The sequence below is a fragment of the Myotis yumanensis genome, unplaced genomic scaffold (genome assembly GCF_028538775.1).
Source record: "Myotis yumanensis isolate MYYU_CA2020_CCGP unplaced genomic scaffold, mMyoYum1.0.hap1 SCAF_2, whole genome shotgun sequence".
NCBI lineage: Eukaryota > Metazoa > Chordata > Mammalia > Chiroptera > Vespertilionidae > Myotis > Myotis yumanensis.
In genome coordinates this window covers 81664432-81808610 of record NW_027223753.1, presented here as the reverse complement: position 1 = coordinate 81808610, position 144179 = coordinate 81664432, and the positions used below count along the sequence as shown (strand labels likewise).

Genomic DNA, 144179 nt, shown 5'->3' with positions numbered 1-144179 from the left:
CATGGAATTCAGTGAAGGCAAGTGTAGTACAGTAATTCTCAGTGGGGCCATTAGTGGCAATATTGTGTGGGACACTTCCATGGATTTGAGGATTTCTAGCATCTTTGGTCTCCCCTCTATTAAATGCCTCTGGTTCTAATTACCTCCCCGCCCACTTTTCCCAGTTTCATTTGGGCAGCCACAGTGTTGCTCTAGTCAGGAAGCAATAAAGCACAGTGGGTTGGGAGTGTGCATAGTTCAAGGGGTGCCAGAGAGGAAGGTGGGCCAAGATCTCACTGGCTTCGTAAGCAGTTGTATTAGTTTCCTGGGGCTGTTGTAACAAAGCACAGTGAACTGGGTGGCTTAAAGAACAGAAATTTATTCTCTCACAGTTCTGGGGGCTGGAAATCCCAAATCATGGTGTTGACAGAGTTGGCTCCATCTGAGGGCTGTGAGGGAGAATCTGTTTCATGCCTCTCTCCTGCTTCTGGTGGTCTCAGGTGGCTTATTTATGGCTTTCTCCCTATGTCTTTACATCGTCTTCCCTCTGCCTTTGTATCCAAATTTCCCTTTTTATAAGGACATGAGTCATATTGGATTAGGGCCCACCTACTAACCTAAACTTGATCATTTGCAAAGACCCTATATCCAAGTAAGTTCATATTCATAGTACTTAGAACTTCAACATCTTTTGGGGAGGGCACAGTTCAAGGCATAGCAGAGGACAAGGAATTTGGATTATATTCTAAATGTAACTTTTTGGAGGATTCTAAGCAAGTGAGCAATATGATTTCTGCTTTCAAAAGATCACTTGGGTTTATATGTTGAGAGTGAATTATTTGGGGCAAGAGTAGAAGCAGAGACACTAGTTAGTACAGAAATTTAGGCAAAAGATGATGCTGGCATGGAAGAAGGTGTGCTATTACCTGTGGTCAGGATTACGCAGCATCTAGCCAGACATGTCCTCTCAAAAAGCTGCACCAGGAAATGGGTTGACACTCCCCTGGAGAAGGTGTGCTCAGTAAGGGAAAGCTATCTGGGGACAGTCCACCAAAAGAGGTCAGTAGGAACCTGAAGACCATCAGCCTTCAAGTAGAGACCAGAATGTGACTTGGATGGGCTTTGAGTTCATACATCAGAATTAGATGGTCTTTCAAGCACCCTTCCAACTGCAGGGGTGTATAGCTAACAATTTCCACATCATAAGTCAAGATAAGGAACTGCATCTGCCACCTGACAACTCAGGCTATGAGAGAGCAATGGGGCCCCGGCCTCCCCATCGCTCGATTCCTCTCTCCAGTCCAGGATGGTATATGCCAGGGCTGCACACTCCCACTTTCTTTTCACAGCTGTACTGATACACATCTTCTCTAGTAAATTAATATTCACATCTCAGTGAACAAATCAAGTTAACACGCCGACAGTGTGGGCTACCTTCCAAGGTTTGTGTGCTGACAGATTAAAAAGTGTGTCAACATGGTTTTATGTTAACAAATACTGTGAAGCAGAAGCCTTTGTTTGCTTGGTTTTGCTTTGTGTTCCTGGTTTCATGGTAATGTTAGTGAACCCACGGCTGCATCCGTGCAAAGGTAGATGGACCATATTATGTCAGCCTGGCCGGGACCTTGATATGTGTTAAGTGTCAGCGGATTAGAGCAGTCACTCATGCCAAGTGACTCAGCCAGGAGAGCAGCAGCAAGGTGAGTGGGTGTGCAGTTTCTTATTATGCAATTTGGGGTGATGACATGGCTGTTGTAAGAAGCACTTTTAAGTGCCTGAATTTTCATTTCAATATCAAAGGAGGAAGTTGGCAACAAAAGGACTGAGGGATAGGAGAACCATTGGGCAACTTTTCAAGAAAACTTGTAGGTTTTTTTTAAAGGTATCTTTTAATTATTTAACTAAGGCACTACCTCTGGACCTTTTCTCATTCTCCATTCCCACTGTTGCCGGTGTACAAATAGTGATTATGGGCTGACCTTGATCCAATGTCAATGGGTAGTCAAGGGTAGAGGGGTGTTCTAGAGGAGGGGTCAACCAACCACACCCCGAAGGTCAGCGCTGGCCCACCACCTGTTTTTGCACAGCCCACAAGCTAAGAAAGGGTCTCATAATTATAAATAGTTGGAAAAAATCAAAGTAATCATATTTTATAACATATCAATCACAGTTCATGACACACAAAAACTAAAATTATATGGAATTCAAGTTTCAGGTTCCATAGATAAAGTTTTATTGAGACACAGCCATATTCATTTGTTTACAAATCATCTACAGCTGCTTTCCTGATACAATAGCAACATTGAGTGATTCTGTCAGAGACCACATGGCCTGCAAAATCTGAAATGTTTTCTACATGGCCCTGTACAGAAAAAGTTTACAAAGTACTGCTCTAGAGGTTTGAGGAAGAAGCCTACTGGGTCCTATTACGTGGTCTCCCCGAATTTTCAATCACTCCCCTAACTCTTTGTGCAGTACTATTTTATCCACTTGAAAATATATATTGAGCTCCTACTATGTGCCAGGCACTGTGCTAGGTCCTGGGGGTACAATTGAGAACAATAGCAAACAGCCTTTGCTCTCAGAGCTCAGAGTCCAGCTGGAGAGCAGGTATTAATCAAATAGTCATCTAGATGCAGTGTACTAAAAATGATAACCACAGCAAGTGATCTAAGGAGGAAGCACATGGAGCAATAAAAGCACAAAATGGACTTCCTGTTCTGGGATATCAAGTAAGATATGCCAAAGTATAGATTAATGATTGATTTGGGATTTGTAGGAAATGTTGAAGTTAACAAGGAGAAGGGAGAGAGAAACATCACCTATTTCAATTTCTTCAACAAACTCTTCTTATTTTCTTCTACTTGTTATTGTACCTCTGCCTGGGGTGGGGTGACAACAGCACAGAAAAGGAGGAAAAGGAGAAATGAGGTGAGGACGCAGAGTTTGGCAGGGGAATATTCATAATATAAAGTCATTAAAACAAATCTACTACATCTGAATGCAACAGTATGAATGAATCTTAGCAAGATATTATTAAATAAAAAAAAGCAAGTCCCAGAAGATAACAGGTAGGATAACATTTTCATAATGTTTAAGGTAACTAAAACTTAACAGGACACTTTTTAGGAATACATTTAAGAAATAAAGCCCTTTTTAAATAAAGCAGGGTAATAATTAAATATAAGGTTCAGAACAGTGAGTTAGCAGCATTATGGGATGGGGCTCAATGCATAAGTAGCCTAACGTTCTTGTTAATATTCCAGTTCTTATGGGCAATGAATTCATTGATATTCATAATATTAAACATTTTGAAATTGTAATGAGAAGTGTGAGATAATAGAAAATATATTTTTTCTATATATATTCCTGACACAGAGTTCTGAAACCCTTATAATTTTCTGGGTGATAAAAGTGTCTTTTGTTCTAATGAGGTAGCTCTGGGTGGGCTCCTGGGTGGCTCCTGGATAAGGGCTGGTCACAGGAAAGATCAAGCCATGATTATAAGCTTGGAACTCTCAGCCCCACCCCCATTCTCTTAAGAAGGAAGAAGGGCTAAAAATGAAGTTAGTGATCCATCATACTTATGTGATGAAATCTCCATAAAACCCAGGAGTATGGAATTCGGGGAGCTTCGGGGTTGGTGAGCACATGGAGGTGCTGGGAGGGTGGTGGGCCTGGAAAGGGCATGGATACCCTTACACATACCTTCCCCTATGCACCTCTCCCATCTGGATGTTCCTCTGTATCCTTTATCATGCCCTTTTATAATAAACCGGTAAATGTAAATAAATTGGGTTTTTTTTTCTGAGTTCTGTGAGCTGCTCTAGCAAATTAATTAAACCTGAGTGGGGGGTCTTTGGAACCTCTGATCTACAGCTGATTGGTCAAAAGTACAGGTAGCAACCTTGACTGGCAAGTAGCAGCCCAAGTTGAAGGGAGTTGTTGGAATCTCCAATTTGCAGCCAGTTGGTTAGAAGCACAGGTAACAACAGTCTGGGCTTGAGACTGGTATCTGAAGTTAGGGAGTGGGCATCAGTCTTGTGAGGCTGAATCCTTAACCGATGAATTCTGATGCTACCTGCAGGTAGATAGTATCAGAATTGAGTTGAATTATCAGAGACCCTGCTGGCATCTGAGAATTGCCTGGTAGTGTGGGGAACCTTGCACAATCATGTTGGAAGTTGGATCCAGGGACCCAAAAGCAAAGCCATTAAAGTAATTTATAATGGAGTTGTGATATCTGATCTGCAATTCAAAACAGTTTCTCTGGCTGAATTGAGGAGACTTTTCTGGAACAGGGCAAGACTGAAAGAAGGCAGGTCCATCAAGAGGCCACTGTAAATAGACAGCAAGACTAGGCTCAGACTGGGGAGATGGTGGCAGAGATGGACAGTGTCATCCCTTTGCTCAAACTGACTTGAGACTGGTGTCTGAGGTTGGGGAGTGGGCATCAGTCTGTTTTTACATTTAAGGCATCAGCATTAAAGAAACAGCAACTCATTTTATTAAATACGTGGTAGGAATGGCAGATAGGCAAGAAATAAATCAGGATGGTGCCTTTAACCAACAAATTTTCAAGCCTCCTCATATCAGATAATGACAATTTAGAGACGATTAGAAGCATTATCAGCAAGGGCATCTGGTTTAGAAGATTTCATAGAAAACCCTTATATTTCCTAAATATAAATAAGAGAAAATCACAACAAAACTATATCTAAACAATTGCTCCCCCTACCCCCACCAAGAGCAGTTTTCTCCCCTCATTTGTACTGTACCTACTACCTCCTACCTCCACAAATGTACTCAAAGTTCTCTATAGTGCCAATTCTGGGAAACTGATTTCCCAACTGGCATGTTTAGTTTGGCTAGCCACTCATTTGTGAATGCAATTTGAGGTTCAAGGATCAAGGTTAAAGTCCAGTAAAGGCAAGTGATAACTCTGATGCCCATTCTCACAGGAATGCTTTGCATAGTTAATAGGGGCTGCCATTTCATTAGGCAGCTGTTGGGACTTCAGAAGGCAATGAATTTGATGCCTTTCAGGTGTAGGCTGCTCCATCTCTCATGTGTTCTTTACCATGAGCAGCCTAGAGAAGGGACCCTGACTGGCAGGGGCCTAGGTGGGTGCTGACCTGTGAATTTGACAAACCCAAGCCCATGAAGACCTATGAGCCTTGGTCACCCAACCCTAAGAAGCCATCTCAAAACACCTCTACCTATGTTAGTGTACTCTGTTCTCTGTATCATTATCAAATTTCACAATAACTTCAACTTGTCAACCATTGGCATTACTTTCTCTTCAGACTCAAGACCCAGACAAAAGTAGAAGCCAATGAAAACTATCCTTGGAGGTGACAAACTCTATTTTTATACCCTCATGCACCTGCCAGTCACCTAATGAGTTGAGGACAGGGCTTATCCTCTTCAATTCTGAGTGGCTTCCCTTTATTTTCCCTTCTGCTTGCCTTTTCATGTCTGATGACTTGTTGATGATTACATTTGTAAATCAAACAACTTAAGGAAAAAAGCAAAAGAAAGTTAATGGGTGAACCACCCTTCCCTCCACCACACTCCACCCCCTTAACCAGCAGTCCCCTTCTCTTCTTTCCTCCCCCTGCCCAAGAAATAGCAATGACAGTAAATAATTTTTAAAACATGCTAAACAGGTGTCAGTGTCAAACTTTCAAGGCTTTGACTCTGAGGAATGTAAGATAAGAATCTGCCCCTCGAGTAATATGAATAATAATTATGGTAATCTTTTAAACTTGCTCATGTTACAAAAAATAAAACAGGCCCAGAAATTGCAAGTTACTGGCCCAGTTGCACCCAGGAACCGAGCTGGGGCTCAGATGCTGCTCGCCTGGCTCCTGGTCCAATCCACTTTTCTCACAAGACCCCATTTGCCTCTGAATTTGAGCGAAATGATTCTGTTATCTCACAACAGACAGAAAAGCAATGAGGGAAACAAGATGAAGAAAAGAAATTGAAACAGAGAGGAAAGGATGAAAGAGGGAGTGACAAGAATTACAGGAGGGACTCTCTGCCCATCTGTCTTTATCTTCCTCTATATCTGCCTGATCCCATTCTCTTCTGTAGCCTGTCTCTAGCCTATCTCCCACACTACTGGCTCCTGCAAGAGCACAGTGTTATTTAATTTATTCTAAATGCTTTTGAAGAGGGCTTGCAAATGAGTAGAATGCTGGCAGGGGTGGAAGCAGTCAGAACAAATTTTTCAGAAGGTTTGCATCATGCTCATCTCATGCCCATTCTCCTCCACGGCCAATGCGGAGGTGAGAGCTGATCCTGAAAGCCCCCAACTGTGGCTCCTGGTTCATCAACTGAAACTTAAAAGTGCAGAATCTTGAACTCCATCCCAAACCTAAGGGATCAGAATCAGCATGGTAACAAGCTGCCCCAAATGATTCACCTCACATTAAAGTCTGAGAAGCAACTAGAGGTGGAGAACATTAAAAATGTTTCTTCACAAGTATACCTCTTTCAGTCACAAACTCCCTTCCAGGCCCAGGGAAGAAGACAGGACAGAGAATTAAAGGGGACCACATTTTTGTCTTCCTAAAGCTGCCTTTTGGGAATATTGATTTTAAGCTGGTTATTAAAGCGGGGGGCGGGGGTAGGGCGTGGGGGGGGGGGGTCAGAAAGAACCTTTGATCCCTCCCCTTTCCTGCCTAAGACATAAGGGAAAGAGGAGCTACTCCAGGGAGGAAATACTAGGATGTTGGCCTTAACAGCCTAATTTGAACTGAGTATAGTGGATGGGAGGGTGGCAAGCAGAGGCCTGTTTACTAGGGCCTCATCTGTCTCATTGTTTCGGGGTTGCCTAGCAAAAATGTACCTGCCATATATGCTCTTACTCAACTACCTGTAAATTGCCCACTTCATTTGAAATCTCAGACCCCTAACTCCACTTTCTCCTTCATCCAAAATGACATATATTCCCAATTTTATCTCATCATCTGGAATTTTCATGCTTATGTGAATCTCATGTGCATGTATTAAAGTTGAATTTTCTCCTGTTTATCTGGCTCTGTTAATTTGATTATTAGCCCACCTAGCAGAACTTAGAAGGTGAGAGAAAACATATTTTTTCTAGTCCCCAAAAATTTAAAAATTCAGTAAGACTTGCAAAGTTTTTAAAATGCTCAAATACATCTTGGGATATGCTTCTGGAACACATACATTCATTTTAAATAGTTCATTTCACAGCAGTTGTGGGTTTTGGTCTTTACTCTTCAGGCTAATTGTCATCTGTGACAAATTCACAAAAATTTCTATAACAGGTTAGGTTTTGCGAAATCCGAAGGGATGTATATTCTCAATATTTCTAGCCACTCCCGAATCAGAAAAGTATGAATAGCAGGAATGATTAAAATATTTTGACCTTGCCAATTCTGTAGCACAACCAGTCTCCTTCTGTGCCTTGCTGGGGAGGGGGGTCTTGAATGGTACAGAGCTGGGAGACATGGTGGTTCCGGTGGTTAGGGTAAGCAGCTTTGCAGCCAAGGTTTTCTAATGAGCAGCCTCATGCAAAATCACAGTATGAACTTAGCAGGAGAAATTGCAGGGTCCTTTCCAATCAGGAAGTAACAAGGAACAAGAAGCATTTTATGTAAAAGCATTTCCAGCTTTGAAGCTGGTAAGAAACTATTGACTTATATCCTGATTTTTCACAAGTGTGGTGACATCCTATGTGTCACACTGACACCAACAAGGATTTCTTGTTAAATAATCCCATTGCCAACATCTGAGAATAGCAATACCCTTTGATCTAAACCAGCAGTTTTCAACTGGTGTGGCATGGCACACCCATGTGCTCTGAGAATTTTTAAAACATGCTATACCTGACTATTTCAGTCAGGGGCACTGGCTAGAACAGCAGAGACCTCATTTTCTTTAAATTGTCAAATAAAAAGATGACAACAGCCAACACAACAATAGTCACACAGTGTGAATGAATCAAAATTATATCTTTTTTTGTTGTTGGAGTGGCAAAAAAAAAAAATGCATTTTTTGGTGTGCCGAAGACTTTTTTGGCATACCATGAGATGTAAAAGATTGGAAATTGCTGATCTAAACAAATATGATCGTGAGAGTGACCCTGCTTACAATATCTCCAGTAGGCTGCTGCAAGTAATATTTCTGAAAGGGGAGAGAGGAGGAGAAAACTACACATAAAAGTAGAATGAGTAAGCTTGAATGAGAGAGAGAACACATTCTGGAATGTGATCCTATGAATAAACACTGCCATGTGCAATGTGTACAAAGCATTCTAACCCTTTACAGATTTTACTTAATCTGCAGTTTTGTCAATCATGTACATCTTTATAGCTGTACGCAGCTCTTCATAATGCAAAAGCTAAAACAAAGACCAAATTTCTATCCTGGAGAGTCTGAATTCTGTTTCTTATCTTTCTTCTCACACACACAACCACCACCACCACCATCGCCGCCACCATAATAAAACTCTCCTGTGCTTGTACAACATTAACATCATGTCATGTCTTTACCGGCACAATGATATTAGTCACCAAGACTCAAAGCAAGCCTCACACCCACATCGTTCTTCCCCTTGTCACACAGAGAGGATCCATTAATGCCACATAGATTGGAAATGCTTGGGAGTTGGGGAAAGGCTTCAGGATGGAAACATGGGGGAGGAACAAACTTTCCTCTACCCTCAAGCTTCTTCTGGCTGGCCTAATAATAAAATAGACATGATATGAGCAAGAGAAAATTATCAAATTTAATACATACATATGTATGGGAACCCCGGATACATGAGAGAGTCAGAGACCCCACATGCACGAAAGGTTCAAATATAGAAAGAGGGGTTGAGGTATATAAGACACTGAGCTAGGAATGAGGTAATGCACCGTGGGGGTTATAGAAGGTAACTGGGGGGGATAAGAACAGACATTTAATAAATAAAGTTTACCCTGCCCTTTAGATAGAAAGGAAGGGCCAAAGTTTCACTTGAGCCTAAAGCTAAAATTGCCTTTAGCTCAAAGTAATCTCTGTACCACTGAGGCACATCTTGGGGTAACTCGTCCCGAACCCCTACAGTTGCAAAACTCCAAAGTTCACTTGTTGCAATGTAACCATAAAATAAGACACACACTCATACCCCCATATGTTTCCTATGCCCTCACAAGATATATTTCTCTATTTTTATTGGACTTTGGATTCAGCACCATGACATTGAAAGTCTGATGATGTTCCAATCTGCTTCATGTTTGAGCTGGCTCCAGGCAAGACAAGTGAATTATTGGTCAGTTCCATCCCGCTATAAAAACCAGCGTGCTGGGCTCAGTCTTCTTTCTATAACGGGCAGATTGGTTGTGGCTGGGACCCAGTCCTAAACATCCGGGATATTTTGCCTCTTCAGAAAAAGTTTGAGGAACGTGAAAGGAAAAACACTTTAAGTAGGGAATCAGCCTTCTGCAATGAAAGGCAGTGCGGGGGAGGGAGTATTTGGCTCACTGCCATGGTGCCAGTGTGTTTTCAAAACCAATTAGGGTGCCATAATCAGGCGGCATATCTGTTCCCGCACCAGACTGCTCGCACCAATAAGCTGGGCGGGGCTTTCCTGGGCTTGCCTCAACCCTGGGAATGGGGGGCAAGGTTTTCTGCAGAAGCCTCTTGAGAGAAAAAAGGATTTCATTTAAAAAGGACCTCTTTTCTTTTCCCATCTGTTTCTTCTCACAGTACAATTTGGAGTCAAATCAGGTCTTACAACATTCTGAAGGATAATTTGGCACTTTCCTTCTTTCATTTGAATATGTAGACAGAAAAAGGCTTACTTTACTACCTCTTTCACCATGGAGCAGAACAGGGCTGAGGGGAAACTCCCGACTGCCTCTATGGAAGAATCTGGTATAAATCGATGGGTGAGTGACTTTTGAAGGAAAAAAGAAAAGGATACCCCCAAAGAAAAGGGTGTTAATTGAACTTGTTTTCAAAAACAGCAAATCCCTGTATCTTCTTAAAGCAAATGAGGCATTGATGCCGCAAAGACCTTCCTGCCTGTTGCACAGAACCCCCTCGGTGGGAGGAGCGTGGACAGCCTCGCTCACACACCTACTTGTCTTTAGAGATGGTGAAGTTTGGCTCCTCAAGTTTAAGCTACCGGGATATGGTCTGATGTTACTGTGGACACTCGTTCACAAACATCTTGGAACTTTTATATAAATCCAAGAAGAAGAAGAGAAGAAAAGAAAAATAAAACAAAGAGACTTTTTATCCAGCTGCTAAGAAAATGAACTCTTCATGCAGCAGGCCTTCTTCCCCTCCTCACCTTAGCCAGCCTCAGAGGGGTGAGCGCCTTGTATAGAGAGGTAATCAGCTGATGGTGTGCTGGTTACCCAGACCTGAGCCACCAAAGGAGCCATGCAGCCTCCTGCACCACCAATTCATGCCCCAGCATCTCCCCAGGAGCAGGTCTCCCCTCCTTTTTTTCTGCAAAGCACAAGGCTACAAGAAGCAACCATCGCTATAAGCACAGTCCAGTGTTTGTTTGTTTTTTCAAATATACTCTAAAGAGAAATTGAAAATGAAATAATTTACAACAAAATGGGCCTATGAAGAAATAACTAATTCTACACAATATTTTCTACCACCAGGGAAAGGGAAAGGGAAAAGAGATACAAAAGAAATAGGGATTTGCTTAAATGAATAGGTAAGTTTTCCACATGACATCAAGAAAATTACTTTGATGAGATAAAAAAGTTAAATTTTTAAAACCCAAATGACATGAAATTTAAAGTCCATATTACATTATATGTTATATTAGATGTTAAGTTAATATCATTAAAAGCTTTATTTAAAAAATGTTTAAGTGCAATTGAGAGGAGTGGGGGCTGGCCAACTAGAAAATTCCAGTACTTGCTGATTTGGTTCAAAATCAAAGGCCAGTACATTTTTGTAGAACGGCAGAGCCCTTGAGCTAGCTTTCTTAGAAAGTACTTCTGCCTGCCTCTCCATTCAGTTCATGTGACGATCCCCTTCCCCTGGGATGCTGGCCACACCAGGAAGGGGAGTTTCCTGAGGCTGGACCTGACCCAGCACGGGCAGCTATTGGCAGGCTGGGCATTGAGAACGTCCCAGCTACCAGGGTAATATGGGGTAAATGTGATTCTTCAATTTATATGTTAAAGGCCTAACTGCAGTGTGATAGTATTTGAAGGAGGGGCTTTGGGGATGTAATTAGGTTTAGATTAGGTAATGAGATTGGGACTCTCATTATGGGATTAGTGGTTTTATAAAAAAGAAAGTCAGTCTCTCTTTCTCTCTCTCTCTCTCTGTCTCTCTCTTTCCCTCTTTCTCTCTTTCTCTCCCCTCCTATCCCCGTTCCCATTCCTTGACCACAAAGGAATGGCCATGTTAGGACACAGCTAGAAGGCGGCCATCTATCTACAAACCAAGAAGAAATCCCTCAACAGCCAGAACCCCATTTGTTGGCATCTTGATCTTGGACTGCCAGCCTCCAGATGAGAAATAGATATCTTGTTTTTACTGATTTTAGAGAGAGGAAGGGAGAGGGGGAAAGAGAGAGGAAACATCGATCACCCAGCTGCCCCCACCCACCCTCATACCAAACCCGAAACCTGGGCATGTGTCCTAACCAGGAATCAAACCAGCGACCTTTGGGTGCACAGAATGATGCTCAACCAATTGAGCCACACCCGCCAGTGCTAGGTATCTGTTTCTTGATCCCTGAGTCTGTGGCACTTTGCAATGGCAGCCTGAGCTCACTAGGACACATCTAATCTTCTTCCCCCACAGCCAGCCAGTTTCTCCAGGTCACCTTCCTCCAGCTGCTAAAAATAATCCCTGCCTTAACCAGGCCCAACAGATCTTCACTTCCTTCCTTCTAAAGATCATGGCATTAAGCTTCTGACTTCTGCGAGGAAAGTGTGTATGTGTGTGTGTACACTAGGCAGAGAACACCCTTTCTTTCAAAGATCCACTAGAAAAATATAACAGCTTACAGGAGGGTTTTCACAAACACCATAGAGCAAGCAGTGCATTCTGCCTCTTTCCAGCTGTGCTTGGCCTCCTCTCATGTTATCTTTCTAACATGTGCGCTGTGTCTGGTTCTTATAAATATCCTCTTGAAGAGGGTGAAAAGGTCATCCTGATTCACATCAGCAAAAAACAAGAGGGCATTTGGTGGAGCTTGTCTCCATCGGTGATATATTTTCGAAACCTCCTAGCAAAAACAAGCCTCTTTGTTACTGAAATGAAATGTTTTCGAAACAGGGAGACACAAAAAATACACAAAGTCTGGGTACACGCAGACACACGGAACTCCTGCACTTGACAATAGCTACATTTCACTGAAGCTAGTACAGTGAGAGCTGGCAGGGCAGAAAACAGAAGGACAGAGCCCAAGCTGAGATAGTTTCCACACTACGTTCCCCATTAGCTGGCCCAAAGTGTGGCCCTTTCACACATTCTGGAGATTTCAGCTCTAGACAACACAGGTCATGAGCCTTGTTTCCCAAGCTTTCCCGAGGTCAAAAGCATCATGAAGGATGTTATTGTAATTGAATCAACATTGTCATCTTCCCCACAAACTGCAGTAGAATGTGAATGTTTAAGTAAAGGAGGTGGGTTGGCAGAGTTGGAGGATTAGAGAAGAGCAGAGAATTCTGGAAGAGTTGAGTGCTGAGGAATGGTGGACAGGCCCCTGCCCTGCAGGGAAAGAAACAAGAAGGCTTGCTGAGTAGATGGGGAGCCTGGGGGAAGGTTACAAGTAGCCATAAGGAGCCATAGCTGGATTGGCTCAGTGGCTAGAAGATCACCTCGAGGACTGAAGAGTCCCAGGTTCCATTCCAGTCAAGGGTATGTACCTCAATTGCAGGCTCCATCCCCCACTCCACCCTACCCCTGCCCTGGTCAGGGCGCATGCTGGAGGCAACCAATTGATGTGTCTTTCTCACATTGATGTTTCTCTCTGTCTCTCCCCTTCCCTTCCACTCTCTCTAAAAATCAATAGGAAAATATCCTCAGTGCATGAAAAATAGCCATAAGGAGACTGAGGCCTTCACAAGAGCCAGGAATGTACACAGGAAGGGGTGAATGAGAAAACATAATTCCTTAGACAGTGAGTGTTTGCTGTGTTTTTCTTAGCGATCCTCTCCTGGGACAGGAGGCCCCATGAACAGTGTCCTGCTGTCCAAATGGGCCTGTATGTAGAGTGTCCAGTCAGGGTGTTCCTCAGGTCAGGTCTATTGGGAATTGCTCACTTCTTGAGTGACAGAAAAGTGAAAGCAGGGCAAGGAACTCTGGTGCAGGGAGGGACCATGTCCCACATGCTCAGTGACTACAGCATAGTAGCCAGCCCTTCACAAGCCTACAGCCCTTAGATGCTCTCATTTCCTTCTTCTCTGTGGCTCATTCCCCTGTCATTGGTGGTCGCCACACTACACCCTGCCTTTCAGTGTCCTTCTGTGTCTTCCTAGCTCCCTCTACCTACTGCCTCTACTCAATACCCCCCACCAGGGAATCACACTTCCTGCCCTCTCCTCTATAAACTGATTTTTAAAAACTTCGCATGTAAGAGTGGCCTTGTTTCTGCCTCAAAGACAAGGAATTCACTCTCACTGCCCCTCATGCTTGGAGGAAATTTTTCTCACTACTGCTCCAACCCCTGGTGATTCCACCCACTGATTCATGGCTAGTCTGGTGCCAGCCCCTTCCCAGATTATTCTCTCTCTTTATCTCCAAAAATGTCGGGGGTGGTGGACATCGGTCCTCAGATACTTCCTGACTTATTGGTCTTCATCACCCAACTCTGATGAGTAAGGAATTTCTTACTGGCGGGTCAGTTAAACCTTTCTTTAACCTTAGATATAGAACAAGCACTGATGAATATAATCATACTTGATAGCTCTGGGCACACTATTATCTTTAGGCCCTTCTTTTTTAAAAAAATATTTTTAAATATATCTTATTGATTTCTTACAGAGAGGGAGGGAGAGGGATAGAGAGCCAGAAACATCGATGAGAGAGAAACATCAATCAGCTGCCTCCTGCACACCCCCCACTGGGATTGTGCCCGCAACCAAGGTACATGCCCTTGACCGGAATCAAACCTGGGACCCTTCAGCCGCAGGCCGACGCTCTATCCACTGAGCCAAACCGGCTAGGGCAGCCCTTCTTTTGTCTGTCTGTCTCTCTGTTTTTTTGTTTTATCTATCTCCTTTATCCTCATTTGTTACTCCATTAACTCTTCCCCATAGGCAATTATTCTAATGTGCTTAACATCCATCTTTTCATCTGTATGTTTTCTTGCACAGTGTTTATTGCTCTTTGATGTGCATGTATTTTAAATGGTTTGTTGCACATTTTATTCTTTCTTACTTTTTTCAATCAGCATTATGCTTTTAAGAGAATCCATGTTGTTAATGTACATTTAATCCATTGCACCTAATTACTGTAGAGCACTTAAATAAATGGTGTACTTCTACCACATTTTACCTGGTAATTCTCCTGGTGATAGACAAATACTTTCTTGGTCAACACAATAGTATGTCAGCATATTAATAAACATATTCTTATATATTTCCCTATCCAGACCAGTGTGAGATTTTCTTGGGGATATAGACTTAGTCGTGGAATATCTAGGTTACAGTTTATGCAGATATCTATTTTACATAAGTAGTGCCAGGTTACTCATGAAAATAGTTACACTCCAGTCTCGACTCAGTCAGCAGGGCATGAGAGATGCTACCCAAACTCATTCTCCACCATCAGTAGACATCTTACAGTTTTCTAATTTTTTCAAGCCTAAATTGGTATAAAGCAAAATTTCATTTTTCTTATTATATTTCTCTGGTTATAAGTACATATGAGCATTTCTTTATGTGGTTATTGCCTTTTAGGTTTTCTCCTTCCTGAAACGCCTGTTTCTATCCTTTGTGTGTTCCACTATTCGATGGTCTGCAGGCCTTCTTTGCATATTCTACATATCAATCTTCTGTCAGTTTTAGACATTGCAAATGTCTTCTCCCACTTGGGCAGCTTGGGTCTATCTCTGAGCTTTGTATTCTATTCCATTTGGTCTATATGTCTGTTTCTGAAGACTATTTGTGTTACCACGGCTTTGCTGTATGTTTTAATATTTGAATAGATAAGTCTCCCCTTTTTATTTTTCTGTTTCTTTCTTAATATGCACTTAGCTATTTCTGAATCTTTATTCTGTCATAAATTTATTGAGTTCCTGAGAAAAAAATCCAACTGGAATTTTGATTGAGAGTACATTGAGATTATATATTAACTTGGGGAGAATTGCAATCTTAATATTAAATTGTTCATCCAAGAACATGACATTTATTGAAATCATTTTCTATGTCTTTTATTAAAGATTTAAAGCTTTTCCCCATGGAGGTCTGATGTAATCTTGGTTAAATCAATTCCTAAATACTATGCTGTTTGTTACTATTGAAATGGCATCTTATTTATTATTACATTTTCTGGATGAGTTAAATGTGAGACCATATAGCACAGCAGGAACTGATGTTGTAAGTTTGTTTAACTTAGTTATTCCTTCTTACTAAGAAGGGAAAGCTGTCTCCCTGAGCTGAGCCTCCACAAGGAGCATGCCCCATCTGGAAGCTCCTTCTCTCACATCCCTCCCTCTCTCCATCCCCTCCTTCTCCACAGTCCTCTCATTCAAGTCTCCCAACGTGGGCAGCCACTCCTTCTCTCTGCAAGTCCTAACACTCAACCAAAGAAGGTCTCTATCACTTTGATTTCTTCTAGTTTCTTGCAAATGAGCAACTTCAGCTGCAAAGAGTGAAGGTTGGGGGTGTGAGCAGGCTAGGGATGAGCTCCAGGTCTGAACAAAACGGGGTGCCCAATTCCAGTATAATATATTCATCTGCACCAAGAAGCACTCCGGCCAACACCCAACTTGTTTCCTTAGTAGTCGCAAGGAATGCCTTGCCAAGTCAAGCACTAATTTTCCTTAGAGACATCACAATGTTATTTTGTGTGAAGAAAAGACATCCCTATAGTAAATGTCACTTTGACCTTCACCCTTTCAAAATAATTACCTCTGGCATGATAGTGTGATGGGGCCTTTTACTCTTTCCTGGGCTTCTATATTGCAACCATCCTCACAGCACCTATCAAGGGCTCTCTTCCCAGCATCCTCAATGGAAGCACCAGCTCCCATTAAGTTTCCTGGTTTGTTTTGTTTTGATGCCAAAGAGTGCTCTGATAGGTGGGGTTAGTGTTAACTAACAGACAGTTTAACCTGCCAGAATCCCTCTCCTGACACTAGTAACATTATGAAAACTATGGGATCCCAAACTTCCTTTCTCTTTGCCATACCAGGATCAACCTAGGGAAGACTGTCTGTTCCTTGGATAAACTTCTACAGGTGTACAGGGGCCAGTGGTGAGAACACCGAACATTCCAGGGTCAACGCGTCAAAACGAGGTTTCCCTTGTAAGGGAAGTTGATTGTTGACAGTTTTACCAAATTCTGAGGTATTTTCTTGTGAGCTGGGATCACTCTAAACCAGGCGATCAGCTCACTTGCAGAAGACGTCAGCTTCATTCACTCTCATAGCTGTTTCGTGCTCCTGTGCCTTCAGTCAGACTTTTCTCCATTTCCCCTCCTTTAACCAGACTCACAACCCTCCGTATTCAAAAGCACCCCTGGTTTGAGAACCACTGACTTAGTAACACAACTAATTGTAAAGTTTACAGTGAAATTCAGCTGATTTTTTGAAAACCGACTCTTGCAGGGCCTTTTATATGCCCATGTTTTCACAACAAAATTCCCTACTTCCTCTACTCAATCACTGTGTGGCTCCCAGGCAAACACACCCAACTAGGCAAAAAAAAAAACAACAAAAGCAAAACAAAACAAAAACCAATTATCTTCTCTTTCCTTCCTCTTTCATTCTGAACTGTGGCTAAAAACAGCACTCACTATTAGTGATACGTACTTGGTACGTAATTATCCTTAGCCTCACATCTTTCCTTAAATCTGTTCACACTTCACCTTTGCACTTGGGCTCCAGAACTGGACTGTGAGCTCCCTAGACAAGATCTCTACCTGGTCGATTTCTTTTGGCCGGTCCCCCACAGGAGATCCAGGATTAGGGGCTCTCAATACATATTGAACTAATTGGCCACCTCAATTTCTAAAACCTTCCGTGCGGATCTAGGGTGTGATGGCAACCTCCTCGGCCGAGAGGAACCGGGGCAGAGGTAGTGTCTGCCTAAGTTAAGTCATTTGAGCTGAACACTTCCTGTATCCCCTGGGTTTGGCTTTTCCTCTTTGAAGAGAGGATTCCTGTTTCGAATTTTACTGTCACATAAGAATTTACTGACATCCGAATGTGAGGAGGAGACCTGCTCTAGCCTCCGTAAAGTGTGCCGGGAGGAGCGGATATTGTAGCCCCAAGGATTTGTAAACACACCATTACACATTCACAATGGAGAGGCGCATTGTTAAGTTTTCAGCAGCCGGCAAGAGGGAGGCCCTGCTGAGCAGGATGCAGAAAGTGCCCGCAAATTAATTGGTCGAGTTGAATGGCTAACATTCTCTCAGTTTTCCCCAGCACAGGGCTCTAGACTGGACGGCTGGAGGAAATACCTGGGGGTGGAGAACGGGAGTGGAGGGTGGAGTAGAGGAGAAAAATCTCTCATTAAAACCCCAATCAAGGCATTTTAGCACCCCCTCCCCCCAGGCATTTACTCTGAGCCCGGAATGATATACTTGTTGAACACTATTATCATAACAGATCTCTGCTCTTTCCTAAAACCTGACATTATTTGCTTTCTTAGGGAAATTTTTGTGTGGGGTGTGTGTATTGAAAAGCTCACATGCTGGATCCTCAAGAGAGCACATGTTTGTACTTTAGTGTCTCTGACAACATGCCTTTCTGTATATGGGCACACACATGTACCTGCCACGTCAGACAGAAATGTGTTAGATCTGTTCTTCCTTCCTTTCTTTCTTCTCTCCTTCCCTTCCTCCTACCCTCTCTTCCTACCTTCCTCCCTTCCTTTCTGTGTGTATCTTGGGATGAAAAAGAATTGGCTATTTCTCAAAAGTGGACCTTAGGTTAGTGCCCAGAAACCCTTTTCTTATATAAAGATGGCTGTGATAGCAGACACTACTAGATTGTATATCCAGGGCTCTTTTCTGGAACTACCTCTGTAACCAGACAACCAAAGGGTCTGGGCTGCCTGCCACTACTTGAACTAAGCAGAGACAAGGTTGAATCATGTATGAGTGTCCATTCCAATAATGCTGGCAGAATGGGAGGGCAGCAGGTCAGCCACAAAAATCTGTTCCGCCTCTCCCCATAAGCCAGTTGCTTATATGGGAGGAAGGACAAAGATTACGTGGGAAAGTAGGAATTACAGGCCTGGGAAAGTAGGCACAGGATAATCATTACAGGTTACAAGTCTTGCGGGCTTGGGGGTGGGGTAGCAGAGGGTGGGACCAGATTACAGGTAATAGGGGCTGGGGTTGTAAATAGCAGTGCCTCTGGGACTAGATTGTTTCAGCCTTGAGGTTGTAAATCTTTCCATAATGATAGGCAGTTCTGAGGAAAGGAGGATGGACTGCATTCTGATGTTAGCTCCCATGTCGTACAACTCTCAGTCAGGTTAGAATGTGCTTTCTCTAATCAGAACAGAACCAGCACAGTTAATAGAGCCTGATTAACATTTCTTATAATTGTAGCTGGTCCCCGACATTCTATTTCTGACCCTAACACCTGCCTTGGTCGCAGGGAACTCCCAGTAGCCATGAGTGTTCAAAGTGGTTATTTAGCCTCAGCCAAGTTGACTGGGACAAGCATAGGTGCTAGACTCATTCCAGACCAGTGAGAATCCCAATTCCCAGGCCCCAGGACATTGGAATTAAGGGGTGGACATCAGGGTGTGGCTGTGTTTTCTGCCATGTGAACTGAGGTAACAATGAACTCATCCTGTGGAAAGAAAGAGGAAAATAAAACAAGCATGCAAAAAGGAATGAAAGAGCAAAATGGAAGGAGATTGCTATCCGGATACCCAGTGGCCCAACCAATGAGCGCTCTGTCTCTGGGCTTATCTGTCTGACCTCTGCAACTGTGGAGCCAGGGCCCTTGCATGGACATTCAGGGCGGGAAGAAAGGTCAGGAAAGAAAGCCCCCCTGAGGATCCTAAGAAAGGACTCTTCTTGGGAGAAATGTTCCATAGCCTCCTGTATTATTTCTGCCTCCTCTGGCAACAAAGTATATCATCAAACACATCTTATTCGGGGTAAAAGTATCAGTGTACTGCTATGATAAAATTTGACCCATATCAAAATAGCTACTCAGAAACTCCATGTGCTATATCTTTATCTGCCCACATTACTGAGAAACCTGTAAGTATAAAGCGTGGGAAGAAAGGCTAACTCTGTGAATATACCCCACACATTCCTAAATATTGACATTTACACAGATGAGATCATTTGAGTGGCATTGGAAGGACTGCCTGACCCCAGATATCCTCAATCCTTTCTAGCTGCTATGCTGCTATGTGTAAATTCCATTATTATAATCACCCCTCTATATTGCTATGAATTCTCTGTTTCCAGAATTTCCTCCTGAGATGTGAATATCACATGGACGATTTTACACACTAAACCAGTAGCACAACAGCATGAATTTACTCATCAGATTAGCTAGTTGATATTTTCAAATCTTCAGGATCTGGGCTATGAGAAGATTGTATTTAATGTGTGAGAAAGATTTCGCTCATGTTAGACACTGTGTGTCTGAGATTCTATTGGTGATACTTAATGAACATGACCCTGTTCCTCTCTCAAGAAGCTCTGTTAAGTGGGAGGTGGGGTAGGTAGGCACATAATAAGTATAAGACATCTCAATATGTGTAATATTTGAGGTAGTTGCCCCTGGGATGAGATAGGGGTAGGGTAGGTGTGGGGTGGGGGTGGGGTGGAGAGACACCAGTCGGTGCTCACAAATGGCATGCTAAGGACAATTAAAAAACAAACAAACAAACAAAAGACACCATGAACAGAGCTAAAAACATATTGGAAGAAGAAATTTGCAATGTCAAAGCTGACAAGGAACTACAATCTGAAGTATATCTGAGGAACTCCTGCCAACCTACAAGATCCAGGCAGCCGTTCTGGAGAGTCTGGCAGTACTCACCCAACGTAGACATATATCTATTGTGACCCAGCACTCCTGCCCCTGAGTCCTTTGCATACCACGGACTCTTAGGGAGTCTCCCATCAGACAACAAGGGGGGATGTTTGAGGATGTTCATCCAGAGTTTGTGGTAATGGGGAGTAGGAGGCAGTCACATGCTCATCACTGTGGGAATAAATGAGTAAAACAGGACGGCTGCACACAAAACCCGGCGCTTGTTAGCATGCAGAGTGGAAAAGAAGCAGAATGGGGTTTCTTATATACCATTTATGTAAACTTAAAACACATGTTCACAACACAGAAATACGTGTTTTACAAGGATACAGACAAATAAAATGATACAGGCAAATACGTTAAACTGGGTGTCTACAGAGAGGACAAACATGGGGGTGGGGAAAGGAAAAAGGAAAACAATCAATCAAGAGAAGAGCCTTGAAGAGATCAGTGAGTATGGTGTGCCATGAACTGACCTTCTGCACCTGAGGTGCACAAACAAGCAAAAAACGGGCGAGGGAAGCCATTGGATCATCAGGTCTTTGAGAAGAGGATGCAATGAGTGCCTCTCTGAATCCCCAAACACAGCCAGCACCACATCCTACCTTTGGGCAATGTCTACTATTTGGGCAATAGATGGATGCCTAAGCAAATGGGTGAATAGAAGGAACAAATAATCTCATGGAGGGTCCTTGGAGACATAGAGTCACTCTCTGTAAATAAATAATTACTGAAGCTCTCCTTTTGCCAGGCGCCATTCTAGACCTTGAAGATGAGATGAGTGAAGAAGGAAATGGTCCCTGTCCTCATAGAGATCTGCTAAGTGGGGAAATGGATGAGTCAAGTAGCAATTATGACACACTGTGTTGACAGCTATGATACAGATAAGCAAGGGGGCACTGCAGAGGGGCTCCTAATCCAATGGTGGAAGTTCAGGGAGAGCATCCCAGAATATACTGATGCCTGGCTGAGTCCCAAAAGATAAGTAAAAGTTACACAAGCAAGGAGGAAGGAATGAGGGAGGGTGCATAAGAGGCAGGAGAAATCGGGTATGCAATGGGGCCTGTGGTAAGAACTTCACTATAATAACTCTGATATCTATTTCAGAAGGGCCTGTCTGCTTAGTCTTAAGATGTAACATAGCAGTTACTTTAACAGGTGAAACTGCACACATTTATTAGGGTTCTTAAGGTACCTTTATCAAACAAAGAACTGATTCCTTGCCTTCAGTTCTCTTCTCAGGGCAAGCAAGTATGCACATCCAAGTCTGTATTGCCTAGAACAGTCCAACAGGAATCGAGCATGTGTCACTGTCCTGTGAAATCATTTCAGTTTGACTAAGAGGGACATAGAATTCTGAATGGAAAGGCTTTTAACCTGCCGAGATGGTTCACCTTCCTATAGTTCATCCCATGATTATAATTCTTCATTTGTAGGTCTGCAAGAATGCTCCCAGCTGACATACAAAGCCTTTTTGAAAGTGTTATCATGAGTTTGTGGGTTAGGGTTGAACTGGCTTGGTAAGCAGAATCTAGCAGTCACACAAATGCCAGTGCTAGAATATAGTCCAGAAGCTCTCAAAGTCAACCATGCATCACATTGACATCTCCTGGAGGGCTTGTGAAAATGATGCAGAGTGTTGGCCAACTCAGTGGGTCTGAGTCAGAAAGTCCCAGTTGGGGTTTGAGAATTTGCATTTCTAACAAGTTCCCAGACAATGCTGATGCTGCTGGTCAGTGGACCACACTTTGAGAACCACTGAACTACTCTAATTTTACTGATGAAGAAACTGAAACTCAGAGGATGTAAGTGCAAAGAAAACCTACACTGCCCTCCCTATGTGTCTCCTTTACCTTCACACCACCACCACACTCACAGCACTTCTGACACCGGATATGTGTATGTGTATGTGTATGTGTATGTGTGTGTGTATGTGTGTGTGTATGTGTATCAGGAGCGGTTGGGGGAGGGCATTCCCACACCAAGCAATCCTGCAACACCAGGTGAGGTCCTACAGTGTAACTCAATTCTGACACTATCTACCTGGAGTTAGTATAGATCCCACAGGTTAAGGGCTCAGTCCCACAAGACTGCTCCCCCCTCCCACTTCAAATACCAATCACCAGGCCAGGTTGTTACCTGTGCTTCTGACCAATCAGCTATAAATTGGAGGTTCCCACCACCCCCTCCTCAGGTTCAGTTAATTTGCTAGAGAAGCTCACAAAACTCAGGAAACCAGTTTACTTACTGTTTATCAGTTTACTATTAAAGGATATAGATGAATATCCAGATGGAAGAGATGCATAGGTCAAGGTATTTGGGAAAGGGTGCTGAGCTTCCATGACTTCTTCAGCGGTATCATTTTCCCAGCACCTCCAAATGTTCACCAAGCTGGAAGCTCTCTGAACCCAGTATTTGGGGATTTTTGTGGAGGCTTCATCCCATAGGCATGATTGATTATTAACTTCATTTCTAGCCCTTCACTCTCCTCTTTGGAGAATGGAGGAGGGGGAGGAAATAGAGGATGAAAATTCCAAACTTGTAATCATGGCTTGGTCTTTCTGGTGACAAGTCCCCATCCAGGAGCCCACTAGGAGTCATCTCATTAGAACAAAAGAACCTGCTATCACCCAGGAAATTCCAAGAGATCTAGGAGCTGTATGTTGACAACTGAGGTCAAAAACCAAATATTAGAACAAAAGACGCTCCTCGTCCTCTTATCATTCAAGAAATCCCAAGGGTTTTAGGAGCTCTGTGCCAGGAACCAAGGGCAGGGGCCAATGTATACATTTTTTTCTGTTATCTCACAGCAAGAAACTTACATAAGATCATACAAATTCCTGGTGACCCAACCCAGATCTTAGGGGAATATAGTTGATAAGAAATAAAGAGCTACAAAGATTTCTGAGCCAAGGACCTACCAATTATTGCCTCATGGGTACATATGAAGGATCCTAGGACCCTCTTCCTTCTCCATTAATTCAAGACTGAGAGGTACCACTGAGTACTGGGGGAAAAGGAGGGGGTTGGCAAAGGATGCACAGCAGCAAAAGAGGTGGAGGCAAGTCCTGATCATGAGCAAAGCCCTAGAGGTACTTGCAGGTCAATGGAGGTAGAACTTAGCACTGTGTCTCCAAGCACTGTGCACAGTACTCAAGTCAAAAGCATGGGAACCAGTGAGAACTCTGCCAGAGCCTCCTTAACCCAGGCTCTATGACACTTGAAAAGGGCAAAAATGTGTTCCTGCAGATCAGCTGGAAAGAACCTGCTCCACCTGTCAGCCCTCAGTACCTATGTGGGGGTGGCTGCCTCAGCCTCACAAACCATTGAAACCTTCTAAGGCACAAAGGAGCTGCTGCCAGCCTCCCTCTCCCATTGTCACCATGCCATTGTGCAGGTTGTATTCTTGGAGAATGATGGCCCCAGCAGTTGTAGGACTTTCAAAGCTTTAAGCAAATGGGGGAAGGGAGAACTACACAAAAGCAACAGCAGGCCTGCTTACCAGTGAAGGCTTAATGGGTTTAAAGAGAAAGAGCAGGAAGTCTGTGCTTTCATTCTCATTTGTCTGCGCTGAGGTGAAGATGGATAAAGTCTCTGGCTTGTCACCCTTGTTTTGTTGTCCACACCCCTCCCCGCTTTTATGAGGAATTTAATGGGAGAGGAAAAGTAAGTCATCAGCCCAGGAGCCCTTGCCATCAGCAATGTCAGTTATGGAGTTGGAGGTGCATTGTTTAGGCATTAAGAGTTCAGAGGTCAAGTGTCTCTGACTGTTTATCTAGGGCCTAGAATATCTGAACATCTACAATTATTAGTTGAGATTTTATTTAAAAGTTATTGTCAATGGACCTCATAATGCTCTAATGATAAAGATGGAAATACCCTACTTTGCAAGAAGTGTGATTTTGAATTCTACCAAAAAAAAAAAATGACAGTTCTGTTCCATGAACTGTTCTGCTTAAAGAGACATCACAAGAAAATCATTCCACAACTGCTTAACAGCTGGCGTTACTTCAAAGCTACAACTTCTAAGTTTGCTTCAGGTTCTCTTTCAAAGCTACATAGACGCTACATGATTTTTCTCCAGAGACTTGGATTACAATGTGAATTAAGAAGACGGTGTAGGTATTTCATTCCAATAAATCCTGGTTTTGGTTGACTAGCCGATAGTCCAGCAAGCCATGTAACAAATATTTCATTTTATCAGAGAGCAGATATTTTGTGAAATCTCATAGGCTAGTATTTAAACCAATTATCAACCTAATTTTGAGAGCTGATTGCTGTGGGGATAATCATGGCAATCAGACCACTAGCCTGAGCTGAAGCTCACCTGACCTCTTGTAGCCACTGCTGAAAAGGCGGAAGGACTCGGGACCAATCTACTAAACACACAGAGGTCTTAGTTAGAAAGGTGTTGGAAGCCAGGTCTTCCAAGATTGGGTCCAGAAGGGCGAATTCTCATTCTTTTCTGAATAGCCTTGCTCAGTCTTTAGAATTTTGAAAAGTGGGGGTTCCCAGAATAGCAGCACACACCATGATAAACCACCTCCTCTTGCTGTGCTGTAAAGAGAGTTAAAACCTCCTCCAAATTAAGTCCATTCTTGTGGTTTATATCTTTCCCCCGTCCTCCTGCCACAGCAACATGCACACTGGTAGAACACTGATGTGGTTTGGGGTTTCCAAGGGTCATCGCCTAACCACTCAAGACTTGGGTAAAAATACCCCAATAAAACTCTTTACACATTTGTTTTTAAATTGTGGGAATGGCTGATTTACTTCCAAAGAATGTTCTGAGATCCTTAGAGCTGTGCAAGGATCCATAATCATCAACAATTGCTAAGGCAGCTTAACCCTTCTGTAAAATATTATGCATACAAATAGGTTTATTTTGAACCAGTTCACACTATTGAACTTGAGCCTGGTATGGGGTTTATCCCAAGGCAATGCTCAATAGCAGCACAGTGACAAACACCTAGGGCCCCTTGAGTGTGGCTCTTCCACAAAATACCGCGTGCATGCGCACACGTACAGTGCGATTGAAACTTTGTGGCCACACTCAAGGGGCCAAAGAGCCGCATGTGGCTCACGAGCCGCAGTTTGCCTACCACTGACCTAGGCTATATGTCTTCCTGTTTGGTTGGCTCATTTTATATCTTTGCATGTTTAAATAGGCAATGGGAGTGCTAATTAAAATGCAATCATGCAGATAAATTATACTATGTTTCTAAAAGGTAAAATGAAAACTCTTTGATTTCAAAATCTTTGTGATTCTCAAGGTAAAAGCACAGTGTGATTCTGAACACAGAAAAAACCTGCATGACTATGGCATGTTCAAAACAGAAATTCACTACTGTTTTGTGTTTTAGATATATGGAACATTTAACAAATTAATTCTGAGTCATTTCTTATGGGAGTCAAGACTCAGGTGTTCTCATACAAATGTTCAAGTCATGGATCACAATGAATAATTGGATCTGAGTTCTGTCTGTAAAATAGGAAGTATAATGTATATTTCATAGCCTCCTTCAGTCTAGGGGCAAGGGCAACCCCCAAACCAATGGTCAAGGCTCCCTCGTGGATTCTCCATTTTACCTATTGCCTATCAGCTCTCAAGTGAACCTTACTGTCAGCAACCAAAGATAAAAACAAATATGCTCCTCAATCTGAACCTCAGTTTCCTCCCCTGAGCCTCCGTAGGGCATTGTTGACTGCTTTTGAGATTATAGACTTATTTGAGAATTTGATGAAAGCCATTTACATTGTTCCAAAAAAACCCAGCAGTTGTACACATTACCACAGAAGTGCGCACATGCACCCACTGATGCTCTGATGCATATCCATGGACCTCTAGTTAAGAACCCTGAGTCCCTGCAGCAATGAGATTCTGCATTTCTTCATCTGAAACTTTGTTCTGGGCTCTAACTTGCTCCTTTCACTTACACTGTGCACTGAAAAATTCATCTTTGCCCAAAATATCATATAAAAATTAACCTTTGTTTTAGCATGAGGGTATTCTTCTGTGTATACCATTTACAGGCCAGGAAATAACTAGCAATCATTTAAATTTGGTATAGTTGAAAACATTAGACAACCTGGAGTTCTTATTTACCCTCTCCCTCCTTTGAGAAGGCATGTATGAACTTTATCCTGGTCCCTCACTTCAAGGTCAAAGTCAGCTTCTTCCACAGATTCTCACTACTGCAAAGTTGCCAGCCCCTGACTGAAATATGCTCTTAGCCCACTTTGTTGCCCACAGCAGGACCCCTGTTGGGTGCCTGGGTCTCACCTTTCAACTTTTGAGCCACATCCCTCCAGAGGTTTTAAAGTATCACCTGAACTGTCCTCTGCCCTCTCCGGGTATGTTTTAGAGCGGCATTTCCCAAGGAAGGTGCCAGAAAACAGTGTGTTTCATAGACAAATGAATCTGGAAAATTCTGCACCTTGGAGACTCCCAAAGCATTTTATCACATCAAAGGCATGAGAAGTCCTTCATAAAGAAACTAATTTAGTTTTCTTTTCCCATTATTTCAAAAATGTATGGGAACACAGGATAATTCTTTCCTATGATATTATTGTAACACACTTGGAGAAACTCAATGATCTGGTTTCTGTCATGTCCTCAGCCAATGGGCTTTCCATGAGCTTAATCTAGATCAGTGATTCTCAACCTTCTGGCCCTTTAAATACAGTTCCTCATGTTGTGATCCAACCATAAAATTATTTTCGTTGCTACTTCATAACTGTAATGTTGCTACTGTTATGAATCATAATGTAAATATCTGATATGCAGGATGGTCTTAGGCGACCCCTGTGAAAGGGTCTTTTGACCACCAAAGGGGTCGTGACCCACAGGTTGAGAACCGCTGATCTAGATTCTCTCTTTATCAGGTCCATTGGTCATTCCTTTCATCTAAATATCACGTTGTTCAAAGACCTCTCAGGTTTTTCTCAACTTTGCTTGCTGATACTGTCAAGCCCTCCACTAGCAGTTCATCAACACCCTCCCTTTTGGAATTTACCATATATTTGCATGTGAAAAGACAGTCATCATCCTGTCCAGGATACAGCCCCCACTATCTCCTCTTTAAATAGAGTTTTAGTAATTCAGAACTGAGATGAGGTACTTAGAGATCCCCCAGTCACTCTTTTAACTTTATAAATAAGAGAACAGAGAAATAAGAGCAGAGCCTGGGCTTTCTGATTCCCAGACCAGTGGTCCTATGAGGTGGCTCAGGCTTCCCAGAGGCACGTGAGATTGATTCATACCAGAGAGTAAATTTAATAATTTGCAATGAAGAGTGAGATGTGTCTGGCACAAGTCTGGTTATCTAGATAGATCTACCCAACTATTAAATTGCAGTTGGATGCTTTCTTGACGGGGTTTAGAGAATGAGAAGTTAGATTTTTCTCAAAAAATTGATGTACTGGAGAGAATATTGGATTGGGAGTTAGGAGGCTGATTTTAATTCTAATTCTCTCACCCCAAGATCTTACTGTCATTGGGCTTCTGTTTCATCATGGACTAAATGGCAAGAGATTAGATAATTACCATTTGATCTTCTCAGCTTCACATGTTAGGATTCTGTGATTCTGAGTTCTTCTCTTTAAATTACTCTGCCTTTGTATCTTCAGCATCCTTTTTTTTTTTTTTTGAAAGTTTTAGTAAATGGTTCCATCAGTTTATTTTCTGTATCCCTTAAAAACAAACAAAAATTACAAGTTTAATATTAATGCTTTAAAATATTGTACACCAAGGAAAGCCAGCTCTCATGCTGCAAGCTGGTCTGTGTTCTCTTTACTTCTGTTTGCCAGATGATCTTCAATAATTTCTGCAAAGAGATTCCTCTTCAACAGATTGTATGCAAGAGGTAAAAGCTGGCCAGCAACTTTATGAAAATAATGTGAACCATAACAAAAGAGGTCCATTCCCAACTCTAGCACCATGCCATAGTCACATTCGTCATTAGCAAACTGCACAAAGGTTATCATTTCCTGAATGGGAGCAAAAGCCTTTAGTCTCTCCTCATCACTTGGTGCCTCAACAATTGCCTTGCAAATTCTCTTGAGGTTGGCATCTGTTTCAGGGAGCTCTTGTACCCAACATCATTTTTATCAACTGGAACAACCAAGCCTGCACCATGAAAGGTCTTTGTCACGACTTCCTTGTCTCTCTGCTTCATCTTCATGGTTCTCTGTTCCAGTGAGTACCCCAGTTCTCTGGCTGCTTCAGTAAGCTTTTCATCTATGGATTTCAAGAAACTAGTTTTCTTTTTATCTGTTACTTCTTTAAGTTTTTTCGTCAAAAATAATCTAACTGCAGCAAACACATTATCTCCATTTTGAACAATTACACAGTTTTTCTTTGCTTCATTTGTACCAACATATACAGGAAGTTCATCAGGAGAATCCCTGAAATACCCCATGTGGAAGTGAGTTTTATTATCTCCAATAATTATTGTCTGGAACTCAGGAGGATCATAGTAAAATCTCCAGTGAAGGTTAAAATTCAGGCTCGACGATTTTTTTTTCATTTTATGTTTTCCGGCAAGGATGTCATACGGACCCACTAAATTGAAGTCCAAGGCTCTCGGAAAGTGAATCAGCTGGCTTTTCAGGATCAAGTTCTTCACAGAACTTCCAGAAGTGATAGAAATCTTCAGGCAGAGAAAGCTTATAATGATTTAATACTTCTTTTCGAAGGTCACTAGAGACATCAGCTTCACAGGATTTACTCTTCTTCACATCAACTGTTTTTTCACACTGCTGCCCCTCCGGGCCGGGCCTGCGCTTCCCGCCGCAGCCGCAGCCGCCGCCGAGGCTTCCGAGCGCCCTTCAGCATCCTTTTTTATACACACACTTTGGCCCTTGGTCTCAGGTTCTTTTCATCCGTAATCATCCAGTTTTTGGAGTGGGTCCTTTTCATCCTATCCTGAACATTAGATAAATTTTCTCAAGATTCTTGAATAAAAGATTCTTTAAAAACAACAACAAAACAGGTATCGACAGCTGCTGATTTGATTTTGAATAAATATTAACATCCTGTCTCTTCCTGAACTCTCTGAATTATTGTAGTTCCCCCACAGTCACCAATATTTTTCCATTTTATTTCCACAGCAAGACCTAACGCCCTGGTGAAAGCAGAGCCACATAGTGAAATCTAGACTACTCCTCTGATAGTCACAGGAGCTTCCTGCAACACCAATAGCAGTGTCATTAGCTTCAGATTATGATGACAGGGTCTCCTAATTCAGGTCTGTGAAAGCGCTTTTAAATCACTCACACTACTAAATTGTTTCATCTGTTTAAAGAATGTCCACTGCGCTCAGGGCCTCTGAGCATGGGTACAAAATACTGCTATCAAGAGGGGTCCACAGCAGTCCTCAGTATGCTCATTATCACACTTTTACCAGCAACACTGGTACATCAACAAGGGTGAACTATAAGAAACATATGATTCTTGTTCACACTTACACAAAGTAGTGACAATGCTGTTAGTAATTAGTTACCAGATCCTCAATTGCTTTGTTTTTTGGCATTAGTAATATGCCACTTGAAGTTTTACACCAAATTAACATTACCCACATTCGACTGTTTCCAAGCCCCTTGAAAATGTGCATCCTCTTTAAAAGCAAAGATGATGCTCCTAACAGTTAGACGTGAACTTTGAATTGTTTGCTCTTTAAGAGTGTGCAGAGTAGCCTGGCTGGTGTGGTTCAGTGGTTGAGCGTCGACCTATGAACCAGGAGGTCATGGTTCGATTCCAGGTCAGGATTGCAGGCTCAGTGCAGAAGGTAACCGATCAATGATTCTCTCTCATCATTGATGTTTCTATCTCTCTTTCCCTCTTCCTCTCTGAAATCAATAAAAATGTTTTGTAGGTTTGGGTTTTTTTGTTGTTGTTTTTTGTTGTTGTTTTTTTATATTTTATTGATTTTTTACAGAGAGGAAGGGAGAGAGGCAGAGAGTTAGAAACATCGATGAGAGAGAAACATCGACCAGCTGCCTCCTGCACATCTCCCACTGGGGATGTGCCCGCAACCCAGGTACATGCCCTTGACCAGAATCGAACCCGGGACCCTTGAGTCCGCAGGCCGACGCTCTATCCACTGAGCCAAACCGGTTCGGCGGTTTGGGTTTTTTTTAAGAGTGTGCAGAGTAGAATCCATTTTGGAATGGGATCAGACTGTTCTGATATCATTAGCAATTGTCTACCATGATGAAAGATTATTTCACTATTTGAAGCTACCTCACCTGATTGGAAATAAATTTATTAACATGTAACTCGGTCCAACCTCCAGGCTAATTTTAAGGTGAGGGAATGTAAACTCTGAATATAACCAAGGCACTTAACTCAACTAGGACTCATTCTGGTTCCACGCTCAGCTCATAGACAGAAACATATGCCAGAATTGTAAGGATGAAATAGTTTTATAATCAATGCTGCTAAGTCCCTTAAAATTCATTTCTGCTTTTGTATTTGCAGAAAGTGAATAACATCTGTTGATACCCAAATTCCTCATGATGCTGAGTGAGATAGTAATGACATAAATCACTTCCATTTTAAAGAAAAAGTGCTTCTGAAGTGAAACGTATTATTGAAGACCAGGCAAAATCCCAAAACCAGTCTCCAAATTGTGTTCCAAAAAAATAAGCACCTATATTCTCAAGAGACAAAAAACAACTGACTGTAATTCCATTTGGAGAAACTACCCCCACTTTTGTCTTATAAACAATCGTACAGACAGTATATAATTTGTTTTGTTTTGTTTTCTACTGACACTATAAATCAAATGTTTTCAATTGACACTGTAACTAGAAAACTGAATCTAAATGCCTCACTGGTTAACACAGCCTTACAAGATCTGGAGTCTTCTGGCTTCTCTTCCAAATCCCAGATCTTTGACTACATATTTCAAATTGAAATATGAGTGTGTCAATTAGTGGCTGAGAGGGTTCACATTGAATCCAGAAACTCCAGATTTTTGCTATAGGATTAAATATTTTGTGTGCTATAAAAGCATGTCCTAGAATTATGGTTAATCTTTTTCTATCACATATTCTACTTTAACTAAATGTGATATTTTTGTTATTGATAGGTTAATAGTGCTTTCATGTATGGAAGTTCTGATTCATCAACAGATAGAAAACCATGCTCTTGAGACTCCATTATTTCATCCTCCATTTCACAAAATCCCTCTTGTAACCATTAGAAAGATGACTGGTCGAACTGAAGGGCCCCTCTGTTAAACTAAAAGAAGTTTTTGTCTGGGGAGGAGGATTTGCATTAAGTAATATGAAAGAAATTTAAATTCATGATCTTTGATTCTTAATATCATGGTCTAATAAATTGAACTAACCATTCCAAATATTACAAAAATGTGATCCAACATTTATTGGGAAAATATTACCTTAAGTATTTAGTTAATGAATGTATTCTAGATTCTAATGTTTTTACTATGTTGGCAAGCAAGAAAAGACCTATAGGATTGGTAACAAATGTTTTGCTCCTGCAAGTAATTATTTCACTTAAAACAAAATACTCAACTTTTTTTTTCTCTTCCACAATATGAATTCTTCTATCCTTTTGGATAAAAGGCTCAGATGATCTGTTTTCTCTAGCCAGAATGACTGCATATGTTCAAATAATATATCAGTTTCATCAGCCGCCATAGAATAGGCACATATGACAATAAATCATTTTGGGAACTTCCTGAATCCCAGCCAAGTTGTAGACAATAAAAGATTCTGCTTGTAAAGGCAGCTATAAAAGTTAATTTCATACAGGTTCCCCAGCACACATGCTACGGTTCAGTTCCAAACAGATGTGATCTTAGAACAGTGATGGAAAATGGCATGAAGTATTTTCACTAACTCTCTATATCAGGAGTGTTTGTGCAACCTTTGGTCATTAACACATTGCAGCAGGTATGAAAACTAAAATCATGTTTCTCCTGATTTTAAACAATAGCTGGATTCATCAAAAGTTGCACGTTTGTCTGAATTTTTGTAATTTGAGCCATTCTCTAAACACTAGCAAAGCTCCCTATTAATGGTTTTCTGGAATTGATTTGCAACAATAATGATCAATCCTTTGGTTTATCTTTTGCTGGAATAGGGATTTTCAAAATGTGGTAAAGATATACCCTCTCCACAAAATCCCTGCTGAGTTTGAGAGTACAAAGTGCAATTGGAGTCCAAGAAATTGTAAAGCAATTCAGTGCTGAGGGCTGAATGAGAGCATCATTAACATCACTCATACACCTGAAATTAATTAAGGCCAACCTAAGGATTAAGGTACTCCAGGCCAACAAAGAAGAAAAGGTAATCCTGATGATGTTATGTGGTGGATATTTATATAATCACACTTTATCCCAGGAGATTGCTTTAAAATTATAGGCAACACTTTCCATCCATTAGTTCATGTGAACATCAGACCAACTTGTAAATTTATGAGGGCTTCTTATTTTGAGGGTTTGAGGAAACAGCTGGCTTAGTGACATTAAATGGCAATCCCAAAAAATGGCAAAGGAAATAAAGGCCACAATCCCAGGTGCATGGCCTTGAAGGCCAGTAAAGTAGGAGTTCTAACAATTTCAAGGGGTCTACTGGCACTGCATTCTGGGACTGAGCTCCAGGAGGGTATTCCCACTGAAGACACAGAAATAAGTTCTATCAGCTCAGCCACTGACCATCTGTGCCCTCCCTTTTCTCATCTTTAAATGTGAGAAGGGTAGACTAGAAAATGAATTCTAATTTCTCTTCCATATCTGATCTTCCTCCACATGGGTCCTCTGGATGGAAGTGGCAGAGATGAACTGTTATTTATTGTCAAAAGGCACCAGGAAACATGCTTTGTGAGACTTATTTTGATGGTATCTCTGTCCCTTAGCCATGTTTTATCATAAGTGCTTTGCATTTTCAAGAAATACGCAAAATGTGTCAAACCATGAGTGGGGTGACCTCAAAGCCAGAGGATATATGCTTTAGTACCAGGGTGAGAGGCAGAGCAGAACCCAGGGCAGGCAAGTCAGAGAGCAAGAAATAGTCAGTTTCACCAGCCACCGTGAAACTTTCAGTTAGTCTTACCAGGGATTGGATCTAAATTTAGTAATTGGTTTTCTTGGAACTAAGAGCAGGTGGTTTTGCTTCACCAAGCAGGTCAGAAACCAATTATCTTGACTGTGACCAGCCTGATCCTTGCCTGAAGAACTAAGCTGATTGTGGTGTTTCTCTCCAGATTCCTACAACTCCCACTTTTGACCAATTGAGCTAGTGCCACAAGCAGGAATGTTCTATAGATAACATAATATTACCCTGGTCTCACATCCAGGTCAGTAATCTTCCCTTCCTCTCCCATTTTGCACTTCAGAACACAGCAGGTCTTTGTTAGCAGTCAATCTATCAGTTGAATATTAAAGGTCCCAATTGTTAAACCTCTAATCTGAGACATTCAGTAGAAGTAGGACCGGTTTGATGTCCAGACTCTACAATGAGAATGATTCTTTCATTTAGCAATCCTATGAAAGCCACAGTCCTATGTTTACAATAACAAGAACATCTATAGCTCATAGCAATTACATTCTATCATCATCTGTCATAGAACAGACCAATTCACAAGATAATCAAGCTGATTTTGTTTTATCTTACCTAATGATCAAAACAGCTCTTTGGAAACAAACTGAGTATTCTATTAGGTAGTAAATAGTACGATAGTGGCAGGAAGAGTTTGCATCTGGCTTGCAGGGCACAGCTCTTTACCTGGCAGGATTTGAATCATTGGTTTTTAGTTCATATTACTTTCTAGAAGGTATTTGCTGTAAAGGAGCTCTTCTTTATATATTTCTGTGTTTGAAATATGTCTCTTTTAGCCCATGGAGGAGTGTACTCCTCTGGAAGTGTCTAATCCAAGACCAGGTGGTTTTGAGCAACCTCCACCCTCAAATGCCTTATAGCACCTCCACAGAGCAGCCTGATGAGGTAGGAATCCACCAGTGGGCTTCCCATTTGACAGATGAAGAACCTCACATAGAGAAAAGATGAGCCATTTGTCCAGGGACACACTCATGGTGTTCAGACTCTTTTTGCTTTGTATTACTAGCTCTGGAAGACAATCATAAAAGAGCAGTTCAAAGGAAGAGCCTCTTAGGTGGATTTTTGTATTGACCATGGATTTCCTTTTATCTTGAAGTTATTCTATAGATAACATAATAATGCCCTGGGCAACTCCTTCAAGTAAGTAATCCTTGAACATGATTATTTGTTTTAAGACATTACCACCCAAATACAAGATTTCTACAATTTGGCTTCTTGTTGAGGGAAAAAGAAATCACATATAGGTACTGTTAGCCAGGAATCCTCCCATGGTATTTTCACCATCACTTGGCAGATTTTTTTTTTCAGTTATAAAATACATTTTATTACAAAAAAATTGCATAAGTCTTATGCTTTGAGAAAGAAAATGAACCCTGAAGACATCTAAAGATAATTCCAAATACTCTAGAAAACTTGTTTTCCTGAGCAGAGATTATTATAGTCTCAATCCAAACATTGAAATTATATTTGTAGTTTTATATAATTAGTGGATAAATGTCAAAATACCCAAGCTGATATATGGCCATTCAAAGTTATTTAAAAGTAAACTGATCATTTTATAAATAAATAAATAAATAAATAAATAAATAAAATTAAACATAATTAGTTAATAAGTCATAATAAAATCTACCATCTGTACAATGCTTGAGAGTTGATCAAATGCTTTCACACCTATCACATTAAATCCCTATAAATTTCTCTAAATTGGCTATAATCCTCCTTTCATAGATTAACATTGTGGCCAAAATACTCAAAAACAGGATTCATACTCAAGTCTTGTGAATCAAAATCTAAAGTTTCTTTTATTTTACCACAAATAAATCCCAGCAAGGCCAGATCAATTTGCAATCCAAGTTGAGGAATTGTTAGTTGAATAAAGAGTAATTTTACATTTCTGAAATCGTACATGAACTAATTTTAAAATGGATAAAACAGCATAAGTCTAAGATTATTAAGTACTAAACATGATGTATTAGGCAGTTCTCCTTTAGCTTTAATTCTTTGCCCGATGCTGTGTCCATTTATACTGTTTTCCCAACAACCAACTAAGATTAGTTAAGTTCTCAGGGGTAAAAATCTTCTTGTTCTCTGGTGGTTTGATTCTGCATCCTTCAGAGGATGTCATCATCTCACTCCATCTCTCTTTCTAATATGCCTCCTGAGGCAAAGGATTCAGATTCTAGGTGAGCTCTGTATTGTCAACATCTACAGGGCAACAGGTGCTTTGCAAATAATGTTCAGCAACCACAGCTTCTGCTCCCTGAAAACTCCTTGAAAAAGAACAAATTACCTCACTGATCACCAAGCAAATACCATTGAGAGCTGTACTATTATGGGTTTAGCAAGAGAAAGGGTTCCGAATAGGCCTCCCCCAGATGTGCCACTTGGGTGTGTGAATTATTTTGAGCTAAAAGCAATCGAGACCCTGTGGGCTTATGAGAAATTTTTACCACTCCTTTAAAGAGTTTAAATTTGGGGCCTTGCCCATAGTAAGAGTTATCAGCAGAGATAACTTGTTATGCCCTATCTACATGGCAGGGCAAACTGCTAATTACTGAACCTTTGCTCTTCTTAACCATCCTGCAATGAACTCCCTCCCCTCTGCACTTCCAAGGTGCCTTTCTTCATCCTTAGCTCAGAATATCATATATACGTCATTTTCCCTTTCTGGCTCTGAACCTCTCATGTATGCAGGGTTCCCGTACGTACACATGTAATTAATTTTTTTATTTTTCTCCTGTTAATCTGTCTCATGTCTATTTGATTATTAGACTAGCCAAAAGAACCTAGAAGAGTAGAGGATATATTCTTCCTCCCCCACAAAAGGAAAGGCCAGAAATAGATTTGGCCTATAGAGACCAAAACTGTTTGCCAGCAATTGGTGATTAATTATTTGTTTCTTCTATTCAAATTTTAATATTTTGGTTCATGGGTGTTTTACTCAACTCCTAGGAAAGTATCTGTAAGTAATAAGGGTTGCATTAATGTTTATTAGAAGGGGAGGAAAGGAGGGAGGCAAAGAGGAAGGAAAATAGAGTAGGAACAGAGGAGAGAGACGGGAGGAGGAGGAAGAAAGCAGGGTTAGAGGGAGGAAAGAAGGGAGGTAGAAAGGGAAGGAAAGAAAGAAATAAGGAAGGGAGGGAAAGGAGCTGGGGACAAGAGGGGAAAAGAGAGAACGCTCTGAAGGAAAATTTAGCTTAGGGACTATATCAGAGGTTACTTGTCCACCAATATTCATTCTCCCCATATTTAATAATGCAAGTTCTAAGTTGTACCTGGGCACAGCCCCTCAGCTGAAGACTATATTTCCCAGCCCTCCTTGAGGCTTGGTGAGGCCATGAGCAGAAGGGTATGTACTCCTTCCAGGTCACTCTAAGTCTCCTTTCCTCCCTGCTGACTGCAGCTGTAGCTGCTGCCCTGCCTCCAGACCCAGCCTGCTGGTCTCTGGATTGTCACATAGAGGAGAAGCTTCAATCCTGATAACGTCAATGTATTTTAGGATCTTTCTGTTTTAATAGGTTAGCCTGTACCTTAGCAAGCACAGAGACTCGGGGCTTTCATATTGTAGTACGGAGAGGGCATCCATCTAAGCTGTGATTTAATCAAGTCTCCTGTTTAAGTGAGTTTGTAAGTTTATGACAATCAATTTACTAACAGTTAATATTTCTCAGCATGTGCTCTATTCAAGCACTCTGCTTGGCATTATAGTTATATGTGACATCATCCAGCCCCCAAGAAATTGACAATCTCGCCATGAAGACCAGACAGACAGAAAATACCACAAAGCAGCCCTGTACATTCCTACTCTCCACACAAGTGGCATCAATGACAGCCCCACTTCTTCCACCTTCATCAATAACACTCCTCTTGGCCCGAGGACCCTCCCAACTTGAAATAAGATTTTATGGTGTTTGAACACGTTTTCCCTTCCCAAATCACTTCATTTTCCTCTACCTCAAATTTTCCAATTATGAAATAGTCCCAGTGTGACTATCAATGTCTTCATCCGTTTGACTTTATGACTTGAGCTTCCCAACCCCTCCAATTGGCCTCCTCCTCTCCAGTCCTAAGGCACATGGAAGTGGATCTGGGGCATTGCATAGTATTTTGTTTGAGTCATGCACCATGGATGTTGAAAATAATCACTCAATGCCTCTCGTCCAGTGCCCCCAAAAGAGCACACCTCGCATTGCTATGCTGGCTGCTGCTGTGCCTAGTGCTGAGTGACTGCCTTCCAAGGAGCCAGAGAAGAGTAGCTGTGCAGACTGGCCCAGACGCCCAGGACCAAAGCCAGAAAAGAAAAAGGTAAGCAGACTGCACAAAATCAGGAGGTGGATTGATGAGATGAGAAGGAATATGGAATGATTCTCATATGCCATTGGCAAGTGAGTCTAAAGCTGTTTCTTAAACGAATCAAATTGTTTCACTGTTCACCACAGGCGAGAGTAGTATCTGTGTATGATGTTGACCAACATTAAATGAAACACACACATGAAGTGGAGTTTCATCTATTTATTTTATTTTATTTTATTTTATTTTATTGATTTTTTACAGAGAGGAAGGGAGAGGGATAGAGAGTTAGAAACATCGATGATAGAGAAACATCGATCAGTGGCCTCCTGCACACCTCCTACTGGGGATGTGCCTGCAACCAAGGTACATGCCCTTGACCAGAATCAAACCTGGGACCTGTCAGTCCGCAGGCTGATGCTCTATTCACTGAGCCAAACCGGTTAGGGCTCATCTATTTCTTTGGATTAATTACATCTCCAACCTAGTTATGAGGGAGAACTGGAGCAATTTCTAACTGTTAGGTGAGGTTGAAAGCAATCTCCAACCTCCTGGCTATGAGGGGAACCATTTGAAATATAGAGAAGAGAGTTGTTTTGTGTTAGAAGAGCTGCTCAACTAAATCTAACTTATTGAGTGACAGTATTTTCATGTATAAAAATTAGATAGCAGTGCAGGATTTCTCTGAAAGTTACCGATAAAGAAAATGCCCAGCATGCTCCCTGATCCAGAAGAATTAATCAGTAGTTGTTAGCTCGATCAGAAATGAACATTTAAAAAAGCTAACATTTGTTCCAAAATGAAAATAAGAACCTAGCGACATGAAGGAAAGGGCTGCCAGAAAGTGATATGAAAAAAACTAGGAAAATAATTCCTGGGAGGAAACTTATATCCCCTGAAAAGGAACGATTTCGAAAAACTGGCAACGACACAGCATGAAGTGACAGAGAAATGTGTAGGAATGTTCTGAAACTGGAGGGGATCTCCAAGGACATGAACCCAGGAAAGAAAAAGAATGATTCATTGAGCTTTCCTAGAAGCAGGACAGCAGAGCTGGTCTGGCCTAATACAGACTCGAGGGGTACGTGCAGATTATTTTCAACCACACGTAAGAGAGGGCCTTGTGGAACTTCCCCTGAAACCAAGGTTGAAAAGAAACAAAAGGAAAATCTTTTGGAGAACTGGAAAGAGATTCAAAAGCCTGAGATACATGGAATAAAACAGTAATGTAAGATTCTATATTCCTGCCATTTGCCAAACTGTTGGAGTGTTGACCTCAGGAGACTCCCATATGTTGTGTGGAATCACTTTGGACGCTGACAGCATGTGTGGTGTTTCACAGACACAGGCTCTGAAGAGGGGCGGGGCTGCCGGGGCTGGACCCCAAACTGCATGAGGAGAGAAATGTGCCATCATTGCAAGGACAGAGAGGTGGGCCCTGGGAGCCTGTATGCCTGGCCCTTTGTCCAGTGATACTCCGGTGCCTGCCCACTGTGCCCACCCTGAGCCTGAGATGTCATTTGATTTGCACCTTTTTTCTAACAGAGTAAAGGATGGGGTGTCTGGATTCCACCAATGTCCCCTCAGCCGGAAACAGCTGTTCTGTCCCGGCAGAAGCATCCACCTCTGCCTGACAGGTAAACAGCCCACAGAACAGAGAAGTGACTCCTCCAAGGGACACAAGAGCTCCTGGTAGTTAGAGAGGAAGAAAGGGAAGGAAACCCGTTCCTGAACCTCTGACCACATTCACAGCCAAGTCCCACACTCAGGTGTGGTTCTGCTTTGCTTTCAAGAAGGAGGCAGAAACCCTACACCACCCACCCAACCAGCCTCCAGCTTGTGGGCAGAGCTGGGGCACCCGCCCTGTGCCCGCACCTTGGGGGCAGGGAAGGGCCAGGAAACTCTCGGAACACCGAAGCCTGGTTTCCCGCAGTCTCCCACTGGATGCACCTGCCCTGCCCTTTCATGTCCCTGCAGTCCTGCCCCCCCACGCAGCACCTGCACCCCAGTCGTGGCCAAGCCCTAAGTTCCACACCCCAAAGGAGAAGAGAAAGGGAAGACAAACCCAGGCAGAACTGCGGTCTGACCCACATGGCGGCCAGATGGCTCTCTTTCTGCCTAGGAATGCATTTCCCTCAGACAGCTCCAGCTCCAAGGCTGTGAGAGGGCCTGTCGCTGCAGGCAAATGTCAGCCTGGCGCTTGCCCCGACTTCAGCAGGAGGGAAAAGCAAGTGCACCCTTGCTTCCCTGGGCCCTCACAAAGTCCAGAACCATTTATTTTCCTTTGCTTAATCTCCCCTCCTGCCACCAGGACGGTGTGAGGCCTGGAAATCTGTGCTCAGCACAAGACAAAACAGAGGAAGAAGCCGGCACAAGTGTTTTCTCCGCCCTGCTGCCTGTGGAGCCGGGCCTTGCCTTTGACATGTGCTGGAGGTGTGGGGTCCAAACTAAACCTTTGAACTATTTTTTGGAACCTCCAAAAAGACCCTGCACATCAAAGGGGATCTGATCCCTGCTCCGTGTGTTGCAGGCATCGTTAAGCATTTTGCATGAATCAACCACCTTCTGAAAAAGAAAGAAAGCCCAAACTCAAAGCACATTGCCAGTCCTTGGACCCAAGCGTGGCCCCAAGCACATGCTCACCACATGGCTGCTTCCTCTGGTTCAATGGAATCAAACCCTGCAGACACGCCCCGGGCTCCTCCATTGCTCAGCGGTCATCACAGAGCCGCTCGCTGCAGCCTCCTGGGTCAGGATACAATGGGGCCTCTTGTTAGAGGAGCCTCATGCTCCTCGCCCATGCCCACCTCGAGAGAGTCCACATGAGCTCTGACTCTAGTCACGAGGGGAGCCCTGCTGGGCTGCCCACCCCAAAAGCCAGCACAGGATGCAGCCTGCAGCTGAATAAGGAGTTCTGTGTGAGCTCCTTGGCACCATGCCCAGAAAGCCACATCGTATGCAAGCACCGGCATTGGTGGGCATGGCAGAGAATTCCAGTTTCTGAAAGAAGGCGGAGTAGGGAGCAGATCCTGTGGCTTGAGGCGCATCTGCCATTTACCTTCCATGGAGTTCACTTGGTTCCCCACAGGCCGCCAAGGTAATAAGCAGAGGTGAGGCGAAGCTGCAGAGGCCACAGTTGCCCCAGTAGCTCCTAGAAATTGGTAAGATATTCTCTTCTGACCAGTCTCAGGAGGGAAACATTCTCAGGCCCTCACCTACCAGCCATGCTATCTACAGCCATGCTATCTACAGCCATGCTATCTACAGCTGAAGCCATCATTTGAGGACAGATGGGAGTGGCCAGGATCGGCCACTTATGTCCTCTCCAGCCCCTCACAACTTCAACCCACTAACAGCCTTCAAAGCATCAGGAAGCTATCTCACCCTATGATTTCACTAGAGGTACATGATACAGTTTTTAAGACAAGATGCTGTCATTCTTGGCAATTGTCTTTTCTTAAAGTCATTTTCTCTTCTAGGTTCAGGAAAAGAAAAAAGGTTTAAAACTGCTAATGCAACCTCACTGGTAAGAGTTTTAATTAGCAGTTCAAAAACTGCCCACGTTCTGGCTTTTTAATTAATAGGCACAATTTCTGTTGAGTTCTACTTCAGTAGGTGCTATATAAAACCAGTAAGTGGGTGACATTATTCCATTCAAAACAGAATTATAAAAAGAAGGGGGGAAAGCTGAATTAGAAGGAACAGAGAAGACACATGAACTGTTTCTCTGGGTCATAACTCTATAAATAAACATTCTTACCTAATACCTCTTGCTAGAAGCCCTTAGCCTATGGCCAATCAACCCCTTGAATCATTTTAACACCTTGATACCCTGACCCCTGAGTCCAGATACTGGAGATCCCAGCCAGATACCCTCATTCAACAAATACTGACGGAGCATGCTACCTGACAAGCACCAGGCAGGAACCAAGTATTCTGAGATAACAGAACTGGTCCCCACTGTCCAAGGGCTCATAGTCTTATCAAAGATAACCACCTAAGGAAAAAATGTTGTACTAGTATGACTAGATTATAAGCACCCAAGTGCAGAATGCTGTCTTATTCATGTTTATCTTCCTATTATCTAGACAAAGTCTAAACACAGTAGGAAATTATTAAATGTTTGCCAAATGACAAAGACAGGGAGAATAATGGGTGCCTCCACATGTAGAGCGGTGACACAAAAGAAGGATGATCAGCTCTGCCAGGGTGGGGTAAAGCCAGGTGACAGTTACCTGGTGCATTGAGGGAAGGATTTCTCCATGGCATCTGTTCTAATTGCTCAGAGCCCAAGCAGACCAGTTGGTAAGTATATTGGTCATCATCATAGGGAGAGCACTGAGACCCTGGACCTGAGTCTTAAAGACCAAGTGGGAATTTCCCAAACAGACAAGCTTAGAAGGGCATTATGGACAGAAGCAGTGATACAGACAAAGGCAAATAAATTTGACATTTACCAAACAAGTTGGAAAGTCTGAAGAGAGAGCCTGGGCTAAGACACAGGAGCGAAATTCTTAAGAGTGTCATCTGTCACTCACAGGAAGGCAGCGTTTATCCTGAGGGTGATGAGAAGTCATCAGATGACTCTAATCAAAAAGAGACCTGATGGCCCTAGCTGGTTTGGCTCAGTGGATAGAGCTTCGGCCTACGGACCAAAGGGCCCCAGGTTCAATTCCAGTCAAGGGCACATACCTTGGCTTCAGGTTCCTTGGGCTCTGGCCCTAGTCAGAGGCAACCAATGGATGTGTTTCTTTCACATCAATGTGTCTCTCTGTCTTTCCCTCTCTCTCTTCCACTCTCCCTAAAAATCAATGGAAAAATATCATCGGGTGAGGATTAAGGAGAGAGAGAAAGAGAGAGACATGATGAAACCACTTTGATGAGCAAAGAGACAAATCTGAGAAAGGACAAGTTCAAATGATTTAGAAATGGGTAAGTGGAAAGGTGTGAGAGGCTGGAAGTAAGGCACTGGTAGTGGATTAGACAGAGGGAATACATGAATATGGGCATATTTGTGAAGTGGGCTAGCCTCAGACCAAATTTAGGAATGTGTTAGATGAGAGAAGAAGAGTTTAAAATAATTTCCAGCTCTCTGCTTGGATAATAGGGGTAAGGAAGGGTGGTGGAAGGAGTCTACTAACATGATAGGACACAAAGGAGCCCAAGAAGGTTGGGGAAGGGAAATGATGAGTTCTAGGTGGCAAGTGCTGCTTTTGCCATGACAGATAGAGGAATCCAGTGTGCGTCCTAGAGTTCTAGAGCTCAAGTAGAGACATGTCCTAGAGAGCTCAGCCTCTATAGGTCTGGGACTTGCATGGATTTTAGCGTGTGTGTTTTGTTTGTTTGTTTGTTTGTTTGGGGTTTTGTTTCGTGGTTTGTTTGTTATTTGCAGTCTCTCTGTCTCTCTCTCTTCCTCCCCTCCCCCCCTCTCTCTCACTCTTTCTTTCATGCATGCACGCTCTCACTCTCCCTCTCGCTCTCTGGCTTTCTCTCCCCTAAGATTTCTATATGTGTCATCCCCTGATGATAATTCAGAAGATGCCACAGAAAGCAGTGCACGATCAGAAGGTAGCGATGACATTGATGAGCTAAAGTTATGATATAGCAGACTCCAGAAACACTTCCAAATAGGGAAAAATGCTCAAACATCATTTCTCTTACATATTCCAAAGAGGTCGAAAAGAACCCCCAGTGTGCTCAGCAACCTCAAGGAAACTTTCCTCCTTTAAAAAAAGAAAAGAAAGAATAAATAAAAAGAGAATCTTGCTTAGCACATATCATCAAAGTCAGCTATGCTCAGCTGCTTGGTCTGAATCACAAGCAGGCTTCCCACACACAGTGATGGTCCCACCAGACATCTATCTGTTGATTCTGAACAAGAAATCCTGATCAGTCGATAGACTATCTTGTTACCTTCAGTTATTTCTCTTATAGTCCTGGCTTCCTCAAAAGCCAAGTAGTTCTTATTGAACCTCCACACCAATTAATCTGCCCTCAGTTCAATGAATCCACTCCTATCTGGTGCACACTGTAACTTCCAGGTGGCAAATAAAGCCAGGAAAATGTCCAAACCTAGATGGCTGTGGCATAGCCAAAGTCTCTTCCTGATCACCTTAATCTTCCACCTGACCTGCCTATGAATTAAGTCAATCCTATTGGTCACTTTACTACCTGGCTTGGGCCACAGGGAGAATAAAAGACTTTCATGAGACTATACTAGTACAAGAAGTTGGTTGTCAGAGCTCATTCTTAAGATGATGATGGTCAGGAATCCATCATTAGAGAAATGAGTTCTAGCCACCCCTGCGAATAGGGCAGTTTGCACATGTGTTACTGCGCCAACTTTTAAACTACCTCCTGTTCAGATGCAGTCTGAACCCTGAGGCCAGCCCAGGTGAGCTGCCCAGCAAGAGGCACAGTGAGGAGTTCACAGGATCTTGTATGTTACAAGTAGCATTGACTCTCATTATTCATCGTAGTTATGTTCCATGATGTCTCAGTGAACACTGACCCATTGCTCCTGGGGAATTTCCAGGTTAGGTTCCCGCAAGCGTCTGGTCACAAGCTCCATCAGCCAATCAGTTCCATCAGCCATCAATACGGTAACCTTGTTTTATGTGTGTCTCTGTTTAAAGACACATCATTCAATATATATTGTTGATTCATTAACATGGAATTCACAGCCAACGGCACTATAATGCATGCCTGAACAAAGATTCTCTAATACACGTGCTTAAAACACATTGCAGCCTCCTGCACTTAGGAACACTAGACAGCACTTCAGTACTGTACTTGGGGGCCATTTTAAATGGTGAAATCACCAACAAAAAGCACAAAAATGTGGAAATGTAGCACAAATAAACCATGAAAAAGACATTAGTTCACAGTATGAGAGCTGAAACCAGAGGCAGAGCATGGCCTTGTTCAACAACTGGAAATGTGAGTGCTGGGTGACTCAAATTTTTCACCACTCTGTGCATGTCCACAAATGACTGTGAAAGCACTGTCACTGTAATTATTGACTTAGCAGTTACAAATACACTTTAGCCAGTATGCACATTTGAAACATGAATCTGTGAATAATGAGGATAGCTGTACATTGTACTTTAACTCTTTCCTCTAACCTAGATATTCTGTAGGGGATCTAGTTCATCTTCAAGGCTATTCAAGCCATTTTCCCCTTTTTTTAGATTTTAGTATATTTTTTAAAACAAAAATAAAAATGAAAAAATGACCAATGGAATTATTAAAATTTCAGTATAGTAGACTCCCTTTATCCATGGGAGATACGTTCCAAGACCACCCAGTGGAAGCCTGAAAATGTGGATAGTACCAAACCCTACATATACTGTTTTTTTTTCTTATATATACATACTTTATTTATAATAAAGTTTAATTTAAAAATTAGGCAAAATAAGAAAACAACAATTCTATATAATAAAAGTCTAATATGCAAATTGTCCCCTCAGGCAGTCATTCCACCAGGAGTTCAACCAGGAGACCTGAAGTTCAACCATTAGCTATGATGTGCACTGACACAGAACATGGCGAGCGTGACACACCACGACCTCTCGCCAGCTACCTGGGAGTGGGGGTGACAGGGATGGAGGTGCGGTGAGAATGTGGGGTATCCCCCAAGCTCTTGGTGGAGAGTCGCAGGGGGAGTAAGACCGAGACACCAGGGCTTGCATGCCAAGGAAGCCCCCATGCTCAAGTGCCAGGCGCCTGCAAGGAGCCCGCCTCACACCCATGTAGCTTCTTTTGGGTGAGCCAGGCCACAGCCACGGGGACCACAGGGGCCGGTCGGGCTACCTGTGGGTTCACACAGGAGCCGGTCTGTGAGGCCGGCCGGGAGAGAGCACACTGCCTGCCTGGCTTCGATGCGCCACCAATGGGTGGCCCAGAGGCCCACACTATGCCCTGGCCCACCGTGTCCAGCCACACTCACCACATCTCCGCATGGGTACTCAGGCGCTATAACTTAGGCAGAGGGGTGTGTGCCGGGCCCAGGGGCTCAGGTGCTGCCCAGGTTCCATAGATCAGCTGGAACCTACCCTTCCACACCAGCCGCTAGCGCTTCGATTGCCAGCCACGCCTAGTGACCGCACCTGTGCATGACTTTTGTGCACTGGGCCTCTAGTAACTAATAATAAAATCAAACAATTATAACAATAACTGTAATAAAATTTATGTGAGTGTGTTTTCTCTCTCTCTTTCTATCTCTCAAAATTCCTTATTGTACTGTATTCACCTTTCTTGTGATGATGTGAGAAGATAAAATGCCCATCCTACTCCTGAATCTGTGTAATCATCCCTTACTTGCAGTACATCGCTTGGTGTCACTCATCTTAGGAATCCCTTGCAGAAATCTTCCACCCACAAAATTAATGTCTTTTCCATCTTAACTAAGTACTAATCACACACTGCAGCCGTAAGATTTGCAGTTTGAGATGCAACAGCAAAACTAGCAGGAATATCTTGTTCCTTCTTCACAATTTCACAGATAGCAGATTTGTTCTCATCATAGATATTAGCAATCTCAACATTTTTTTTTCTTTCCCTGATAAGTCAAGAACTTTCACCTTTTCACATAAAGGAAGCACAATTGTGTTTTACTCCATCTGGATTTCTCTTAGGCATATCTGAATTGCCAGCTTCACTAATCTTGAAGTGAAATAAGGGTTTCTTGAACACAAGCACTGGGAAACTGACAGTGGATCTGATAACCAACCAAGCCCCCTACTAAGTGACTAAAGGGTGAGTAGGAAGCACAGCATGGATACGCTGGACAGATTCACATCTCAGGTGGGACAGTGAAATTTCATCGTGCTACTCAGAACGGCATGCAATTTAAAACTTAATGAATTTATTCCTGGAATTTTGCATTTAATATTTTCAGGCCACAGTTGACCGCAAGTAACTGAAACCACAGAAAGAGAAACCACTGATAAGGGGGGATTACTGCATATTGTAAACATTTATATTTGACAAATTAATTCCTAGAACACATAATACCAAAACAATGCAATACATCTGGCACTAATCTTAAGATAAGTAAAGATTTTTAAAATATTACTTCATGGATCATCATAGGCAGTGTTGTCTGACAGAGGAACATGAGTTTTAAGTTGTACGATGACAATCGTCTTTTACTCCATCTGGGTACTTCTGTCTGTAACCTCATTTGAAGGGAATCCCAGTGTCTATATTTAGTGAACAGGTGGCTCTAGCAAATGATTTTCCTGAACCTACTTGGGACAGGCTCATAAACCAATGGTGATCAAGGTCTCTTCAAGGAGTTAATCACTCTCCAGTTCACAATACAGTTAAAGGAACCCATTGTTTTACCTGCTGGGTGAATGACAACAGAACCCTCAGAAGGAAAGAGTTCAGGACACAGTCAAAAAACAGGCTGAACAAACACCAGAGGTGAGACAGATCTACCACAGGTCACTTTCTGGCTCCAGGCCTCAGTTTCCTCAATTGTAGTTAGAAAATGCTTCAGACCAGAAGTTGGCAAACATTTTCTGGAAAGGTCTGGATAGTAAATACTACAAGCTTTATGGGCCAAGAAGCAAAACCAAGGATATTTGTAAGTACTTATATAACAAGAAAGAAAATTCATGTTCACAATTTTTTCTCAACCATTTTAAAATTTTACATTTTAAAATGTAAAAGCCTTTCTTAGCTCCTGGACTGTACTAAACAGACAGTGGGCTGGATTTGGTAGGGGAGATGGAGTTTGCTGAGCCCCACTTTAGGTCAGATGGGTGCTGTCCAACAGAACTCTCCGTGAAGATGGAAATGTTCTTTATCTGCGCTGTGGCTATTGAACGTTGGACATGTGGCTAGTGTGACTGAGGAATTGTATTCTTAGTTTTATTTCATTTCAGTGAATTTAAATTGGAATAGGCACATGCATCTAGTGGTCAAGCACAACTTTAGAACTTCTTGCCACTTCCTTGGGCCCTAATATTTCATGTTTCTAAAGTCCACTGCCTTCAAGAGTATCTGTTGTGTGGAGTTGACAGATATGGACAGGCCTTGGAGATTTTGCTGTCATTGATTCTTAGAACAGCATTGATTTTCACTAGACACATGGTTTTCTGCAATGCGTCTAGTCTACCATCCCCATCCTAATGCTAAATTCCAATGGTGCAGAGAAGCACCATGAGAGCCACAACAAACTCAAAGGGGTGCCACAGAATATTTTATATTTGAAGAAACCACGCCATACTTGGCATCTACCTATCTATACTAGCTCAACATCTTTCCAATAGTTTGTAAAATGCTACTAGTTCATAGCTTCATCAGCAGACAGTGCTGCATTCCTTTCAATGGAGTCGTATCTTATAAAAGCTGGGTTTCAGCTGCAGTGATAAAACACAAGAACCACAATGCTGTCTTAGTCCATTCAGGCTGCTATAACATAACAGTTTCTTAGACTGGATAACAGAAACAACAGAAATTTACTTCTCACAGTTCTAGAGGCTGGAGGTCTGAGATCATGGTGACAGCCTGGTCACGTTCTGATAAGAGCTCTTCCAGGTTGGAGACTGCTGACTTCTCCTGTGTCCTCACATGGTGGAAATAATGAGAGAGCTCTCTGGATTCTCTTCTTATAAGAGCACTAATCCCACTTATGAGGGATCCACCCTTGTAACCTAATTATCTCCAAAGGCCCTACCTCCAAATACCATCCCAGTGGGATTAGGGTTTCAACATATGGATTTTGATACATTGCAGGTGTCCAATCTAGTTCTAAGATTTTTTTTTAATCCTCACCTGAGGATATTTTTCCATAGATTTTTAGAGAGAATGGAAGAGAGGGGGAAAGACAGAGAAATATATATGTGACAGATACACATCGATTGGTTAACTTCTGCACACACCCCAACCAGGGCCGGGCCAGGGAGGAGCCTGCAACCAAGGTACGTGCCCCTGACTGGAATCAAACTTGGGACCCTTCGGTCCAGAGGCCCACACTCTCTCCACTGAGCCAGATCGGCTAGTGCTAGTTCCAAGATTTTTAAAAACACAATTTTTATCTCTTTCTTTCATTCTGCCTCAAAAATTGTAACTCTTAATTTTTCTAATCCACAGGACTCACCAACTTACTTGATAAATGTTCCAATGCTAGTTAGTCTTAACAAGAACAAAATGAACTTTCCCTGCCAAGATCTGGCCAAGGCAAGATTTTGTCCAAGGTTTTTGAGAAAACTTTATTGAAGTATAATTGACTTTTAAACAACATGGGAGCTGTGGTGCCACCCCCTGTGCAGTCAAAAATCCACATGTAACTTTTGACTTCCCAAAACTTTAACCTACTATTGACCAGAAGCCTTACTGATAATATAACATTTTATATATATATATATATATATATATATATATATATATATATATATACTGTATTCTTACAATAAAGTAAGCTAGAGAAAAAATGTTACAAAAATCATAAGGAAGAGAAAAATTTATCAATACTGTAAGTTTACAAGAAGAAAAACATCCATAGTATAAGTTGACCCATGTTATTCAAGAATCAACTGCATTTGTCCAATGTAAACTGGGGTTTTCTAACTCACCATTAGAAGTATCTATTTATTTGTAGGGCCTTCAGTTCTTGTTTTGTTTGTTTCTTTAATGGTTAATTCCACCTTCCACCCCCACTATTCCTGCTTTTGCAAAGAATGGGAAGGAGATTGGTTCTACTACTGATCAACATTCTCTCCGCCAGAGAATAAGAGCTCATTACATGACCATCCCTACAAGTCAGTGAGCAGCCCTGTCTCCACTTGACCTGCAGACACAGAAAGTTTAAGGAGTGACCTGCAATCTTTAAAATTCTCTTTCCAACTCCCAGGGTTCTTTGGTGTCTGGCTGCCACCTGCTAGAACAATGAATCTGAACCTATTAATATTTTTTTCCATTCTGATCATGGTGAAAAGTTGGGAAATATAGCAAGGGTCAGCATGAAAAAAATATATATAATCTGTGCCCTGTTTTTCCTCTAGAACAGCGGTTCTCAACCTGTGGGTCATGACCCCTTTGGCGGTCGAACAACCCTTTCACAGGGGTAGCCTAAGACCATCCTGCATATCAGATATTTACATTACAATTCATAACAGTAGCAACATTACAGTTATGAAGTAGCAACGAAAATAATTTTATGGTTGGGTCACAACATGAAGAACTGTATTTAAAGGGCCAGAAGGTTGAGAACCACTGCTCTAGAACCTTCAGCAAGAATCTGAAATCTAAGGAGGGAGCTATGTGAATGTTCACCCTCTGCTAATTATTGAGGCAGCTCAAGGGTTTCATCCAGGTTCATGGTAAAATCTCTACAATTGGGGCTGCCACTCCCCACCCCCAAGAGAGTAGGCCACACAAATGCATTTCACCATGGGGTCCAGGGTTTGGAAGTTCTGACTTTCAACCCTACAATTTCCCTTGGCTGCGATACAGCCTACTTTACTTAGTTACATCCTACTTTGTCATCCTGGCACAAAATTTCTCTTTCCCATTGAAAACATATTAGATCCATATCACTAAAAGTAAAAAACGTTAAGGTCCTATTCAAACACCTCTGAGTTCTAGCAACACCTACTGATGGGCTAGTGGCAGCAGAGAGTGCCAGGGGAGGTGTAAGCCCAGCAAATTTCTCCTTTACAAAAACAAAGTGCTTATACTTAAAGGCTAAATGATCTTCTCACTCTGAGATTTCATGATTCTAAGGACAGCTCTGAGGGATTTTGTGGGCTCTCTTTGCTATACAACTATGAACAAATTCTATAACTTCCTTGTCCTCAAATAATTCCAAGAAGATGTTAAAAATAAAAAATGTATAAAATATAATGTCTTCCAAGAACATGGGAGTCAAAGACTCTGAAGAGAGGACATTACCTGGGAGGCTGAATACCCTTGTCCACTGGGGTTGAGCAAGAGCATCTCAGACAGAAGGAAAGTATGAGTCTGGGATGGACACGAGTAATGCAGTCAAGAAAGAGCAAAGGTGAGCCTTTCTCAGCCTCTCAACTTGTCTTCCACCTCTAGTGTTTTCCCTTCCAATCCATTCTGTCTTCCAAACCAGAGAAATCTTTCTAAAATTCAATTATCTTGGTAGGTATGCTTAGCATGCTTGAAATGCACCCCACAGCCTGGCCATTCCTTATCTCTGCAGCCTCACCTTCATCAACTGACCAGTCCTTCATAGCTGAAACTCTGCTCCAACCACCACCGCTTGGCTAACTCTACCTGATCTTCAGGACTTAGCTTAAGGGTGGCTCCAATGAGAAGTCTTTCCCTCTACAAAGGCTGGTTTGGGTTTTTCTTCTAAGTGTCTACAAGTATCCAGCAGCACACATCAGACTATATCATAACGACCTTCTTGCTTGTCTGAAGCCCCCAGGACTGTGAGGTACTTAAAAGTAGAAACTCGATAAATATTTGTGGAAGAAAGAAAGGAGGGAGGGAGAAATGGTGGGAGAGAGGGTAGAATCCTGGAGAAATCTCAAATGTGAGAAATAAACTAATGAAGAACTAAGAGCCAAGGAAGGAATAATGAGAAACATGAAAGAAAGGTACTATTGTGTGAGCAGAGGAGAAGAGAGCTTTTAGTAAGAGGCTCTTCTCATTGTGAAGGAAATACTCTGGCCAAATCAGGTTGCTGATGATTAAAACTGGGTTCTCTGCCCTTTTTTGTTCCATGAGCCTTTTGGCAGTATGGTGAAACCTATTGGCCCTTTCTCAAAATAATAGTTACTTATACAAGATAAAATACATATGATAATAAATAAAACTACTTACATCAGCATGTTAAAACATATTGTAAATCATGTTTATGCTTCTTTGCTCATTTATTAAGTAATAAGATCCAGCAGTTAGTAAATAAACCATTGTAATTTCCCAATAGTAATAAAAAACTACCTCCAGATATCTATATTAGTTGTAATGTGATTTTGAAATACTTATGGGTACTACTAGTACTTTTGTGGTTTGCTGCCTACACTCAGAATTGAAGGAAATGTTAAATTTCTGTTAAAGATTAATATTTCCCCATGAAAAATGATAGATCCTAACCAAGTCACTGAATTAGCCATGAGATCCTTGCTGACCTTTGCCAGATCAATTTCAGGCAGTAATGGAGCACAAGCCAGAGTAAAATTAAGTCATGAATGAATGGGAGGAGAGAAAGTGAAGGTCATGATTATAGGCTCCTCTTTCCAGATGTTTCTGTGAAAGAAAAAGAATGAAAAGACTTGGAGTAGCCTAAGGGGGGAGAAATGTCAAGGGGATAGAAAAATTGAACATCTTCTTGTGACCCAAAAAATAATGTCAGGAACACAGCTAAATCACTATAGGAAGCCATTCCCCCATCATGAACAAAGGACAACAGATGAGGACAGGGAGTTATTAGCACTGTGTGTAGTAGTACAGGGAGATCAAGAACTGCAAACCTCACTGGCAGACTGCAGGAAAAAAAGACCATCAAGCCATAGCATTCTTTTTCACTGAAAAGTAACCAACTCTTGTTGTTTAGAATAGGACAGATAATGGGTTGTCTTTGGAGTCAGTCTGCAATTTCCACTCTCCATGTAATACTGATTATAGAAAGGACCATGAAAATAATTCTTCTAGTCCATAGAGAAGACAGAATCTCCCAGAAACTTGCTCCAGATACAGCCTTTCTTATACAGATGAGAGATGGTCTTGGGGCAAGAAAAGTTATTGAACCTATTTTTTTTCTGAGTCAAAATTGAACACTATCAATATCTGTTGATATCTGAGGCATCAGATGCTTTGTAAAAGAATGTGTACATGAGACACATACAAAATTAAAGAACAAACCCAATGGTTATTAAGCACAGAACGCAACTGAAACAAAAATTGAGAAAGTTTGGCTTTCTTAATAACTTCCTTTTCCTAGCCAAAGTTAAAAAAAAAAGAAAAGAAAAGAAAAGAAAAAAGACTCCTGAAATTTGATGAGCTGTTCAGTAGGGCCTTCTGAGAATTTGGGGAGACCATGAACAGAAGGAAAGCTGTACAGATATGCAAATACCTTATGCAAACCCAGGCTTTGCTTTTTCTGCAACTGAGGGTAATTAAGTGGTTAGAGAACTGCCTTTGAGCCTCTTCTCAGAAACAATGGTGGAACTGTTGGCTAGTTGACTTCATCAGGCCTTAGCCAAACCGAGATAAGTCACATTAAATGTACACTGACACAAACCCAGGGCCTGTCGGACACTGGGAACCCCTAATACAGAGCCTGTGGGTGGGGAAGCTGGCCATCCCTGGGCCTGAAGCTCAGGGGCTGCAAGGCAGGAGCCTAAAGGGAGGTTGTTGGACCTTGTTAATTGCGCTTTTCTGTCTAAGGAGCCCAAAGCCCTTTACAGAAGTGACCTCCACCAGGCTCACCTCACTTCAGTGAGCTCCTCCTTCGACCAGAGTGTTTTCAGCCCACACGCCAACTCCACAGTGAGAGAGAAAGGGATTTATTCAAGGTCACCCAGCAGATGGAGGCCAAACCTTGGGTAACACTAACTCCTAGCCCTGTGTCTTATCTTTCAGGCATTCTTTATCTCAGCCTGTGGCTTCTAGGGAAACAGAAGCGGGGGGGGGGGGGGGACAGTTCTTTTCCAAGAGCAGTCAAGACTGGCCTTTCTGGAACCAAGCTGGAGTTCTCAGAATACCTAGCACAGGAGTTAAGAGAAAAAGATCACATTTTCCAAACCTAAAGGCTCAGGTTTCTAACACCCCACCCTCTGTGCACAGAATAAACTACCTCTGAATCTGTGGAGGCAGTACAAATTGAACACAGTATGTCAACCAAAGAGTTATACTAGTATGTTTCTGAGGAATATGAGACTCCGTCAACCCTCAGCTTTGGGTACCTCAGATCTCAGAGATGCAAGTGCTGGTGTACTTCACGCCAAAGATGCCCTCAGAACCACCCTGCTCACTTTGGAGATTCAAGACCCCCCCCCCCCACCCCCCCGCTTCCAGCACTCTCTGCTCCAGAGTGTCCTTCAACAACACAAACCAGTGAAGCTCCTGCTCCTAGAAGCACCTCTCTGCTTGGAGAAGGGGACACGCGGCTGGCCTGCCATCCGGGAGGCTTTCAGGGAGAGCTGTCTCAGTCTCGGCACAAATGCTGGTTTCCAGAGCAGAGGGTTCCCGCAAACTCTGACTCATTTGCCTGTGCAGGTTTGCTCTGTGTGCCCAAGTAACTAATGAGAACCTGAGAAACAAACACATTCTATTTCATTCTCTCCTGAATGAGGAAGGGAAGGGGCAGGTGTCTGCACTCACCTGGAGGTTCCACCTTCTATTGTTTTCTCCCCTCCCATCTCTGCTGTGTGTTTTTGCTTGACAGCAAATCAGAAGCCACAGTACCCAGATTCCACACCTATGTCATCCAGCCACCTGGGGACCCCTCACATCTAGTCAGGACACAGAAGCTCTAATGACTCGGCTTTTAAAAGGCACCTTCTATATCTATGAGCTTTCCCTTTTCTTGAGGCCAATAGCACCTTGACCATGTGAAAATGCCTGTGAGGTACTTTAGGTCTAGACCTCAAATTGAATTAAAAGAAAGAACAAAAGGAGGCTCTAGCTACTTCCCAAACACACAGACTGTGAGGCACACAGTTAGGGTTGGGCCAAGTTACTTATTGCCACATTTAGTACCTTAGTACTTCTGCAGCACTTAACATATGCCATAGAATCCACAGAGTCCAGGGGCTGAAGGGAACCCTGAATTCACCATCTGCTCATGTGAAATAAAATGTTCACCTGGAGACATTTATGAAATGATAATATGTATTGTGGAATCCTTTCTAAAGAAGAAGTGGAAGTGGGGACCTCCACATCACCAAGAGACTTCTTTGCCTCTAGGCCCTGTCAAGGTCAGCATGCCTATCACCAATGCAGGCCATCGCCACACTTACCTACTCAACTCCTAATGAGGCCCAAGACCCCTGATGAATAAACAGTAATGCAGGCAGCCCTGCTCCCAATCCCAGATGCACAGTCAATAGAAATCACTCCTCCGCTTTACCATCTTTGATGCCTGCCCATCTCCCCTCACACTTCCCCATGGGCGTTCCAGAGCTCCCTCCACACCTGCTAACCCCACCTCCAGCTCCAGCCTGCTCCTCTCTTTGCTTGTCTTGTGTCCTACCAGCCCCAGAAGTGCAGATTTCCTCCTATCTAAGGACAACCAGCCCTCCTCTGATGTTTAAACCCCTAACACCTGAGGGACTTTACTATTCCCTCTCTACATCTTTCTCTGGCCCTTTCTACAGCTGATGTCTTTCTGCCTTAAAACATGCAAACCTTGCCCTCACTGGTTTGGCTCAATGGGTAGAGTGTGCCGGCCTGTGGACTGAAGTGTTCCAGATTCGATTCTGGGCAAGGGCACATGCCTGGGTGGCGGGCTTGATCCCCAGTGTGGCATGCAGGAGGCAGCCGATCAATGATTCTCTCAACATTGATGTTTCTAGCTCTCTCTCTCCCTCTCCCTTCCTCTCTGAAATCAATAAAAAATAAAAAAAAATAATAAAAAAACATGCAATCCTCCCCATCTCAGGGTGTGGATGTAGGGGAGTTCCCTTCCAACCACATCACCTCTTTCCTCTCAGCCAATCTTTGCAATCTCACCCCCTGTTGCATTTCTGTAGAGCTCATTCATTTCTTACCCTCAGGCAGGCTGGCCCACGTGGCTCCCTTGAAACCATGAGCTCTCAAATGTCAGCAGCAATCCTTGACCACATCGAATAATAACCTCTCCTCATTTCTCATTCATCTTTAATTCTCTGGAACATTTCAAAATTTGGCAATAACCACCCTCATTTCAATTTCTAGCACTCTGCCCTCCTGGTTTTATTGCTACCTGGTGTTTCCCTTCTGTGTCCTTTATGGATCCTCTTCCAAAGGTGGGAGCAGGGGGATGATCCATCCCAAGGCCTCATCCTCATACTTTCCTCATCAACCGCCTGCTCTGAAATAGCCCATTGATCCTCATTGTTGATAGAACAAAGTACTAACTCTTATTTCTAGCCATTGAGGTCTTCCACTTGACCTCACCCCACCAACATTATCTCCTACTCTTCCCTTCAGCACCAGCCAAGCTGCTGTCCTCCTCCCTGGACAGCAGGTATGAGTGTGTTAATCAACTCCAAAGTTCTACCTGGGCCACATGCCTTCTACTTTCCTCCTCCCTATGCAAATCCTGCTCCTATTCCAAAGTCTAGCTAAATTCTCATCTTCTGTCACTTGTATTATTAATGCACAGAAAACAGAGAAGGTGTCTTATCCCCTCATAGTCCATGATAGACATATGGAAGCAGAACAAAGCCAAATATATTGAAGGTATTGAATAAATCTATTTCATAAATATACTTAATCTCTACATCCTTTTGCCATGACAGTCATAGCAGCAAGCAAATTTTAGGACATAATTTTTGTTCAAATATTGCTTCCTTTGCAGACATTGGTAATCATAAAGTCTATTATTATACACTACAATTTTGCATTTCATAGGTGTAGCTTAACAAATCCAGTACTAAGTAGACCTATTTGTTTCCTCCTACTTATTGGCAGGGTTCAAGTAGGTTGTTATTAGGTAGTAGCAGTATATCACACTTGGCTATGTGGTCTAAACAGGATGGCTTATGCCATCGACATGGTTTATCTGAAATAGTGAGAAGTGGACTTTTCTTATTTTACAAAATAGAGCGCTTTGTTAAAGCATCTAAATTTAAACAACCAATAATACTACACCAAATACTGTGCTTTAAAGATAATACCGGTGTAGCTTACTACTAGAGAAAACAAGCACCTAGGGAAAAAGTAATATCTTTCTTATTCATTGTTAATTGTTAATAACTTAATCTAAACTTTTATTATTATCTCACACATTGATTAAAACACTTTACAAACCACATCTACTTTATCAGAAACAGCTAATCATCCCCCATCCCCCCCCCATTTGCCTGTTTAGTAGAACACCCAGTTCTTAGCTGCCCACTGCCCAGCCTGCCTTTTAGCTAGATATGGTCTGTGACTATGTCTGACGAATAGGATACAAGCAGAAATGTCATGTGCAGCTTCTGAGAAGTCTCTAAAGGAAAGGAGTGTTCCCTTCTTTCCCTTTTCTTCCTTCCCAATGACTAAATACAGATAAAAACCATGCACCCTCCAAGGCCAGGAGTGGAAGCCTCTGTAGAGGCTGGTGGAGTAGCCAAACAGAAGGAGCCTGGTCCTTGATTTTTTTTTTTAAACATTTGAAATTCTTTTGCAGGGATGTAGCGTTCTTACATTTGTAAATGAAAAAAGAGTAAATAGATTGGCTTATTTTGTATGTTTAGCATTTATCATGAATATTCTGTGCAAATATATATATATGTATATATAATCTAAAGTAAAGATATTTTGTCAAGACAAAGCAAATATTTTTGTTACTCAAGCTTTGAATTTTGTCCTTTAGAAACAATCTAAATTCTATTCTATAATCGGTCTTAATGTCCTAAAATACGATTGTATACATATAGGTTTTACAATTCTTCTCTACAAAAAAAAAGAGAAAATAAAATATTTATCTTGGGGAATATGTTAAACTTTCTACTACATAATCCGCATACAAAATTGACAAAAATGTCCCTGACCAATCATTTTAAATACCCCTTTCATACACTACTTCAGGACGGTTAGGTTTTTCGGTGTGTGTTTTTTCATGACTAACGCACATTACTACATCTTAACTCAGTATTAACAACCTTTCTTAGATAAACTAAATAATTGTTGCAATTATTTTGCAATTTCAGTTATTACTATTTAATGCTTACTCCCTTGTAGGAGCTGAAAAACATAGCCTGGTTCTTGGTTTTTGAAGACCAGACACGCTTGCCCTGCAGTACCTGCCTCCAGAGTTCATTTCACGTGAGAGAAATAAGCATCTATTCTATTTAACTCACTGTTATTTGGAGCTTTCTGTTTGTTGTGTGCTGCTAGACCCAATTTTAACTGACATACCTGAGAATCAAAACTCATAATTCAATTTATAACTTCCTGAAACTCCAAAACAAAATTCTGACAAGCACATAAATAGCGTTGCTTCCAAAGTCCATGTATATGCCAATCCCTTCCTTTGTATATTAAATGGATCCATGACTCATTTCAACTAAGTGGACTGGAATAAGCATTATTGTCTTTCCTTATCTTCATTCCTTTGTGACTTTCTTTACGCAAAGACAGGCTGAGTGGTGCTGTGGAATGAGCATGCAATGTGTGATACACGAAGCTTAAGTTGACTTTCATCTCTGCCCTTTATCAGCCATGTGACCCTGAGTAAATGACGTCCTGTACTAAAAAAAAAAAAAAAGCGAATAATTTCCATTTGAATCATCAAAATCCCCACCAGGGTTGCTGTGAGAATTAAATGGCACAAATAAATGGCCTAGAGAGCCTGGCCAGTGTCTGACATTTGGAGGGGCTCAATAAATGCTTGTGAAATCTAAAAAAAAAAAAACAAAAACTTAACTGCAGAGCATACAGCTCCAAAGTAATTGGCTTCTAATCAATAATGATTTTTTCTTTTAAGTAGAGAGAAAAACTGTACCCCTCACAACAGGGATTATGGTCTTCAGTAAAGAGCTAGGTACTGAGACTACTATAGTCTAGCTCTTCCATAGGCATAAAGATTCACGGGGAGTCCAAGACAAAAACCTTCATTTGGAGTTAAACAGTGCCATAGATCATCTGCAAAGATGGCAGCCAACCAACCTCTTAACTCCATATGCACATCCACACACCATTCCTTATAGTAAGAAAACTCTTTTGCTCTCTCCTTGAGATTTGCTTTGACCAATAGAATGCAGCAGAGTGGCATCTTGTCAATTGTGACAGGCCTAAGACATAAGAAGCCTTACTGCTTGTTATTGCCCTCTTGGAAGCCAGACACCAAGTAAAGAAGCTTAGGCTAAACTAGCTGCTGAATGAAAGATATCCTGGAGTGAGCTCACCCTTTTGGAGGAGGAGAAGGGAAGAAGAAGAAGAAGCAGAAGAAGGAGGAGAAGGAGAAGGAGAAGGAGAAGGAGAAGGAGAAGAAGAAGAAGAAGAAAAAGAAGAAGAAGAAGAAGAAGAAGAAGAAGAAGAAGAAGAAGAAGAAGAAGAAGAAGAAGAAGAAGAAGAAAAGAAAAGAAAAGAAAAGGAGAGAAGGAGAGAAAGAAAGAAAGAAAGAAAGAAAGAAAGAAAGAAAGAAAGAAAGAAAGAAAGAAAGAAGGAAAGAAAGAAAGAAAGAAAGAAAAGGAATCCTATTACCCTAGCAAGCCATCAATTTTCTTTTCCTTCATTCTCTGAAACAGTACTGGATGAGAATTGGGAAATAGTGATTTTAGTTCTAGTTATACCATTTGGGTAGGTCATTAACCATATTAGCTGGTATATAAGAACATCCAAATATTACAAAGAAACGTTTTAGGAAACGTTTAATCATGCACGTACTGAAAGCAATTGTATTTTTATTTATTTGTTTGTTTTTTATATTCTTTTTATTGATCTCAGCAAGGGTTAGAGAGAGAGAGATAGAAACATCAATCATGAGGGAGAATCATTGGTCAACTGCCTCCTGCATGTCCCGTACTGGTGTCAAACCCCAACCTTGGCATGTGCCCTGACCTGGAATTGAACCTTGACCTCCTGGTTTATGGGTCATCACTCAACCTGAGCCACACTGGCCAGGCACTGAAAGCAATTCTAAAGTGGCTTGGTAAGGGGGAAAATGTTTGCATAAACACATTGTACTATGCAGTAAAATTAGATAGAGTATAAAAAGTCATATGGCTACAAAGAAACATTCTAAAAAAGACCAAGCAACAAAATATACTAAATTTACTGGTAAATGAAGTTCCAGAAACCAAGATGGCGGCATAGGTAAACACGGGAGTTTGCTGCCTCGAACAACCACTTCAAAAATACAACTAAAAGATGGAACGGACATCATCCAGAACCACAGGAAGACTGGCTGAGTGGAAGTTCTACAACTAGGAGGAAAGAGAAAAGCATACCGAGGCTCAGAGGAGGCGCAGTGCTGAAGTAAAATACTAAGGTTTGGAGTGCATGCGGAGTGGGCTGGCTGCTGAGGGCGCGGTTGTCATTTTCAATCGGGAGGGAGTCTCAGGCTCTGAGCTCCAGTTCCGGGCGAGTCTCTAGGGACCCAGACTCATACAGGAGAAGCGGGACTGTCTGGCATCACTCAGAACCCTAGGGCAGCTTTCTCTCTGAGGGGCTTGCAGCGATTACTGGGACACTGAGAAGCAGAGCCTCTGAGGGCAAGACTGAGAGCAGCCATAATTGCTAACCCCGCCCTGTTGATCCCTTGGGACCTGCCCCGCCCAAGCCCTGCAGGGAGACTTTTGCTGTATAGCCTCAGGCAAAGGCTAGATTAGCACCTCCCTAGAGATCCAGGAGGCAGGAAGCCCAGAGGTCAGAGTGGGGCCATCCAGTTTGCAGTTCCGTGGAACCATAAAAGACATACTCAGGGGGCAGACTCAGTGAGCACCAAAGCCCCATCGAAGCAAGTCTAGCCCCAGAGGGGTGTCTCCAGCACAGAAGTTCTCCCACTGCAGACACAGCTGATTCTCACAGCCAATTGGCCTGGAGGTCAATTCCTCACAGTGATAACTACAACAATCAAGGCTTAACTACAACAAGACTGTGCACAAAGCCCACAAGGGGGTGCACCAAGAGTGTCTACCGCAGGTAATTGGGACACTTAGTACAGAAAGGCACTCTATCGACACAGCGAAGCATAAAAAATGCCGAGACAAAGAAACAGGACACAAACGACAGAATTGGAGGAAAGCAAACTGTTGGATATAGAGTTCAAAATCACACTTTTAAGGTCTTTAAAGAACTGTCTAGAAGCCGCCGATAAATTTAATAAGGCCCTCGAAAAGACTGGTGAGACTGCCAATAAATGTAGTGAGATCTTCAAGAAGACTGGTGAGACCGCCGATAAATGTAGCGAGATCCTCAAGAAATCTAATGAGACCCTCGATGTTGTGATAAAGGACCAACTAGAAATTAAGCATACACTGACTGAAATAAAGAACATTATACAGACTCCCAACAGCAGACCAGAGGATCGCAAGAATCAAGTCAAAGATTTGAAATACGGGGAAGCAAGATGGCGGCGATATAGGCAGACGCGTCCCAGGTCTTGTCCCGGAGCAAACGGAGTAAGCAGCTGAAACTAATAACACCCACCCCGAATTGGCAAATTTACTCAGCTGGTGAGACGGCTTGCAGCCTGGAAGGGCAGACCTCCCCTGGAAAGGTTAAAAACCAGGGATCTGGGCAGGAAAGTTTGCCAGACCTGAGCCCAGAGGGTCGGAGGGAGACCGCATGGCAGACAGCCGCGTCTCTTGGGACAGACACAGACCCTGACCAGGGTAAGGAGTTCCGCGGGTTTGCTGGCGCCAGGAGATTTGAGATTTGGATTTTGTGATTGCGGAGAACTGAGACTAAAGGGGGCATCCTGAGGAACTGATCAGACCGTGCAGTGCCCATAAGAGAGGAGCGTTTCCCAGACCATGCAGTGCTGGTAAGAGGAGCGTTTCCCAGACCGGTAAGAGGAGCGTTTCCGCGGCCGGCCGGCGTTTGTCTGTTTCTTTGTTTTCACTGAACCCTGCTCATAGGACAGTTCGGATACAGACACTCACCTGTGCTGAAGAGAGGGTAAGGTGCAGACGAGGGGAATCTGGGGAGAGGCTGAGGAAAGAGGGGGAGCCGGAGGAGGTGGCAGCGAATTGAGTGCTGAGACCCCCCTGGGCCCAGGACTGGGGCAGCCATTCCTCCAGAGGGTGGAATTCCTCCCCCCAGCCCCCCAGGCAAGGAGCACAGCCACACCCAGATTCCACCCTGTATGAGATAAAGGACTAAAACAAGCTGATTAGTCCCTGGGAGTTACCAGGGTCTGGCCTATAGAGGGATTTTCAGTCCCACCAACAACACAGAGCAGGGTAAGGATTAAAAAAGGATAGAGAAGCTGTATAGCCTCAGAGGCCAACCCAAAAACACTGCCACCCAGAGGTTGAGCCACAAACTGACTCTTAGGGGAATACAAATTAAGGCAGACTGGATCACAAATACGGCCTGCTTTAAAATCAGGACTGTGATTTACAACACGGAGGAACAGTGTAATGCAGGCAACACTCTCCTAAATACCTGGCAGGACCAAGGCGAACCAGGCTGAAGAGTAGAAGAACCGAAAGACCATCACTACTGCAAATTTTTTCTTTTTCTTTTTCTTTTTAATTTTTTCACCTTTTTACTAAGAAACCAATTTTTTTTTCTCTTTTTCTTCTTTTTCCATCACCTGATTTTACCCTTTCAATTACCACATTTTTATTTTTAACCAGTATTATTACTCCTACCATTTTACCATTTTTTAAAGTGCCATTTTATTTTCTCTTTATTTTCTTTTGGGATTAGTGTTCTCCATTCTATTTTCATCGTTCCTTTAGCATTAATTTTCCCTATCTCAATTCCACCTCTTTGCTAAAACCCTCTTCCTTACTTTTCCCCTTTTGGTGTCCTGTTTCTCTTACCCTATTCCTGCTCCAGACTTTCCCAATTCCCTCTTTTTACCCCCTGTCTAATTCCACCCTACTTATATATCCTATTTCCAATCTACTGCTCTAAATCCTTATACACCTATTCTTTATCCTTCTTCACTTTCCAACCATTTTTTTTTTCTCTCTTATCTTTCTATTGTTTTCTTGATTGTTGAATATATTGGGCTTTTTTTTTTTTTTTTTTTTTTTTTTTTTTTTTAATTTGTTTGTTTGTTTTGTTTTGTGTTTTTTCTTCTTTTTTAGGACTGGTTGTGAGGTTGTTTTTCTTTTTCTTTTTCTTTTTCTTTTTTTTTTCTGCTGGTTTTTCCCTTCCCTCCCCCACCCCACCCCAGCTATTTTTGTGCTTCTGTTTTCCCTTACCCCTCTGGATATTATTGGTGGTTTGTAGTTTGCATTCATCTCCAGGGATCTGTTGCTGGAATTTGTTGAGATTAGTGGCAGTTCTATTGGAGTTTGCTCCTCATACGGGGAGTCTCTTCCCCACTTCTACTTCATTCTCTTTTTTCGCTCTCTTTTTTCCCCCCTCTTTTTTCCCAATTCTATTTTTGCACTCCTTTTTTGTTTGTTTTTTTCTTATTTTTCTTTTCTGTTCTCTCTTTTATCTTCTTCTCTTCTTTCTCCCTTATCCCCTAATTCTCTTAATTCGGGTGGTCACCTTTATTTGGAGTTATTAATATTGTGAATATACTTGTGTTCAGTGCCTGGTACGTTGTGCCTTGCTCTGTTGTATTTTGTGCCTTTAAATCAACGCAGCAGATCCAAGCAACAGCAGCCCCCTGATCACCGCAGCCTCCTGATCACCACAGCCTCCTGATCACCACACCCTCTGTCTGTGGAACAGCAACTGTACGTGAAGCCTCCCCCCACCAGCCAGAAGAGCCAACACAGCTGTGAACAACACCCACCAGAGGAGCTGCTGCCAACTGGAAAGCAGCTGCTACCGCAACCGTCTGAGCAGCAACCACAACCCAAGGAGCCCCTGCCACCCAGGGAGCAGCCACTGAACACCTCAACATCTACATATGTCAGCGAGATCAAACATGGGTAGGCAAAGAAACCCCCAAAGGAAAGAAAAGGAGGACTCGCCAGAAAAGCAGCTAAGTGAGACAGAGATATGCAACATGACGGAAAAAGAATTCAGAATAAGGTTCCTAGAGTACATGCACCACATGTTCAAGAAGCAAGAAGAAACAGATGAAAAACTCAACTACTTATGCAAGAAGCTAGAAGAAACAGATGAAAAAATCAACAACTTAAGTAAGTCCCAAGAAGAAATGAAGAGTGACATAGCTTCAATAAAAAACTCCATTGAAAGTATCAACAGTAGACTGGGAGAAGCGGAGGACCGAATTAGTGAATTAGAAGACAAGGAAGCAAAACACACTCAAACTGTACGGCAAATGGAGAAAAAAATTAAAAGACAGGAGGAGAGCCTAAGGGAGCTTTGGGACAACATGAAACGAAACAACATACGAATAATAGGGGTGCCAGAACAACAGAAAGATGAACATGGATTAGAAAACCTATTCGAAGAAATAATATCAGAAAACTTCCCTGAGGTGGGGAAGAAAAAAGTCACACAAGCCCAGAGAGTCCCAAACAAGGTGAACCCGAAAAGACCCACACCAAGACACATCATAATTACCATGGCAAATGTTCAGGATAAAGAGAGAATCTTACAGGCTGCAAGAGAGAGACGGAAAGTAACATACAAGGGATCTCCCATTAGATTATCAAATGATTTCTCAACAGAAACACATCAGGCCAGAAAAGAATGGACGGAAATCTACAAAGTGATGCAAAGCAAAGGACTGAATCCAAGAATACTCTATCCAGCAAGGCTATCATTCAAAATTGAAGGGGAAATAAGAAGCTTCACAGACAAAAAAGGGCTAAGGGAGTTTATCACCACCAAGCCAGCCATGCAAGAAATGCTAAAGGGACTGGTGTAAAAAGAAGAAATATCAAGCTCAGAAAGAAAACAGCCACACACACACACACACAAAGAAATGGCTACAAACAAATACTTTTCAATAATAACTTTAAATGTAAATGGACTAAATGCTCCAACCAAAAGACATCGAGTGGCTGAATGGATAAAAAAACATGACCCATACATCTGCTGTCTACAAGAGACCCACCTCATTAGAAGGGACTCACACAGACTGAAAGTGAAGGGATGGAAAAATATCTTTCACGCAAATGGAAAGGAAAAGAAAGCTGGGGTAGCAATACTTATATCTGACAAAGTACATCTCAAAGTGAAGGCCATAACCAGAGATAAGGAAGGCCACTTCATAATACTAAAGGGATCAATACAACAAGAAGATATAACCCTGGTAAACATATATGCACCCACTGCAGGAGCACCCACATACATAAGAAAACTTCTGGAAGATATCAGGGGAGAGATCGACAACAATACAATCATAGTAGGGGACTTTAATACACCACTGACATCACTGGATAAATCCGCTAGACAAAAACTCAGCAAAGAAACAGCAATCCTAAATGACTCACTAGATCAGATGGACTTAATTGACATCTTCAGAACACTTCACCCCACAGCTGCGGAATATACATTCCTCTCAGGTGCTCATGGGACATATTCAAAAATAGACCACATATTGGGTCACAAGCAAAGTCTCCACAAATTCAAGAAGATTGAAATCATAAAAAGCTTCTTCACAGACCACGATGGCATAATGTTAGAAATAAACTACAATAAAAACAACCCAAAATACTCAAACACTTGGAAGCTGAATAGCATGTTATTAAATATTGATTGGGTTACCGATGACATCAAAGAAGAAATTAAAAACATCCTGGACACTAATGACAATGAAAACACAACAATCCAAAACCTCTGGGACACAATGAAAGCAGTCCTGAGAGGGAAGTTTATAGCTCTACAGGCCTATCTCAAAAAACAAGAAAAAATGGTAGTCAATCATCTAACTCTACAACTCAAAGAATTAGAAAGAGAGCAACAAGAAAACCCCAGAGTGAGCAGAAGGAAGGAGATAATAAAGATTAGAGCAGAAATCAATGAAATAGAGACCAAAAAAACAATACAGAAAATCAATGAAACCAAGAGCTGGTTCTTTGAAAGGATAAACAAGATTGACAAACCCCTAGCCAGGCTCACCAAGAAGCAAAGAGAGAGGTCCCAAATAAACCAAATCAGAAATGATAGAGGCGAAATAACAACAGACCCCACAGAAATACAAATGATTGTTAAACAATACTACGAGCAACTCTACTCCAACAAACTGGACAACCTGGAGGAAATGGACAAATTCCTAGAAAAATACAACATTCCAAAACTCAATCAGGAAGAATCTAAAAACCTCAATAGGCCAATAACTATGGAAGAAATTGAAGCAGTCATCAGAAAGCTTCCAGCAAACAAAAGCCCAGGGCCAGACGGCTTCACAGGGGAGTTCTACCAAACATTCAAGGAAGAACTAAAACCTACCCTCCTCAGACTACTACAAAAAATTCAAGAGGAAGGAACGCTTCCAAGCTCATTCTATGAAGCCAGCATCACCCTAATACCAAAACCAGGTAAAGACATCACAATGAAAGAGAATTACAGGCCAATATCCCTCATGAACATAGATGCCAAAATCCTCAACAAAATCTTAGCAAATCGGATCCAGCAGTACATCAGAAGGATCATACACCATGACCAAGTAGGATTCATCCCAGAGATGCAAGGATGGTACAACATCCGTAAATCAATAAATGTGATACATCACATAAACAAATTGAAAGAAAAAAACCACATGGTCATATCAATTGATGCAGAAAAAGCATTCGACAAAATCCAACACCCATTTTTGATAAAAACTCTCAGAAAGGTGGGAATAGAAGGATCATACCTCAACATAATAAAAGCCATATATGACAGGCCCACTGCCAACATCATACTCAATGGACAAAAACTAACACCATTTCCCCTAAGAACAGGAACAAGACAGGGATGCCCACTCTCACCACTCCTGTTCAACATAGTACTGGAAGTATTAGCCATTGCAATTAGGCAAGAAGAAGGAATAAAAGGCATCCAAATTGGAAAAGAGGAAGTAAAACTGTCCTTATTTGCAGATGACATGATATTATACATACAAAACCCTAGAGACTCCATCAAAAAGCTACTAGACTTAATACATGAATTTGGCAATGTAGCAGGATACAAAATTAACCCCAAGAAATCTGAGGCATTTCTATACACCAACAGTGAACTTTCAGAAAGGGAGATCAGAAAAACAATCCCATTTACCATCGCACCAAAAAAATTAAGATACCTAGGAATAAACTTAACTAAAGAGGTTAAAGACCTCTACTCAGAAAACTACAGGACGTTGAAAAAAGAGATAGAGGAAGACATAAACAGATGGAAGAACATACCATGTTCTTGGATTGGTAGAATCAACATCATTAAAATGTCCATACTACCCAAAGCAATCTATACATTCAACGCACTTCCCATTAAAATACCAATGGCCTTCTTCAAAGATCTAGAACGAACTCTCCAAAAATTCATCTGGAATAAAAAAAGACCCCGAATAGCTGCAACGATCCTGAGAAAGAACAAAGTAGGTGGGATCTCAATGCCAGATATCAAGCTGTATTACAAAGCCACTGTTCTCAAAACTGCCTGGTACTGGCACAAGAACAGACATATAGATCAGTGGAATAGAATAGAGAGTCCAGAAATTAGCCCGAACCAATATGCTCAATTAATTTTTGACAAAGGAGGCATGAACATACAATGGAGCCAAGATAGTCTCTTCAATAAATGGTGTTGGGAAAATTGGACAGACATATGCAAGAAAATGAAACTAGACCACCAACTTACACCATACACAAGAATAAACTCAAAATGGATAAAGGACTTAAATGTACGACAGGAATCCATAAAAATTCTAGAAGAATACAAAGGCAACAAAATCTCAGACATATGCCAAAACAATTTCTTCACTGATACAGCTCCTAGGGCAGTTGAAACTAAAGAGAAACTGAACAAATGGGACTACATCAAAATAAAAAGCTTCTGCACAGCAAAAGAAACCATCAACAAAACAACAAGAAAACCCACCTCGTGGGAAAACATATTTGCCAACGTCATATCGGATAAGGGCTTAATCTCCAAAATTTATAGGGAACTCATACAACTTAACAAAAAGAAGATAAACAATCCAATCAAAAAATGGGCAAAGGATCTAAATAGACACCTTTCAAAAGAGGACATTCAGAAAGCCAAGAGACATATGAAAACATGCTCAAAGTCACTAATCATCCGAGAGATGCAAATCAAAACAACAATGAGGTACCATCTCACACCTGTCAGAATGGCCATCATCAACAAATCAACAAACGACAAGTGCTGGAGAGGTTGTGGAGAAAAAGGAACACTTGTGCACTGCTGGTGGGAATGCAGACTGGTGCAGCCACTATGGAAGGCAGTATGGAGGTTCCTCAAAAAATTGGAAATGGAACTCCCATTTGACCCTGTGATCCCACTACTAGGAATATATCCCAAGAAACCAGAAACACCTATCAGAAAGGATATATGCACCCAGATGTTCATAGCAGCACAATTCACCATAGCTAAGATCTGGAAACAGCCTAAGTGCCCATCAGTAGATGAATGGATTAGAAAACAGTGGTACATCTACACGATGGAATACTATGCTGCTGTTAAAAAGAAGGAACTCCTACCATTTGCAACATCATGGATGGAACTGGAGAGCATTATGCTAAGTGAAACAAGCCAGTCAATGAAGGAAAAATACCACATGATCTCACTCATTCATGGATAATAAAGACCATTACAAACTTTTGAACAATAATAGATACAGAGGCAGAGCTGCCTCAAACTGATTGTCAAACTGCAGTGGGAAGGCCAGAGAGAGTTGGGGGGCAGAAGGGAGGGGAGTAAGAGATCAACCGAAGGACTTGTATGCATGCATATAAGCATAACTAATGGACATAAGACACTGGGGGGTAAGGGAGGGTAGTGGTTTGTCAAGGGCGGGGGGGGGGGGGAAAAAGGATACTTATGTAATACCCTTTGTAATACTTTAAGAGGAAAAAAAAAAAAAAAAAAAAAAAAAGAAATACGAAGAAGCAAAAAACACCCAACTGGAAAAGCAAAATGAAAAAAGAATTCAAAAATACGAAGATAGTGTAAGGAGCCTCTGGGACAGCTTCAAGCGTACCAACATCCGAATTATAGGGGTGCCAGAAGAGATAGAGAGCAAGATATTGAAAACCTATTTGAAGAAATAATGACAGAAAACTTCCCCTACCTGGTGAAAGGAATAGACTTCCAAGTCCAGGAAGCGCAGAGAACCCCAAACAAAAGGAACCCAAAGAGGACCACACCAAGACACATCATCATTAAAATGCCAAGAGCAAAAGACAAAGAGAGAATCCTAAAAGCAGCAAGAGAAAGAAAATCAGTTACCTACAAGGGAGTACCCATACGACTGTCAGCTGATTTCTCAACAGAAACTTTGCAGGCCAGAAGGGAGTGGCAAGAAATATTCAAAGTGATGAATACCAAGAACCTACAACCAAGGCTACTTTATCCAGCAAAGCTATCATTCAAAAGTGAAGGCCAGATAAAGAGCTTCACAGATAAGAAAAAGCTAAAGGAGTTCATCACCACCAAACCCGTATTATATGAAATGCTGAAAGGTACCCTTTAAGAAGAGGAAGAAGAAGAAAAAGGTAAAGATACAAATTATGAACAACAAATACACATCTATCAACAAGTGAATCTAAAAATGAAGTGAATAAATAATCTGATAAACAGTATGAACTGGTGATTGTAATAGAATCAGGGACATAGAATGGGAATGGACTGACTATTCTTGGGGCAGGGGAAAGGGGTGTGGGGGTGAGTGAAGAGATTAGACAATAATTTTGCACCTATGGATGAGGACAGTGGGTGGGGAGTGAGGGCGGAGGGTGGGGTGGGAACTGGGTGGAGGGGGGTTATGGTGGGAAAAAAGAGTAACTAATATAATAAGCTGAACAATAAAGATTTAATTAAAAAAAAAAATGAAGTTCCATACCATGGTGAAGCCAGGGCGAGGACTTTGGCTGTATTCTGAATGAGAAGGGAAGGCAGTTATGGGCGGGTTTTGAGATCGAATGTTTAAAGACTCACTCTGTCTGCTGTTTGTACAGATGGGGAAGGAGAAGTGGTTAGAAGACCATGTAATAATCCGGGTGGAATATGATGGTGCTTGCACCAAGGTAGCAACAGAGGAAGTGGTGAGGAGCATCAAGCTTCCAGAAGCATTTGGAAGGCAGAGAGAACTACATTAGTGTTAGCATTATTATGCCCATTTTACAAATAAGAAAACTAAAGGTGGAGTAATATTGCCCAAAATGATACAGATAATAAACTCAGAGCCAGAACCAAAGCAGGGTTTGATTTGAGAACTCATCCTCTTTGCCACGCTGCCCTACTGCCTTAGTTTTAAAATCTCTGAGCTTCATAAGTCAGAAATTCCGCAGGTCAGACTGTCCCAGTTCTACCCCGCCCCATCCACAGATGAAATAAAAATAGGCCAAACCCTAGTGTCAATTTAGCAGATTGTTGAAAGAGCATTGTGCCTTATGACTCGAAGAATCCCTCCCCTTTACATGAAGGAATACCCAAAGCCACACTGTTGGACGTGGACAAGCTCTTGCCCCAGACACAGCAGGCCTTACCCATCACCCACAATTGCCTAAAATCTGGGTGAATGGCTTTCCCTCTTACAGAGCTTGCCAAACAAGTCCTTATAACTGATTACCTAAAGAGATCAGAACAACAATGTCATAAAACAATTGTAGAGAGGACTTACGAAATAGCAAGGCATGTTAAAATGATTTTATCATAACCTGCCACTCAGTAAAATTAAATGGGATCTTGGGAACAGTTTCCATGAAGTGAAGAGCTCTGATTCTCTTATTCTACTTGAAATTCTGTTGCTCATGACCTTCCACAGTGACACAATATGATCCAAATATGTTTGTGTGGGTGCTTCTTAGAAGAGATGTGTGTACACAAAAGAACACGTCACTGTGAATAATCAGATGGTCATGACCTAGATACACTCTATTTTGAAATAAATAAAATAAAAAATTCTTGCCCTGGCCAGTTTTGCTCAGTGGTTGGAGCGTCGGCCCTGGGACTGAAGGGTAGTGGTTTCCATTCCAATCAAGGGCATGTACCTCGGTTGCAGGCTCGATCCCCAGCCCAGGTTGGGGCATGCACGGGAGGTAACCAATCGATGTGTCTCTCTCACAATGATGTTTCTCTCTCTGTCTCTCCCTCTCCCTTCCACTCTCTCTAAAAGAAAATCAATGGAAAAAAATATCCTCGGGTGAGGATTAACAGTAACAACAACACAAATTATTAGTAGTTTAAAACCTTGTTAAAATTCTCTAACATAAAAAATATTTAATAAGAGGAGCCAAGTTGTCTTCTCCAATTTTCAAATGTACTGTCACCCAAGTTGAAAACAAAAGGGCCTTCTCTTCTCTGAATCTCTCCCCCACCACCACTGCACCCCTTTCCAAAGCAGAGGACTCCAAGATTTTCAGCTGCAAAGCCTTGGAGACCCCAGAGGTTCAACTGTTAAGAACACCAATTTCTGACTGAGGAATCACTTGCAAAGACAGTGAAGTTTAACTGACATCACAATTTATTGTCCCCAAAACAATCTTCCCAACTCAAAGCAAAACTGTAATTACTGGTGAGAAAGACACTGCCTGTTAACTGACTGAGAGAGTAATTTACAGTGTGTCTCCCTGCTGCAGAAGTCCTCCTGGCAGTCAAAACACGGGTTTTGTGTATTCAGAAGCAAAGCTCAGAGGAGCAGAAGGGAGTAAAAAGGATGCAGCATGGGAAGTGTGCCCTTTCCCCCATTTACCCCAGAAAGTCACAGCATTGAGAGCTCTTGGAAAATTCCCCATTAGGAACACAAACTTGCACCATGATAAGGACAAAGACTGAGCACTTTTTTTTTCTTTCTCTCTTTTAAGTAGTTTCATATCCATTGAAATCTCCCACTCCGTGTTTAGGGCTTATAGGAAGATCGCACTAACACAAATGAGGAAAATGCTCATACAATTTTCTTTTTTAAAAAAGAAATATATTTTTTTTATTGATTTCGGAGAGGAAGGGAGAGAGATAGAAACATCAGTGATGAGAGAGAATCATTGATCAGCTGCCTCCTGCATGTCCCCTGCTGGGGGTCAAGCCCACAACCGGGCCATGTGCCCTTGACTGGAATCGAACCCGGGATCCTTCAATCCACAGGCCAGTGCTCTATCCACTGAGCCAAACAGGCTAGGGTTGCTCAGAAAATTTTCAATCACAGAATGACGAGACGACATAAAATAATATTAAATTCTTGTATCTGAGAGAGCTGTCAAGGTAAAACAACACTAGGAGATAAGCAGGCGTTACCAGAAGAAAGGCTAGTTAAGAGAGATTGCAGGCGGGAGAATGAAAAGGGTGGGAGAATGGAAAGGAGTCAGGAGGAAGGAGAACTGGCCCAGGGAACAGAGCTTCAAGGGAAGTGCCTACAGAAAACTGCCTGGCGGTGGGACCCCTCTTTCCTGCAGTCCCACCCCAAGTAGCATATTCCCAGAGGGCATGGACCAGGAACTCACTGGCCTGCTCCCAAACTTGGAGAGCTTCTTACCTGTTTGTCCTAATTTTTCCGATCAAAACAGGTGGCCCCAATGAAGGAGCACAGGACTCATTTCTCATCTAAGACAGACACGATCTCCAAATAGGATCCATCTTTGGAAATTTCCTCCAGAGGTTTGGGAAGTAGTCCATTTTAGGATGAGTGGGAAATGGCTATATATAAGAGAGAAATGAGTGGATTGCAATCGTCTTTTCAGAGTTTTCTTTAGCAGACCTGAATGTGTACACCCACAGAGTGAAAACCTATGGAATTCAGAGCAAAAGAAACCTGGGGTTCAAATCCAGCCTGTCTCCAAGAAAATAACTTACACTCTGATTCTTATATGTGAAATGGAGTTGGAACAACTATATCAAGATGTGCTGTGACTATACCATGAGGTGATTTATCCAAAGTGCCCGGCACAAGGCCACCACTCAGTTGGTACTCGGTGAGTGGAGTGTCTCTGAATTAATCACCCTCAACCCAGACACTGACTCTTGAGGGTCACAGAGAGCTAAAGATCATTTGGCTGTTTTGGTTATTTAGAAAAAAATAAATAAAAACATCTAAGGAAAAGAAATATGATGTCCCCTCAAGAAGACTGGATTTTATAGAGAAAGGAAGGAGGCAATACCTGCCAGCTTACATCACAGAAGGGATTACCAGAGAAGGGTCCGGATGCCTTTGAATTGTAGGTAAACAAGGAATAACTTCTTAGTATAAATATGTCCCAATTATGGCAAGGGCATACTTGTACTAAAAATGTTATTTGCTGTTTATCTGATGTTCAAATGTAACTGGACATCCTCCATTTTTATTTGCTAAATCCGACAATCTTATCATTGGTTCACCAAAGCAATTGAGAAAGAGGTCCAAAATATTGTTCATAAAGTCAGAAAAAAGAGAAATTCAGGGAGCCCATCATCAACTTAGCACTGACTACAGAATGTCACCCCCTACCTCTCCTATTCCTAGGCAGTATCAAGTGGCTAGGGAAGAGAGAGTCTAAAGGAACAAAAGTGTGGGAAAGAACAGAGCTGGGATTGGGATGAAGGTAGGGAGTGAAGAAGGAGAAAAGGAAATTAAGAAAGAAAGCAGGATGGAAGGAAGAATAGCAGGACTGAAGGAAAGCAAACAATCAACACAAAGAATTCCTTAGCTAGTTTTGATACTATTGTAATTAGCTAGTTGTTTATAATAGGAAAGAAGCAAAGGAAAGGTCAGACATTATAGACATGTCATTTGGGCAGCTTCACCAGGAAGCTGCAACTTTGCACTCCCCAGGGAACCACCAGTCTATTCTGCAAAACGTTGGGTAAAGGGGAATGGACAATGGGGAAATAGACACATGCCCAGTAAAGTTGGATGACATAAAGAAGGTACTTGCCTGTCAATCACACTTGGGGACAGAGATGATTGACCAGAATGGGCATGGCCACTACAAGCCCTCAAACGTTTGGGGACGCATAATCTGCTAAATAAAGGAGTTCGCTCTCTTGTTGCTCTTGATTCTTGGCTTACGGCGTTTTTTTGCTCCTGTTTCCTTGCATTCACTGTGGACCCCACACTTAATGAACTAATGGACTGCAAGAGGAAATACAAGATAAGCTAGGCTGACACTGAACTGGACCTGGCTCTAACATGGAAAGGAAACTCTGGACACTTACTCTGATGTTAGTTCTACTGAAGCCCCAGCTATACTTCTATGATTGGACAAAGGGAAATGGGATTTTGAAAGCTCAGGTATATAATCCTACAGAAATAAAGCTTTCTACCGTATCTCATCTTCCTGTGGGGGCCTCCGGAAATTCTTATTCCTGTGGTACCCCAAGAACCCCACTTCCACAAGCAACTGGGGGAGATGAGACCCTCTCTTACCTGATAATAGTTTGAAAAGCTATCCGAGCATGTGACACATCTTACACTATTTCCTTATCATTTAAGAATGGATGTGAAACCCATTTCCTGCCACCAGGTGCCAGGGGTGGGTGTTTGTCTTCTAGGAGTACTTTCCAGCACACAGGGAGTTAAGGATCAAGATTGCATCATCATTGCAACATCCCTAAGCCTCTCAGGGAGCAAGGTCACTGCTCAGGTTCCACAACAAGAGCCTGGGCTCTCTGCATTCACATGATTGCTTTTCTCTAGACACCTTATTGCATTTACCATAATTGCTATGTCTCTCCCCACCTGAGGAAGGAAGCACACCCCCTCCCGCCAGTTAGGTCCTCCCATCATTCAGAATATAAATCGCACCTGCAAGTTGTCAGCAGCGATTCCCTTTTCCCCAAAGCCTATACTGCAGGCAAAGCTGGGGAGAATGTGGGAAGTGAAGAAAAGAACATTGGAGTAATGAGACCTTCCCTCAGGGGTCCATGGCCACGGGGCTGAATGGACACACTGAAGAAGGCCTTGAAACCTTCAGAGGGTAAAGTCCAAATGCATACAAGATAGACAAGTAGATTTGAAAACACAGCCTTTCGTTCCTCCAGCCGTGGGCAAACTACGGCCCAAGGGCCGGATCCGGCCAGTTTGAAATGAATAAAACTAAAAAAAAAAAAAGACCGTACCCTTTTATGTAATGATGATTACTTTGAATTTATATTAGTTCACACAAACACTCCATCCATGCTTTTGTTCCGGCCCTCCGGTCCAGTTTAAGAACCCATTGTGGCCCTCAAGTCAAAAAGTTTGCCCACCTCTGCCTAGGCCTATGGAATATTCAGCCCTTTGTGACATGTTCAGAAAGACACGTTCAATAAAGATCAAGGAAGCTGGACCCAGAACTAGTGTGAGACAAAGAAATCCAGGGCCCCCAGCAACAAGCAAAGTGTGGTTTGTTAGCTGTAAAGAAAAGACCAACTTTTGAATTTCCTTCTTCCTGCTGTGTGAAATGCATAGTTGATAAAGCCCATTCCATCACCCATGACCCACACACATCATAGAACGGAAAACTCACATCTGAACGTCAAAAGAGGAAGGTAGGGGAGGAAATTGCAAGGTCAACATGACCTCCTGGGGAAGTCTGATTACTCAACATGTTTAAAGCATTATTAGATGGTCTGGAAGTAGTAGGCACAGAGTGAAGGGGGAGGGAGCCCAAAAGCTGTAGGAAGAAAAGGGGCTGTAAACTTGAGAGTCCCTCCTGGAGTTTTACTGAACCGCCTGCAACACTGCCGGGGTAGAAGTTAAGAGAGGGCAAATGGGTGAGGAACCAGCCAGCCAAACACAAAAGGAAAGGACTGTGGAGTTGAGGTTAATTGTGGCCGTCAGAGATGAGTGGTTACATGGGGAGATTCATTTAAAATTAATGAGGCGTTGGTTGCATTTTATAGGTCTTCCTGGGTAGGAAGATCATAAGCCAAAGGGGCAGAATGGAAACTTTTCCCAACCCACCCCTTCAGGCCAAGTAGACAGACATGGGGTCTCCACACCAGAGAAGCAAAAGGTGCATGGATGCCAAGTGCCCAGGATAGGAGAGGATCCCATCCAGTGTGCCCAAGAGAGGGAACAGCAGTGCTGGGGGAAGGCCTGAGCATGGGTATGCTTAACACTTGAAGCTGAACCTTTGCTCTGTCCTGAGATTACATGAAAGGAAGAAAACCTCAGTACCACTTTGTAGGAGCTTCTGCCTCTTACTTTCACTACCCTTGGACCTAGAAACAGTGGGAACAGGGCAGGGGAGGTATGTTTCTTTGATTCATCCAGGCAGTGCCAATAACTGCTTGTCACAGGTGTTTCTAGCATCTGACTTGGTATGGGTGTGAGGATGACGTCTCTCTCTATCAGCATGATCCTCATTCAGAAAACAGGCTAAAAGTTGCCTCCTCTGAAGCCCAGGCTGATTTTTTAAACTACTGTTTGGTTCAGGAGTGAGAACTTTGTCTCATTTATCTCCATTCCCACCACAAGGCATAATGAAAGCTTAATAAAATTGTCCATAGGTAAAGGAATAAAAAAACAGAGTGGTTTTTTTAACTATGATAATTAGCCAGAAATGAGGATGAAACAAAAAAAAGAGGTAGGACTCAGGGGAAAATGAAATGAGCATGTCCTATAGCTACAGGCTCAGAAGGGAAGAGGATCATGGTCATGGGCAAGACATCCAGGAATAGTTCTGTTGACTTGGAAGCATGAAGCTGTGAGCGCTGGCCTGGGGAATGAGCAAAGAGAAGACACTGAAATAAAAAGACAAAGCGCCCATCTTTTCTTATAAGATCAAAGTTTCCCAACACCAGGAAATAGATACTCATAGGCCTGTCAGAAACCAGACTGGTCACAGTCTGATCTAGCCCCAAGATGCTTTTGCCTTTTGGGATACTGATTTTAAGCTGATTATTATAGAGACTCTAAGAACATTTGACATTCTCCCTTTCCTTCTCAAGAGATTCAGTCAGAGACACCTGCTTTGGGAAGGGACCGTTGGCTTAATCATCTTAAGAATCTTCACCCTAGCATTAGTCAGGAAGCCTCCAAACCTGTTAGCTAGGTACTCTGTGTCCTATTGTTTCTGAGTTGCCAAACAATAATTTTTCTGCCATGTATGTCCCATTCTTCCTCAACTACCTGTAAATCACTCGTTCTTAAGACCCTATTCCATCCCCCCTGTTTTTCTCCTTTGTTCAAAATGCCTTATATACCCAATTATTGGAATTTCATGCGTACGTAAATCCCCTATGCACAATTTTCTCCTGTTAATCTGTCTCTGTTGATTTTATTATTAGCTCAGCCTAGAAGAACTTAGAAGGTAGCAGGAAAAGTATTAATACCTTTTTTTTAATCTTCCACAACTTAATTTGAATTAAGTGTGGTGGATAGGAAGGCCCCAGGCAGAATTCTGTTTATTAGATGGGCTTATGTCTCATTGTTTCTGGGTTGCCTGGTAAAATTTTACCTGCCACGTGCGCTCCTGCCCTTCCTCAACTACCTGTAAGTTGCCCGCTCCCTTTGAAATCTCAGACTCCTAGCTCCTCTTTCTTCTTTGTCCAAATGACGTATTTACCCAATTTTAACTCAATGTCTTTGGAATTGTTATGCTTCTGTGAATTCCTCATGCACATGTGTTAAAATTTGATTTTCTCCTGTTAATCTGTCTCGGTTAATTTGATTGTTAGCCCAGCTAGAAGAACTTAGAAGATGGGAGGAAAAGTTTTGTTTTTTTAAGCCCCTATAGCCCTAATGTCAAGATGTTAAAAATAGTAACTGATGGTTCACCACTAAGTTTCTCATCAAATCCACCTTGTGAAGAAATTTGAAATAATGGAGGGAGAATCATGATATAAATTGACCAACTCACCCTTTTTCTCTCTAAAGAAGAGAATCTGAAGAGTCTTCAGGTAATACCCACAGAGAAGAAAATTGGAAAAAAAGTTGTTCAGATGAGACATCAGGATTCAAAGTAATAAACAACAAATTCGAGCTGCATGTAAATTTTAAGCTGCATACTGGCCACCACTTTCTTCTCCTTGGCAGACCTCACTATCACTGCTTTGGAAATTTCAAGCACAGACCCAGTGGCCAAAGCACCTTCTTCCTCTTTATTCAAAAATAAACACATTGCAAACCTCCAGGGTAGAGAAAGTCTGTCTTATATTCCTTTTACAAGTTTCCTTTCCTCTGAATAATGGGTAGGCCCATAGTAGCTACTCCAGGCCGCATCACCAAGACACAATGAGAACTAGGGAAGACAAGTGGTTTAGGACTATTATTATGAGTGTAAAGGTGAAAGCCAACAGGAACTGGATGGAGAAGGCCCATACAGGCCACTTAGAAGCTTTGTCTTAACTCCGTAAGAAACGGGGAGCCATTAAGGAGTATCAGAGAGGGAGTCATGAGGCCTTCATCTCAGATAAGTGACCCTGAAGAGGTAGATTTGAAGACAGGCAGCCTAGAAATCATTGCCATAGGGCAGGCAAGGGCTGAAAAAGAGTTAACTGGATCCTGCGGAATGAGGAAGGAGGAGAGGCATGAAGGTGGTGTGTGCCAGGCACTGCAGGAGACAGAAGGCAGATCACACAGTCCCTCCCCTTGGACTCTGGGGAGGGACCAGACTGTGAGTTACTTGTGGAAACAAATGCCATCATTGAGATGATTGGTGGACCTTGTAGGCCAGACTTACCTTGTGGATAAATATGGAACTTTCTTATTAAGGAAACAAATGTCCCCATTGTCAGCCATATCAGACCACAGAGATTGAGTGAACTTTGAACTCAGGGAAGGTATCAAACTCTACCCAACATTTGTTTTAAAATGGCTAGACCGGATCCGGCCAGTTTGAAATGAATAAAACTAAAAAAAAAAAAAAAAAAAAGAATGTACCCTTTTATGTAATGATGTTTACTTTGAATTTATATTAGTTCACACAAACACTCCATCCATGCTTTTGTTCCAGCCCTCCGGTCCAGTTTAAGAACCCATTGTGGCCCTCGAGTCAAAAAGTTTGCCCACCCCTGGGCTAGACAGATTTTATTTGAGCTACTGCAGTAGGGGAGAGAGACCTCAGTATAGAACTCAACTCAACTCCAAGCAAAGCAAGGACAGCTGCAGATACATAGCCCATGGGCAGAGTGAGGGGGGTCAGTGGATGGAAAATTACTAAGAGGAACTTGATCAGATATTCAGTGTGTGTCAGGGGTGGGGTATATTCTCACTATACCAGGCTCAGCCAGCCAAGGACAAGGCCTCGTTGAGAAGAGGGTTCAAAGGAGCCTGACTGAAGTTTGGTCAAGGAGGGAGTGTTTGTTAGAGGGGAGAGGGACCGTCTCTGCTCCACAGGGCAGAGGCCCAGTGAAGGGCCCGGCGAGCTCTCCACAGATACATGGAAGCAGCAGGTAAGATATGTGGGAATGTGCTGGAAGCCAGGTAAGGACCTGAAGCCAGGCTCAGGGACTCTAAGACCAGAGAAGCCACTGCTGGGGTGAAGGAAAACCAAGTAAGCATGCGACCTGGAAAACTCCATGATTGAGGAAAAGAGAGATCAGCAGAGCATAACGGCAGAACCAATAAGAGTCTGTTCATATATTGAATTTAAATGACAGAATTCCACCAGGATGAATCTGTAGAACAAGTTGGCATTCATCAGATACCCAGAAACTATAAGAGGAACCCTTAAAGAAACACTGAGCTTCCTGTGTCTGGATATAATAGGGTTCTGGCTATCCCATTTTATCTGTGTAAATGTCCTATGTTCTAGGGGCCAACTCCTCCAACACAAATTAGTAATGTTTTCTGTTTTTGGGGTGGGAGAGAGCAAAGTCAGCCTGAACTCAGAGAAATATTTTCACCTGAGGACTCAGCAGACTTCTTTGTCCACCCAGGCCCAGAGATCAACAGCACAATTCTGGCCCAAGTGACTCTTCCAGCATCCAAGCAAAACTTCAGAAGCGAAGGGCTCGGCTGGATTCAATTCATCATGTTCCAATCCCTTTCCCAGCCCCACACTCAGCTTTATTATATGATCAAGTGAGTTTGAATGAAACTGTCTCCAAGTCCTCATTTTTATTTCATACTGACAATATTATTTTTATCAAGCTCATATTTCAAGAAGCTTTATTCTACTCTGACTTTCCTGAACCAGGGGAAATTATCTTGTTCCTTCCCTTGGGTTTGAAAGAAAACCTTTCCATAACTAATGTTTATCAGCAGCACAATTTCTTTTGCAAGAAATTTGACATAGCAAGGAAAAGAGCATCAGGCTGGAGAGATAGACACCAAGCGAAGCTTTCGGAAAGGGAAGTCCATCTTCCAAAACACCGTCCTCTGTGTTTTTTCCTGAGCTACGTGCTCTCAGAGTGCAGCCAAGAGTAGTTTCAAAACAGATGACAACCAGTGCAGCCTGGTAACTGACCAATTAGAACAGAAAAGCATCCCTGACTGGACTCCTGTTGGGTGAGCTGTAACGCTTTCATGGGAAGATCTCTGGAAAGGGCCGCAAAGAAGGTGTATCTATTGTTCAGGGGTCTCCAGAAAAACAGAACTAATAGGAGAAGCAGAAACAGAGAGAGACTGAGATTTTAAGGAATTGGCTCCTGCAATTCACAGGGGCTGACTAGTCTGAAATCTGTGGCACAGGCCAGTAGCCTGGAAACTCCAGCAGACTTTGTTGCTACAGTCCTGCGGCAAAATTCCTTTTCTGGAAAACTCTTAAGGCTTTCAAGTGATTGCATGAAGCTCACCCCTTATTGAAGGAAATCTCCTATTCTTAAGTCAACTGTTAGTAAATGTTAGGAGCATCTACAAAACACCTCACACAGCAACACCCAGAAGAGCGGTTGATTAACTGAATACTAACTATGGCCTGTCCAAATTGAAACATAAGAATAACCATCACAGTGAGGAGGGGTTTGGGGGAGAGGAAAATGGGGAGGAGATCACTCAGGGGATTTGAAGCAGCTGCTATTCATTGCCACATTTTAATTTTTTAAATTAAACCTCCATAAATAGAGTTTCTATAAAAGCTCATCAGCCCAGCTGGTGTGGCTTATGGTTGAGCATTGACCTATGAACCAGGTGGTCACGGCTCATTCCTGGTCAGGGCACATGCCCGGGTTACAGGCTCAATCTCCAGTGTGAAATATACAGGAAGCAGCCAATCAATGATTCTCTCACATCATTGAAGTTTTTATCTCTCTCTCTCCCTTCTTCTCTGATATCAGTAAAAATATATTATTTTAAAAAAGCTCATCACCCTTTAGGGGTTGCAGCTACAATTGCTTCTCCTGGTTTTGTGCCTGTAGACTCACAGGGGTTGCTTTGCTGGTGAGTGGAGCAGGACAGAGGCCACCAGGAACAGTTCCCAGGAGGACCTACTCTGCAATGACAGTGGAAAGTCAAAATGTCATTGGTCTTCATGACAAAATTCTGCCCCCAACCTTCATCCTCACTCTCAGATCATTGGAGGAAACTGTCACCATCACCCTAAGAGGAAAAGGAAATTTACTGCTGTTCTCTTAGCAATGACAGCTCCTCATTATTGAGAATCTGCCAAACAAGATGGTATGAAACCCTCAATAATAACATTTAAAAGGTAAGCACTGTTATACCTTTCCTACAGATGAAAAAACTGAGGCTTCAAAAGACCAAGTAGCTTATCCACTTCCATGCAGGTAGTACGTGTGAGAGCTAGGATTTAAACCCATCTCTGTTCAACTCAAAGTCCATGCTTTCGCCACAAAGTTATGGAAGCAAGTAGATGTACTAACTGGAGGTTAGCATCGGAATATGGGTTGCTTTAGTTTAGGTCATCTCATAAAGGACGCCCAAGGTTAAAGACTAGCAGCTTTTTGGTGTTGTTGTTTTTGTGTGTGTGTGTGTGTGTGTGTGTGTGTGTGTGTGTGTGTCTTTTTTAAATATATTTTTATTGATTTCAGAGAGGAAGGGAAAGGGAGAGAGAGAAACATCAGTAGTAAGAAAAAAAATCATTGATTGGCTGCCTCCTGTGCGCCCTATACTGGGGATCAAGCGTACAACCCAGGCATGTGCCCTGATTAGGAATCAAACTATGACCTCCTGATTCATAGGTCAACACTCAACCACCGAACCACGCTGGCCGGGCAAGACCGGCAGTTTTAACCAAAGAGGGCAAGTAGTTTTCACTTTTGCTAGTTCATCTCTGGCAACCAAACCTCAGACCCTAGTGGTAGAGCTAATTTTCCAGAAGATCCATGAATCCTTAGTTTTGCTTTGGTTCTGCCAAACTCTTACATTTTCTTCCAGTCCCAGAAATCTAATGCCAAAGTTTCTAATAGTTAGAATGCAAAGTGTGGCTGATACTCTCAGGCATGTTACTTTCTATTAACAACGTGGTAACTAAAAAAGTTATCAGCAGGTTTTACTGCTATATTATTCTGAATGACATCCTCCTTGCCCCCAAAGTAATAATACTTTGACTGCAAACTATTTTCCTAACCAAATATGCTCTTTCCCACAGAGAACCACTACCATGGAAATCTATGCAATAAATCCATTTTTGTGGCATTGCATATGAAATTTGACAACATAAGTTTGACATTTGGTAAAAGTATATCTTTGTTTACATCCTCATAAGACTTCCTCTATAGCATTTCCTCCAAATGTTCCTAGGCTGACATCAAAAATGGGAGGGAAAGTTATCCTGTTTCTGGTTTTGCTTTTTGGTTTATGTTTTTTTGATACCCGAAGAAGTTTTCACAAAGTTAAAAAAGGTACCTGGAAATCAGGTTGTGATGAAAACTGGTTGGCAAGTCCACAGAGTACTCACCGTTAGAATTCGGTACTAATGACCCATCCCTCTTTTGCAGCGCCCCTACCCGCATGCTTTCCTTGATGTTCTTCTGATGCCAAACTCCTTTGGAAAGATTACTCTGAATTGGATTCATGGGAAACAAATTGGGCTTATTTCACTGCAAGAAATTGGACCATATATAATAAAGTAATGCCAAATTATGCTTGGAACTAGAATATGCTTGGTTCTGATTTCTTGTGACAAAAGAGTTCCAGTTTACAATGAGAGTGTACAGTGAGAAATGAATCCCTTCTGATTTTTAGATTATAAATATCTCTAGAATTGTGTTATTTGCAAAAGAAATTCTTAATTTTAGTCAACTTAAACATATTACTGTTCCAAAAAGGGCACGTTTTTATAAAAAGAGTGTGTTGGACACTATCCAAAAGTATATATTTATTGAGGTTGCAGAAAGGGCTTATTACGAAATGGCCTCATAGTTTATTCCAAGGCATGAGACTCAGGTAATGTTTCATAGTGAGGCTCTAGTAAATTCCTTTTAAATATCTACTGAACTCAATGTTAACAGCTTACTATTGACAAAATAATCTGTCATTTTACTCTCTCTTCAAATGAAAAGTGCCTCAAGGTTACTGCTGTTTTAATCTCATATATGAAGAAAAATAGAGAGGGAAGCCCTACTTTCTGGTATGTAGATGAATTCTTAATGCCTCAAAAAACATATTTCAATCAATGATTTTTAAAAATGTATAATTGAACAAATATGTTTAATGTATATATCCCGACTCATTCTCTAGTATTCTCCGTCATTGCTTTGAGCTTAGACAAAAAGCCAACTAGAAATTATATCCTCCATTTGTTTCTGCCAAAATATTTGCAGGGCATCTGCTTTGCCCGTACCTGTGTTTGGAGCAATGATGGCACAGAATTGCATTATGGTGGTCCAGTACTTGAGAAGTTTAAATGCCATTGTAAGATGATACATGTCTTTGTTTAACAATTATCAACAATAATTGGACAGTGAGCACTCTAGGTCATCACACAGTTGTTTATCAGTCTCCTGATTTATTCATCAATTTCATCTTATTTTTTAGTGGATTTCAAAGTAAATTGCAGGCTTATCCCTAACCACATCGGCATTTATAACATCAACTAAGTTCAATACAACAAAGAATGTTGAATATGATCAAATTGGGGTGTGAGAAGGAACCTACTGGTATCAGTGGGCGGCTGGGGACAGTCAGGGCGGCCAGCCAATGTTCCAGAGAGAGAGAGAGGTGTGGTCCTGGAGCAGGGCAGGGATAGAGGGGGTGAAGAGGGGCCACAATTGGACTGTAGAATTGATGAGTTTTGACAATTTATTACATGGGGGGCAGGATGAGGGACTGGGAGAAATTCATGGTAACTCCCAAATTTCTACCTTGAGCAACAGATTGGAACTGACTTTAGGAGGATACAACATAATTTGGGGGGATGGTCCTAAGATGGACCTTGAATGTAATTTTGAGATACTTTTGAGACAACCAAATGAATTAGCCAATAAACAACAGGATAGAGTGGTCTCAGTTAGAGAGACAGATTGGAGAGTCAGCAGCATTTGTGATGTTAAAAGCTTTTGTCTAGAGAGGTAGAGTATGCAGCCAGAGCCCAGAACAGAACTTGAGGAAGCACATGGATTTTAAGGGCTGGCAGAGGGGAGGTGCCTGTAAGAGAAACTAAAAAGAAGCAGCTGGTAAGAAAGGAAGAGAACCAGAGAGAATAGGATCTCGGGAATAAAGGAGGGAGACAGTTTCAAGATCAACTTGTCAATGGTATAAAATACTGAGAAGTCAAAATGAGGTACCTCAAGAGTCTATGGGATTTGGCAACTTGAGGGTTGATAGTGACCTTGGTAGAAAACAGTTTTCATGGAGCTGGGGAAGTAGAAGCCAAATTTCAGTGTGCTGGGAATTTAATGGAAGATGAGGTCATGGCGACAGTAGCTGAAGACTAATTGTTCTAGAAATTTGGGCATGAGAGGAAGGAGGAAGGTAAGGCATACACAGTTAGAGGAGGATGAGGGTCATGGGAAGATCTGCCTTATAAGCACAGCATCTTGGCCATACATACATGAATGCCTGTACTATGCAGTTACCTGAAATGCACCGCCTTGCATTGACAAATCGTGTGCATGTATTATCTCTCTGTTGGACTGAAAACTCCCATAAACAAGTGGACCATATACTGCATTCATAGTCTAAAGAACATAAAAGTTTGAATGTGTCAGAGACCATTTACTACAGCCCTTCATCTCATGGTTGGAGAGTCGCTCAAGGTCATGCACAGAGTGGTTGGTAGGAACTCAAGGTCATGCACAGAGTGGTTGGTGAGGAACCACCCTTTGCATTGCATTTTGCAGTAAGGAGAAAGGTTTTGTTTCCCAACAGTTGTCTGGAAGTTTCAGTCTGGGAACCAAAGGTATAGCCTCAATAATGTGGATTTCTTTCACATGCCTCATAGCAATGTGGTCATCTTTATATCAATAGCACAAAGCCAATTTCCACACATGCCCCGAATTAGAATTGATTTGTTTGTACAAAATGTTCGGGCAGTGTACTCTTGCAATTCTTATTACCTCTTTATTTTGCTTATATCTACCCTATTTAATGTTAAATAGGAGCATTTGTGTGTTGCTAGAAAGGGACTATTTTGATTTTTCTGGCCCATCAATAGCAGATGTATAGTCCTGCCTTCATAACCCCACATATTTTCAGGCATAGTGTTCTATGAGTTAATTTTGGATTTCAACTAATAAATAAACTTGGGCCAAAACTTTTAACCTTCTCAATTATCTACTCTTGCTTCTCCAGCTCCCTCTTCAAGCTCCTTTAATTAGCTAAACTTCAAGCCCTTTGAATCACCTAATGTCAGGCAAATGCAGTTGCCCTATGCAGAGAAAAAGAAGAATAAGATAACCCACTTCCAGGGCAACTGATTTATTACACAGAGAGAAACGTCTTGTTAGTTCCCCAAAGTTATCTCTTCTCTTGTTGTTTGGAAAGCACGGTAATTTTCCACTTATTCTCTACTGATGTAAAACAGATTTTTCTGAATCTTAGAGGAAGCTCCATTTTGCATTGGTGTGTGTGTGTGTGTGTGTGTGTGTGTGTGTGTGTTTTCCTGGTAGGCCACTATAATCACTTGGCTGTTCATGCCTATACCAGACTTGGTTACAGCATTGTACCACACTTGCAATTTTTTTTCTAGAAATGGCAACAAAAAACACACACATCTAAAGGCTGAACTAATAGCATCTGCCTCTCCAAAAATGCTTTAATTGTATTGGCAAAAAGAGCATTTCTTATTTTTTAAACCCTCTTTTAACTGAGTTGTTGGAACAGCAGCATTAAAAGGATAATGACAATGTTAAACTCAAATAGATTTTCTTAAAATAATTGCTTTCCCGCACCGAGTGCTGGCACAGCCCGAGTGAAATTCTGAGGGGTCAGCAGGCTCTCTCTGATGCTGCCCACCAAAAGGCTGTGTCGTTCTCACCCATTCTTTTTTTTTCTCATCCATACTCACCCCAGTTTTATTAGCTATTGAATTTTGTTTTCCTACCTGTTTCACAGCCAATCCCTCTTTTTATGGTAAATATGTAGTGTTCTCAATGGGCCAGCAGTTGCTGTTTTCTTGTTTTGCCTTGATGGAAATCTTTTCATCCTGAGAGTCAAACAAACAAAATCAAAACATTGATTTCAAGACCCTCACCATCCCAGAAATAGGTTGTCCATGAAAGTCACAGGTCTGCATATTCTGCTTCTTATCTTGTGTGACCTTAGGAAGTGTGGCAATGGCCTGCATGAAATAGGGGTCATCCAACCCTTGCTGGGAGGGAGGCTGAGTCAGGACAGGCCATGGCGCCTGCCTGGACTATTTTTCTGGGCCTTGGTTGTGGCAGAGAGAACCTGGATTGTGTTTGGGTGTAGAAGAGGCTGCCATGAGACTGTGAATATGAACCAACAGGGAACTGACAGCTATGTCTCCAAAAAAGAAAACCTCTAGAACCAAGGGGATGTCTAAAATGTGAATGCAAGAAGTGAGGAGAGAGAGACAAGACAGAGAGGTAGAACTTCAAAGGTTTCCTGGCATATTACAGTTGCCCCTTGCTCTTACTGGGCAAGGAGAAACTTGTTTGAAAACCAATTTATTCAGGAGAAAATTATACTACATAGTCATGTTTTGTGTCCAATTCAAGCTGAGGGGGCTCATAAACTAATGCAGAATAGACTAAACCTCTGTGTGACTATGGTAGCTCAAGAGTGGTATAAGTACAGTCAGAGGCTGAAAGGCATTGGCTTAATTTTGTTGGCATTGAACTTCAGTTCCGTCAGTGTCATTGGACTGACAGACTACCTCGGCAATCCTAGGCTAATAGTTTAAATCATGTAGTATGAAGTTCTACTCTCTTTCCCTCTATTTAGAACTCTGTTCTACATACACAATCAAGCCTGTGAGTAGTCACTTTCTTTCTAAGTGATGCATGGGGGATGGTTGAAGGAAAATTGAAACACTTTTCCACTATGTTACTTTTTTAACCCATTTGCTTACAATTTATCAGCCACTTATGGGATACAAAGAAAATTCACCACAATTTATTGCTTGGAAAGATGATGCAGAGAGTTTGAGAGAGAACCACTAATAAATTGATGGTGAAGTGCTTTGTTAATGTAGAGTGCAATTGAAATGCATAATGAGGAGTGGCCCCTTCAAGGTCATTCACCCAAGAAGAGGCTAAACCTCTGGATCTCTTACTCTTCAGCTAACAGACCCTGGTATACAAAGCCCAAATAGAGTGTGTATTTAACCCCACTTGGCTACTCCTGGAAGGGGTCCTCACTTATTTCTCCCAGATAGTGTGGGCGAGGTTAACAAAGTAAAGGGAAAATAGAGCAGTGCTTCTCAAGCTTTAACGGGCAAACAAGTCACCTGGGATCTCGCTCAAATGAAACCTGTGAATCAGTAAGTCCGGGGAGGGGGCTGAGATTCTGCATATCTGTTAAGCTTCCAGGAAATGGCAATGCTACCCATCCAAAATGCTGCTCCAATCTAAAGCATTTGGCGAGGTACACAGATTCTTTTAGTCACTAGGATTTCAATGTGCTGGAAAAGACCATCTCTAAAGGAAGATAAAGGTGTGTGTGTGTGTGTGTGTGTGTGTGTGTGTGTGAGAGAGAGAGAGAGAGAGAGAGAGAGAGAGAGAGAGTGTGTGTTTTGTTTGTTTGTTTGTTTGTTTTAGAGTTTAAGATATGAAAACAAAGGCATCCAGGTAGAGGTGCCTAGAAGGCAACTGGAGATGTAGGATGGAAGTTTAGGAAGACAGTAGATAATGTGGATAATGTTTTGGAAACCGTCCACATAAACATGTCAGTTGATGCCAGAATAAATAACTCCATAGAGAGATAGAGCGATATGTACATAAAATAAACAGAGGGACCTCCAACTCCTCAGTTCATGGCACATTATCACATTGGTTCACGCAACGCCCCATTTTTGTTTGATGTTTTAAAATTATTTCATTCAATCACTCATTTCCTTCCATCCTCATCCTCCCCACCACAAACAATTTTCTAATGTGTTTGGTGGATAGCCTTTTATTTTGGTAATGTTCTTATCAAGGTATCTTATTTTGTGTGCATGGTTTTTTACTGAGGTATAACTGCATGCAGTAAAGTGAAATAACTAATTATATAGCTTGTTGAATTTATACACATATATACACCAATATAATCAGCACCCAGATCAAAACATAGATATTTTCTGAAGCTCTGTGCACACATTTTTAATTTACATAAGTGACATTGTAGAGTAGATATTATCCTGTTTCTTACCTCATTCCACAGCACCACATTTTCAAGGTTGATGTATGCATCTGTGCTTCCATACTTGCTTCCAACTACTTCAGAGTATCCCCCTTGTGCACCTGCCATAATTTATTCAACATTGCCCAGTGAAGGACATCGAGATTGCCTCCAACTCCTTCTACCACAAGCAATGCTAGAATGAACATCTTCACTTATTTTCTCTTATGGATTCAGATGATATTTTTTTCTGGAATAGATAGCCAGGAAAGTGATTACCGAGTCATGGTGTGTACACATAGTTATCCTAACTAAAAGCTGACAGAATGCCTTCCAGAACGGCTCCACCAATCTGCACTACAAATACTTTTTTTCTAGCGTTAAATTTATGTTTCTTTTGAATGTTCGCTTTGTTAAACTGGACTCAAGGCAGCCAGGTTTTACTAGGGTTACATTTATATTCTGCTTATGAATGGCAATTTATTCATTCACTGGATATTTATTGAACAGCCACAATATGCCAGGTACTCTCCTAGGGGCTGGGAATACAGCTGAGAAGAAGATAATTTTCAACCCATATGAAATTTGTGTCCTAGTCATTATAACTTTAAGTGGGTGGGATCACTGAGAAAGAGAATATAGAGAGCAGGAGAAGAAACAACAACCACCCAAGGGCAAAAGATTACATAGGGATACCTAGAAAAGGGATACATAGAAAAGAAACCCTGGAGGGGGATAAAAATGTTTGGAGAGGTAACAAGAGAAAGTGTTGATATAAAAGCCAAAAGAGAAGAGCATTTCAAAGACAGCAGTCTACAAACGGCATATAGGAGGTGATCTGTCATCAAGAGGCTTTGGCTTAAGTCACCGGTGGGGAATTGGAGAATGATGGGACAGTACACGGTCTAGAGCTCTCAGTCATGTCACCTCTGAATGGCAATGATGTCCCTAGACCAAGCCCATGTCCTCCACTATTCTGAAAGCTTTGGGGCCCTTTTTTCTCCCTTTGGTGTGCATTTTTTCTAAGAAACTCCTTTCTCTCTCGGTAGACAGACCTGGCTCTTTCTCCCTCTAGAGCACAACATACATTTTGAATTCTGATGTATACACTGCTTAGTGATCAGGATAAAATTTGTCTGATGATTGCAAAAAGTGGGACTCGGGTCCCATCCAAGAATCTTGCAAATCAGTGTGCATTTGACAAAATGAGTCCGTAGAATTAAGGAAGACGAAGGTTGGGGACTGAGTGGACATGTTTTCACCCGACCATTGAAAAGACAGCTTCAGATGTTTTACAACTGTTATGCAGGGCATATTCCTGGCTTTATCTTTGTCACATTGCATTCACTCATTTCCTTTATCATTGCATAGCGTGTACAGTTGATGTTTTCCTGTAAAATGTCTGCCCTGTGTGATGAATCTTTTATATTCTCACAGCTCCCCTCTACAAACTTGGACATGATCCTCATCATTCCCTCCTGTATGAGTCATGGCAACAGCTGAGGACCACCGTTCTGACTCAGCTGCCCCCTGAGCATCACCATCAACTGGCACTCCCAGAATTGTCGGCACTTTCTCACCCTTTCCAGAGCAACCTCATGTGCCAGATCCACACCAATTCACAACCTGGCCCCACACCTTCCTGAAACTTTGATATTTTATTGCTCCACAACCGTGAATTTCTGTTCTTGTACTTGGGCCTGCTTTGAGCTTTTCCAAACACACCACGCTCTTTCGGCCTTCATTCCTCATTCCTGCCATTTAGCAAATGTGGAATTCCCTTCCCACTACCCACAGTCCCTCAAGTCCCATATCCTTAACTTCCACTGCTCTGTCCAAACTCCAGGAACAGCAATTTTCAAACTTTCTGTCTAAGGATCTCTTTACATACAAATGAAATTATTAAGGACCACAAAGAGTTTTTATTTTATGGATTATACCTATCAATTTATTATAATATAAATTAAAAATATTCAGTGCTCGGCCAGCATGGCTCAGTGGTTGAGCATTGACCTATGACCCAGGAGGTTATGGTTTGATTCCTAATCAGGGTGCATGCCCAGGTTGCAGGCTCAATCCCCAGTAGGGGATATGCAAGAGGCATCCCATCAGTGATTCTCTCTCTCATCACTGATGTTTCTCTCTCTCTCTCCCCCCCGCTTCTCTCTAAATATATATTTATACTAGAGGCCCAGTGCACAAAAATTTGTGCACTGGGGTAGGGGTCCCTCAGCCCGACCTGCACCCCCTCATAGTCTGGGAGTCCTCAGGGGATGTCCTACTGACGGCTTAGGCCCGTTCCCCATAGGGTTGGGCCACCCCCATCACCATTCCCTCCCTTTGCCCACTGGCATGCTGCTTTGGCTGGCCTGGAGCCACCTACTTGCCCCCTGCTGACTGATCGTTCCACTGTTCAGTTGATTTGCATATTATGCTTTTATTATATAAGATATAGGAATATATATATGTATATATATATATGTATATGTATGTATATAATAATTATTTCCAAAAAAACATTATGTGTTATCATAAAAAGACATAAGAAAAAAATAACTATTTTCCAAAATGAAAAAAAAAGTGTGGCAATGCTTTACATTTTTGCAAATCTTTTAAAATATCTGGCTTACTAGAAGACAGTGAGATTCTCATAACTGCTTATGCATCAAATCTTCTATGATAGGTTGTTTGGGTTGAAGCATATGCAGAAAATCCCACCTCACAGAGATTGTATTGGGTTCAGGGAGGAGAATTTTAATAGTCTTTTCAGATCATTGTAAACATTCCTTTTTCATACTATTAAAAACTGAAAAAGTCAGTTTCTCAAAAGCTAACTGCAATGTGGAATCTGAAACCTTATTAATAAACTGTCATATTCTTTTATATTAAAATTCATTGGTCTATCTTGTACTTTGAATGGATCTTTTATCTATTTATAATTTTATTGCATTAAACATTGACCATTTGGAAAATATTGGTTCATGGAGTTACACAGAATTTCCAAATATTCACACATTTCATTAAAATATATACGTATGTATATGTATTTTAAAAGCCCCATACATTCATATCACCATCAATTGCATCAGAAAAGCCTTCAAGAATTGAGAAACTGTCAAGCTTATGGTGATGAATACAAGTTTTCCAGAATTCTACCTTTTACTTGAAAGCTAAAATTTTCTAATTGGTAACAAAAATGTCAGTTGCTTTCTTTAAAGTGATAGGCTTACTTTGTTCATTCCCAAGAAAATGTTTGGCAAATACCCAAGTCTGAACAACTATAGTTTATCTGTCAGTCATTGTGGTACACAGAAAAAAGTGCCCTCCCTGCACCAAAGATATACTCACTTCCAATCTCTGGAACCTGTGGATATTACTTTATATAGTAAAAGTTGTGATTAAGTTAAGAATCATGAGAAGAGGGTCATCTAGGTAGGCCCTAAATTCAATGACTAGTCTCTCTTCTTCCTTTTTTTTTTCAAGAAAAACAATTTTAAATATGTTACATGCAATAAATATTAATATTTCAAGAAAAATGATTTTATTTTATTTTATTTTTTTAAAATATATTTTATTGTTTTTTTTACAGAGAGGAAGGGAGAGGGATAGAGAGTTAGAAACATCGATGAGAGAGAAACATCGATCAGCTGCCTCCTGCACACTCCCTACAGGGGATGTGCCTGCCACCAAGGTACATGCCCTTGAACGGAATCGAACCTGGGACCCTTGAGTCTGCAGACCGACGCTCTACCCACTGAGCCAAACCAGTTAGTGCAAGAAAAATGATTTCAGATATAATAATGTTACATGCAATACACATTAATATTTCAAGAAAAACTATTTTAAATAATAAATATAATAATAAATATATTGAAGCTGCCAGTTTTTATACTAGGAGTGAGTGGCAGTAAAGAACACTGTGACTACTGGTATAGTGGGTGCTGCCACCTAGGTCCATGTTAAGGCACCAGAGTTGTACCTACTCTCACTTTGTCCCACAGGTGCAAAATCAACACAGAAGAAAGACAAATAACATTTTTAGCATTATTATGAAAATTGTTCTTTTTGTTGTTGTTGTTGTTGTTATAATTATTCCATTTTATTGTTTTTTTATTTATTTTTTTATTAAATCTTTAATGTTCAGATTACATTTGTTCCTCTTTTTTTTTCCCCCATAACTCTCCTCCTCCCAGTTCCCGCCCCACCCTCCGCCCTCACTCCCCACCCACTGTCCTCATCCATAGGTGCACAATTTTTGTCCAGTCTCTTCCCGCATCTCCCACTCCCCTTTCCCCCCCAAGAATAGTCAGTCCATTCCCTTTCTATGTCCCTGATTCATTATAATCACCAGTTCATTCTGTACATCAGATTATTTATTCACTTGATTCTTAGATTCACTTGTTGATAGATGCATGTTTGTTGTTCATAATTTGTATCTTTACCTTTTTCTTCTTCCTCTTCTTAAAGGATACCTTTCAGCATTTCGTATAATACTGGTTTAGTGGTGATGAACTCCTTTAGCTTTTCCTTATCTGTGAAGCTCTTTATCTGACCTTCAATTCTGAATGATAGCTTTGCTGGATAAAGTAATCTTGGTTGTAGGTTCTTGGTATTCATCACTTTGAATATTTCTTGCCATTCCCTTCTGGCCTGCAAAGTTTCTGTTGAGAAATCAGCTGACAGTCGTATGGGTATTCCCTTGTAGGTAATTGAGTCTCTTCCTCTTGCTGCTTTTAAGATTCTCTCTTTGTCTTTTGCTCTTGGCATTTTAATGATGATGTGTCTTGGTGTGGTCCTCTTTGGATTCCTTTTGTTTGGGGTTCTCTGCGCTTCTTGGACCTGTAAGTCCATTTCTTTCACCAGGTAGGGGAAGTTTTCTGTCATTATTTCTTCAAATAGGTTTTCAATATCTTGCTGTCTCTCATCTTCTGGCACCCCTATAATTCTGATATTGGTGCGCTTGAAGCTGTCCCAGAGGCTCCTTACACTATCTTCGTATTTTCAGATTCTTTTTTCATTTTGCTTTTCTGGTTGGGTGTTTTTTGCTTCTTTGCATTTCAAATCTTTGACTTGATTCTTGCGCTCCTCTGTTCTGCTATTGGGTGTCTGTATAATATTCTTTATTTCAGTCCGTGTATGCTTAATTTCTAGTTGGTTCTTCATCACAACATCGAGGGTCTCATTAGATTTCATGAGGCTCTCATCAAGTTTATTGGCAGCTTCTAGCACATTATTGAAAGCCCTCAAAATTGCGTTTTTTAGCTCTATATCCTCCATTTCTGTCATTTTTTTTGTCTCCACATTTTTTATGCTTTCTTGGTGCACCCCCTTGTGGTCTTTGTGCGCAGTCTTGTTCTAGTTAAGCCTTGATTGTTGTAGTTAATACTAGAGGGATTTGACCACCAGGCCGACTGGCTGCGAGAATCAGCTGTATCTGCAGTGGGAAAACTTCTGTCCTCTGGAGAGGTGCTAATCTAGCCTTTGCCTGAGACTATCTGGCAAATGGCTCTGGGCAGGGCTTGGGCGGGGTGGGATCAACAGGGCGGGTGCAGGGAGCGGTTATGGGTGCTCTCAGTCCCGTTCCCAGAGGCTCTGCTTCTCAGAACCCCAGCAACCACTGCAAACCTCGGAGAGAAAGCTGCCCTCACGTTCCGACTGATGCCAGACAATCCCGCTTCTCCTGTTTGAGTCTGAGTCCCTAGAGACTCACCTGGATCTGGAGCTCAGAATCTGAGACTCCCTCCTGATTAAAAACGACACCCACGCCCTCAGCCACCAGCCGGCTCCACAAGCACCTCCATACCTTTGTATTTTCCACACTGCGCCTCCTCTGAGCCTCAGTATGCTGTTCTCTTTCCTTCTAGTTGAAGAGTCTCTCCTCAGCCAGCCTTCCTGTGGTTCTGGGTGATGTCCGTTCCGTCTTTTAGTTGTATTTTTGAAGTGGTTGTTTGTGGCAGCAATCTCTGGTGTTTACTTATGCCGCCATCTTGGTTTCTCCTATGAAAATTGTTCTTACCCAAGGATTCCCTGAAAGTGTCATGGGGCTTCCAGGGCCTGCAGCCCAAAATTTGGTGAACAGGTGAAGCAAATAGAGCCGGCGGCTAATCGTGAAATGTAGGCAGTGGGTATATTGGTGTTCACTGTGCTACTAGTAGTCTTCACGTTTTTCTATTTTCATAATAAAATGTGTGTGTGTATGAAAAAAAAATGTTAGCTCACTTTGTGTTGCCATAACTGAAGGGTGCAATTACCATTCTTGGCCTGTTGTGTTCTGGCTCTGGACCCCCTGTCCAGCCTCTTCTCTTGTTCTCCAACCACTCTAATCACCTAATGACCTACAAACACGGGACTGCTGAAATTCAGCTCATGTGCCACCATCTTCTCTGTCCCCACACTTTTTCCCATGCATTTTCCTAAGCAAGAATGCTACTCTCTCCACTTCCTCCCTCTTTATCCTTCAGGAAAATGCAATATAGTCTTCAAATTAGGGCCCTACTACTTCCTCCCCGGAGGAGTCTCCCCTTCCTCCCCTCAGATTGACTGCAGGGCTTCTCCTTCTAGAGCTGGATTAAAAAGCAGGGCAGCTGGGCATCTGCTCAAGACACCAGCACACATGGGATGCTAAAACGTCACAGGAATAAAATTGGATGGTTAATGGCAGTTAACTCAAGTTTCTACAGGCAACTGTTTATAAAACAGGTGAAATATAAATTAATAACGACTGCTGAAGTACACAGTGATCCAAACAGAACCATTCTACTAGCTCACCGACCTGTCTCTCATCAGCGCTTTTGCCTTGGACATTCGAAGTTACTTGAAACCAACACAGCCATTTCTGAAGTCATAGCTAGAACTTGCAAAAACTCTGACCCACAGGAACAGGTTGATCATATTGCTATATACATCTTAAGCACTTTAATATGCCTCCTCAAAAGTTGCCTGGCTTCAAAACTGCAGATCCAAAAAAGGCTAACTTGTCCTGAGGTGGTCAGTGTACATCACGAATCTTATATTCTGAAAAAAGAAAAAGAAAAAGGTAAACAGTTTTTGTTAATAGAGAATCATTTTCTCTACATCCACATCAATTACAGGTTGAACATACATTGAAGGAGTATCAGTTTGAAGAATGTCAAATGCTTAGCCTGCCTGGGATACCCATGTATTTTCAGCCAGTCCTGCCTTCTCCCTCTTACCTTACTCGTCCTTCAATCATAGCATGATTTCCTTGCAACTTAATTATTTAAATTTCCATCCCCCAAGATGACTGTAAGCTCCTCAAAGGCAGGAATTGTCTATCTTTGTGTCCCAGGTTCTAGCCCAGTGCCTGGTACCTAGGACATGCCCAATAGCTATTTGTTAATTAAGTGAGTACATAATGGTAGGAAAGGCCTTGGCACATTAAGAAATTCAGGCATCCATTATACAAATTCTGTCTATAGTACCTGCACTGATAATAGAAGCTGAGGTCCCAAGGAGAAAATCCAGCTCCTTTGGTGATCCACTCAATCAATCATTTGTTGAATGACAAACACCAGCACCTCTCCAGCCTCAGAGCTCGATGCTGGGGGAATGCAGAACAAAACAAGGTCCCTGCCCTCTGTAGTGAATAATGCCAACTCTACAGACAACCATGAAACAATTTGAGAAAGATTGAGCATGTGGAGTTCCATAAAACAAAAGCTGGCGGAGACCCTTCAGGGGAGCCAGAGTTTGAATGAAGGATGCTACAGAAACCTGATCCTTTATTCCCCAACAATTGGATGCACACAATGGAACTGGGGAATCTGAGGCCCAGCTTTCCAAGCAAGCTAATCCATGCAATACACGACAAAAACATTTTTTTAGGTTAACAAGAAAGGAAAGAATTCTAAGCAGCATCTATATATTCAAGAAAGAGAATTTAAAAGAACTAATCCTTTTCTGTGTAACCTATGTCCCAATCAATTGTTTTTTTCTGATCCTAAGGTAAATTTACCATTCACCACACCCAGGAGAGAGTCACAATAATAAAAACCACATTTTGTCAAATCATTTTATATTTGTTTTCTAATGTAATTCTCACAACATCTCTAATCACAGCAGTCCTTGGATCTGGCAACCGAGGTCCCTCTTCTGGGCCCCACACTCTAGAGACCCCATTCTCACTCTCCCCCAGATATGCCCTTCCCAGGGATGGAGAGGCCAAGGCAATGGGCCACCCAGAGTCAGCACCCCATCCATTGCTAGCATGGTTGCCAGATGTAGCAAATACAGGATGTCCAATTATATTTGAATTTCAGATAAACAGTGAATCATTTTTTAAAATAATATTTCGTACTTTATATACAGGGTGGGGCAAAAGTAGGTTTATAGTTGTTCATATGGAAAATAATATTATAATAAATAAAAAATAATACAAGAATAAACTCTTTTGTGCACTCACAACTGTAAACCTACTTTTGCCCCACCTTGTATATATAACATATCCTATCTAATAATAGAGAAACATGGTAATTAACTGTAACTTCACTACCCTTTCCATTGGCTAATCAGCAAGATATGCAAATTAACTGCCAACCAAGATGGCGGCCTGCAGCCAGGCAGCTGAAGCGAACAGGAGAATTGCTTGCTCCAGCGATGGAGGAAGCCACGGTTCCCCGCCTGCTGCCGCCCAGCTCTGAGCTTGCTCTCTAAGAAACTATGTTGCAAATATAGAAGCTAAACAAAACCCAGAAACCTGCTTTCAGCAGCCAGGTCTCAGAGCTGGAGCCGAGCCTCAGAGCTAAAGCTGGCTCTCAGTTCCAGTGACAGCCATAGAAGGTAAATAAATCCCAGAATTAAAAAAAAAAGGAAAAAAGGAGAGGTTGGAAGCTTCAGTCACCCGCCAGCCTGAAAATGGCCCTCAGCCCCTCACCCAGACTGGCCAGGCACCCCAGTAGGGACCCCCACCCTGAAGGGGGTGTGACCAGCTGCAAACAGCCATCATCCCCTCACCCAGGCTGGCCAGGCACCCAAGCGGGACCCCCACCCTGATCCAGGACACCGTTCAGGGCAAACCAGCTGGCCCCCACCTGTGCACCAGGCCTCTATCCTATATAGTAAAAGGGTAATATGCCTCCCAGCACTGGGATCAGCGGAGCCGCGAGGCCTCCTGGCTCCTAGAGCAGCGTGAAAGGGGGCAGCGCCCAAACCCCCTGATCGCCCTGTAGCTCTGTGTGTGACAGGGGGTGGGGCCACAACCTCCCTATCCGCCCTGCTCTGTTCATGACAGGAGAGGGCGCCCCAACCCCCTGATCGGCCCTGCTCTGTGCCTGATAGGGGGGAGCTCCCCAACCCCCTGATCGGCCCTGCTCTGTGTGTGACAGGGTGCGGCGCCCCAACCCCCCCATGGGCCCTGCTCTGTGTGAGCCGCAACCTCTCCATCAGCCCTGCCCTGAGTGTGACGGGGGAGTGCCCCAACCCCCTGATCGGCCGGCTCTGTATGTGACAGGGGTGGCGCCACAACCCCCTGATCCGCCCTGCTCTGTGCATGACATGGGGTGGAGCCGCAACCTCCCCACCTACCCTGCCTTGAGTGTGACAGGGGGCGGCGCCCCAACCCCCCAATCGGCCCTACCCTGAGCGTGACTGAGGGTGGCATTGCAACCTCCTGATCGGCCTTGCTCTGTGGGTGACAGGGGGGAGCTCCCCAACCCCCCCCCCCCCCCGATGGGCCCTGCTCTGTGCGTGACAGGGGGTGGTGCCGCAACCTCCCCATCGACCCTGCCTTGAGTGTGACAGGGGCTGGCGCCCCAACCCCCCAATCGGCCCTACCCTGAGCGTGATTGGGGGTGGCATTGCAACCTCCTGATCTGCCCTGCTCTGTGCATGACAGGGGACCGCACCCCAACTCCCCAATCGGCCCTGCTCTGAGCCTGACCAGGGGCTGCGGGGCAGGCACCTAAGGATTGGGCCTGCCCTCTGCCACCTGGGAGCGGGCCTAAGCCAGCAGGTCGTTATCTCCCGAGGGGTCCCAGACTGTGAGAGGGCACAAGTGGGGCTGAGGGATACCTCCCCACCCCCTGCCAGTGCACAAATTTTTGTGCACCAGGCCTCTAGTATATATATAATGTCCCATACTTTATATATATAACATATATAAAGTTAGATATAGATGATAGATATAGATATAGATATAGATATAGATATAGATATAGATATGGAAATGGAGATAGATATAGAGATAGAGATAAAGATATATATAACTCTCTTCCCCTCACTCCAAAGGATAAAATTAACTCCAATTAGGGAGCATCTATTCCTTACTAGTCTGTCTCATTCTCTGAAACTATATCAAAAATCAAAATACCTAAATCAATAAGAATCTTAAAAGTTAGGATGTTAGTTACAAATCAAAAAGAAAAATACCCCCCAGTAGGTCAGGCTGTACTTCATAGTATTCACAAACACACAAATAGGCAAAAGGGCATTTAAACAAAGCACAAACTCATTGTTATTCAAATAAATGGCAATTGCTTTTCCTTTAAAATTGTAAAAAAGAAAAACATTTAAACATATAAGACATGGTTTTGGCAACAGTGCATTGAAATGGGCATTCTCGTGTGCTGCCAAAGGAAGTGTAAGCTTGAAGGATGTCTCTGGAGAGAAATTTGTCCATTAATATCCAGAGCCTTGAAAACATTTATATTTTCTGACCTAACGACTCCATTTATAAAAATTTCTCGTGAGAATACATCAGATAAGCACTTGAGAGTTTTTACAGCTGCACTGTTTTTTTTAAAAAAAGAAAGAAAAAAGTGTAAAACAAATATATGCTTAACAATAAGAGGATAAGTAAGTAAAATTTTAAATATGCATATAGGAAAAAATGTTGTCGTTGGAAATCAAGTTTTCAAGAAAATTCCCAACATAAAAAAAAAAATTGTGTTAATTGGGATAGGCTAGGTTATGATGTAGTAACAACTTCAAAATCTCAGTAGCTTAGCACAACAAAGAAATTTTCCTCCTCACATTCTATATCCAAATGAGATTCGTTAGGGACGGGGGAGGCTCTCTCAGGGCCCCAGACTCTCAGAGGAACATATGACGACTGTCTTAGCAGGGAAAGGGAAAGAGACCATTGGATAGCCCCACACAGCATTACATGTTCAGTCCAGAAATGACACACCTTAGTCATAGCTCCAACTACCTGCAAGATGAGTGAAAAAATGTAATCCTCCTATGTGCCCAGGAGGAGAGGTGAGTCAGGTGCAGGCAGCACTAAAAGTTTCTACCATTTTACTTATTACATAATGGTAACTAAGAAGAGTGTAATACAAAATTGCATATTTAACACAATTCAATTTTAAAGAAGTATTTATGATACTCTCATATTTGTATGTATAAATGAAGGAAATCCACTATATAATAATACAGAGATATGGATTGTGAAATTATAGATGTTTCTTATTTTCTTCTTTAAACATGTGTGAATTGTCCAATTTTTCTATAAAGAACACATTAATTACAATTAAGGGGGGAACAAGTTTTATGTCTCAGTATTAATCATGCTATCCTGGGTTTTCTTGCCTTCAGAAAACAAATTTTTCTTCTTCTTAGTTCAGCAATTTTTTTCTAAGTCTCAGCTCCATCCATAAAATGGGAATCATGTTACTTGCTCTTCTTCTACCCATAAGGAAACTAAATGAGAATTAACCAATAAAGGTTCATTTATTTGAACAGTTGATTCAACATTATTTGAATCAAAAAAAGACATTTGCATGTGGGGGGAAATATACTCATTAGACATAAAACATTTTGATGCTTCCTTCAGAACTGGTAATTAAATTGTGTCGCTTACATAAGAGATTAGATAATATCTTGCTGCCAAAAAATGTACTAATCCCTAAGGAAATATGAACCATACCAGATAGTTCAAACTTACAGGGAGAGAAAACAGCTCAGAATATTCACTCTCATAAATGAATCTAGGTGAATGGGTTTTATCTCTTGGTTACCAAGGTCATTGTTTCTCTCCCTGAGTCTCCCTGGCTAATTTGTGTTCCAGGAGCTTTTGCCTCTCTCTGAATCTTTATTGTTCACATGGTCTGTATCAGACAACCCAAAATTATTGAACACCGTATTTCAAAGACAGATTTCCAGGGTCAGGGCTTATTACCCTACAGAGGAAGGGACCCTTTTAGCTCCTCTCACTCTTGTTTTTGTGTGTTATGGTGGTCTGGATCAGCACCCACATAGCTCAGCTCTGCTGGATAAAGATGTGTCAGGTTTACCTCATCCCTGCAGGGGAAAAGTAAGTTGTGGATGTGATCCTGGTCCCCTCCTCAAAATGCATCTAACACAATGTCTTTGTGCTCGTGCCTCTCCATTCACACAGATTACAAATGGGAGCAGAATACAGCATAACCCTCAGGAATCAAATTGAGATTTTATTACAAAAAAAAAAAAAATCTCATGCTCTATTTATTTAAAGAGAAAAGATGTAGTTTATGAGCCTGTCAGCAACACCACCTTCCAGTGAAGAGTGAAAAGAAAATGCGACTGAAGGAAACGCGGGCGCATCAGGGACAGATGGAAGGCTAGCGTTCAGGTCTTTTCATTTTTAATACGCTCCACTGGCCAAAGGTCTCCATCAATGTGAGGAGAAATTAACTAGTGGCAGCATCACCACTGTAGCATAGTTTAATTGCTGATATGACAGGGATGGGAAGAAAAGGCAGAAGAAGGGGATTATCACAAAACAGATGAAGTTTTAATTAATGGTGCCTTGAGATGTCATTTCTTCTGTGACAAAGTAAGAATGACCTCTTGTTGGGTAACTGATCCAAGTCCACATTCACCGTACAACAACAATGCTTGCTTTACCCATATGGTTCCCGACTTGAGGGGGAGCCATGGAGAAAAATGTTAAGGTGACAGGAACATTCTCTGAGCCTCCTCATATACCAGAAGCACAGAGCCCAGGCGGGGCCTAGCTGGGTGATACGTGGGCACAGTGTGCAGTCTTACCAATGCATTCACATTGACCTCGGGCTGTGCAAAATCATGCATTTTTTGACACATGAACCACGGTCTTACATTTTAAATGATTACGAGGCCCTCTTGACTTCTTAGCTGCAAGTACGAGATTTAATCATAATGTTTGGCTCTGTGATTTATGGACATCATAAATCACATTGTGTTTTTAGTCTAGTAGTGTCTGTCACAGTGCTAAGAGAACAGAGCAACTGGCATCTTAGGAACAGATAAAACCAAGACTGACTGTAAGGGTATTTGGGAGAAAATGACTTCCCAGGAGCTGGAAGAAATGGTCCTAGCCACAAATATTTCATCATTTCTTTTTCACTGGGGAGTGAGCAGGAGCTGTTATTTTGGTCTTTCTCCACCATCATTCTATCCACTCTCCCCAACCAAACATCAGTACCAGTCACCACCTCCTCTCCTGATAGGGTCACAGCACCACATATGAAATCAGCATCACTCTGTTTTTTCCTGCATAAAATATTATTACTCTTCAAACGTAGGAGGAAAACTGGTGAAAGAGAGGACTGTTTTATATTGCCTCCTGGCCCTATATTGGTTGGGAACTCAGGGGGGCGGAAATTCCAAGTTCACTCAGTTAATCAGGCAGTATGTACTTGAGCTATCTCTGATCCCTAAACATACTATTATTCAGTACCCAGGCCTCTCCACCATGCTATGTTGCTTCATTTGTTTCTGAACTCTAGTACACCAGTAACTTATTTCTGGATCTCTGCAACTGTTGGCTTCATCTAATGTTTAATAATCCAGATAAAGTTTGCTTGCTGTATTAGACTGCTAGGGCTGCCAAAACCAAATGCCACTGACTAGGTGGCTTAAACAACAGAAATTCTATTTTCTCACATTTCTTTCCAGCTCTAGACGCTGGAAGTCCAAGATCATAGTGTGGGCAAGGTTAGTTTCTACTCTCTCCTTGGCCTGCAGATGTCCATCTTCTCCTGGTATCCTCACATAGTCATGCATTGTTGTGTGTGTCTGTGTCCATTGGATTAGGGCTCACCTACATGACTTCATTTTATTTTAACTATCTCTTTAAAGACCCTATCTCCAAACAAGGTCACATTCTGACAGGAGGATTCAACATATAAATTGGGGTTGGGGAGGGCACAATTCAGCTCATAACATTTATTTTCTCCTAGCATCACCTGAGGTCAACATATACATATATGTGCACGCGCGCGCACACACACACACACACACACACACACACACTGCATTTTTGTATAACTTGCTCAGATATTCTTATTCCAACTATTATGGTGGGAGCTGGGAAGATGCAGTAAGAACCCAGTTTCCTGTGGCTTCAAATGGTCTTATTGGCTTACACTAAACCATGTTCAGTAATTGCTCCCTTTCTCAAGGACTCGCACATTCCAGGTGTGGAGGGCAGCACAGTGTCCTCCTGGCAATGGAAGAAAGGCCTGGATCACACTCTCCTCTGGTTGCAGCTTCTCCTGCCTGAGTCAAGGTGTGGGCCTCTGCCATGGCTGCTGTGGTTGCTGAAGCGCCCAAGGCCAGTGACTCAACATCTGTTCTGGAGGGGACCACATACAGTCGTTGCTCCCAAGAACCTCAGCCTCCCAGCTTCTTCTGACAAGGCTCTCCCCCAGTTCTCACTGGCCTCACAAGTGCCCCATCATCTGGCTACAAATCCCTTTTGATCCTCAACTCTAGCAATGACGGTTATAGCCTCTCCTTCACCTTCCCCTCGGCCAGCAAGCTCACTGAGCCAGTCCCTCGGCTATTGTCCACAGCTCCCACCGAAACACCTGGTGGCAGCAGCATGAGGGCAGAGCACCATGTGCCCTTTCCTTCTCATGGAGCTGGCCCCCTCAGCTTGGGGCACCACAGGAGGTGACCTCCTCTCGAGTCCTGAGTGTGGAGTGGGAATCCAGGCCCCTCTATGTATACTCCCCGGGATGTATTTACTACCTACCACTTCTTCACCTCACACATTCCTCCCTTCACCAAGAGGTCTGAACTCTGAAGAAAGAACTAGAACCTATCTGTTTTTCCCTTTCTCTCCCTTTCTCCTTAGCCCTACCTCCCTGATCTAGAAGGATCTTTTATTTTCAGCTCTATGGGAACTCTCCTTATGTCATGTTCTCTCTCCTTTACCTCATGACTCAAAATAGTAACACTCTATCCCAGGCCTCCCAGGGTTACTCTTCATATACAGATGGAAGCTTTGGGGAATTGGGGAAACAGTCTTCTCTCTCAGCAAAGCATGAATTTGAAGACTCTCTCACTTTTCACATAACAAATCTAGCATGAAGCCCAAAGCTAAGCCAAGATTCTTTATTCTGGGTGGTCTCCCCACTTCCCTTGATTTGACAGATTTAGTGCCAGGACAACCTGATAGCAAAGAACAAAAATACTTTGATATGTTGAGAATACAGTTCCTGCAGCACTAGCAACTGTGAAACAAATATTCTAGTATAGAATAAGCTGATTAGTGTTATAAACGTTTATTGATCTGGTTAGCACTGGCATTATTTTCTTAGTAGATGGACAACTAGGGAGGCAATGGAGAGAGTCATCAAATCTATAATAATGAAAGCATTATATGCAAATCAACCAAATGACCATCTGGAGTCCTTCTGGATGACCTTCCTGACGAAGCTGGGGCTGCAGCTGCAGGATTAAGGCAGCCTCTGAGGCTGTGAGGAAGGGATTGAGACAGCCGCCACTGCTGCAAAGGCTTACTCTTGCACGAATTTCGTGCATCAGCCCTCTAGTGCATTCAATAAGAATTCACTGGCACCGACCTTTCTTGGGTCCAGAGTCAGAAACTATTGGCATCCAAAGAACTAAGGCAACAACAATAACAGCCATTATCTTCCCAGGAATATGAAAGTGTCCATTCCCCTTACTATTTGTGCATATCTCACTTGGGACCACGAAGGGCTATGGAAACTAGAAGAAGAAACCCCTTGGAAAACTTCCAGTATAGATGGATCTGATTGACTGGGTTCCTGCTAACTATATTAAAACAGAAACCCTGACTTGGAAGCAATACTACCTGGTGGTTAATGTGGGAACTAGTCAGACTGCTTGGCTTCATGTCCTGACTCCCTCTCTTACTACTTTTGCCACTCCAACCAAGTAACTAAACTTCTCTACATCTGTCTCCTCATCTGTAAAATAAAGGTTGTAAAAGACCTATGTTCACAGTGTTGTTGCAAAGCTTATAGGAAGAGTTAATGCAAGTAAAATGCGAGAACAGTACTTGACACATAGTAGACTCTCAGTAAATGGTAGTGTTGTTATTACTATCAGGCTATGGGAAAGTGATTATTACGAAAAATATTAATAGACAAAATTTATTGAGTGCTTATAATATGCCAGGCTATGTTATAAATTCCTTACATGTGTAACAGGAGCTTAAAATTATTATTATAAGAATATTTTAAAGCCTTTTTTCCATCCCTTCCTACATCTGACCAGCCCACTTCCACCAGTAAAATTCTGACTTGATCCACTTGGCATTTCCCCATATCCTCAGTTCGTGAGCCTTAATCTATGGATTGAGGGAAAATACTAGAAGCCTGAGAGGCAAGGAGATTTATATTAGAAATGGAGAAAATGGCTGTCAGAAAAAAAGAATAGCTCCAAGAAAGCATGGCAGAGAGAGCATGTGAAGTTTTAGTTGGCAGTTGGGAGTGGAATAAAGAAAGATTGCAAGCACAGCTACTCTCTGTTGAAAGTGGGAACATTGAAGGCAGACAATGTTTATAAAGTTTCGATATTTACTATGCATATACTATCCTCTTGTAATTTTCTTAAAATAACACTCGAATTGCTTTTGATTGAGTTTCTCTGTTGAATTGTTGTTGTTTTTTTGAGTGTGATTCTAAGCTAAGACAGAATCACATGGGAACCCACTTTTGTGCAGGCTGTACACACAATCTTTCATTTGATCCTCACAGCAATCTTGTGAGTTGGATACTATTATTATTCCTTATTTGAAAAAAAAAAAAACTGAAGCTTAAAGAGATAACTTGCCCACAGTCACACAGAAAGCACCAGAGCTTGAGTTCGTATCTAAGTAGTTTGACCTCAGAGCCTACACACTAACCACTGTGCTCTACTAATCAATTATTACCCCTTTAGCTGGCATTAATTCGAGCTTCCTCAACTATCCTCCTGAAGTAGTTGTCTAAGGAAACTAATGCCAGTTTTTCTTCTCAATGCATAGAAGTATTTCCTTTCAATTAAAAATCAAAATCGGAGTGTATATGTGTATGTATCTCTTAACTTAATTGTGTTCACATTGTTTAAAATTCAAAAGGTACAAATGATATAAAGCAAAGTCTGCCTCCTAACCTTGTTCCCCTGGCCATCTGGTTTCCCTTCCCAGAGGCAAACAATGATATCAACTTCTATTGTATATATATTTTCAGATAAAAACATTACAAACAAGTACATTTTCTTGTGCTCTTTTTTTTAATATTAGGTATATGTGCACTTTGTTTTTATTTATCAATATTATAAACCACCTTGGAAGTCATTCTGTATTGGTATATAAGGAGTGTCCTCGTTTTTCTTTCCAGCTAAAAATAATCCACTGGTATGTACCATCATTTATTTAACAGATTCCCTACCTGCTGGACATTAGAATATTTCTAAATATGTGTTATTGTAAGTGATGTGACAATGAATACCCTTGTACATAATGGCATTTTACATGTTAGTATATCCATAAGACACATTCCCAGAAATAGAATTGCAAGGTCAAAAGCCATGTGCATATGTATTTTTAATAGATATTCCCAAATTGCCCTACATAGATTATTTTTAACAAAGTACATGCCTATCAGCAATGTATAAGATTGTTTATTTTCTCTCACCCTCTCCAATACAGTGGATTATTAAACTTTCTGGTCCTTGCCCATTTGATAGATGAAAATGGAAAATCCATTTCTTCTCTTGCCTTAGGTTACTCCAGTTTAAATTACAACTTGCTGCCTACAAACCCGTTTATTCATTCATTTAAATAGCACAAGGCATTTCCCACATGCAGGGCTCTATCGTAGTCACCCCTTTGCCATAAAGCAGAACCTCTCTCCAAAATCACTCTTCCTAGCTCAAGATTCCTCCGGATGGCTGGAATTTGAGTGACTCCTGATATCGTCATTGTAGAATAGTAGAAGAATTATAGGGATTTGGAAGGAGCAACTAAACAATATTCTTGTCCCAATTTTCTCCCAGTTCCCACCCCACCAGCTTCAAGTTGAGACCAATCAGGAGACAGCTATAGGAGTCAGGCAGATGGAGATGAAAGTATCTGCTTTGTATATCTGATAAAGCTGATTGGAATCTAAAGCTTAGACCAGGAAACAGATGGGTTTTCTCATATCTGCCCTGAAACACCCCCCCCCCACACACACACACACACACACTTCCCCACCGCAAAAAGCCACAATTAAATCCACACACCCAGTCACAGACAGGCCTGCACAAGGGCAGGCGTCTCTGCAGGAATAACCACTTATTATAGAACCTTGGAGGAGCATGGGTTTCCTGAGGACAGCCGAGCCCACCGGAGCTTGCAGAAGGCCTGAGCCATGTGGTCCACTCAACCAGACCACCACATGTGTTACATGTAGTCACAGAATCATCCCTCCCTATATCTTTACCTCCTGAGACAAGGAAGTTCTCACCTCTCTATACAAATGTAAGAAAGGAGGGTAAGAATTCTCCCATAATTGTTTAACCTTCAGGGATGAAGTTATCAAGAAAATTAGAGATTTCTGGGGAAAAGACGTTTTACATGTGAGAAGAGTGAAGAATGTATGTATTACCTTATTCAACAAATATTGATTGAGGATTTACCTTGTTCCAGGCTCTGTGCTAGGATCAGGGACTATGAAGACAAATAAAATTCAGATACCACCTTCTACGGAATTGATATTGTATAAAAAAGATAACACATAAATTATTTTACACAAACTCTCATTGAAATGTGGGAAATGGAACAGACAGGCTTTATTGAGAAGGTGCCTTGAGCTAGGAAGAGTGAGTTGGGCAGGGAACAGCCTTGTACATAATGTTATTTTGCATAAGGGGTTTGTGGGAGGGGCAAGAGGGAAGGCCGTATCAGAAAAGATAGCACCTATAAAAGTAGAGAATGAAATCAGGTTGTGCTTGTGTCATGAAAAATGTTTCTGTGTGGATGGAGACCTGTGTAAAGGGGGAGGGAGGTGCACAGGTGATGTAAGGTGAGGCTGGGAAGGTATCTGGGCCAGATTGAGAAGTCTATGTAAGCCCCACTCAGGAGCTTGTGCTTGATCCTTGGGCAAGGAAAACTGACATGATTCTATTTACTTCAGAATGATCACTCTGACCACAAATGAGGAAGATGGATTGGAGAGAGTTAACAAACTGGTCCAAAAGAAAGAGCTTAAGGGACAAAATTAGCACAATTATGATAAAGAAAAGTAAAGAGATTTAGCAGACATTTCATAGGTAGAATGATTAAGACATGGTCATTGACTGCACATGGGAAATGAGTGAGAGGAAGTCCAGGGCAAGTAGGTATGCTCTGTTTGAATGGTGGGGGTATAACTGATACTGGGAGCGAGAGAAGAGCAGTTCTGAGGCATAAGAAAATGAGGTCAGCTGTGGATGCTGTGTTGGAGTTGCCTGAAAGACACCTGGTAATGACGTGTCCAGCAGGTGCCTCGGAATAAAAGTCTGAGCTCAGGAAAGAAGTCAGGGTGTAGACAGACTTGGCAGCTCTTGGGAAGGGCCATAGGGGAAGCTATGGGGATACTATAACAGCAGTGTGTTATGAAAGCAATGAGGCAGATGAGAGAAACAGGATGGTGCAGAGAAATGAGATGGGATCTGGAACAGAAAAGAGGTCATTTCCATGGGCAGTGAGGGGGTTTGAGAGATAAGAAGGAGGAAAAACCCTTCAACAAATCAGGGAGGGGATCAAATTCTGCCTCCTGCTAGTTGCGCAAGGCCACACAGCATGCTTAGAGGGTGGCGGTTTCCTTATCCATGCTTGTCTTTTCCCATTCCCTTTTGGAAGGCTGCCCGAAACACTGGGCGAAGGAGGGAAGGATGAGGACGCTGGCCCACGACCTTCTGCAGAGCTCTCCGGAAAAAGCTTCTGCTTGTTTGCCAGAGAATGAGCGACAGGAGAGCAGGGTAGCTCTTTAGGAACACTTCCCACAAAACCTTGCAAAAGCTCTGTGTTTACAAACAGAAGGAACTCTAATATCCTTGTTTATGGGTTTCTCACCAGCGAAGCCCGACCTGTCTAACACTGATCCTGCCAGGATTCCTCCTGCCCACACCATCTGCTCCAGTCAGCAACCTGGTCACCACCCTCTATGATCACTTTCCTTTAGTCATCAGAGCTGGGCACAGCTAAATCACGTGACTGGAACATCCCTTTCTTTCTATAAAATTTCTATTGATTTCTTCAAAATCATGCTTAAGTCTTACCCAGTCCATGAAGCTTCCCTTCATTTGCTTGGTATGAATTCAACATATGACTCACACCTACTGTCCTTTGACTATAGACTTGGTCTGTGTCCCCCTCCCCTGCCCAGTCCCGTCCACTTTTTTTTTTTTTTACAGAAATCATATTATTTGTCATAATTATTTACGATAATAAGCAGATTTTTCGAAAACCAAAGCTCTACCTCTAAGAATCAACATTTTATTTATTTATTTTTAGTGTTTTTTTCCTCATGTATCAGGTTTTTGTTTGTTTGTTGTTTCAATTTAAATAATTTAAATTTTTATTGTTAAAAGTATTTTATAGGTCTCCTTTTTCCCTCATTGACCTCTCCCAGGCCTCTCTCCGAACCCCTACTGTCTGTATCCTTTGGTTATGCTTATATGCATGCATACAAGTACTTTGGTTGCTCTCTTATTCCCCCTCCCAGAATCAACATTTTATTTACTTCATTCAATAGACCAATATTTATTGAGCACTTACTTGTTATGTGCCAACCACTCTGCTACATGACAGAGATTTTAATTAGCGAAAGTAAACAATGAGAAAGCACTCATTCCATAGGCCAAGCAACAAGCCTGGGCCTTCTTCAGGGGATGAAAAATTTACATCTTACCTACTCCCACTGATAGATCTTACTAAAGTAGATTACCCTCTTCCTGCCTTCTTAAACAGAGAGGAATGAACAAAATCTGAAACATTTGTGTTTACTTGGGTACATCATTTTGTACATCCTGTTATAAAAGAATAGTTTTTCTTTTTTAATTAGAAAAAAATATGTTTCTTGTGAAAAGTTGAAAAAAATTTCTAATCACCCATGGTCATACTATCCAAAAAGCAAGCACCACTAACATATTTGTGTATCTCTTTCTGGGCTTTTATCCAAATAATTTTTAGGGATTTTGTCTTAATAAAAATGTAATATGTTGATCATAAAAGTTCACAGTTTGCTGCCTTAGAAATTCACATTATAATATAGACATTTTTCTAGTAAATATTTTTTGTTGAACAATGTATTTGCAGCAGGGTAAACTGGGACTTCTCCTTACCCATTTGCCTCCTCCATCCTCCCCACACAGCCCTACAACCAGAAGATAAATCCTGGGCCCTCACTGTTTGCCCCACCCCTCTCCCCGCTTTTGCCCCCGTGCATGGGAGCAGAGCCCATCCCATCCTCTGTGACAGCAAAAGCCTGAAAGAGGAGAAAGGTGGTGGACACTAACCCAATGTCTGAGGCTATAACATTGGTAGGACTTCAGAATGAATTAAGAGACAGATGCCTCCTTGTCTTTAGAGAGGAATTCCAAGTCCCAGGGAGTGGGGTATGACAGCCAGAGCTTCTGGATACTAAAACAAGGAGAAATAAAAGAGTGAAGTGGAGAAAAGTGAAAAGCAATATCAATAGGGATGGGGAGTGAGAGGTCCATGTGAGGTACCCTCTGACTAGTGATGGTGTCTGTTTTCCTGCCAGTCATTGACAGAACACACACACACACACACACACACACACACACACAAAAAAAAAAAAAAAAAAAAAAAACACCTCTCTGAAGACTATCACCCAAGTGGAGAAGATTATAGCATGTCCCACTGGTTTCTATCTTTTCCATTTTCAGGGGATCCTTCAAGACAGAAAAGGAACCTTTCATGTGTGTTGTATTGGTAATACAGAGATGCCTCCCAGGATCACCAATGACTAAGAAAGGAAAGCATATTCCTGCTACCTGTTCAGGATATTGTCTCACCTTCATGCATCCCAAGGAAGACACAGGCTATGTATAGAAATGTGAAAGGCAATTACCTCTACACAAAATGGTCTCAGAATACCATGCAATTAAATATCAGTTGTTCTTTCTTAATCTTCAATGTAGTGACTCCCAACCTTGTCAGCACATTAAAATCACCCAAGTAACTCCCCAAACTTCTGATACTTGTGCCTCATCTCTGAATATTGTGATTTAATCTATCTTGGCTGTGGCCTGGGTTTAGAAATTATTAAAAGATGCCCAGGTGATGCTAATGTGTGTCAGACAAGATTGAGAGCCACTACTTTAATGCCAAGATCTAGGAAATCACTTCTCCTTATAGGTGATCTATAGTCATTGCCTGTGACAGCCCATCTTAACTCTCATCTGGCCTGTTCTGGAAAAGCTATCTAGAATATATCCAAAATAAAGGGAAATGAATTTGGACCAATACAAGTGAAGTGCATGGTAGAATCATACCTTTTTTTTTTTTTTTTTTTTTAACATGAATGTGCCTTCTCAGAGACCTCAGCTTTTTTTTTTTTTTTTTTGATAGCTGGCTGAGGATGAGAAAGTGGCCACCAGATAAGCAAAGTTTTATGGCATCTCTATATGTGTGATACGTTATGTGTTCTATATGCATATCCTCATAGTTATTCAGTCAAAAGTGATGAGTTCAAATTACAATGTCTTCCCCGAGAATTTAAGCAACTTATGAGCAGGTGTCATATCTTTAAGTGTCACTGTGTGACATTTCAAAGAGAAATTTTACACTGAGAGTTCCAGTAAATGTTCAGAGTAGTCTGCAACACCCTGTTACTGCAGATTCTCCCGGAGCTGACTAATGGACCAAGGAACAGCCCTGACTCCGACATGACAGAGCACTCCTTATCAAAGTGGTGTCTGAGGTCCTTCTCAGGATATCAGGTAAGATTTCCTCCCAATTAAAATATTACAGATGAGGACAATTACTTATTCCCCAGAGAGGACACTGACTATTAGAGAGCTAAAAGCCATGAGTTCACCTCACAGCTTCCCACTCAACTGCCCTTTAAATGTGAAAACAATTATTTTAATCATTCTCAGCAGGAAGCTGCCCAGAGCTAGGACAGGTCTCAGAGCATCCTTGAGAGACAGGGACCAAGGAGAAAGCTACTCCTTGGAGCTCCTGGCTGATGCAATCTGAGGACATTCCCCAGAAGACATACTCCTCACTTCTTAGTTTAAGAAAATAAATTAAAAGTTTAAGAAAACAACCCTAAATATCCACACTAATTGACTTCAGAGACAAAAGACAGATCTAGCCCATAATAGCTCAGCTCAGCATCCAGCAGAAGACAGAGTCCGTGAGAGCCTGGATCCCGCCGGTGGACAGCAAGTATTCTGTTGGTGCCACTGCCATAAGCACACAGGCAAACCAAAGCATTCTAGTCCTCTGCCTCTCTTTTCTTTATTACCCTTCTTTAAAAACCACTTTTCCTCTTATAGCAGAGCCCTTCATAGAGACTCTTTAATGTGCTTAATTAACAGAGTACAGAATCCAATCTCAGTTGTTGCACCTCCATGTGCTACAGGGGATCCCCAAAATTCTTTATAATGAAATAGCTTAAAATGAATATTTAATAAGTTGGGGTCACTTTGGTAATAAAATATATTGTTTGACACATTTGGGGAGTGTGATCAACTGGTGGAAGAGGGAATGGTTTTCTAAAAAATGAAATAAATCATAGAGTATCGCAAGACTCCAAAGGAATTACAGGTACAGTGGTATCAGGACACAAATTGTACCTGTAGCCACCTTTTATGGGAAGATTATTCTGAGAATAGCCTTTTTCTAGAAGGAAGTAATCCTCTGACCTTTTGTCTTTTGAATCTTCTCTTCTGTTTTCTAAGGACTTTCTCACTGGGCATTAAAACCACTCTATCCTCTGAATGTTCTTGATTTCATACCACTCTCTCCTGCTCTTCTCCCTAACTTTCTAGATGCTCTTTCCCTGCCCTGCTCATGAGCACATCAATATCATGGGCCAGGCTCTTTGGGTTCTGTCCTTGATCCTTTCTTCTGATGCTTTCCCTGAGTAACCAAAAACACTCCATGACTTCAACTGTTTCCTGACAGGTGATTTCCAGATGTATACCTCTATCCATATCCCATTATTTCCTGATTGTCGAGATTCCTCAAACTCAATATGCACAAAATGAATTGCACACTGGTTCCTAAATTCCCCTTCCATTCTTTGCCTTTGCAATAGCCCATTATCTCTCCCATCGGTCAAGCAATAAATCAGAGCCCTTCCTCAAATCTTCCTCCTCACCCCCTATACCCAGTTGGTCAACATTAGTCTCAGTTAGGAATTGTTTTGGGCTGCTGGGTGGAAATGGGTGGAAATCACAGTGGCTAAAACAAGGAAAGATTTTTGCCCCCCTCATATAGCATGAGGTTCAGAGCTAGACCATCTAAGGCTGGTCCATTGGGTCCACCATGTTATCAGCCCCCTAGACTCCTGTTCTTTTGCTCACGCTTTTCACAGGCTCCCATCCTTAAGAACACATCATGGATACTTGATGGCTGTTTCCAAGTTCCAGGCCTAAATAATGAAAAAGAGGGAAGAGGCAATTAAGGTACTTTATTTGGCTTATATCTCATTAGCCATAAAGTGAAAGGGTAGAATGGCTATTATTAAGGCAAGATAGAAACCAGTACCACCCCATTCTATATATACTCTACTACATATTTCATTCAGAACTTTACCATTCTTCCTGTGGATGACTTCAACAGCCTCCTAATTAGACTTCTTGCCCACCACCTGTGCCCCTCGCAGCCATTCTTCACACTGCTGCTATACTATCTTTCTTTTTTAAATTTATTTTTATTGTTGAAAGTATTACAGATGTCTCCCTTTTTCCCCATTGACCCCCTCCACTGAACACCCCACCCCCAACCCCAGGCCTTCACCACACTATTGTCTGTATCTATGGTGTAATTATCTTTCTTAAATGTGAATCTAGTCCCTGCTTAAAATCTTTCAGGAGTTCCCCTTTAGCCTTTAAGAGAAAGCCCAAACTGCTTTGCATGGCTTTAAGCTCTTCACATCAAAACCATTTGTGAGCCTTCTCTCTCCTCCCCCAAGCTCCAGGCACACCAACTACTTTCATCCCAGAACATCTCAGTTATCTCATGCCATCCATCTTTATGAGTGCTGTCACTCTGCTTACAATAAAGACATTTTCATGAGTAATCAACATTTAAAGATTTGAGGAAATGCTCGCACAGCAAGACCACCTGTTCATAGAGTGAAAAATAGTCAGCAAAATATGTTCTCTGTTACATGTGTGTAAATATCACTATTTAAAGCACAACCTGTATTCTCTGTCTCCAAAAATAATCTAAAGATACCTTTCCAGGAAGAAAGATGTGGGAGACTTTTACTCATCACTCTCTCAGTAGTAATTAGTCCACACTTTCACAAGTCTAAGAAGAGAAGAGACTGGCAAGAGATCAACCAAAGAACTTATATGCATACTAGAGGCCCAGTGCATGGATTCGTGCACCAATGGGGTCCCTCGGCCTGGCCTGCGGGGATTGGGCCAAAAACCGGCTCTCAGACACCCCTTGAGGAGCCCTGGATTCTGAGAGAGTGCAAGCCAGGCCAAGGGACCCCACTGGCACACCATCAGGAGGGCTTCAGGACGTGTCCAACCCATCTTACCCAGTCCCAATTGGCAGGACTCCAGCAGCAAGCTAACCTACCAGTCAGAGTGTTTGCCCCCTGGTGGTCAGTGTGCATCATAGCGACTGGTCGAACAGTCAAACAAATGATCAGACACTTAGCATATTAAGCTTTTATTACGTAGGATATGCATAACCCTTGGACACAGACAATAGCATGATGAAGGCCTGGGGCAGGAGCAGGCTAGAAGGGGTCAATGGGGGAAAAGGTGGGACATATGTAATACTTTCAACAATAAAGATTGGGGGGAAATAAAAAAGAAAAGAAGGGAGAATATGCAACTTTGTACTTGAGTCCACCTTGTTATCTACAGCCCTATGTAGACAAAAGCAAATGAAAGAAAAAGTGAATAAGAATGAAAAAAAGTGACTAATGATGAAAGAAGAGCTGTACCCTAAATATATAGAAACTCCTGCAAAATACATTCACCAGCCTGAATTCAGGCCTGAGCTGTGTGGCTTGTGGGCAAGAACAGAGAAAATAAAGAAAAAGCAAGAGGCTAATTGAAGCCCAATGTAATGGGGCTTTTCCTGGTTTTCTCAAAACTAAGCTTCTTTCTGCAAATATAGGGGTGGAGGGGGAGTTCATAGTCAAAAGTCACCACTGGGTAGGCAAGGGAAAAGGTAAGCAAGGTGATATGTGTGCACATGTGTATGATGCCCTGGGCACAGCTCCTCCGGCTATTTGGAAGCCCCTGTGGAAAATGGGACCCGGAGACCATTTTTCCATCTGTTGACTGGCTCCTTCCTGGGAGACTTCCTTGGGCCTTGTTCATGTTAGTTCAATGTTGTCCCCTTTGCTGTAAATAAGTGTGGCCAGCAAGGAGCTGGCCTATCACCCAAGCTGCTACTAACAGGTGGCTGGTTTTTTCTAGCACACAGGACACAGGAATGAGATTGTTAAATGAGTCAAGTGTTCTAAAGAAAGAAACAAAATGATCACCAAGGCTGTCCAATAACAGAAACTGCTGAGGACACTTGTATACTTGATGATGTATGTTACTGTAACTCTGTGAGGAAATTCTTCTTAGATTTGTTAGCAAGAAAAAAAAACAAACTATTGGGGATCTTAGTGTTTCAGTGACATTTCCTCTTGATCAGTTACTGCTTTTTCACTCTGTACTCTTAAAAGAATAAAAAAACATCTTTTGGGCACAAATGGTTAGAGAAATATAAGACAAGGCAGGAAAATTCCAAAATACTATTCTATTTCAACCCAAGGCAATTTTTGTGAGGGGAATTGGATAAATTATGAAGGAAAGTGAAATAAGTATTTGGATAAAGAAAGGTTGAGTCACAATGTAGGAGGAAAAAGTACTATCAAGCTTTAAACTTTCCCGATATTCACATAGCCTTTGCAGTCATGGATTACAGCCATCTTTTTGGATAGCTAGAAAACCAGACATCAAGACTAGAATACCTTGGTATGATTTGGGATTAGGATCATCCTCAAAGCACCACCCAGCAGAGCTCCTGATGAGTGGATGCAGCCCTGGAATTGCCCATCCCTTTATACCATGACCAAGGCCCAGTAATAACTTGGGGTTTGGCCAGATTCAATGTGCTGGCCATGCTATTGGCTTCCCACCCTTCCTTTCTTCTTGTCACCTCTAGCGCCCCAAGGTTCATGCATAAACAACATGTAAGGAAGTCCAGCACCCTTGGAGAGCCTCGTGTCCTACTGTATCTAGCACACAATTGACTCATTTCACATCTCTTATTTGAAAAGGACAGCCTATGGCTCTGAAGATAGCTCTTCAGTCCACTATCCTTTACTTGGAGGCTCTTTGCTGAGTAGCAAAGACTTGGATCCATCTTCATTAATCTTTGGCTATGCCAAGGTCATCAGTGAAACTACAATAAGAAGGACTTGGAGTAACACAGCACTCAGTGGCATAGTTAATCATGCATGCATTTAACAACAATTTTGGAACAAGATCAGGTACAAATCAATAAAATACACAGATCTTGGTGTGTGTGTGTGTTTTTCTCTTCTGCAAGCTATGTACAGAGGAAATTTTCTTTAAGCGAAATTTTTTAGGGATTGTATGTGTTTGAGAGAAAAATACAAAGGCAAAGAGAAAATTTGTTACAGTTAGATGTTTCTTAACTTTCAAGTTTTTTTTATCTCTCCCACACATTTAATCAAGTAAAAGTAAACTAGATAAAGGCTACCATCCCTAACTAGACTAGATCAATGTTCCTGCCTGTATCTGTTCCAGAGTAGAAGTGCCCATGAAAGGCCAGCATCTCTTGATTCCCAGCTCACAGGTGACAGGCCAGCGGTGGGTGACCGGGAGCAGAGGAAGTCGCCAGAATAAGAATTTTCCCTACTCAGTACAAACAACTGACTATCATCTTAATTTCTTCATGTTTCCTTGGAGAGATATAATCTCCTCACTAAAGTATCTACCTTTAAAACAGCAAAATAATAATAATAATAATAATAATAATGTGGTTTTATTTGCTGTTTTAAAGCAAAGAGTTCATGGGTGAAAGAAAATGAAAAATTATGTCAGCTACACAGTTTTCTTGATTTTCTTTTGAAATTGTGGAAAGAAGAGTAGATATTTACCAGTAAACATGGTATCACATCTACGCCATCCCCATAATTACACATTTCAATTTGTTTTCTAGTATGGGTTGCACAAACTTCCTCGGGGAGCCATTTATTAATACTTCATTCACCAGAGAGAAAACCAACAAAGCAGGCAAAAGTTGCCGTGCCTGATGCAACTTCTTTTAGGACTGAACCAAGGGCTGATGTAAAACTCCGGGGACTCTCGCAGTTAAAACCACCTAGGAAACCGAATGAAGGGAGAAGCTCTTCCTTTTTACCACCAGCCTTCTACCGTCACTCTGAAATCCCTAGGTCTTTCTTTCACTTGGCTGCCTGCTGCTTAGCACACTTAAATTAGAAAACCAAAGGAAAAGAGAGGGTGTCGGACTTCTGTGCAGCAAGGCCTAGCACACGTGGGCACAGGTGGATGTTTGAAGGAAGTAATCACAGGCCCACCTTCTGAGCCTTCATCCCTGAGGCTTGCAGTGCCCCTTCTACATCAGTCCAGCTGTCTGAGAGTTCTAAGGTGCTTTCTTTGAGCCTGTGTCCTACAGGATGGGGACAGTATACTCAGGGACCATACTCCGGGATAGTAATTCAGACTCTTTGGAAATTGCTACAGATGATTTGTTTCCTTGCACAATCCAAAGAGAAAAGTTAGGTGGACGTATATTCCCATGCCCTCTGACATGACTGTGGGAAGTTACGTAAAGACTCCTGAGATGACTGGACATCAGTTATGACGCTGCCAATGTTTTCTACAGTTTTTTCTCTCCCCCTCCTTTGGCCACAATCATTCTGATGAAAAGGCTGATAAATGAAGAAACGTCACCACTACATAAAAAGGTCACTTTATCCTTGCCGTACTCGGCCTTCCCAGTGAGAAAAACAGCAGTAACCATTAATTCTCAGTATTGCTTTCACTCAGCTACATCTTCTAGGCTTTCTTGAAACTGATGTGGAGTCTTAGCATGGAAAGTTCCAGACTTTGAGTTTGTTTTCAAAAGAAACCAGATCTATAGGCTAAGTAGTTAAGGGTTGGCTCACAAAATATATCATCTCCCAGGAAAACCCCTTAAACTTAAGCAAAAGTCTTTATTCACCTGTGGTATTTCACCAGAACTTATAATCATTGAAAGTTTCTAACTAATAGACAAATGTCAGGGTGGGCAGAAATTAGAAACTGCACAAACCTATGTGGCAGGCCAGGAGAATAATGGGTTTTTTTGTGATTGTTTCCATAAATTTAGGCAACAGATTACTTTCCTTTTTTCTTCCTTTTAAAAGCCAATTCCAAGTTTAATCTCTATAGCATCCTGTCACCTAAGCAGTGATAAAGATTTAGGGAGGAAAATCCACTTTACATTGATTTTTTTTTAAATTGGTGTTCTAAATGCAAGTGATAATGACCAAAGACTTTAAAAAAAAAAGTCATTTCTAAATGATCTTGTCTTCCTACCTTGAACACATATCGCTTAATTCAATACTTTCAAACAGGACCACACATTTGTTCACATTCCCACATTTCCTCTATTGATCACCAGAGGCCATCTTATTAAAAGGAAATAGATGAGCCAGGATATCTCACTTTAGGTTTTAAATCATCATAGTTTGTGGTGAGAGTGAAATGAAGGCATATCCAAGAAAAAAATAATCCTAGTAAGTGGCAATTAGGAGAAATTAGGAGAAATGCAAAAAAGAAAACAAAAAAGAATTTCTCTTGCTGATCTTATCCCTCTTATGTTGGGAGATCCTCCCTCTGTCTCTTTCTCTCTCTCTCTCTCTCCCTCTCTCTCTCTCTTTCTCTTCCCATCTCTTCTCTCTCTCCCTCTGGCCTCAACACCTAACAAGACTGATAGATAGAAAAGCCAAACAAAGTTAAAACTCTTGACTATTTAGCTGAGGATAGTTCTGTTCAATAACATGCATGGCAAGAGTTGGAGGCCAAGGCTCCCCTCTCTGTCCAGGTCTCCCCAGGGAGACATAAGAAGGCCCTTGAACTCTCCCCAGTGCCCCCCCCCCCCCCGACATGGTACCATCCTCCAGGCAGGAGCCATTCTGGGGAGACAGCCAGCTTTACACACTGAGAAGTACAACCATTTTGTGCTTTTTAAAAATACGGATATGAAAAACAGAACACAGTCATTCTTTGACAAGTTGTGTAATTTTTCTACACAAATCAGGACTTGAAAACCCTTGGAGGGGCTATATGAGAGCATGGGGCAAGGGTGACAGGACGCAGTGAGTCATCTCAACTTCCTGCTAATCACAGGAACCCTACAAAAGCTCAGTGTGTCTCAGATTTTACTGGAGGAGGTGGGGGTGTTTCCTTCTCAATTCAGCTTCAGATTTCTATGACTTGCCCCTTCCTTCTTTTTATTTCTCCTTATGCATCACATTTGTCTGGGACCTTTGTTGGTCTATAAATAATATCATTGTGTTATGCTGGACATTGGGTTTTTAAATGTCAGCACCCTGCGCACAGCCTTTCATGGCAAGATAACAGTTTTTTTTAACTGCATTCCTATGACACTGAACTGACTGAGGTGTTCAACTGCTAATAAAAATTTTTAAATGGTGACATTTTCATAACCTGGGGCTGTGGTGGGAAAGGACTGGATTAAGTTCATGGATAGAATTTTCTCAACTTTAGGTTTTTCTCCAGATTTTCCTTAAAGTTTTAGTTCTTTGTGAGTCTTTTGACTAAAAAAAAATGAACAAACAAAAACTGTGAAGAAATGTTAATCTGCAATACTAAGAAGCAGGACTAACACAAATTTTTTTAAAAATTTTCGGAATCAAATTTACTCTATTCCCAATCCCCATCTGCCTGGCTGGTGGAAAATGCAGTCTCCATCACTATTGGGTCTTCTTTCCCACCCATGTGGCAACATGAGTGCTGCATGGTCCCAGGACATGGAGGAGAGAGAAGGGGAAAGGAAGGTGCCAGGAGGCTGAGCTACAAGGGCCGCCATCATGGCCAACACTCCTTCCTTTCCCACTGTTGTTGAGTACTGGTGTTCAAGAAAAATCATTCTGACATTTGTTAGAGATGACAAGGAAGACTTGATTCAAGAGATTTCTGCAGTGGAGCTTTGCAGTAAGAGAGAAAGAAATTGAGCTCAGTTTCGAATGTAAGATTAATAGCCAAGGAGCAGGAGCTGGGGTCAGTGGATGGAAAATTCCTCAGAGGAGGCATGAGGAGTAAGGCAGGATTCTGGCTAAACCGACTTGACAGGATTCTTGCTGAAGACAGGCCAGGATGATCAGATACCAAGGGTAGGAATGAGGAATTTGATCAGATATCAAGGATGACTAGATATTGATGGCGGCAGTCTCTCTAAACTGACTTAACAGGATTCCTGTTAAAACTGGCCCATGCAGGCCCATCGAGGACAGACACTGAAGCCCAAGATCAAAGCCTAGTTGGCTTAGAGGAACCTGACTAATGTTTAGTCAAGAAAAGAGTCTTTGTCACTGGTTACCTGGCAAAGTCTAGCTAGACATTCTACCCTAAAAGGATTCAGACATGCCCCCTGTAGTCACTGTGTCCACCGACCTACCCATGTAACCCTCGACGCTGCTCCACAGGCAGTTGGCCACAATCCTTAGGAGGCACTTGGCACGAGAGGCGCCTGGGACCTTTCGTGTTTGCAAACCCCAAAGTCAGCCCCTTCTCTTAGTTTTATGGAAATCCCACTCTCCACCCACCAAGCCAATTCAGTTCCTCCTTTACATACATTTCCTTCAACCCCTTCCTCTTCCTCTTCTGAGCACCCAGTTTAATCCTACTCAAAGGGTCTTTAAAACAAGGCACTAGGTAGGACTATCTCTTGGATAACAGCAAATAGTGCTTTGGGCTCATTTCACAGAAGTTTGGTTTTTCAAGATAGAGAAAGTGAAAATACATTAGAGAGAATAAAAATAAATATCTCAATAAATTGTCCCTCACAATTGCCAGTGGAAAGACTTAAACACATAATGATTTTACACATAATGGTACCATTGTGTATATTTTTCTATGACGATGTTTTACTGCACACCTGCAAATACCACTGTATTGTCTAGGTGGCTGGTGAAATTATTTCAAGTGAAGGATATTCTGCCAAAACCACGTAATTTTCAAGTGCTTTATACCCTGAACAAGTTGCAAACCAATGATATTGTATGTGTGAAATGCCTTGTGTCCTGTCAGGAACAGGGTGGGAATGCAACAATTGTTTGTTGATTCTGAATTCCATTGGGAGGGAAGGAAAAAATAGAATAAGTTGGTGTCTTGGGAAAGGGGCTTCTCAGCTAAGAAAGGGAGTGATCATGGCCCCCATAGTGATGAAGACAGAATATTCATTAGAGAGTAGGAGAACTGCCAGATAAAATACAGAATACCTAGTTACATTTGAATTTCAGGTAAACAATAACAATTTTCATCTAAGTATACACTATGCAGTATCTGGGACATATCATACTAAAAAATTTTCATTGTTTATCTGAAATTCAAATGTAACTGGGTATCCTATATTTTTATTTGCTAAATCTGGCAACCCTAATTACAGGGTCCTTTTTAAAGCCTCAGCTTAAGCAATTGATAATATGAACATTAATCTTGACAGGGGGCATCCTCTGTCAAGATTAAAACCAGACTAAATACCAAAGTGGGTAGGTCAAATACTGTAGCAAGGCATCCTATAGGATGGAGGAGTCATTGGCTGGAAACATTTTATTTCCTTCATAGCTTCCTCTTCAGCATCCAGTCCCTGGCCCCATCTCAGACTTCTGCTCTTTTTTCTTTACACTTTCTTTAAGAGGTTTTTCCATGATCACAGATTCCGTCATCACCTCTGAGCAGACCTCTGCCTCTGGGGTTCGGGCAGCAGCCCAGGTTGAGTTCCATTTGGATTTCTCATCGTTTTCCTGAATAACTAAAGCAAACATGTGAGCCTACCTCCAGACCACCTCCTCATCCTAGCTTGGGCACACTGGTCTCCATTAGTCCAAACCCTGATGGCATCCTCTCTTTCTCTTCCCTCAACAATTCTCCAAGTCTCAGCACTTTTTCTCTGTAAATTATCCTTGCACAGAGTCCTTCCTAGTGGGACCACATTCACCTAGGCATATCCCTCATGTCTCAAATTATAACACCCCCAAAACCAGACTTTTCCTCTTCAAATCTTTTTCATTATGGTTTCCACGGCTTCCAGCTTTCTGTAGGATTAATCTAAGCTCCTTTTCCTGGCTTTCCTGGCCTTCTGTAATAAAGCCATACTCTGTCTAGGCTTCTAGTCCCAACACATCCAACATATACTTCCTTCAGTAGCAAGGCCCTGACCTCGCTGTCTCAGCAACCTATCATTCTCATTTCTACTCCCACCTCACTTGTTCCCACTGGGAACCTGCTTGCCCGGGGCTGTCTAAATCCTGACCATCCTTCAGACATAAGGGCAATTTCCTTTTCCCTTGTAGAGATTTCCTTGTCTAATCCAGCCTGCTTGGATCTCTTTCTACAATCAAACTTTACCTTCCAACTAAGTATTGTAAAATCAAATGAGCCCTAGCCAGTTTTGCTCAGTGGATAGTGTCGGCCTGTGGACTGAAAGGTCCTGGAAATGTACCTCGGTTGCAGTCTCCTCCCCAGCCCAAGCCTTGGTCAGGGTGCATGCAGGAGGCAACCAATCAATGTTTCTCTTACATTGATATTTCTTTCTGTCTTTCCCTCTCTCTTCCACTTTCTCTAAAAATCAATGGAAAAATATCCTTGGGTGAGGATTAAAAAAAAAAATCAAATGATGACATTGTCTTTGTTTGATAGAGGAGATGGAGGTGGTCGCCTCTTTTACCCAGATTCTGGCTTCTCTCTCTTTGAACAATATCCTCAGTGACGCCATTCAGAACATACCACCCCGAAATATGGCACCTTGGCATATTGAATATTTAAAGTTGAAGGATTTGAAAAAATTACAGAAGCAAGAAGGTCTCTGTGACTTTCCCACCACCCTTCTCCCCTGAAACAGGTCATTAGACCCTCATGTGAGAGGTGCCCTCCCCATACACGAAGGAATGGAGCATCCTTATCCCCAAGACAGAGGGACTCTGAGAAGAATCCAAGCACACAGGCCTTGTTAAGTCTCCCCCAGTTTTCTACACTCACCTCATACCCCTTCACCTGTCACATCCTCCATTACTGTGCATTCTCCAGCCAACTTCCCATAACAATACGCATATATAACTCTTTCTTCAGGTCTTCATTTCCTTACAAAGGCTCCACATCACATAAAATTACATAAATAAATATGTAAGCTTTTTTCCTCTTAATTTCTCTTCATCAGTTTAATTTTCAGACCCAGCCAAGGACCCTAAGAGGGCAACTTTTTCCTCCACCACATCACTGTCCTCTTGTTTTGTGGATGACTTGGCTCAGGGGAAATACTTTCCAGTTCTGCAGGCAAAGTCCCCTCTAGACCTAGGCTTCCAATATCTCCCACCTGAGTCCCCATATCTGAGTCCCCATCTTTGATGGAATATATACTTAGAGTTTTAAGAAGTTTATTCTTCCCTTCAAAATGAAAACAATCAGAAAAAAACTGCATTATGATAAAATTTTGTTAATTTAACACATAAGAAGTGCTTATGTTCTTATTGTCATAGTTTTTTGTAGTGGTCAATTCTAAAAACCAACTCTTCAAGAAGTCTCAGGTTCTTGATTTCTTGTATCGCAGTTCATTCAATGCTGCCTAATTAATACCCTGACTTCTTGCACCTCACAATTCTATTTATCCAGCGGTTCCCATCAATGCATAAACATGATACACCAGTACATGTTCTAATCCTTTCAAACATCATAGATATCCAGGTGAAACAAAGATGTTGATTCTAAATGGCCATTTTCCTCTTGATACAAATGTGTTGGGAATAATTTGGAAGATTAATGGAAACTATTTCAAATTCTGCTTGAAAATGGGTAAAGTAAAAATATATGTAAAAATATTTAATAGGCCAAGAAGTAGCAATGTATTATAATGATGTCCTGAAACCTTGTGGTAACTAACAAGAGGAATTCTGCAGAAGGCAGATTCCAACGGGACCCCATCCAAGGATGGCCATTTACTGAAGCAACTCTGGGTACAGGATGAAGGGGAGCAGAGACCAGAGGCAGTGACCCCAATTAAGAAACTATGACAACTGCCCAGGGGAGTTAATGAGGGCCCAAAACTCCAGGGAGGGTTGGGGGACAGGAGGGAGGGGAGTAAGAGATCAACCGAAGGACTTGTATGCATCCATATAACCATAACTAATGGACATAAGACTCTGGGGGGTAATGGAGGGCAGGGGCTTGTCAAGGGTGGGGGGGGAAAAAGGACACTTATGTAATACCCTTTGTAATACTTTTAGCGAAAAAAATAAATAAATAAATAAATAAATAAAATAAAATAAAAAATGAGGGCCCAAAATGAAATGGTGACAGCAGGAAGAAGGGACATACTTAAGAGGAATTCAGCCTGGGCATGTCTGAGAGCTGACCACCATTTTTGTAAGGAGGTGTTAGACACATGGAGAGGATGAGACTTGTGCAGTTGATACAATGGGACGATGTCGGCAGGGAGGTGAGGATTGTGTTTGATGTAGATTTTGGTCCTTGGACCTGGCCCTGTGGCTTTAGACCCAAGTTCTGTGACAGGAAATGCAGCAAGCAGAAGCCACAGCAGTTATCTCAAACGATGGTGTGAGGCACAAAAGCACAAGCCATGCTGCTTTGTTCTCAGGTGACAAAATGTGGCCCAAAATAGACAGCAGTGTTCTCTCTTCTCAGAACACGGGGTGGCGTGGCGTGGCTCAGGAAGGTCTGGGAGAGATGTGGCACCAGTTGGCTGGGGAGCATCCGTAGGCAGAACGTGGGCAGTAGAAGGGCAAGGTCCAGAAGCAGGTCAAGTAAGGGACATCACAGGGGCCCAGGCCAAAGAAAATGAGAGAGACCTCAAGGACTCACAGGACTGGCTGGGGTTCTGCGTTCTTGGGGAGGGGCACCGAATAGTGAAATTCGAGTTCTGTTGGTGAATTTGACCTCATCTGTATCCGCGGGTTGGTGGGATCTGAAACATTCATGCTACACATAGACACAATCCTGCACTTATCTCATTGCAGGGCAATCCACAGTTTACATAACTTTCTCCTCGCTGCTCCGGTGCATCTCAGGCATAAGGAGCATGTCATTCATCAGTACAGAGCATGTGTACATAGTAGGTGCTTGGTCTGTATTGGCCTATAAATGGCTGATAGGCCAAGAGGGATCTCATTGTAACATGACCCGGAAACCTAGTCTCTCCCCCAACTCTAAACAGCATTATGGAAAAACCCCAGCATAGGAAATAAAAATCAATGTGCCTCCAGTGGGAACTACAACTGCCAGGATAACACTAGGGCCCAGAAAGTGTCTGGTCTCTTCCACTACTACCAGCAAATTGCCTCTATTTCTCCATTGCTTGCAAGACAGAGATGCATTTAAACTTAATTAAATGGGCTGCTTGGCCAAGTATAGCTGGCAAATTCAGAAAAGGAAAAAAATATTTTCTCTTTGTGTTTAGGAGACACATTAACTATTTTAGAGACCGGAAATTCAAATGACAAGGCAGGCTAGCACATGCGTCCACCCTGGCTTCAATGCTATGATCTGAGAGGTGGCTCTCTCCAGGGTCACTTGGGCCAGGAAGAGATGACTAGAGATTTGTTTAAAATGAGGGTCTAGAGATGCACTGAGAGAAGAGCTTGAAAGGAAGCCCTGCAACAGAAAGGTCACATATAAGCAAATAGAGCCACCAACTGAATCTGCTGCCCAACTCCTCTCAGGAAGCTAAGTCTGACAGGAGGGGGAGGGGCAGACAGCTGTGGAGACACTGCTCTCCCCTCCAGAAGGCCAGCCAAGAGCCCTGAACTAGGAACTCCTGGAGTCACTAAGACAACACAAAAGCCGTGTGATGTGAAACCTTTGCAGCTGACAAGAGAGCAGGACAAGTTCAGTGTCCCCGGCAGTGGATCCAGACACAGTCCTCAGTCAGTCTGCTCAGCAGGGTCACAACATAGGGTAATCCCATTAAGTCCCAGCTGCTGCACCCGGGCCCCATGATTTACAGGCAAGGCAAATCTAAACCGGCTCTTGGTGACAATCCTGTGTGGAAGCCCTGGGCGGGGAGGGAGTGGAAGGCCATGAACGAAAGAGATGCTTGCATTTATGATCTGTACTATCCTTCCTCCCCACCCTTTTCTTTCCTGCCAAAGTCATTGATTGTTTTAACTGCTCTAAACTCTACATTTCCGTCCCCCTCAGCTCCTCCCGCTATCGATCATCAGGAGCAGAACAACTCCCGGACCGGGCAGGATAGCTCTTGCAACACTCTGGCCATGGCCACAGTGGCCTGAGTCAGGAACAGAAGCAGCTCTTCTCAGGCTCTGCTGAGGATTGTTTCCAAAACAGGAAAAATAAGATATGTCAACTACAATGTTTAAGGAATGTTAAAGCAAGCTCTAGGCATTCCAGCTTGCTTTTCTAGTCTTAGTGTTTGAGAAAAATCCTGTATTTTTAGGTCCTGAGATATCTGGCTTTTTACTTTAAGAGTGGCCTGGTGATATTTTTCCTAGGATCTATGTGGTGTAACCACCCATCATAACTGTTCAAAAAGATTCAAGAGTCTCCAGTAGCTGTAAGGAGACAAGAATGGTACAAGAGGATCAATTCCAGATCTAAATGAGACTGGCTTAATATGACTGGTATGGTGTAAAGGCATACCAATTTTGCAGTCACTACTGAGTAGGTATTTTTGAACACTATTAATGCAAATAACCTAAAGCTAGATCAGGCATGAATCCTGCCCTCAAGGACAATCCTTCCTAGTCTTGGAGATAATGCATGTGTACAAAAGACTAGACTGGGAAGCAGAGGTGATGCACGTAGTAAAAAAAATTCAGAAGATGGACATGCTTCAGGGTGTGCAGAGTAAGAAGGAGTTCCTAGGCAGTTCCCAGGCCTAAACTGAGAACCACCTACAAAGGACAGGGACCTATTTGTAAGAGAGACTGAGAAGCTTCATGGGAAGGACAAATGACTGCCCATTTGGAAGCCAACAACTAGTCCTTTGTAAAGACCCTCTCACAGCAGAACAGCATCACAGAGAGAACTGACGATCAACTCTCATTTCCCTTGGACCACAGCCAGCTTCCTGAGAAAAGGAAGATGAACTAAACACACACACACACACACACACACACACACACACTCAACACCAGGTCAATTGAAAGCTCTGTCACTGTCCTAAAGCATGGTGTGACCTGGTGTGGGAGGAAGGAAGAATGGTAATTCCCCACCCACTCACCGACCCAGAGCCTGAAGGAACGGAACAGAGAGAACCACACAGGCTCTGCATGCATGAGTCCTCCTTGAAGGAGACATGCATCAAATCAGCCAGAGCAGCTGTGAGGGTTCTGTTTTGGTATTTGCAGTGGTGTCTCCATCACTGTCACAGCCATTTACAAATACTGAGGGATGCCCCATCGGTACCCACCCCTCCCACCAGAAGGAGGACCCGGCAGCACTGAAGTCCAGCAGGGAGCTGATGGGTGAAATAGGCAGCCACTATGGCTCCTATAATGAGGACTGCCTTGCACCTCGGGGTGGATGGCTTGGAGAAACCCACTACCCTTCAATCAGCAGGTTAACTAAGGCCTACATGAAAGAAGTGTCAATTGAGCTTGGCCTTGAGAAGGAGAGGGATTTGAACATTTGCATCAAGGAGAGACATACATCCAAAGACTTCACACAAAAGCATTCAGTAAGGAAAGAAAATTTTAAAGGAGAAGAAAAAGTTCATTTTCAGAAATGAAAACCAGTGAGTTCACAAACACACATGCCCATTCTTATTGTGTTCTGTGGTTTTCCATACTTTATATCAACTCAGGAACAGAGCCTTGACCTCCTTCCAAATTTTTCTACATCCCAGCTCTCTAAGGTTCATTCATCATAAATGTCAATACATCTTAAATAGATATTGGAGCTCCAGTGGCGCAATCGGTTAGCGCGCGGTACTTATACATCCTAAATAGATATAATAGCACTCACACATAGGCTCCTGCTGAATACCTGTGACTGCACGTGTCCTGTTTATTGTTCTCATTTTAAATTCACTGCCACGAACAGCCATGCTTCCTTTCTTCCTCTGTGAAGATAAGAGCTCTTCCCTGTGTTAGTCCCTTGGGTCCTGAAAGTCAGGGACATATCTCTAGCAGGCTGGACACAGGGGCGGAATGGGCAGACCAGGAGTCTCCGGCCTCCGGCCTGGGCAAGGCAGGAGTTGGAAGCTGCAAGTGTTTAGAAGGGAGTCAGTATCAATGTCTGGCTAGTCAACGTGTGGTCTGGGGCCCAGCAGCATCAGCCTCCCCTGGGAATTTGTTAAACAGGCAAAATCTCAGGCCCAGCCCCAAGTTACTGAATCAGAACCTGCATTCAAACAATATTTGGGTGAATGGATCTGACAGTACAGTAATAAATAATAGGCCCTCTACCTACGTTCTCTCTTTCAATCCTCAGAACAACCCCATCCCTTGTCTCCTTTCCACAGGTAAAGAAACTATAGCTCAAAGAGGTTAAATAATTTTCCCAATGCCACACAGCTACCTTGTGACAAGTCATATATTTATTTGAGTCCCAATCTGGTGGATTTCAAAGTTATCGTCTTTTCTACTGCGTACATGAAGTCCAATTCAGAGGAAGGACAGGAAAATCTAGCAACACTGGGAGATGTGGGAAGGCCAGCAGTAGGCTGTTACCTAGGTCTCTGTCAGCCAGTAACCAAGCCCAGTGGGCTCAGAACTAGGGGCAGGAATCCATTTCTGAAAGCTACAGGGAGATTGGCATGAAGAAACCCACACCCAGTTCTCCAGGGCCTGTAGCACCGAGCAGTCTCCCAGGGACAGGCCTGTCCCACCCTGCATGGGGAGAAAGGCACAAGCCCAGTAACCAGTAGTGGACCCCACTCAGCGGGCAGGCAGCACAGTGAAGTCTGGGGTCTGTATGCCAGAGCATCAAACTGGAGTCCTTAATCCTTTCTCCCTAAAATCAAATCTCGGCCCAGAAGGAAGAGGCAAGGGATAGCAGCCTGGGGGGAGGGAGTGGTCTGAGAAGATGCTGGCAGGAGTCAGCTGGCAGGAGTCACTGGCAGCTCTAGGGCCTTTGCTTCTCTGGGGGAATGGCTGCAACGTCTGCCCTCGGGCCAGGAAAGGCTGAAAGGGGATGAACTCAAGGTGCTATAGGAGCCTGCTCCTTTCCACACCCCCCACCCACCCGCAACCCCTGCCATGTAGTTTCCATGGAGCCCAAAGCCTTCCCTACTTAGTGCAAATACATAGTCTCGATTTTAAAGCAAGCCCTCCATGCTTATCTGTTTGTTGTCGAGAAAGCGTTACTGAAAAACTGTTTTTTCTTTTCTACTAGACACCCAGAAAGCAACAGAGGGATGGTAGGAAGCCACATAACAGTCATTTGGCTAAGCTTCTCAGAAATGCTGTCCTATTTTTCTCTTTTGCAGGCTCTGGAGGTCCATTGAGACCTCCACGATCAAGCAAGGATCCCATTTCTTAACATTTTGCAAGTTTTTCCTTACAAACACCAGAACACATGTCTTGGACAGAGCCACCTCTGTCCTTTTCTAAAGCATGGGTTGCGACAACCCAACCTAGTCTTACTGCCCTGTACGTCCTTCCTGTCTTTACCAAACCTGTCTTCTTAAACCAGCGCTTTAGCCACTCCTTTGCTAGGGACTCCTGCTGCTCATGTGAGCAAGCCCGAACTTGGATGGTGGGCCCTCTATCAATAGGCCCCCTTCACCCGTGAATGCTTGTTCCCTCACCCAGAGCAGAATTTAGCCAGGCCAAGTTCCTTGGTGCCAGGAGCTTTTCTACTGCACATGCTCCCACCAAAGGTGCTCTCTTAGCCAAGCCAGATCTACACAGTGTGAAACTGAGCCAAGGCCAAAGTCATATTGCAACAGACCCATGAACTGGCTGGCATCTGCTCAGCTGTGGGTGTTGTATGGAGGTTGGGAGAAGTGTGCTGGTACATGTTCAACAACTGGCTCTCTGTGGGAGAAAATGTGTGCATGTGTAACATACGTAAGCTTATCATAAACTTTACCTATATATAACTCATACAAATAAATTCCACATCGCCTATTGATTCTCCTAGATGCTTCCATTGATTTTTGACAAATTCTCATATCTGTAGCCAATCTATGATTGCAATTAATGAACAAGTATAGTTCTAACCTGAATGTTGGCTATTTTTATTTACATAAACAAGTAAGAGAAAAGCAAACCAACAAATATCTATGTCAGAACTTCACTCATTTGTTCATGATAAGAGCAACATCTTTGTAGAATCAGATAACAGTTTTCAAATACTAGAATATTTTTCAATGTTTGGTGTTATCACAATGTAATGAACACATACGTTTAATCTGTATTTTTAACATTGTCTCCATCATTTTCTTAAGTCTAGGCCAAGGGTCAGCAAGCTTTCACTCTAAAGGGCCAGATAATAAATATTGTCAACTGTGTGAGCCATACAGTCTCTGCCATTATAGTGTGAAAGCAGCCGTGGACAATCCATTAACAAATGAGCACAGCTGTGCTCCAATAAAACTTTTACAAAAACAGGCAGAGCCCAGACTTGGTCCATAGGCTGTAGTTTGCCAACCCCTTGTCTAGACAATCACCTAAACAGTGAATTAAGCCCTGATTTGTGGCATTTGTTTACAAATCAGCCCCCTGTGGCTGATTTCAAGCTTTCAACAGGCGGTCAAAGAATGAAGAGTGGGAAGGGGGATGTGAGAAGCACATCATTGCTCAACATAGTGTTTCCACCTGCTTTCCTTTTGGGGGGCTGCCATCAAGAAATACCACAAAAGGGGAGGGAGGGGAGTGTTTAAACAACAGAAACTCATTCTCTCACAGTCTGGAGGCTGAAAGTCCCAGATCAAGGTGTCGGTAGGGTCGGTTCCTTCTGATGCTGTGAGGGAGAATCTGTTTGGTGGCTTGCTGGCCATCTTTGGTGCTCCTTGACTAAAACAGCATTGCCCTGATCTGTGTTCTCCCTGTGTACATATTTAGGTCCAAATTTCTATTTTTTTATGAAGACTCCAGGCATGTTGGACCTCCCTAATGGCTTCATCTTAACTAATTGTCTTTGAAGCAACCCTATTTTCATCTAAGGTCACATTCTGAGTCTGGGGATTAGATCTTCAACATATGAATGGGGAGGGGACACCATTCACCCCATAAGACCATGAATCTACAATATTTGTAAGTAAATTCTAAAGTATAGATAATAGAAAAATGTAGCAAATACCAGGGAAGTGATAAGTTTTGAGGATTGATTATCTTTGTGTTAATTAACTTAATTTGTTTAATTGTAAGTTCATATGAGACATATACAGTTTAATTTTTAACAATAATAGATGTGCTTAACAATTGGCTCATAAATCTTCTGAAAATTAGTCAATCAGCCCTCTCAAGCCAATATAAGCCAACTTTAGAACACCACCAGTTGAATGGAGTGCATGCTATGGACAAGGGCCCTCAAGAAGAGTTATGTGTCTCCCGAGGCCTAGAACAAGATAAACCAGCCCATAAGCTATTCCCTCTCCTTCCTGTATTCCTCCCCCAGGAGCCCTGTGATACAGTGTCAATATCAGTCATTTTCTTCTCCAGTCACTTCAAATCCTCAGCTTTGCTTGGCCAAACCTGATTCCCCTACTTGGAGAGAAGAAGATTGGTTCTTCTGCACTAAGCAAGGCATATGAGACTTTGCATCAGGACCCATTCTTACTCATCACACTTGGCCCGGACTCTCTCAAGGCCAAGTAGAATTCTTATATCTACTAGTAGCTTCTCCAACCAAGCCCAGTTCATGTGTATCTTTCCCTTTGCTGAATTCCTATAGGATATGTTTACATATGGCATCACATTATCTTCTCGTTGATTTCCATATGGATCTCATGCTTCTCTATTTAATTTATAAAATCCTTTGGAAGGTAAACTGTGTTCTTCACTATTTCCCTCAGTCCAAGTTCAGAGCTAGACAGATAATAAGGCTTGTCACTTACATAGAGAATAGCAAATAGCCATCAAAAAGCAATTTTGTTGTAAGCCCAGGTTGGAAAGATCCAGGTCTTTAAAGGTTCAGGAAAAGGCAGAAAAGAAACTCTTGGGTATCAATCATTTCTACTCACAAGTTTTAGCAAGTTTGAAAAGGAAATAGCAGCTTAGACCAAGGAGGAACCTCAGTGAATGTGCCTTCTCAGTGTCCTGACTTTTCCTCATGGGGGTGTGCCCAAGTGGAGGGAATGGCCAACAACACACAAAGGATAAGAAATCCCTTAATTCTATCTGTCATAACTAGTACACTACAAATGCTCAAGCCTGAACAAAATATAAAGTTATTTAATTTTTCTCATATATAGCCCAGTGGTGGGCACAGGGGATGTGGTGGGGCACAGGGGAGTCAGAGCTCAGGTGGCACAGCCACTGTGGACCCAGTTGACAGAGATTCTGCTATCTTCCACACGGCACCTATGCCCTGGATCTGGGGGGTGACATCAGCTGGCATCATTGGGGAGAGAATACACATACAGCATCACTCAAGAGAGTTTGGAGGCCAGATGTGAAAGTGGCTTTCATCGCTTCTGCCCACATGCCATTGGCCAATACTCGGTTAGTTAATCTGATGGCCCTACCTAAATCTATATGGGAAGGGAAAGCAACAAGTTGACACTGTAGAATAGAAACACAAATCACTGAAGGACTGGTGAAAAATTGTTCACAAAAATGGGCCTGGCCAGGGCCTCCCACTGTCCTAACCAGGATAGACCAGAATGGAGACTTGATTAACTCTGATGTATAAGGTTTGCCTTAAATATCCAAAAGGTAATGTTAAACCCTACCAAAGTTGGAAATCATTCATGGAAACTGCTCTACTCCAGAAAAGAGTCTCATTAGTTGGAAAGCATCATTTAATAAATAAGAATACACTTGATATCTCAAATCGCTTTCTGCCCTGGGAGAGTTCATGTCTTACTTCTATGAGGCTGAAACACCATTCTATTTCTTTGCTCAAATAAGGCAAGGACCCTAAATAATTTCACATCATCATGAGATCTTCTACCCTTTCAGCGGTTCTCAATTGCACTGAGTCAGAAACCAGCAACCTCACCAAGTTTGGTAGCAGTATAGAGGTTGTTGTAGGCTTAGTCCTTAATGAACAATCAGGAAACACATTCTGTAAATCCAGAGATGCCAAAAGCTGTAGGTATTTTGATGTCATTCTCCATGCTTTACTATCTCAAAAGGGGAACTTGATACCCAATTTTCATTTTCTAGAATAGTATGGAAATTTAACTCACCATTTGGAAATAGTCTGGGCATCTACTGAAAGGAGCTACATTTGACTTCAAAACATTTATCACTGAGAGTCACCAGGAATGTCATGCTCTCAAATTGTTTCTTCTTTATGAGCCATGAAATAACAGAAAAACAAGCTAAAGTAAGGTGGACAGATCAATAGAATTAGTTCCCCAAAAAATGCCAAGCTAGAAGTTAAAAGAGCAACACTCAGATAATTGAAATAAGAGGAGATAATAAAATACTAAGCTTTAAACAGCATCCGCATGTGGAAAGAAGTGGAATTGAATTAAGAAAACTGTTTTTGCCATGTCCCATGAAAGGAGACAGAAAATGAAAATGCATCCCAAAAAGTATATGATGTTAAAAATATTGGGCTTGACAAATCTAACCCTACAGTTTGGAAACTTAAATACATCCAAGCTGATTTTATAGTAGAAGGGGAGAAGGAAAGAAATAGATGAAGATAGCTTTATAGGAAAAAAAGATACCAATGTTAAAGCTGCTATGTTTACCAAAGAAAAAGTAAAATACCCACAACGGGTCCAAAACAGACATACTCTCCAAGTCCTTGGGAAAGCACAGGTTTGACATTCATCAGTTGAACAGCACATGGCAGCCTTTTAGGGGACCACTGGCTGGGTGACAAATGCCTCCCCGCTGGAATACTTTCCTCTTTTTTCCCCAGCAGAATGCCAGAAGTAAAACATATGCTTTTGGTGTCTAAAAAGATGACAAAATGTAGAGCATCCTACCACGGTTTTAGACATATGAAGCTTTCAAAATAAAACCTAAGGGGGAAAAACCCAGGTCAAACAACTTTAAAGTTCAGTCTATGTTTAAAAAATAAAACCAAATAAAAATAAAACTTCATACTCCAAACTGCACATCTGGGACAATTTATATTGTGAAAGTCAGGATGTAAGGGAAACTACTAGTACAAAGGCCATTAGCTGCAGAGCTGCCAGCAGTCACTGCCGTAAGAGAGCCACGCAGCCAATGGTCCTCTGACGGTCCATTGATGGGACCTGCAATGGAACATTGCATCCTTGATTTGACTTACTAGAAATAGTAATTTTATTCAAGGAATAGCAAAGTTAGAAATGAGGTGTCTGCTCTTTGCCTTATGATAGAATAGTTTCTATCTTGGTGGAAGGAAACAGAAGTATGCCACAGTGGTCCTTACGTTAGGTGGCCTCCAATATCCCAAGCCTTCTGATATTCATAATCTTGTGTAGATTCCACTCACATTGACTCTGTGTTTTGTCATGTGACTTGCCTTGATGAGTAAAAATTGACAAAGATGGGATAAGTAGAGGCTTATCCTTTAGGAAGGAATATTTGTTCTTGGAGACTTGGGCAACCATGTGTAGAAATCCATATATCCTCCTGGTGAGCCCAGGTGGAGAGATAAATGTCCAACAGTACCAGTTTTCCCAGCCATCCCAGAGGAGGTACCAGACATATAAGTGAAAAAGCCATCTTGGATGTTCCAGCCCCAGAAGACACCTCATAGAACAGAACTACTGAGCCGAGGAGCTCAGCTCAGATTGCTGAGCAATAATTTGTTATTGCTTTAAGCTACAATGTTTGGGGTAGTATGCAATGCAGTGAAAGATATCAAGAACAGCTTTGAATCAGAGCAATTCTAGTCTAATGGTTATGACCTTGGGGATCAGGTAGATTTTAGTTCAAATCTTATAACCAACATGTACTAGGTATGTGGTTTGGGGTAATTTCTTTAACCTCTCTTCTTTTTAGTGATAAAGTGAGTCCCTGTTGGTTGCTTTCCCACCCTAGCATCCATGCTTTTCCCTTTTAGGAAAGCCAATTCTACCATAGCTCCAGATGTTAACCAAGTGACCTGGGAAAGGCCAATTAGTGTATTCCATCACTTGACCACAAAAAAGGGGGGTTAAGGCTGGGCTTGTGACCTAACCCAATCCACTCAGAATGAATCTCAGGACTTCAACTGAAGGCATGAATAATATTTTTTGTTCTGAAAACTAGCCTGGGAATAAAACACTACAGCAGGAAAAATCCAACAAAAGGAGCTTGAACCTGATCAAAATGCTCCTGAAACAAGGCCCTACTTGAACTTTTCAAGTAGTGTAAGTCAACAAATTGTTTTTATTGTTTAAATTAGATCAAGTTGGGATTTGTTTCTTGCAACCCAAAACATCTTAGGTAAAATAGTGAATTCCTAATGTTTTCACCCCTTTCTTCTTTTGGAAATGCTATTCTCTTTCTTTGGGGGAATTGGTCACCCCCTCCAAAAAAAAAATTAGGCTGCCAATATAAGCACAACCCACCATCACTTCCCAAGCCACAATGGGAATTGGAAGGCCCAACCAGACCAAGCAGAGCCTTTTCCTGATTTTCAGGACCGGTGGTAAAGTTAGATGCCGGGAGCCACCTGCAGCCCTACTTCCAGCTGTGTGAAGAAAGCTTCTGGAAGGAAAAACTCCAACTGATAGACAAGAGGAGAGTCCTGGAACATTGACCCTGGTTCCAAATGATCCTGAAGCTCAACCTTCAGTAAATTGACTTTGTGAACCAATGAATTCTCCACCCTCCATTCCTGGATTTTTTTGGTGAGGTTCCTTCTCTTCTTTGACCGGGACTCCTGCTTCTGCCTTTCTACGCTGAAGCAGTCACTCAGAGGCTCCCAGAGACAAGCCTCAGAACCCTCTAGGCCCTTGTGTGCTCATCTCAAAAATGAAGAGGTTGGATGGAACTTTCTATAGAGTTCCTCTTGGCTCAATTCTGTGTCCAAAACCCTCCCAGTCTGCTGTAGGCCTCTGTGGCCTCCAGTGAGGATAATAATAGTACCCACTTAGACTCTATAACTTTTCACATACCTTTCTCTTCTTGTTACCATATCCCACTTTTTACACATAAAGATTGATTCATAAAGTTAACAATGGCTCTTCAGCATGTGTATAACAATATACACAGCATCCATTTGTTGGGTGTCAACTTGGTGCCAGGTTGGTGACTATATTGTTTCCATTCCTTATAACACACATGTAGCAGGCTTCTCCAAATGAGGGCAAATGATAGCAAGTGACTACAAATGAGGGAAAATTTACAGTCAACCACTCACACTCAGTACTCCAGGTCCTTATTTGTGCTTTCCAGTGGTCCTCTTCTCAAAATATTTCTGAGACTCCCCTGGTGTGAGTCTTAAGGTGATTGTCATAAGAATTTGCCCCCTGTTACATCAGTGAAAAATTCTCAAACCCCTCCCTTCTTGTGTCCTTCTATGAGTCCTCAAAGGGGAAGGGACCCAACTGGAAACTATGCCCTAATGTTTATCAACAACAGAATGGATGAAAACATTGTGGTATATGTACTCAATGGAATACTAAGTTACAATGGGAGTGGATGATTGGCATCTACCCACAACATTACGGATAAATAGCACAAACATAAATTTGTGCACAAAATTAAGACATAAGTGAAAATACAGGAAAGATTCCATTTATATAAAGATCAAAATCAATATGATCCAGTAATCCCATTTCTGGGTATATATCCAAAGGAAATGAAATCACTATCTCAAAGAGATATCTGCACTTTCTGTGTTCATTGCAGCATTATTCACAATAGCCAAGACATGGAAACAACCTATATGTCCATCAACAAATAAGTGAATAAAGAAAATATATATATATATATATATATATATATATATATATATATATATATAATTAGTATTATTATTCAGCCAAAAAAAAAGAAAATCCTGTTATCTGGGACAACATAGAGGGCATTATGCTAAGTGAAATAAGTCAGACAGAGGAAGACAGATACTGTATGATCTCACTAATATGTGGAATCAAAAAAGGCTAAACTCATAGAATCAGAGAGAAGAGCAGTGTTTGCCAGGGGCTAGGAGGTGGGGAAAATGAAGAAATATTAGTCAAAGGGTACGAACTTCCAGTTATAAGAGAAATTATTTCCAGGTATCCAATGCACAACATGATGACTATAGTTAACAATATGATATTGTATACTGGAAAGTTGCTATGAGAGTAGATTTTAAATGTCCTGACCATAAGAGCAAAAACAAAATGATACTTATTTAATGGGAAGGATGTGTTAACTAATCTTATTGTGGTAAAAATTTCTCAATATATATGTGTAACCAAATTATCACACACCTTAAATTCATACAATGTCATATTCAATTATATCTCAGTAAAGCTGGGGAGAGTCCATTAAAGTGGTTAATCATTCAAAATGATACAAACATTAACATTTTATTTGATTTTGGTGTTGGACTAAGTATTTTGTCATTTTAAATGTGGATCACTCAGTGATGTTCTAAGTTGCTTTGTGTTTTTTTGCGGGGGAGGGGGGTTTGTTTGTTTGTTTTTTATTTTGCTTTATTTTTGGCTTCTTAAAAGCTGAACAAAAGTTTAAGTATACTTGCAAAGCAATCTGAGTGTAGCATCCCTTGAGATTTTTATTCTTCTTCCCAATTTTTTATTAAAAAGATTTTTATTGATTTTTTTGAGAGAAAGAGGAAGGGAGAGGGAGGGAGAGAGAAACATCAATGTGAGAACTAAATATTGATTGGCTGCCTCCTACACACCCTCTATTAGGGATCAAGCCCGCAACCAGAGCATGCAACCTGGGCATATGCCCGGACTGGGAATCAAACTGGCAACCTCTTGGTGCACAGAACGATGGTCAACCAACTGAGCCACACAAACCAGGGCTTTTCCAATCTCGTATGCTTGTCTTACCTACACTTACTTTGACAACAATTTTTTAGCAACTGCCTTTATCTAGTCTTTACGAAAGCATTCAGCTTAAATTTCATTAAAAATTATGTCTCTCTGTTTTCTCATACATATTTCATCAGCATACAAAAATTTTAACTCACTAAAAGCATTAGAATAAAGGGGAGGAAAAAAAGACCAAAATCGGGCAAAATGAATCCAAGGCTTTAGAAGTCAGAATAGTGGTGACCTTGGGGAGGGATGACAAGAAGGGAGCAAAAATGGTACTTCTAGGGATGACAGTTACGTTTTGATTCTTGATGCTGGTCATGGGTTGGGATTAGTTTATAAGTATTTTTTAACTCAACACTCATGGTTTGTGCACTTTCCTGTTCCTTTGATATAGCTCAATTCAGAAGTCTTAAAAGGAAGGAAAGGGAATGAGCTATCCTAGTATCTGGGTTTCAGGTCTCAGCTGCTGGCATCCTGAATTCCTCACGGAGCTGTAATAAGGAGCTACCACTGCTTTGGGGCCACCTAGTCTATCCCACACCACAGAGGCGCTGGTCCCCTGTGGACAGTCTCTCTGTTGCTGCTCTCCAGGATTTATCTCTCCCTGTGTCCAGTAGAGAGAAGCCCCTTACACTTCAAGTCCAGTTCTTTTGATACAGGGGTAAGGGCCTCTCATGCTACATGACTTCAATTTCACCACCCAACTCTCGGAGAAAACTTTCCCCTGGAGAGTTTATTATGTTTCCAGTAATAAAGAGCTCTATTTCCACCACCATGTCTCCTGCCCCAGGTTGTCGGCATCGTGGCAAGGATTTAGTTCAATGAGAGCCATGTGGTATAATGGTTAAGAGCATGGCTCCAGACTGCTCAGCTCTCTACTCCAACTCTGCCACTTATTGGCTGTGTAACCTTGTACAATTTACTTCCATTCTCTATGTCTCAGTTTCCTAATTGAAAAACTGCCCTTCTTCATAGGGATTAGGGAGATTAAAATACTTTATATATGTTAATTGCTTAGAACAGAGTCTGGCATGTAGTAAAATCCATTTTAATAATAGTGATCATTTTTCCCTACCTGCAACCTAGCTCTTTTTTTTTCCAAATATATTTTTTATTAATTTCAGAGAGGAAGGAAGAGGGAGAGAGAGATAGAAACATCAATGATGAGAGAGAATCATTGATTGGCTGCCTCCTGCACACTCCCCACTGGGGATCAAGCCCGCAACCTGGACATGTGCCCTTGACCAGAATTGAATCTGGAACACTTTAGTCTGTAGGTCAACGCTCTACCCACTGAGCAAAAACAGCTAGGGCTGCAACCTTGCTCTTATTGCTTGTCCTGCTCTGCAGTCCATCAGTCATGTCTGTTTATTTTTGAGAACTAAAAATAATGCTTGTGGGCAGAGTTCATATTCTTTCCCAAGAAACTCCTGGAGCCCATGCAAATCAGAGGATAGAGCTGAACCTCCACCTAAGTGCCCCCTGACATTCCAGGCCAACTAGAGAGGCTTTATCTACAAAAAGCACATAAACAATCTCCATGAGTGGGCCACCTAACTCTAAGTGCTGGCATTGCCATGTCTTAAGCCTGAGCCAGCCAGGATAGCACCGAACTTTCAATAACCCTGTGGAATAGGTAATATGAGTTTTATTGTGCAAACGTGGAAACTGGAGCTCAGAGAGGTTGAGCTAGTACTCACCCAAGTTGATGTAGCAGGTAAATAGCTGAGCTGCATTCCAGCCTGGCTTTTTCTGACTCTAAAACCCAGGCCCTTTCCATTAATCCATGCTGTCATCTCAGGCACTGTGGGTGGCAAGGCAATAAGAGGCACTATTTACTTCACATGAATTATAATCTAGTGGGAGAGGTACGACACGTCTAGACGTGCATAAGAAGTTAACAGCAGCATAGATCACAGATTATTAGGCCTAAAAAAGCAGACATTCAGGAGAGCTGTTTTCAGCCAACCATCTGAGGTTAGATATTTTGTTCTCCAGAACAAAGTCTCCTGCAAGCAGTCCTGAGGTCAAGCAGAGAAAGCAACAGTCAGTGGACCCAAATGATCATAGCAGAGTTGTGAAGGATGGACAGGCCAAGGAGCAAAAGTCAGGCAAAGATGAAACCAAATTTACTCTTTGCAAGGTATTGACATTGCAGACTTTATCCCTGTATTGGGGTCCCTACAACCACCCTCCAGTTCAGTGATTCTCTAATCCAGTGATGGCGAACCTTTTGAGCTCAGCGTGTCAGCATTTTGAAAAACCCTAACTTAACTCTGGTGCCGTGTCACATATAGAAATTGTTTGATACTTGCAACCATAGTAAAACAAAGACTTATATTTTTGATATTTATTTTATATATTTAAATGCATTTAACAAAGAAAAATCAACCAAAAAAATGAGTTCGCGTGTCACCTGTGACACGTGTGTCATAGGTTCGCCATCACTGCTCTAGACAGACTCACAGAAATCAGAAAAGCTGTTTTGCTCAGTCACCATTCATTCTAGCAAAAGGATACAGATTAAAAACAGCAAAGATAAAAGACAGAGTCCAGGAGAAACCAGACATGACCCTCCAATTGCCCTTTCCCATTGAAATTGTACAGTCCATGCTTAATTATCTCAGCAACAATGTATGACAACATGTAGAGTATTATTAACTAGGGAAGCACCCGAGCCTGAGTGTCCAGAGTTTTCATTGGTAGTCAATAATGCAGGCATGAAGTGCTTGCATGACTGGCCTTAATTACTCAGTATTCATCCTCTCCAGAATTCAAACTGATATGGTGTGACCCAGTGCCTCCATCACCAATCACATTATGAGCATAGACTATCTGAAATGGCCTAAGGCCCCAAACAAACAATACTCTTAACAGGCATAATATTCCATTAGAGGCCATCTCCCAAGAGTTGATAAAGGGCCAGTTTCATTGGAATGTGCAGGGTTTGAACACTCCAAACCTGCTGACGCCACCCTTTAATGCAAGTCCCATTTAATCTTCACAGATACTATAGATACTATTATCCCCATGTGACAGATGAGAAAACTGAGGCTGAGCAGTTGAACCAAATGGCAAGGTTACACACTGGTAAACAGAGGAGCCAGAATTCCATTCCAAGTCCATCTGCTTCAGAGCCTTATTCATGCACTTTACTCTGCTACTGCCCTGTTCGTGGGCCACTGGTCTCTAGAAGGATGTGATAAAGCTTATGAATAGTTCTATGCTCCTTCCTCCAGAGAAGAGAGACCTTAAAGCCAGGCTGAGTTGGATGGACCTCGACTGTATACCTGGTATAAAGCTCTGATTCTGTACTCAGCACATGGCGTTGCTTATCTGTCTCTCCCACCAGGAAGGTGTGGCATGCCTCACTTACCTCAGTATCTCTTACACCTGGCACATGTAGTATCAACATAACAGTTATTGTTCTAATTATATTGAATGTCTTGCTGCTGATCAGTTTGAAAAACAATCTTCACAGGCAAAAGACAATATTTAATTCATATGATTGACCATTGCGATTAGAAAATTGCAAAATTTAGGGCCAAAATTCATTTATATACAAAAACAACATGGTTAATTTTGGATCACTAAAGAAAAAAGAAAATTTTTTAAAAATTAAAAGCATGAAACTTCTACACATGTAAAGCATGTATCAAAAAATTTATGTAATCCATTAATATGAATCCAATTCAGCAGGATGATCAAGCTCGTTCCAAGGAGAATTTAAGGAACAGAGGATGATATGATCCATCAAGAAAGGTGTGCCAAAATAAGTTTTCTGAGTTTGAGACAAAAATGATAATGAGCTACGGAATAATAAAACTATAAGCACTGGGTTTATGTTCTCTATTAATAAGAGACCACTGTACCTCTAATGAACAAAAGTCTCTACATTACCATGTACCATGACCACATCTGAGCCCTAATCAAGAGTAAATAGTAATTCAAGCCAAAGTTCATTCTCTAGAGAATTAAATAACCCTTGGGCGAGCTTGTTAAACAATGTTCCAGGATGACATCTTAAGTCTTAGAGAGTTTTTTTCAAATAGGTAATATTTTTTATGCAAAACTTGCTTAGAGTCTTATATCAAAAAATCACAATTAAATTAATATCTTTAGACTATATTTGAGGACTAAAGCAATTGACAAGCAATTATTTTGTCATTTCCCAAGCTTACCTGATAGACTTATATTACAAACAGAATTTTATTTTCTATATTGCAATTGTAATGTTAAAATGCAACATATTAAAAGACTATTTCCACTTTCCAAGTTGGGTCCAGCATAATGGCTCCATCAAAGAATGGTGGTGAGAAGAAGAAAGGCTGTTCTACCATCAACCAGGTAGTGACCTGAGAGTACACCATCAACATTCACAAGCACATCCATGGAGTAGGTTTCAAAAAGCATGCCATGAAGGAGAGGGGAACTCCGGATGTGCACATTGACACCAGGCTCAATGAAGCTGGCTGGGCCAAAGGAATAAGGGATGTCCCATACTGTATCCGGGTGCAGTTGTCCAGAAAACGTAATGAGGATAAAGATTCACCAAACAAGCTCTATATGTTGGTCACCTACATATCTGTCACCACTTTAATACTCTACTAACAGTTAACATGGATGAGAACTAACTGCTGATCCTATATAACAGTGGTTCTCAATCTTCTGGCCCTTCAAATACAGTTCCTCATGTTGTAACCCAACCATAAAATTATTTTCGTTGCTACTTCATAACTGTAATGTTGCTACTGTTATGAATCGTAATGTAAATATCTGATATGCAAGATGGTTTTAGGCGATCCCTGTCAAAGGGTCGTTAGACCGCCAAAGGGGTCACGACCCACAGGTTGAGAACTGCTGCTATATAATAAAAGGGTAATATGCAAATCGATGGAACAGTGGAACCACCAGTGGCTATGACACACACTGACCACCAGGGGCAGAAGCTCAACACAGGATCGGGCCTGCTGGCCAACCTCTTGGTCCCTTCCTCTGGCAGGCAGGCTCCGATCGCCTGATTGCAAACGGGGAACCAGGGATGGGTGGTGGCAGATGTGGGAGGCACCAGGCCAAGGCCCCCACCCTGACAGTCACCCCACACACAGAGGGTGACCGGTGGCAGGTGGTGGGGCCAGCAAGCAGGTGGGAACAGCCAACCTCTTGGTCCCTCCCCCCGGCCAGCAGGCTCCAATCCCCCAATGGTGAACAGGAAACCGGAAGTGGGGGTGGGGGGGGCAGCCAGGGAAGATGGCCCTGATTGCAGGCCAGGCCTAGGGACCGTACCCATGCACGAATTTCATGCACCAGGCCTCTAGTTGTTGAATAAAGTTATAAAACTGGGGGGGGAACTATTTCCAAAGCAAGTAGAAAAACAGGGAAAAACAGAAATTATCAAAAGGATATTAGCTAAAGCTCTATCAAAAATAGAGCCCTCCAAAAATACTAATCCCCTAGTATTATAGTTAACTATTTGTTTAAACACATTTAATCCATTAAAGATACTGTTTTAATTGAGCCACTTGTCCTTATGAATAAATGGTAATGGGCTTGAATTTCCACAACACATTTTAGACTCTTTAAAGTCCAATAATTGGTGTTTTTAAAAATTCAGCAGAGGCTGTTCTGAAGTTATCTATACATAAAAAAAAATAGTTTGATATGAAGCTCAGTAGTAGCAATCAAGTTTAGAGAGAGGGCTTAGAAAGAGTATTTTAACTACTTATTAACTTTTAAAATATTTCAAACCCTTTAGAAGCATCTATTTACATAAATTCAATGCAGTAATTAGAGATTATTCTTCTCTCTTCATTAAGATAACTCCCTGAGAATCTCTATTCAGCGCTTAGTGATAGTCCCTCATCTGGCTTCATCTAAAACACCTGGAAAATGCTTTAAAATAGAAACACATAACTCAGTCCACCCCAGAGATTCTGGTGCAGGGAATAGAGTCCAGGATCACATGGGGGTAGCGGGGAGCCTCCCCAGTAATTCTGATGCACACCCAAGTATGGGGACCATAAACCAGCAGGGGTGCTTGGGATACCTTCTTCTAAGGCTGAAAGTGCAGCCTGAGAATTATTTGGCTTTTGGAGCCCGAAAATAACTTAGAAAACATGTAGCCTGATATAGAAATTCTGTCTATATCCTACAGTTCTGACTTGTAAGTGAAGTGGACTGGACTTAGGCCCCAGATAGTTCTCATTAGTGAACAATTACTATGTATTTTAATATTGCATTTCACAGCAGAAGCCCGGGTTCAGTCAACCTTGTCTAGTGCTAGAAACTGAAGCCTGAACCAAGGGTTGGCAAATGATAGTCTATAGGCAAACCCATTCTTCTGCCTGTTTTATAAATAAAGTCTTATTGGTACACAGCCATGCTCATTCATTTGCATATTGTCTATGGCAGCTTTCACACTGCCAGGGCAACCTTGAGTAGTTGAAACAGACATCATGTAGCCTGCAGGGCCTAAAATATCTACCACTTGGCCCTTTACAGAAAATGTTTGCTGACCCTTGGCTTAAATC

General features: G+C 42.0%; 2 pseudogenes; one reads left to right on the top strand and one right to left on the bottom strand.

Moving 5' to 3' along the window:
- Positions 1-27867: 27867 nt before the first annotated feature.
- On the bottom strand, positions 27868-124570 carry LOC139002467 (histone PARylation factor 1 pseudogene; annotated as a pseudogene).
- A 17369-nt stretch (positions 124571-141939) lies between these two features.
- On the top strand, positions 141940-142283 carry LOC139001930 (large ribosomal subunit protein eL31-like; annotated as a pseudogene).
- The last annotated feature ends 1896 nt before the right edge of the window (positions 142284-144179 follow it).